General features: G+C 48.7%; 31 protein-coding genes across 31 annotated transcripts; 13 read left to right on the top strand and 18 right to left on the bottom strand.

Moving 5' to 3' along the window:
• Nucleotides 1-697: 697 nt before the first annotated feature.
• Nucleotides 698-2,710, bottom strand: FSST1_009024 (uncharacterized protein; the record flags this gene model as incomplete). Its single annotated transcript, XM_083225961.1, has 1 exon — nt 698-2,710. The coding sequence occupies one exon, from the start codon at nt 2,708-2,710 to the stop codon at nt 698-700; it is 2,013 nt and encodes a 670-aa protein (XP_083084985.1).
• A 3,809-nt stretch (nt 2,711-6,519) lies between these two features.
• On the bottom strand, nt 6,520-7,671 carry FSST1_009023 (autophagocytosis associated protein; the record flags this gene model as incomplete). The annotated part of the gene is made up of 3 exons (XM_083225960.1): nt 6,520-6,573; nt 6,626-7,100; nt 7,151-7,671. 3 exons carry the CDS (start codon nt 7,669-7,671, stop codon nt 6,520-6,522), a joined length of 1,050 nt encoding a protein of 349 aa, XP_083084984.1.
• A 632-nt stretch (nt 7,672-8,303) lies between these two features.
• FSST1_009022 (U2-type spliceosomal complex subunit CWC24) lies at nt 8,304-9,290 on the bottom strand (the record flags this gene model as incomplete). The annotated part of the gene is made up of 1 exon (XM_083225959.1): nt 8,304-9,290. The coding sequence occupies one exon, from the start codon at nt 9,288-9,290 to the stop codon at nt 8,304-8,306; it is 987 nt and encodes a 328-aa protein (XP_083084983.1).
• Nucleotides 9,291-9,783: 493 nt separating this feature from the next.
• FSST1_009021 (nucleotide-diphospho-sugar transferase) lies at nt 9,784-10,876 on the bottom strand (the record flags this gene model as incomplete). Its single annotated transcript, XM_083225958.1, has 2 exons — nt 9,784-10,619; nt 10,675-10,876. The coding sequence occupies 2 exons, from the start codon at nt 10,874-10,876 to the stop codon at nt 9,784-9,786; spliced, it is 1,038 nt and encodes a 345-aa protein (XP_083084982.1).
• Nucleotides 10,877-11,384: 508 nt separating this feature from the next.
• FSST1_009020 (uncharacterized protein) lies at nt 11,385-12,326 on the top strand (the record flags this gene model as incomplete). Its single annotated transcript, XM_083225957.1, has 4 exons — nt 11,385-11,462; nt 11,555-11,642; nt 11,697-11,833; nt 11,880-12,326. The coding sequence occupies 4 exons, from the start codon at nt 11,385-11,387 to the stop codon at nt 12,324-12,326; spliced, it is 750 nt and encodes a 249-aa protein (XP_083084981.1).
• Nucleotides 12,327-17,400: 5,074 nt separating this feature from the next.
• FSST1_009019 (uncharacterized protein) lies at nt 17,401-23,100 on the top strand (the record flags this gene model as incomplete). Its single annotated transcript, XM_083225956.1, has 3 exons — nt 17,401-17,871; nt 17,932-22,915; nt 22,964-23,100. 3 exons carry the CDS (start codon nt 17,401-17,403, stop codon nt 23,098-23,100), a joined length of 5,592 nt encoding a protein of 1,863 aa, XP_083084980.1.
• Nucleotides 23,101-24,520: 1,420 nt separating this feature from the next.
• FSST1_009018 (SMP domain-containing protein) lies at nt 24,521-27,519 on the top strand (the record flags this gene model as incomplete). The annotated part of the gene is made up of 2 exons (XM_083225955.1): nt 24,521-24,996; nt 25,047-27,519. 2 exons carry the CDS (start codon nt 24,521-24,523, stop codon nt 27,517-27,519), a joined length of 2,949 nt encoding a protein of 982 aa, XP_083084979.1.
• Nucleotides 27,520-37,247: 9,728 nt separating this feature from the next.
• Nucleotides 37,248-39,455, top strand: FSST1_009017 (kinase-like domain-containing protein; the record flags this gene model as incomplete). The annotated part of the gene is made up of 1 exon (XM_083225954.1): nt 37,248-39,455. One exon carries the CDS (start codon nt 37,248-37,250, stop codon nt 39,453-39,455), a length of 2,208 nt encoding a protein of 735 aa, XP_083084978.1.
• Nucleotides 39,456-41,849: 2,394 nt separating this feature from the next.
• FSST1_009016 (uncharacterized protein) lies at nt 41,850-42,828 on the top strand (the record flags this gene model as incomplete). Its single annotated transcript, XM_083225952.1, has 3 exons — nt 41,850-42,308; nt 42,358-42,545; nt 42,600-42,828. 3 exons carry the CDS (start codon nt 41,850-41,852, stop codon nt 42,826-42,828), a joined length of 876 nt encoding a protein of 291 aa, XP_083084977.1.
• A 133-nt stretch (nt 42,829-42,961) lies between these two features.
• On the bottom strand, nt 42,962-44,094 carry FSST1_009015 (uncharacterized protein; the record flags this gene model as incomplete). Its single annotated transcript, XM_083225951.1, has 2 exons — nt 42,962-43,356; nt 43,410-44,094. 2 exons carry the CDS (start codon nt 44,092-44,094, stop codon nt 42,962-42,964), a joined length of 1,080 nt encoding a protein of 359 aa, XP_083084976.1.
• A 404-nt stretch (nt 44,095-44,498) lies between these two features.
• FSST1_009014 (pyridoxal phosphate-dependent transferase) lies at nt 44,499-46,260 on the bottom strand (the record flags this gene model as incomplete). The annotated part of the gene is made up of 3 exons (XM_083225950.1): nt 44,499-45,399; nt 45,450-46,162; nt 46,216-46,260. 3 exons carry the CDS (start codon nt 46,258-46,260, stop codon nt 44,499-44,501), a joined length of 1,659 nt encoding a protein of 552 aa, XP_083084975.1.
• Nucleotides 46,261-47,297: 1,037 nt separating this feature from the next.
• FSST1_009013 (IMP 5'-nucleotidase) lies at nt 47,298-48,970 on the top strand (the record flags this gene model as incomplete). The annotated part of the gene is made up of 5 exons (XM_083225949.1): nt 47,298-47,322; nt 47,410-47,445; nt 47,591-47,746; nt 47,797-48,102; nt 48,153-48,970. The coding sequence occupies 5 exons, from the start codon at nt 47,298-47,300 to the stop codon at nt 48,968-48,970; spliced, it is 1,341 nt and encodes a 446-aa protein (XP_083084974.1).
• Nucleotides 48,971-49,847: 877 nt separating this feature from the next.
• Nucleotides 49,848-51,902, top strand: FSST1_009012 (uncharacterized protein; the record flags this gene model as incomplete). The annotated part of the gene is made up of 4 exons (XM_083223883.1): nt 49,848-50,052; nt 50,112-50,761; nt 50,809-51,282; nt 51,336-51,902. 4 exons carry the CDS (start codon nt 49,848-49,850, stop codon nt 51,900-51,902), a joined length of 1,896 nt encoding a protein of 631 aa, XP_083084973.1.
• Nucleotides 51,903-53,070: 1,168 nt separating this feature from the next.
• On the top strand, nt 53,071-53,805 carry FSST1_009011 (Caleosin related protein-domain-containing protein; the record flags this gene model as incomplete). Its single annotated transcript, XM_083225948.1, has 1 exon — nt 53,071-53,805. One exon carries the CDS (start codon nt 53,071-53,073, stop codon nt 53,803-53,805), a length of 735 nt encoding a protein of 244 aa, XP_083084972.1.
• A 513-nt stretch (nt 53,806-54,318) lies between these two features.
• Nucleotides 54,319-58,118, bottom strand: FSST1_009010 (armadillo-type protein; the record flags this gene model as incomplete). The annotated part of the gene is made up of 8 exons (XM_083225947.1): nt 54,319-54,527; nt 54,575-54,698; nt 54,755-54,930; nt 54,983-56,844; nt 56,903-57,087; nt 57,150-57,625; nt 57,709-57,787; nt 58,029-58,118. 8 exons carry the CDS (start codon nt 58,116-58,118, stop codon nt 54,319-54,321), a joined length of 3,201 nt encoding a protein of 1,066 aa, XP_083084971.1.
• A 3,400-nt stretch (nt 58,119-61,518) lies between these two features.
• On the top strand, nt 61,519-62,328 carry FSST1_009009 (Chloroperoxidase; the record flags this gene model as incomplete). The annotated part of the gene is made up of 1 exon (XM_083225946.1): nt 61,519-62,328. The coding sequence occupies one exon, from the start codon at nt 61,519-61,521 to the stop codon at nt 62,326-62,328; it is 810 nt and encodes a 269-aa protein (XP_083084970.1).
• Nucleotides 62,329-63,804: 1,476 nt separating this feature from the next.
• FSST1_009008 (uncharacterized protein) lies at nt 63,805-64,550 on the top strand (the record flags this gene model as incomplete). Its single annotated transcript, XM_083225945.1, has 3 exons — nt 63,805-63,892; nt 63,945-64,309; nt 64,356-64,550. The coding sequence occupies 3 exons, from the start codon at nt 63,805-63,807 to the stop codon at nt 64,548-64,550; spliced, it is 648 nt and encodes a 215-aa protein (XP_083084969.1).
• Nucleotides 64,551-66,629: 2,079 nt separating this feature from the next.
• Nucleotides 66,630-69,951, bottom strand: FSST1_009007 (uncharacterized protein; the record flags this gene model as incomplete). Its single annotated transcript, XM_083225944.1, has 6 exons — nt 66,630-66,811; nt 66,879-67,539; nt 67,598-67,660; nt 67,728-69,235; nt 69,415-69,512; nt 69,932-69,951. 6 exons carry the CDS (start codon nt 69,949-69,951, stop codon nt 66,630-66,632), a joined length of 2,532 nt encoding a protein of 843 aa, XP_083084968.1.
• A 1,259-nt stretch (nt 69,952-71,210) lies between these two features.
• On the bottom strand, nt 71,211-74,206 carry FSST1_009006 (uncharacterized protein; the record flags this gene model as incomplete). Its single annotated transcript, XM_083225942.1, has 3 exons — nt 71,211-71,410; nt 71,461-73,247; nt 73,980-74,206. The coding sequence occupies 3 exons, from the start codon at nt 74,204-74,206 to the stop codon at nt 71,211-71,213; spliced, it is 2,214 nt and encodes a 737-aa protein (XP_083084967.1).
• A 1,554-nt stretch (nt 74,207-75,760) lies between these two features.
• On the bottom strand, nt 75,761-77,443 carry FSST1_009005 (palmitoyltransferase PFA5; the record flags this gene model as incomplete). The annotated part of the gene is made up of 3 exons (XM_083225941.1): nt 75,761-76,446; nt 76,497-76,928; nt 76,987-77,443. 3 exons carry the CDS (start codon nt 77,441-77,443, stop codon nt 75,761-75,763), a joined length of 1,575 nt encoding a protein of 524 aa, XP_083084966.1.
• A 6,228-nt stretch (nt 77,444-83,671) lies between these two features.
• FSST1_009004 (uncharacterized protein) lies at nt 83,672-86,138 on the bottom strand (the record flags this gene model as incomplete). The annotated part of the gene is made up of 3 exons (XM_083225940.1): nt 83,672-84,508; nt 84,560-84,942; nt 84,989-86,138. 3 exons carry the CDS (start codon nt 86,136-86,138, stop codon nt 83,672-83,674), a joined length of 2,370 nt encoding a protein of 789 aa, XP_083084965.1.
• Nucleotides 86,139-88,994: 2,856 nt separating this feature from the next.
• FSST1_009003 (CRAL-TRIO domain-containing protein) lies at nt 88,995-90,439 on the bottom strand (the record flags this gene model as incomplete). Its single annotated transcript, XM_083225939.1, has 2 exons — nt 88,995-89,883; nt 89,934-90,439. 2 exons carry the CDS (start codon nt 90,437-90,439, stop codon nt 88,995-88,997), a joined length of 1,395 nt encoding a protein of 464 aa, XP_083084964.1.
• A 1,229-nt stretch (nt 90,440-91,668) lies between these two features.
• Nucleotides 91,669-93,782, bottom strand: FSST1_009002 (RNA-binding protein; the record flags this gene model as incomplete). The annotated part of the gene is made up of 3 exons (XM_083225938.1): nt 91,669-92,712; nt 92,762-93,460; nt 93,555-93,782. The coding sequence occupies 3 exons, from the start codon at nt 93,780-93,782 to the stop codon at nt 91,669-91,671; spliced, it is 1,971 nt and encodes a 656-aa protein (XP_083084963.1).
• A 33-nt stretch (nt 93,783-93,815) lies between these two features.
• Nucleotides 93,816-94,244, bottom strand: FSST1_009001 (uncharacterized protein; the record flags this gene model as incomplete). The annotated part of the gene is made up of 1 exon (XM_083225937.1): nt 93,816-94,244. One exon carries the CDS (start codon nt 94,242-94,244, stop codon nt 93,816-93,818), a length of 429 nt encoding a protein of 142 aa, XP_083084962.1.
• Nucleotides 94,245-95,865: 1,621 nt separating this feature from the next.
• Nucleotides 95,866-96,564, bottom strand: FSST1_009000 (actin-related protein 2/3 complex subunit 4 family protein; the record flags this gene model as incomplete). Its single annotated transcript, XM_083225936.1, has 4 exons — nt 95,866-95,931; nt 95,988-96,113; nt 96,178-96,504; nt 96,562-96,564. 4 exons carry the CDS (start codon nt 96,562-96,564, stop codon nt 95,866-95,868), a joined length of 522 nt encoding a protein of 173 aa, XP_083084961.1.
• A 567-nt stretch (nt 96,565-97,131) lies between these two features.
• Nucleotides 97,132-98,979, top strand: FSST1_008999 (ubiquitin-specific protease UBP6; the record flags this gene model as incomplete). The annotated part of the gene is made up of 3 exons (XM_083225935.1): nt 97,132-97,147; nt 97,200-98,873; nt 98,924-98,979. The coding sequence occupies 3 exons, from the start codon at nt 97,132-97,134 to the stop codon at nt 98,977-98,979; spliced, it is 1,746 nt and encodes a 581-aa protein (XP_083084960.1).
• Nucleotides 98,980-99,260: 281 nt separating this feature from the next.
• FSST1_008998 (uncharacterized protein) lies at nt 99,261-99,617 on the bottom strand (the record flags this gene model as incomplete). The annotated part of the gene is made up of 2 exons (XM_083225934.1): nt 99,261-99,434; nt 99,489-99,617. 2 exons carry the CDS (start codon nt 99,615-99,617, stop codon nt 99,261-99,263), a joined length of 303 nt encoding a protein of 100 aa, XP_083084959.1.
• Nucleotides 99,618-99,647: 30 nt separating this feature from the next.
• On the bottom strand, nt 99,648-100,022 carry FSST1_008997 (uncharacterized protein; the record flags this gene model as incomplete). The annotated part of the gene is made up of 1 exon (XM_083225933.1): nt 99,648-100,022. The coding sequence occupies one exon, from the start codon at nt 100,020-100,022 to the stop codon at nt 99,648-99,650; it is 375 nt and encodes a 124-aa protein (XP_083084958.1).
• Nucleotides 100,023-101,048: 1,026 nt separating this feature from the next.
• FSST1_008996 (histidine phosphatase superfamily) lies at nt 101,049-101,986 on the top strand (the record flags this gene model as incomplete). The annotated part of the gene is made up of 4 exons (XM_083225931.1): nt 101,049-101,227; nt 101,283-101,549; nt 101,632-101,850; nt 101,905-101,986. The coding sequence occupies 4 exons, from the start codon at nt 101,049-101,051 to the stop codon at nt 101,984-101,986; spliced, it is 747 nt and encodes a 248-aa protein (XP_083084957.1).
• A 1,302-nt stretch (nt 101,987-103,288) lies between these two features.
• FSST1_008995 (S-adenosyl-L-methionine-dependent methyltransferase) lies at nt 103,289-104,344 on the bottom strand (the record flags this gene model as incomplete). Its single annotated transcript, XM_083225930.1, has 4 exons — nt 103,289-103,783; nt 103,875-103,961; nt 104,028-104,172; nt 104,307-104,344. The coding sequence occupies 4 exons, from the start codon at nt 104,342-104,344 to the stop codon at nt 103,289-103,291; spliced, it is 765 nt and encodes a 254-aa protein (XP_083084956.1).
• Nucleotides 104,345-113,181: 8,837 nt separating this feature from the next.
• On the top strand, nt 113,182-114,870 carry FSST1_008994 (uncharacterized protein; the record flags this gene model as incomplete). Its single annotated transcript, XM_083225929.1, has 7 exons — nt 113,182-113,275; nt 113,683-113,793; nt 113,852-113,880; nt 114,196-114,327; nt 114,529-114,559; nt 114,623-114,699; nt 114,760-114,870. 7 exons carry the CDS (start codon nt 113,182-113,184, stop codon nt 114,868-114,870), a joined length of 585 nt encoding a protein of 194 aa, XP_083084955.1.
• Between the last annotated feature and the right edge of the window lie 206 nt (nt 114,871-115,076).

Genomic DNA, 115,076 nt, shown 5'->3' with positions numbered 1-115,076 from the left:
CCCTCAACTCCTATCCCTGTGTGGTTTTAATCTTTCCTGTCTGCTCGTGATACTATGTCAGACTCAGACGTCTCTCCCAAAACGAAAACTCCTATTTTTCTCCTTCGCTTGATCATTTCATGGCCCAGACAGACTTCCTTCTGTGTGCCGGGTATTCAAACACAGTTCTCCTCCCATGCGTCGACTTGCATAAACAATTCCAAATGAACCTGCCTTCCTGTCGTAAGCTCGTAAACGCATTACTGTTTACCGCTGCTGCATCAATAATTTTGCAGAAACCCATGATCCCTAAATAACAAACGCAAAAGGTCTGGTAACCTGCCCCCGGTACTCCTATTCTATGTTTGTGCATCCTTTTTACCCCCTATTCCACAAATTGCATATAAGCTCGCTTGCCGATAAACCTGGTTAGAAACCTAAACCAAGGTGAAGAGACAATTCGAAAAATCGACAGACGGATACATCGTTGGCGTTGCATGTAAATCATAGCGTGCGTCCAAGACAGCTTCAAAAGCGTTCAGGGCGTAATTACTTCATCATCATGAATATGACACCGGCTGGGCGGTGTTTTAGAAGATGCGAGATCATCCTCTGTGGGTGTGGTAGTGGGTGGTCGTACGGGAGTACCCAATGACGGATCTAAAGGTCGAAGAGGTGTTGTCAAGGGCCGACCCCCTGCATCTCTTCTGGTGCTGTCCTACATGACACCAAAAGGGGCGCCAAAATTGGACGTACTCTTCAATTTCAACGGAACATCAACTTCGATGGCCTTACCATCGGTTTCGCCATCACTAGCATCTGCATCGGCTTGGACATCGGCAGATCCATCCCCTCCGATAGAGTCACTCTGCTTCAACCCATGTGCTGAAGGATTCAGCCCAGAGGGGCCGGCAGTGGGCCCCGGTTCCTGAGATTGCATAACAGCCGGAAGAGCGTTCTGTCCTTGACTAATGGGCTCCAGTTTCTTGTGTACTTCTTCCCAGAAGAGTTCGTCTTTAGCCGGCATATTCCTGAGCATGAGGGGGCCTTTGAGGGGTTTGTCGCCGTCACTGGGTTCCATCATGACATCCAGTGCATTTGGGTCCAACTCTTCGGTAAATGATACAAACGACACTTTGGAGTCGCGCCTTTCGGTTGGTTCTGGCACAGGCAGAGTGTCCTTCTTTTTTTCTTCTTCTGCAATAGCAGCTACTGTACCGAGATCGATGGTCGTTTCAACAGTTGGTGTGGCGCCCTCTCCAACGATGGATGCTGGGTCGGTCGGGTTGATTTTGGGGAAAACCGAAAGGGAATGGTTTGGGGTGTGGCCAGCGTGCATTGTGAGCCGGCGAGATTCTACAGCGGAAAGAGCTTGCAACGTATATTCCTTGGACGAGCCGCGAATGCTTGTCGGCTGTCTAGACTGCTCCAAGCTTTGAGCAGCAGGTGCAGGAGGGGATGTCACTGGGGAGCCTGTATTTTCAGGAGGGGATGCGCCGGCGGCGAAAGTGGACTTCTGGACCGCAGTGGCCTTAATCGGGATACCTTCCAGCTTAGGGTCGATTTCTTGCACATCGATGACTGGCACAGGCGTGGCCATGTCCTCTGTTGGGGACGGAAGAAAGTCCTTGGCTACCGGGTTTTGTGTCTGCATTCTGGGATCAAGAGGAACAAAAGGTGATGATTCGGGTTGTGTTGTGGGAGACACGCGAGCACTACTTGGTGAGAAATAGTGAGGTCGTCGAGACGCACCATCAAGACCGGGTGGAAGAGATGACGCATCGGCCATAGAAACACCGACCGGGATGGTTGGATTTTGTGCCCTTGACACGAGTCGTCCTGGTGGAGCAGGGAAGTAGGAATTGTCCAAAGAGCCCTCACCGCTTCCACCACGCTGACTCGCTAGAGGCGAAACCACGCCTGTAACCTGGATGCTTTGGGCTGTGACAGCTTTGAGAGCACTGTTTTCTCCTTCAAGTCGATGAACTCGTTCCTTGAGTTCTTGGATTTCTCGAGCCATGCCTTCTTTCTCAGTCTCCCAGCTCTCCCGGACCTCGTCCATTATGATTCGCTCTTCTTGGTAAACCTCTTCGACACGTCGACGGTTGGCTTCGAGATGATTCCGTTCTGCTTCCCACGCTTCACGGATTGATTGGTTTTGCTGCATGAGGCGTTGAACCACATGCAGCGAAGATTGAGAAGCCGCCACGGCGTCTGCGGAAACGGATCTCGATAAAGATGCACCAACGAGGCCAGAAGACGAGGCAACGTTGGGTAGAGGAGCTGTATATGATGCAGGGAAGCGGAATTCGTGTGCAGGAGGCGGGCCTCCGCGAGTGGGAGACACAGACGCAGGGTGCCCGTCAAAAGCGTTGGAAGAATCGGCCTGCTGTGGGTAACGCCGGTTGTTTGGCGGAACGGACTGGGCTGCCCGCAAAGAGTCTAACGAGAGGGGGGATAAATCGTTGTGATGAAGCGGTAGAGCACTCGCTGGAGGGATTCGGCCGCGTTGTAATTGACTCTGACTATAATCTTGGTTGTGTGGTTGACATGGGTCGAGATAGTGCTGTGGATATTGATGACGAAGAGTTCCGGCTCGAGGATACGAGTTGGGCGGAGACTGGATACTGGAAGCATTGCGATATGAAAGATGGCTATTGAGGGAAAGAGCCGCATCAGTGTCGTAGCCGCCCGATGGCAGAAAAGCCTCGGGCGTGAATCTCGCAGCCATAATCATGGAAGGCACGTAGAAGGTTGGTCGCAGTGGAGCGTGGAATAAATCGGAGGAGTAGTGGGGGATCGATTTTTCGTTAGGAAGTCATAGGGCGGTTGAAGTTGTTCTAGTCGATTTCTTGAAGACTGGATGTTGTTGGTGCAGGCACTACTGGGCAATTGTCGTTGAGGTGTGGACTTGAATCCAAATTTGGTAACGTCGAGCAAGATGAGATAAGGAAGGAAGACTCGGCCAAGTTATTCTTCTTTTTCCCTTTGCTTGGGTACTCACAAGGGCGAGTGAGACTAGATCCGAGACCAAATCCAAGGGATACTTCGAAATCTAGTATGACGCAGACCAGGTGGGTCATGTACTGACACTGATTAAGTAGTTGATAGAAATATCAAGACAGATTCGGTGAGTATACGGCATGAAAGCGTGCGAATATTTTCGTCTGATCTGTTCAAGTCCCTGTTTTATTTTATTTTTTGCGACCCGCCTATCCGCCAAGCGCAAGGCACAAGGACCCTTTATCTCGAAGAAGGTTGTAGTGGGAGTGGGAGGATGACGCTTTGCGTTAGGGTGCGCTGTGTAGTGATAAGCTTGGAAGATGCGAGAGCAGAGTGATGATGTTGAGCAAGAGCAGAATTGACATAAAATTAGAAAGAGCAGGCAATGAAATGAAGTACTCCGCACAAAAGGTGGAGAGATGAGACGTCGAGGTATGGAAATGAGTCAAACGAGGCAAGAGCAAATTAATTACCTTACATTGGAAAAGACGGTGACATTGATGATTTGTTCCTGCGCCAAAGCCAAGTTCGGGTCGGTACCTGCCACCCCATCCATGGAAAAGTATCCGACCTTCCATTTGGTTAGTACCGTAAGGTTACTTATTCCTGCCCAGACGCTGGGGAGGGTGCGCGTGCCGTAAAAAGAAGGTGTGGAGAGGGAGAACACTTATTACCGGTCGGCGAGACCTTCTACTACGTACCTACTCTGTACAGCACATGGACTAGGCTCTCATTGCAATCACTCGGGCAGATTATTGAGAACAAAAACATCCCTGGTTCAATCAAGTCATTCACATTTATATGGGTATCATATTAACCGTCAATCTCGCTTGATGCTATCATATTTATTCGAGGTCTCATGACCGAATATCTTTAGTGGTTTTTGGTGTTACCCCTCGCCGTATATTCTCGTACTGAAGTTATTTCCAATTTGGCTGAATTGACCCCTGAACCCCCAGATTTTCTCATCCACCAGATGAGAGGAATGTCTAAAAACGGATGCGACTACCTTTCCGAGAAGAGGATGTTTCCTTAAATGGACCGTGTCTTGCTGTCATCTCGGTCTTACACGGACAGACAACAGATTATTGTAGGCGACCTGATGCTGAATTAAAGACATCTTGTGGCAAGGTTCCCTTGCTTTGTCTAATCCGAAATCACAAGCATTCCACCATCTCAGCCTACCAACATTATCTGTCATGCCACACTCGACGTGCTCCTAGTTCGCCTGTTTGCTTCTTTTTCTTTTCTGCTTGCTTATTAGCGAATGGCTTGCAAGGGACGGTGCGTTGCGGCAGAGACCGGACGGCCGGGAGGACCAGAGGATGGGCGCCCGGACGGGTCCTGCGACTCCTGCTCTGAGAAATAAACCAAATTCTGTCGCAGTATGAAATCATTCAATCAAGACAGTGCACTACGTGTACAGTATGTACGCACCACTGTCCGTTGTTTCAGGCTCTTTGACACATTATCTTGTTATGTATGTACGTATGTGCTGCACTTCGGCGGGCTCTCTACGGCCATCCTTCGGGGATTCATGCTGGACCACTTATCTTGGCTGTATTGCCATTATACCGACAAGGGCAATGGGCCAACAGCACGGGGCTGGTCCAATGCAAAGAAAGTTCAGAAGACCCTTTGTACAGGGCTAGTTGGTAGGTCATACAGCTTCTCGGCATTATCGCATTTGTCTAGCACCGAAGACATTATAGGTAGTTTTGGGTACAGACGCACAACGTCGATTCCAATACCGGATCTGTTTGACACAACAGACTGCGCTTCCCATCCCTTGATGCTGTGCCTCTTAAACGCGTACCTGGTGTCGAGCTTGTCAGTGTCAAGGTCGCATCCTAGCCTCAGATCATCATCGATATTGCCACTCGATCTACATGATTGGCAGTGTGTGCGCCAGACACCAAACGGAACGCCTCCAAACTTTCCCACTGCAAGGGCGACCTCCACTGCGGTTCGGCCCCTTCAACGTTCTAGTTTGAGTTGGTGTTAATATCTAGAATCTTTCATTGGGTCTCGAGACTACTTTTCGCCATCTTTCTGATTAACGCTCAGGCACACCAAACCAGCCTACCAGCCCAAACACGCATCGATAATAGGTACCTAGGTAGTTTCTGAACAGTAGTAGTACGTACTCGACACCTAAAACTGCCAACCTTCCATTATCAATGCTCCACATTGGAGCCGAGTGTACTGAACAACACATCAATGGATGGTACAGTACACCTCACACCGCGCATTATCTGAGCGGGTTTGCTGGCAACGCATTGCAGCCTAGCCAAGCCTAGTCTCGCTCAGCTCAACCCCTCTTTCTGTTCCCCTGTTTATCGCCTTTCTCGTCAATTACACCAGAGTCAGCTTTGCCATGTGGCTGGCTGGCTATGGTTGAAGAATGTGTGTAACCCAAGCCGTCCAGGCTAGGAAGGTCTGGTTCCTGATCTAGATCGTTAAGCTTTACTCTCGATCCTGGTCTGCTTCACATGTCAGTGAATGTCTGACTTGAATTGTACCTGATTCTATTTGTGGGTGTTAAGCTTAGTGCCAGCGAGGTAGATGTAGCTGTATGAGACATGTGATTTCTTACATCTCAGAAAGGCTTTTGCATGCCATCGGAAATGATTTGATGGTTCAGCAGCCGGGAGGTTCTTGTCAGTTCCCCGTGCCTCTTTACAAGGATCTATCCCGTTGAGCTTGAATATTTAGCCAAGACTCTAGTGACGATATATGTCGTTACATCAATTTACCTAGCATGATTCATTCTTTGCCATTGACACTGATACCTGGATTGTCCGTGAGTCAGAGACAACAAGCGCCCGTTATTCAGAAATCTCCAATCGTCCCCGTAAGGTTCGGACGAAACAAAGGTGGGGCTGTAGATCGGGCCACCGGTGCGTCGGGGAAATCGGTCACGAATCCGTTAAGATAAACTGATGGTCAAGGCTACACGTCCAATTATCAGCTATCGAGTAAATAGTACTCTGTAAATATCTAAGAATAGCGTCATTATGGGGTTAGAAAGTTTGTTTTGTCACTCTGCTTGGCAATCAGGAGGGTCACAAAGAACAGGGACAGGAAAATGTCAGACAGTATTAACTAAAGATGATCTAATCTTTCAGTCAATCACCGAATCCGTAGTGGTTTTTATGCGACCCATTGACAGTATGATTGATTGCATGTAAGATGACTTATATTCCCATGCTGACTCTAAAAATCGAGGGATATGTTCTCATTTTGCACAGAGTAAGCTCGCAATGATATCTTTTACGACAGTAATACTATATAGAAATCTCGTGATAACACTCAATAATCCAAGGTATTGCTTCATTTGTTCGTCGTGCAGCATGAGAAGTCTACGTTGTCTGACCACGACAGTTGCTATAGAAAGTCATTCGATGTAATAATAAACACATGTGGTAAGAACAAAACACCGTTGACGCCAGCCCCCCTGATATAGTTGTCCGAAATACACTATTTTATGCCAGCATGATGATTCTCAGTATTCGATGACGATGACAGCCATGCACTCTAGACGCCCATGGTGAAATCGTGCTCGATACCAGGCGTCACACTGGCCATAAACTGAACGCATGTTAGCACCAGGATATTCTCGTCGATCGGATAGTAAACATACCTTGAGGAAGACAACCAAGTACTGATCCACTCGGATAGCAACCTCGTGATCATCAATCTCGGCTTCCTGTACCTCCTCCCACTCATCCTTGTCGGCCGCCTCCTGAGCACCCTTGACGTCTAGCTTTCCAATCTCGTCAACCAAACCTTCCATTCCCGAAGTTGCCTGGCTACTACTGGCGTTACCGGCACGGAGCTTCTCACGGCGTAGGCGTAGAGCGGCATCAGCGCGGTCAAGCAATGACTTCATGACCGAGGCGTGCTTGCAAGGGTGCACGGAGGCCATCTTGATGTTGTTGGCGAAGAAGGGAAAATCCTCGAGTGTCACTGTCTTGTCCTTGTAGTCACCGACAATATCCTCCGTCATGTCGGTGGGAGGGAGAGGCTGGCCGTTGGCGAGATAGCCCGAGAGATACAGACGGGGCGTTCTATAGTATGGAGAGTACATGATGTACAATGTGTAAGTTCGGTGGGCGCTGGTACTGTTAGCAGATATCATCGTAGCTTGGACAAAATGCCATCATACCTGTTCTTAGAATCGGCTCCGGAATCTCTGATAATAGCTTCATCGTCATCTTCATCTTCCATATCGGGAATCTCGTCATCCTCCACAACCTCTCTGTCACCGACATTTCCCGAGTCATCCACCGTCCTCACCTCCTTGACCTTGAGCGGCTGCGAGCTGGCCAGCCCACCAGTCCGCAGCCAGCCGTCTTCATCGTCTCCTGCGTTACCCTTGAAGTCGTCACCATCGTTGACAAGAGCTTCCTCGTGTCCAGCGTCGCCAGCAAAGTCATCGTTCAGACGACGATGGCAAGGAACGTTGCGTGTGACAAGAAACTGCTTGCCGGGAGGCAGGTGGCTGACTCGGCGTTCGGGAGAGTCGGCATCGCCCCAGGACCAGGTCGGGAACTTATAAACGAGATAGTCGCCAGCAGCAACGAACTCTTCGGGTGTGATTTGACCAGTCTGGCGGAAGGTTGACTTATGGGATACGGGTGTATAGCGATCCCGGAGGGTGTTGACTGTTGAGTAGAGGAAATTCATGACGGCCTCGATATGGATAACTTTGGTTCAGGTTTGGCGGTAGTTTCCCGATTCTCTAATGAACGGAAATAAATAAGCTTTGTCGTAGAACGGACTCGTATCTTGTGTTGCTTAAAGGGTGCGGGGTTGAGTGAGCAAGCTTGCAAAAAGTTGTAGATGGTAAAGTACTAAAGTTCGGATTGTACGGAGAAGAACTATGTGAATAACCCTCGTCCTTTAGTCACGCCTACTAGGGAAGAAGTAGGATGTGATAAAGAACAGGCAGGACAAGTGAGGTTTGCCTGAGTAATACTCCATCATGCCTGCACTGTCCACCGATGAAGCGATCACATGAAGGTGGAGGTGTGCATGCCTGGACCCCTCATTGGCTGTGATGTGGGGGTGAACCAATAGAAATGTATTGAGCTTCGACAGAGTGGGCCCCAAAGTAGTCTTATCTTATCAAGATGCACGTCATCTTCGGAGCTGTATTCACTTGACAAGTCTGGTGCCCAAGTCACGAGAAGGAAAGATGGATCATAGATAGTCCAAATGTTATATAAGTGCAATGTTCTATGATATCGTGGTATCTTCTTCTGTCCTTCGCCTGCGCAACAAATCTTGATAAAACACATATCTATAAACGCCTGCTCTCATTCCTCGGCAGCTTCCTCCTCTTCTGCCTTTTTCTTCTTCTCTTCGCGTTCCTTCTTCTTCTCTAGTAATTTCTTCAGCTTCTTAGCTGAGTTAAACACTCCGTTTGTTCCAGCTCCACATGATGCACATGTTGGGTCCTTTCTGTATCTCTTCAGAGCACATGGTTCGCAAAAGTAGTGCCCACACCTCGTCACGATCGGTTCCCTATATGACCCCTCGCAGATGATGCATGCGAATGGAATCTTCTCCAGCATGGCTATCTCTGCCTCGTCCTCGGGAGCTTGCTCTTTCTTGTCACGATTGGCGCTCGCAATGATGGTGCCGCCCAGGTTCTTCTTGCCCTTTGTGACTTCCTCCCATTCCTTGTCGAGCTGCCAGCCTTGTTTGACGTCTGTTCGATCGTGCAGGAAAATACAACTATCGCCAAATCCACAGTGGCCAGTCTTTTTGTAATCTTTGCAGATGTCAGGCTTGAAGTCCATGACAGTGATAGTTCGAATATTTGTGGGGGCCTTGACAGGGCCTTTCGCTCTTTGGGGCGCATCGGGATTCTTCTGGATGAATGACGTCTGACTTGCGAGTCCTTTATATGTTCCATCCGGTTGTGAATCTTTCACGGGACCTCTTGTTGAGCCTAGGAGGTTCTTTGCTGAGAGCTCATTCTTGTCTTCTTCATACCAGTTGCTGTGTTTTGTCGCGTCGTTCGTGCTTGTGATGGGTACGTTACGGTCCGCCGAGTAGATCGTAGCCGAGAAATCCTTCTTCCCTAAAGCCAGGTCTTTGGAAGATGCTGTCACGGTAGCGGCCTTTTTACGCCGCTTGACGCGCTGTCCAGACTCGTCCTCTGAGGATGAGTAATCGCTGTCGTCGCTATCGGCTGGAGGTGGCGTCGCAGGTCGCTTTCGAATGTTTGCCTTGCCCTTTGCGCCTCTCTTCTTGAATACAGCGACGGGCGCTTGGGGTTCTGTAGTTGAGTCTGCCATGTTTGCAAATTTCTATGGCCAATTTTTGAAATGGTAAGCGTTGGTTATGAATGCGACAGTTGGCGATTGGAAATCAAACTTTCTACCTCAGTAGCTCGGATGGAATCCAAAAATGAGTGGTCATGTGACTGCGCGTAGGTCTGGTGTTGGAGCTTGAGTTTCCTCAGAGCAGCATTGAGAAAATGTAGCTGTTATTCTTGCAAGTGAACCTTATCCTTTTAATGCAATTATATTACATATGGCCGTGGATTTATTCGCGTATGGTCACACTAGCTGATCAGCCTTTCTCAGTTTACGAGATTCTGTTGTTTCATTAGGTTCACAATGAAACATTCTTAACAATAGAACTTTAGACTGTTTCTCATAAATTTATCATCGACTTGGTCCTTTCCATATGATCTTCATTTCTATTCAAAAGTTAAGGTTTAGATCAAACACCTCCAGCTCACTCGTCAATATGAGCTTGCTGCCATACGTAATCCTCATATATCTCTCAACCATGGTGACTATCTCGCCACGATCCAATGAAAAGATGCTCAACAAGAATATTCGGGTCTCCCTTTTCATGTGTATTCTCATGTGGCAACCATCCAAAGCTATCCTTTGGTAAGACAAGGACATCTCCAATCAATATGGGCTCAGAAAGACTGTCTAGTTCATCACCAGTATGTTCCGTGCCCGTCATTTCTTTGAAGTAGTCCATGAGAACTTTCGTAAAAGCAAATGGTCCAGTCGTGCTCATGACCTCTTCAAATGAAACTCCTTTTCCGGGCTTCTTGAACGCAAGAAGCGTCTCGAGATCCCTCGCCACTTGTTCAACAACTATCTTTATAGCCGGATGATTTGGCTTTGCTAATACTGTGTACTGGCATAGCTGTACGGAATACGGTGAACCGGGCCAAATTGGCTTCTTGTGATGATCGTTTTCTATCCCAATGACCAGATTTACTGAGCCTTGATATTGCTTGGGTATCCATTTTGAGACAGGCTGGTGTGGATACACGTCGATATCTGCCCATACACCACCTTCGCGCAGCAAGATGAGGTATCTCAAGAAATCAGCTTTCAAGATGGGATCTTTCAGGCTTGTAAAAACATCCGAAATGTTGGTGTCGAAGCGATCAAGAACGTAAGCGTCATTGTTGGCGTCGGTTACGCGCTCGTACCGCCAGCCAGCGTTTACGACACGCCATTGATGAGGGAAGCCAACTGTCCGTTCAGTAGGATTCTCGGAGTCATCTTTCCAGCTCTGCCAAATCTTATGAGGAAATGCTTCTGTTTTTAATGTGGTAGCACTTGTCGTTTCCGGCTCTTGAGGTGCGGTGTTTGCTATCGCGCATATTAACATATGATTGTATAGGCAGATAGGGAATCCAGGACTTACGACTTATATGGCTATTATATGCGTAATTGCTAGCCAAAAGCACGACAATCACAATGGCTGCCAGAAGAGTATACGCATATTTTCTATGCGTTGCCGTCGATAATAACATTGTGACCAGATCATGTGTTTGTAGCTCAAGGGAGGCAAGCAAGAAGATGCGATCAATTGAGAATTGACTTCTATCAAGGTAATAATAAGACATTCCAGCCCTGTCCCTAACATCAAGAGCGGCAACGTGGGGGCCGCCCTGGTCTGGGAGATGCTCAACGTCAGCCAATTACCAACGTCCTCTTACCACCCAACGCTGGGCATTTTTGGAACTTCAAATATCGACAACAAACACACCAAACGGATATCGCGATGTTGCCCGATGCTGGGTTCTGCTACCAACAGCATACTCAAACTTGGTAGAATTCATCCTAGACCCTTGGTCATGACCAATCACAGTCTCTTGTATCTATGTAGTTGGATCATGGCATGCCGTTTTTCTTCCTCATACATTGCAACAATGGCGATACCCGCGCGGCTAGATACAGCTTCAATGTCTTCAGACGAAACAAATAAATGAGTGCGGCCAACACGCATGGGCGCTGGGAGATCTTGTCCCTCATGACTGGCCTTCACCCAAACTTCTGCTTCTGTGTTCTTTTACACTTTCCCAAACCACACATACACGTCTCTTCGGGGCTGCATATAACATACTTGTTACGATGACAAAGCTCATCGCTGCGTTGTTTCTTACTTTCTCCCGATATGTCTCGCTGCTAGCAATTGCTACTACCCCAATGGTATCGAGGCCAATGATTTTCCTTGCGACCCAGGTGCCGATGAGAGCATATGCTGTGGAGGAGGTTTAGGCACGGCATGTCTGTCCAACAAGCTATGCATTGGAGCAGATGGAAACACCTTGAGAGGCTCGTGTACGGATAAGAACTGGGCGTCGCCAGAGTGTGCTATGTATTGTTTGGGTAAGTGATGCTCTGCCTTGAGTCTACATAGCCTTATTAACGATTACGATAAAGGTGCAGATAGAGGAGGGACGGACTTGATCTTGTGCTTAAACGTCACGGGTAGCGATACATCATTTTGTTGCGATCACAACCCAGGCTGTTGCAATAGTGGTGTCGGGAGATTCGCTGTCCTCCCATCCAATCCAAAGGTATGGGCGACATGGGATAGAAAAGCAACTGAGTACACCGTTGTAGGGACGGTGTTCATCGACGGAACCACCTCAACAACTGCATCAGCTACTTCGGACGCGTCGTCTTTGGTCACATCTACAACATCAACATATGCCACTATGGCCAGTGAAGCATGCATCAAGCCCTGCGTCCGACACACCAGCATTGCCTGATGAGCCCACAGGAATATCCACCGGTGTAAAAGCAGGAATTGGGGCTGGTGTTGGTGTCGGGGCTGTGCTGGTTATGACAGTCGTGTATCTTATGTGGAGGATACGCAAGAATAAGAAGGCTACCGAGAAAGAGAAGCAATTACCATCCACATATTATGGACCAGGTACCGATGCATCTTGGCAACAACATCATTATGAGCTTGGCGTGAAGGAGTTCACGCCTCAGCCGCCACAGGAACTTCACGGACAGGCGTTGCCAGGTTATAATGTAAGGGCAGAACTACCAGCAAATAATTGAAGGTTGGAAATGACGTTGATTTCGGAGCATGGCGTTGAGAATCATCAGGAATCTGTTTAAAGCATTGTATTATGTAGCATAGCTATAGTGTATTTTCCGTCGTCATGATGTCTGTTGGCGCTGATGAACAATCACACGAAATTATTGCAGTTGGGCATCACTTTGTAAGGCTGTTGAAAGCTCACGTAGGGCTGCCATATAAATTTCAAGTCTCGTGAAGAGATTTACTAGCTTTAATGGATTTTTAAGACTAGAAAGATCGCACAGACCTGGAGATTGTCCAATTTGTACCCTGATGTTTGACAGCGAAACCCTTGACAGCCTCGTTGAATCTACGTACTGATCTTTGAACTGGGAATACCCTTGATACAACAAGATCAGGGATTGAAAGATTAAAAACATAAACGAGTATTTCAACAGCTTGTGAGGAGTTTCAACGCGGTGTCAATTGTTCCCTTACTCAATATTAACCAGCACGTGACTTGGTGATAGAATGTTGTTGTTGAACTGAACCTACCTACCCTATACCAACGTTTTCATGTCAAGTTTTGTGTTAGTTACCAGGTAGTTTACATAGGTAGTTTATTCGTCGCCATTGAGTAATAAGGCAACTGATACTTGGACAATATGGTGTCGAGTAGTTGCTTGTGTAATCATCGTCATTTAAGACACGATGCCCTATTGAAGTTCGACGCTCAAATACTCACTCTGTGGTGACAACTCATCTTCCAAACACCTCAACTGAACAACACAACAGCATCATGACAGTTTGCACGAAATACTCCTTACCCCCGCAGGATACATATGTATGTACATGAACTACGGTGGCCCTAAAACGGCCACTGCCCAAGCAGTGCATGGAAGCGACATTGAGATGTGAGGCTTATGTCTGACGTGTCTGTGGAGGACTTGAACAACAATACGGCGATTGGCCAAGGCACCAAATAATAGTCCAGGAACCAATGCAACTCGGATGAACCATACAGGACAGAGAACTGGACACCCCAAACAGCCATTGCGCGCAAGACAAAACTTTACTGACCTACATACTCAGTGTCGTGTTATTTTTGGACGCGGTATGGATCGATCACGGGAAACTGCCTAGCCCAAATACAGATCTGATGAACCATCACACCTCATCCATTAACGCGAAATAGCAGATGGAGGAGACGAGCTACTAGGTAGCAGAAAAAATAGCCTCCCAAGTCATAGGGTATAAAAATAAGTAGTCTAAGGACTATAGCCTGAGGGGCATAAAGTAACCCACTAATTTTGTCTCGAATATTTCCAGCGGTCAATTTTTCTGATACCCTGAGGGCGAGGCAGCTGCTTCTAATGCACTAATGGATGGAAAGTATGCTTCTCCACTGCCGGACAAGGCCAGGTTCAGGATGGCAGCTATGGAAGCGTAATTGGCCGACGAGAGACCCTGGTTCAGGATAGCCATGGCAGCGAAATGAGATGAGAGACTATGTTTATGCGGGAGTCTTTGCGAACCTGGACGCCAATCGATTATTTCTTTGTGCATGCCATATCGACCATGACGGCATTTGGAGGGCATTTATGCGGAAGATGGCGTTGTGGTTTTAACTGTTGTGGCTGCAGCAGACAGTAAGTACATCGCTTAAAGTCAACATCGCGAACCGCGTTATTTGTTTTCATCCATTCTGGACCGTACATACTCTGTACAGAGTAACTACTAAGTATTCTGACCACCTACTGTATGCATATGCAGCATGTTATACTTTATCATTACTCGCATAAACCCCGCAGCCTTACTGAACATGCTGTGTGGCAATGCGTAATATTGAGTTGTTCTATCGCTTTAGAGGCAAGGTCGAAGAAACAGGGAATATGCCTACAATTTAGTTCAAGACCGGATGATCGCTTTGTATGCGGCAGTTATCGAATACTTCTAGAGACGGGCTGGAAGCTCAGTTTACACTTTGTCGTACAGTATGACACGAGGCGTTACGCCACGGTAAACCCAGCGACAATTTTAAAGAACTGGGAGCTGTTCGCGATTTGGTGCAGAACCCTTATGAACGCCTCAAGGTCAAGTCTAGGGCTTATTAGTTCAATATGTGCTCTTGAACCTATCACGACCACTGCCAAAGTTGAGGAGCAAACCGCTTGCAGGGAGCGGGAAAGATGGCAGATGTTTAAAAGAGATGGACAGGTGTAGATAGATATATTCCTTGATTTGCATTGGTTGGTGATTTCGATGTGCAGACAATAGCGTCATTTGTTCATCCATAGCTGGTAGACAAGAGAATGAAGCTGGAATGAGGATAGTGGGTAGTAGTGAGCCGTAGCATTGAAAACCAATTCCGTTAGCCAAGCCAGTAATTGTACCCTTGTAGGTTGATCCCTTCACGGAAGGTTCTGGCCATGGAAATGCATCAAAATTAACGGTGCTTTACAAAGCCAAGCTGATATGAAGCAATGACGAGATATATCACTAAGATAGAATAAGAAGTAAATAGACACAACAATCCTCAACTTCACTAATTGACATGAGTGGCTGGGGAGAACTGAGCTACTGTATTCGTACTGCCTCAACAACATAGCGGTGTCGCGAATTCTCCACGTCCCACCAGACTCCACGTTTATCCCGGACAGTACGGAGTACTCTGTACACGAAAGTGCCAACCCTCGCTTCATGACTTTGTATGTACAAGATTACAAAGACACATGAACTGCCGAGTACCATGAGTTCTAATATGGTGGTTCAATAATATATAGCGATCTGACATAGTCATATCAAAAGCGAAGTTATTCATCTCAAATTGTGTACTATGTATAGGTAGTATGTCTTACATAGTCCTAGCGAAAGAATTAATAATATTTTATCGGAGCACCCCTGGAAGTTGACAGGGGACAAAACGAACCCACGGTCCCATCAGCAGACCAACAAACCAGACCAGGCTCTTGTACATCTCTCGACTTTAACGCAGGTACTGGACGCAGGGGGAAGAGGACCTACTATGTAGAGCTGAACCTAATCATCACGCACTATGTATGCACCGTGCAGGAACACTAACAACCTATGGACCTCCAATCGCCAGCATATTACAGAGTAGAGACAGCTAGGAATAGCAACACCAAATCCATACATAGATTCATTAGTAGCAATTTGCATATCTCATGTCAAAGCATAGTTTCCATAAACGCACAGCCCTCGAGCTGGAGCCTATTCCCTGCTAGATCTCCATCAATTAAAGAGAAAAGAGAAGAAAAGAGTCTCCAGCTTCGCCTGTACCCTGGCCTAGCCTGGGAAGCGAAGCTCCCCAGTCAGGCCCATCTCCTTACATCGAGCTCATAGACTATCTCTTGGGGCTGATTGATCTTGAACTTCTTCCTTCTTCCGTCTTTTGACCTTTTCCACCGTCCCTTTTCGTAATACTAACCCAACAGCAAAACCTTCGATTTTCGAAACGGGCGATAAGCGACTACCGTCAAAGATCGGAACAAAGGGAGGCGCGCCTACTTTACGACTTTTGGATGCCCTCTACCAATCACTCGGCATTGTCGTCCCCCTTTTGATACCGTCCTGAACTTTAGGTCACCGTCACGGGGCCGTCCATTCATTCTTTCTTTCTGGGACAGTCGATTATCTGAGAGTGGTTGTTTTCATCCATCTTTAGACTTTATCGTTCAGCATCTCACTAGCGACGACTTTCTCGACCATCTACGTATTTCTTATTACAGGACGCGCGACTTTCGTTACACTTTATACTTTCTTCTCTCGTCTTTGTCGTATATCAGCCAACCTCGGTTCCCTTTTCCCACGGCGATTCCAACACCAATTCCTCACGAAACCTCAAACGTCACCGGCCGGCCGCCCTTGAAATCAGACGATCCACCCTAGTCCACTTTGGAATTAAAAAGAGACTTCGCCGCCCGAGCACACTCCACCAGAAGCTCAGGTACCAGTGCTCCTCGACTCCTGTCCCCTACTCAGAGTCTGGACTCATCAACTCTTCTCCTTAGTCTGTTTTTTCTCTTTCTCTCTCGCGGGAACTTTTGGTCAAACTGCTGCATCGTTCGCGTCACCGTGAACTCTGTCGACAGTAATAGGCCAATTCATCCGGCCATTTGAGCTTTCAGTTGTCGAATTCCACCGGGGAATGAGCAACGGGTTCGCTGTCATATAAAACTTTGGAAACACATTCCAAAAGTCAGAAGCCGACAGCAGAACAGCTTCCCAGAATACTGCGACTTTCTGGGGACCTTGCCAAAGTTGCGACAACTCGAACCGACAGGGGTACAGTCCACTAGGTAATTACTGGTCTTGGTACAACCCACTCACTTGCTCACTCATTCGCTGTGTTGTGCAGTGTGCGTGCTTGTGCTTGTGCTTGTGCGTCGTTCGCTCTTGCGTGTACCTGACTAAGGTTTAATCGCTGGCGCGCTTTCGACAGGACAAGTGTGTCAATAATTAGACACCTTGCTCACCCACAAACCTCTGGGCATTTCCAGTCACATCTTCCTCTGAACCATCCAACGGTATCTCTCAAGTTGCTCTTTGCCTGTGCTTCATCACGCTCATTCTTTTTTTAATATTCTTCCTATTATTATTATTATTATTATTATTATACTGCCGACCGCTTCCCTTTTTTTATTCGGACAATTTCGTTCTTTCCGTCCAATTTCTTACAATAACCTGTCTTTTCTTCCACTTGTTCTGTGGGAATTGTCTTTGTTTTTCCTCGCAGCCGGGTCTGCTTTTTACGGGTAGTAGCTCCAATCTTACGCACTCTCCCTGCAGGTCGCTTTACCGCAACCTGACTGGTCGACATATTGAGGTACACGCCAGCCCAGCTCTAATCAATTACGGTACTGTGCTGTCCCTAAGGTGGTACTGGTACTTTAACGGTAGTACCCCATCTTTTTCGACACAAACAAACAACAACACGTTGAGAACACCCTGCACCACAACCCGGAACAAACACAGAACCTCAATCCCCTGCGACGGGCCTGCTACGTCGTCCGTCTGCGCATCTTGATGGTTTCAAGGCGTGATTGAGGAAGTTCTCCCTGCCCGGAAGAGGGCCATATTTGCTTCGCAATCATGGCTTCTTCGCTGGCTTCCGACAAGCCAAGCTTGCCCGCACCTGGCGCAGCGCCGTGCGACCCGTTTGTTATCACCGACGACACCACCACAACAACACCCGCTCACCACCGATATTCACAATACGATCATGACTTTTTCGTCACTGGCCCTGCTTCGCCAGAGTCCGCGAAAAGGGCCCTAGCTGCTCATCTTCAAGAAACGGAGCGACGCCTTGAGGAGGCGGGCAAGCTTGGTAATGCCTTGGTTGCCCAGCGCAAAGAGCTCACCGAACAACTTAAGGAGATTGAGAAGGTGAACAGTGAGGAGGAATTGTCTCAAGAACTCCGCGAGCGAATGGTCGACATCGAGAAAGAATTCAACACACTAACTCGAGAGTCTGCGCGAAATCTGTTGCCGAAACAGAGGGTTCCCAGCAACGAGGCTCATCCTAGCTCACCCTTTGCGCCTGACACCAAGGGCCCCAGAGTCGTATGTCCCCTTGAGTTTCCCATTCTTTTGTGCCCGGAATCAATTAACAATGGACTTTAGCGATCTGTCAGCCCCTCTAAATTCGAGATTCAAGCAACGGGATCCCCTACAAAGCTTACCGTCCCAAATCGCAAGGTTCGCAACCAGCCTTCAAACAGGGTCCACGACATCGAATTCGCCACCGAGATCAGCACTTCACTCATCGCTCAAGTCCGGAATTTGCAAGGCGTACTGGCTGAAAGAGATGAAGAGAACAAAGACCTGAAAGCCGACAAGGCGCGACTTGAGCTTGAATCGGAGGGATTCCAGCAACGCTTCAAGTCCCTTGACGAAAGCGAGAACCGATATAAGGAGGAGAACTGGAATCTTGAGACTAAGCTGCAAGAGCTCACAACTCAACACAAAGAGGCGCTCGATCGTGAGAAGAAGCTTACGCAATCCCTCAACGTGATCAAGACGGAAAAGGTTAACACTCAGCGAGAACTCGATGAAGTCAAGGTGACACACGCACGGTTGATTGACCAGCACGCCGCTGCTGTCAAGCAACATGACATTGAACTTGGTACTGTCAGACGTAATATTGCAATGGCAGAGGGTGAACGTGCCGCTATGCAGCGCAGGATCGACGACCTCACTGGGCAGAATCAAGAACTCGCCAGGGCTTTCGCATCCCAACGCCGAACTGTTACGGAACTTGAACCCACCATCCGAGCCAGCGATGACGATCTTGAATCTTCTACCGATCATCTCACACCCGAGCATTCGCCTCCTCAGTCACCAATGAAGGGTACTCCTCGCCATGCCATGCTGGAGACTGAGACTATGAAATCCTCTCTTCACCACGCTCAACGTACCATCCAGAGCCAGCGAGGTCTCCTTCACCGTGAGAAGACCGAGAAGCTGGAGCTTCGACGTATTATCCAGGATCTTCGCGATGATCTCGAGAAGGCGCGCAGCGACCCCAGTGAACCTAAGCCTCCACGACCCCGTCGCACCAAAGATTCAAAGGAATTTAAGAAGCCTCCTCGTCTACTTGGATCATTCCGCTCCAGCCGACAAGAGGTTATCACTGATGATGGCGAGTGGGAGGACCAGACCGATATTTCTCCTCGTGCTTCTGTGTCTCCTTTATTGGCTAGGGCTTCCTTGGCCAATAGCAGTCACACTGTTCTACCAAGCATCGAGATTCCTGACACGACGGATACTGAGCACTTTGACACTGCGAATGAAGGTGCCGACTCTGCCTTCGAGACGGCCAACGAGCGAGCCACCGAAACTGAGGATTTCCAGACCGGAAACGAGGAAATGTCGGCAAGCGACGATACCGAAACCGAGGGTACCACCCGGGGCTTTGGGAGCATGCGAAATGCTCCCCGATTACCGGCCGGCGGCTTTGTTCGTCACGGAAGCACCAACTCTCTACACAGTACTGCATCCACCTCAGCCGATGAAGACGACGTCTCATACACCAAGACTCCAAGTGGTACCATTAGGTCCCAGAGGAGCAGCCGTTTCCGCATGAGCCGTAGCGTCTTCAACCGTTCCAGACAAGCCAGCGAGGAACCCGCGTTCCAGAGCAGTCCTGTCAGCTATGCGGGCAGCAGAGATGCAACACCTCATGGGCAGAGTCTATTTGCCGAGCTGCAAGATTTCGACGGTAGTGACGACGACTCAGCCGGACCTGGAACCCCCAGCCGACTTCGTGCTCGTTCCATGACTCCTGGATCCATCCGATCCTTCCGCCGAGGATCATCCCCACGACCTGCGGTTCCTCCCCTGCCAAAGGTCATCATGGTCGATTCTGGTGTCATGACCGAGCCTGTTAAGATTGTGCCCAGACTCTCGGGCTTCCAATCGGCTCAGACGGTTTCAACTGGCTCAATGACTGAAGATGGAGAAGAGCACTTTGCTGAATCGCCTGTCAGTGTGGTAACTGCCAACCGTCCTGGTTCCATGCAGTCAGCTATTGGTCCCCTGAGCCAGCGCGCGCCTGCTTCTTGGCCCGTTGACTACGCTTTCGGCAGTTCCAGGCCAGTATCTATGGCCTACAGCGATGCTGGTGCTCAGCACGATCCTGACATGGAAGAGAAGCTTGCTCAGTTCCCCGCCCCTCCCTCTATGCTCTCTCCTATTCTACCTCCGATCTTGAGCATGTCCTCAATCGCATCCGAGGATGTCGAGCCAATGGAGGAAGTCGTGGTACCCCAGACTCCTCTGGCATTGACCTTCACACCCCTCTCCAACCAGAGCGTCGAGCCTTCGGCCGAGCCTGAGAGCCCTCTTCCTGATCTGACAATGGCATCGATCATTTATGAGGAGCTGGAGCCTCGTGCTGAGCCTGTCATCCTCCCTCCAGCCCTCAGTCTGTCTACTATCGCCGCTGAGCACTTGGAACCTCGCGCAGAGCCTGAGATTCCCACTCCGACGCTCACCATGTCTGCTATTGCGGTACACAGCCTGGAACCCAAGGCTGAACCTGAGGCCCCTCTGCCTGACTTGTCGTTGACAAACATCATTGCAGAGGAGGTCGAGCCCATTGCTGAACCTCCTGTTGAGCCTGTAATGTTCTTACCTCCTCCTCCAGCATTGTCTATGTCCTCGATTACTGCTGAGCACGTTGAGCCTATCGCATTCAAGAACCCTGAGCTTCGCATGTCTGGTATTAAGGGTGAGCACATTGTGCCAATCTCTGAGCCAGCTGCGCCCGCTCCCAAGCTCCTTCTATCCACAATCCGAAGCGAACATGTCCAGCCGATCGTGGAACGGGAGACCAATTCCACTGTGCCAGCCATTGTCGCCCCCTCACTGCCCCCAGCTCCTGCACTGAGCTTCTCTGTGATCCAAGGAGAGAATGTTGAGCCTATTGCCACCAAGGCACCTGAGCTCGCCATGTCTAAGATTGTGGGTGAGGTTGTTGAGCCTGTTGCAGAATCAGCACCGGTGCCTGAGCTCTCCTTCTCTACAGTCAAGGGCGAGTGTGTTGAGCCAACTGATCTTCCTGCTCCTGATTTGGCTCTCTCATCCATCGTTGCTGAGTCCCTCGAACCCATCAGCGAGCCTGAGAAGGTAGTTCCCATACCATCCCTGAAGATGTCGTCTATATATACCGAAGATTGTGAGCCAAGGGAGGAGTTGCCTCCCACACCAACTACACTCGTGTTTTCTGGTTTGTCGACGCAAGATGTTCAGCCGGTTTCCGAGCCTGCGCCATCTCTGGCCTTCTCTGGCATTACTTCCGAGAACGTAAAGCCTGTTCTCGAGGCAGTACCTGCCCCACCAGCTTTGGCCATCTCTTCCATTGCTACCGAGAGTGTTGAACCCATCAGCCCTATCCACAAGACACCCACGCTGCCCGCCTTTGGATTCTCTTCTATCGAGTCTGTCGAGACCATGCCCATATCACCACGGACCCCCAAGAGAGAGGGTTTCATTCTTCCCCGCGATATGCACTCGCCGCTTATGGAGCGGGACATTCCTCGAACCCCAGACAATCATAGAACCTACAATGGTGACATTGATCAAGGCTCTTCACCTTTTATGGATGAGAATGCTCAGACTCCAAGCGATACTCCTGAGCCCGTCACACCTGACTCTCACCGACCATTCGACAAGCCGTTGGTCATCATGAACGATCAGGGCGCACAAACATCTCTCACTGCCGATGCTATTGACGCCATGTTTAAGGCTCGTGCCCAACCTCTTATTGGACTTCAGAAGAAGCTTTCAATGACGAGCCCTGACACGCCTGCAACCACTGGTACCACTGGTACTGTCAGAATCCACCGGCGCGACAGCTTCGAGAGCCCCGTCCGACAAGATAGAGATGATGATGTCTTTGACGCATCTTTTGCTCGTCCGGGTAGCTCCAGAAGCGGCATGACATCCATGCATGATGCACCTCCTCTGCCTGCCAACCACCGTCAAGTCATCGAGGCTGCACGGTCTGGTTCAGCCCATAGCAACCAGAACAACATGGGTCCCCCACTATGGCCAGCATCTGTACTCAAGCAACGTCCTACGACTCCCGGACAGGGTGCCTCGCCGTCTCTTCGTGCCGGCACGCCCCGTGCTACTCGCAATCCTGTCAGCTACGGTGAGCTTGGAAGACAATCACCATCCAAGCTTACAACGACATCACGCAAGTCATCTGTGTCATCGTTCGCCTCAGAGCTTGATACTCGCTTCAACATCCGACCTGGCGAGATGGGCATGGATCCTGCTGGCTTCGGACCCAACACTGACCCCCGCATGATTCAGGCCATTACCCAGACCATGATCGGAGAGTATCTTTGGAAGTATACTCGTAAGACAGGTCGTGGTGAGATGTCGGAGAACCGACACCGTCGCTACTTCTGGGTTCACCCTTACACCAGGACTCTTTATTGGAGTGACCGAGACCCTTCAACTGCTGGACGCACCGAGTTGAAGGCCAAGAGTGTTCCTATTGAGGCTGTCCGTGTCGTCACCGACGATAACCCAAGCCCCCCAGGACTCCACCGCAAGAGCTTGGTCATCATTTCGCCTGGCCGAACTATCAAGTTCACCTGCGCGACCGGGCAGCGACACGAGACATGGTTCAATGCTCTCTCGTATCTACTACTCCGCACCAACAACGAACAAGCCAATGTCGAAGATATCGCAGAGAACTTCACTCGTGAGGATGTGGATGAGTTTAACCCTCAAATTGGACAACGCCCTGGTCATGCCACCCGCCCAGGAGTCGCGCCTTCTCTGTCATCTTACCATTCCCGAACAACCCGTAATGAGTCACCCGCTGTTGGCATGTCCATGAACATCCCAACTCTGACACCCAAGGCGCAGCCACAGCGTCCCGCCGGAACACTAAGCAAACTGAGTGGCTACTGGAAAGGCAGCCAGCTGTCTGGCACCTTCTCAACTCTTCGTGGCCGTGGCCCCAGCGCACAGAACGTTCATATCTATGAAGCCAGTGAGGCACACGACAGTGCTGAGGATGTGAGGGAGATTATCGAGCGGCAGGATAGGGATGCTGACCGTCTCGAAAACGTCCGAGCATGCTGCGATGGTAAGTCTGCATAGTACTTTGAAATCGTACAATCTAACAAGTGACTAGGCAAGCATGATGTTGGAACCCTCCACCTTACCTCTAAGCGAGGCCGTCCTGGAAACAACCACGCGCACTCTACGCACTCTCAGCCTGGACTTACACACTCTCATACTACCATGTCTTCTGTACGCTCTCGAGTTTAAGCAGGCGCATACATATACAAAACTATCCCGTTCCCTGTAGATCACCTTTGTTGACCATTTCACTGTTTGTCAAACTCACCTGTTACGACCGACATCCTTACGGACTTTCACGATACTTATGATTTTCTTGACTTTTCTGCTGTGCGTCCTCGACAATGAAACCAGGAGCCGGTACCCAAAAGACTATAATCACCTACTACAGCCATCAGCTGGCTACGAACAAACAATCCTTTTCTTACCTTGTCATTGTCCTTATACTGCATTAGTCTCGAATAGATCTGCCGATCTAAAGTACGTTCGACGCAGACGAAAACAAAATACCAAAAAAAACATCAACAGTACCTACTGCATTACTGCATTTCCTTTTTTTCAGCCAAAACGCATTGTTTGTTTGACCAGACCTCTTTTCACCGGATCAGCGCACGGGATGCTGGGACCTACAGGAGTTTCTGTCTTTTGTAAAATCCAGGTGTTGGCGAATATACTGCACCTGAGAGGTAATGTTCTTAAAGCTGTGGACAGAAGAACAGGAGGGGGTTAGCAGATAGACGTTGTGTTTGCAGATAGTTGTTAGGCGGAGGGTCTTGATGACTGAATGAGACTTGGCATTAAATTGAGTTGATTGTGTGAAGTTATGTGACCATCTTCAGAATAAGCCGACCTCAACATTTGACCGAATGCGGGCTTCATCAGCTTCGATGACCTGTTCACAAGTCGCCGAGACCGAGGACAGATTTCCACTTGATGGCGGTCAGATGTATCATCCACTGGGGAAACCTTGTGATACCTCCACTAGGGGCTTTAGTTTCAGGTCTCAGCTCTTCGGTACGCATTCGGTACTTGGTCTTCGTCTCAAGAATTGGTTCTGATCCGACGGGCGATCATCTGGCTTTACCTTTTTGAAACTGTACTCGAGAGACGCGCTTTATCTTGTTGAACAAAGCTCTAAAAAAATAGCTATCTGGTACTAAGTTAGTTGATTACGTCTTAACTCACAACAAATCTCGGCAACTTCAGACCCGCTGGATGGAGGTCTTTTCCATGGCCTTCCCTAAGTAGGTTACCTGTCAGCGGAACAGTTGGGGGGAGTCAAGCGCTGTTAGCCAGCCCAGTGGATTCATCACATGACGTATGTAGCCAATACCTATCTCCAAGTTCACCTCTACCTCTCTAGCCTGTAGCGGTGTCACTTACACTCAGTCGCCAGCCTATCAAGTGACTCCGCGTATAATCATTCCGCCTCCCCCCAACCAAGAATCAACATCCTCGACTTTTCTCCCTTCGAAAACGAATTCCCTCGATACCTCCGATGCGTTTTTCTCGTCATAGTCTCTAGCTACGGAAGAGCCGAGGCTGTAGAGCCCCTCCTACGCCCAAGCTCGCTCGCTCATTAGCCTTTGTAGCTCCGGAACTCGGAGCCATGGCCAGCTTCACTTCTCTTCTTATAGCATACGTGCTGGGCGGTTTCACATTCGTACCTCTAGTGATTGCTTCAGTACTGGCGTTCATTTTCTACACCTCTCCCGTTCTTGACGATGCCGCGAACGAACACAAATACAGCCTTATTGTCGATAAGGACGATGATACAACCGCCCTCGAGGCCGCTAAGCGGTCGCACAAGAAGGACAACCGCGCGCACGAGAACGACCTCGATGTAGCAGCCGGCTTCTTCGCCGTGTGCAGAGAGTACACGCCCATGGGCATTAACGCAAAGCCCATCGAAAGATCAACCCCGGTGGGCTCGGCGACCGTGGCCCCTTCAAGCCCCAGCGTCTATCAGACTATGTACCGGAGCATATTCGAGAGGAAGCCTACACCAGGGCCTATGGATAACAACAGTACCACTACGAGTCAGCGACCCAAGAATGCTGGTAACGTATTTTACGTGGTCTTGAGGTTCGTGTAGCTTATCCATGCCCCGCGTCCCTTCGCTGACATTAATCTAGACATGGCCACCTAATGCTGTTCGATGACGAAGAGCAAGTTGAAGTCCGACATGTTATTTCCTTAGCATATCATGACATTAGTATATACTCTGGCGGCGATGTCACTCCGGAAGGCGAGCTTTTCATCAAGCGAAATGCGATCCGACTATCCCGAAAACCAGCTGGCACCGAATTGGCCCCCGATAGCCCAGTTTCGAAACCCTTCTTCCTATTCTCAGAAAACTGTTCAGCCAAAGAAGACTTTTATTTCGCTTTACTCAAGAACCAAGAGCAGACATATGGGGCGGATGGACAAGTACCAAAGCCCTTGCAATTTGACGTCAAGAACATTATCTCCCTGGTTCAGAAACTTCACTCGACAGAAGAGAATGTGCATTCGAGATGGATCAATGCCTTGTTTGGAAGAATTTTCTTGGGAGTCAACAAGACGAAGGATATTGAGGCTTTCATTCGTGAGAAACTCACCAAAAAGATCTCTCGTGTCAAGAAACCCGCCTTTCTCACCAACATTACCATCAATGGGATCGACACTGGCGATGCGGCCCCCTTCTTTAGCAACTTCAAATTGAAGGATCTCACGGTTGAAGGAGAATGTGTCGTGGAAGCCGATGTCAAGTACTCAGGAAACGCTCGTATCGAAATTGCCGCTACGGCAAAGATCGACCTCGGAAGTAGATTCAAAACTCGAGAGGTTAACCTTGTTCTTGCAGCTGTGCTTAAGAGAACCGAAGGCCACATGCTGATCAAGATCAAGCCACCACCGAGCAATCGAGTTTGGGTCACCTTTCAGAGCATGCCAAAGATGGAAATGGATATTGAGCCCATCGTTAGTGCGAGACAAATCACTTATACAGTAATCCTTCGTCAGATTGAGAACCGTATCAAGGAAGTCATCGCGGAGACTGTTGTATTGCCATTCTGGGACGACATGCCCTTCTTTAAGACAGAGCACAAGAAATGGCGAGGTGGCGTTTTCGAAGGAGACAATGCCACAGTCCCAACTGACGATGCCGAAAGCATCGTAGCAGCCGCAGGAGATGTTGCTGCTGTCAGCCATCTTGACGGAAACCCGGACCTGACAGAGGAGACACGACCTCTTGAGAAAAGTCATACCATCCCCGTCATGGAAGCGACGCCACCACCAACAGGCCTTTTCGGGCGTAGGCTTAGCAGGACAGGCACCAGCCCTCAAGCTTCTGCATCATCAACCAGTGTCGACTCCAAAGGCCCAGGAGCGAGCCCAGTCTTAAAGCCTAAGATCTCAAAGACATCCCTCCAACCTGTTGTGGACACTGATATCGCCCACGCCGACGTTTTCAAACCGTCAACTTCACCCCCTGACCATGCTACCAATTACATGGCAGCTCTGCACTCACGCTCACAAGATGCGTCTCCTCGACCGCCCCAAGCAGCGGATGTACCATCAGTGGCTTCATCCGCTTCTCAACGTTCCAATCGCTCTTCACGCTCATCCTCGTCTGTGAACGACGCTGTAAATAACGGCGTAGCAGAAGATTCCCAGAAAACGCCAGTTGCTATAGGACGTCGCAACACAGCTTCATCGACCGGCTCAGGGTCTCACGCCGATGAAAGACCTGCTTCCTCTGCTTCATCCCTTAAGGAATCTATCAAGAGCCAAACAGGTTCTCTGGGAAGGGGCTTCTTCACAAAACATAACCATGGGGAGACACCAGTTCATGAAGAAGAAGAAGAGCCAGAACATAGTGAATCTTTTCGGGACTCACAGCAAGATCAGAACTCAAATCACAAGCATACCACACTAGCTGCTGTCTCGAACGCAGCAATGCAGGCCAAGCAGTGGGGTTGGAACGCCTACCAGCGACACAAGGAGGCACGAAGACTGGCTGAGCAAGCCAGCCAACTTGATCTTAGCCAACCCATGGGCCGAGGTCAACCACTGCCTCCTCCTGGAACACCCCTTCCTAAGCCTACTAATGGTATGACGCGGATAGCACCCCCGACGAGCGTCCCCGCGAGAAAGCCAGTCCCCAACTCAGCTGCGCACAATTCAGCCGAGTCTCTCGAGACTCATCACGACCATGACCATGACAACCATGGCGAATACCGTCCTCCACTACCCCAGCGCGGACGACGCAGACAGAGCCACGCTCCCGAACCAGATAACGTGCAGAATGTGCTCGTCGTCGCTGCTCCTGAAGACTCCCAGCCGGCTACACCTTCGGGAGATGACCCCTTGAACCATCAAGTTTGGGGCTCGAGCGATGAACAGACCGTGACAGACAGCGGTACTTCTCACGCTCCCTCGATGCTCACTATTGAGTCCTCTCTTGTGCAGGAGGACAACAAGCCAGACAGTCCAGTGGAGGCACTACCCGCCGCCTCTGCAGCGGCTGACGACGACGATGATTTCTCTGGCTGGATGGATAACGAAACTTTAGATATGGAAATCAATAGCCCTGTACGGCCTACTGCTGCACAGGAAGTCAAGTAGACATTCCACCTCACCATTGAGCAAGAAAGAGAGAACTAGGCGTTTTGGATCAAACAGAATCGGGTTGACCAATAGTCCCTGATGGAGCAAACTTCCTTCTAACTTGTCTTTTGTACTTCTGTTTGTTATTGATTTGGCGTTATTGGACGACGGACGGGCTCTTAGTCGAGGGAGGATATTACACCATAGTGAATGAGTAGTCATAAAAAAAAAACTGCCTATATTGGCTATCGAAACATTCATGTCTTTTTGGTAAAGTGAAACAATTGTCTATTGAGCACCCATTGTTTCGGACCTTTTGTCAAGGTGTATGCACATACATTCATACCCTCACGCCTTCTATGTGCATGTAAGACAAACACCATGAATGCCTCATATTGCCCAGTTGAGTATCTTGATACGAGGTTGAGTCAGGATACAGCATTGTGCATGTTTGGGGATGGAAAAGGTTGCACCTTGCCGGGAGGATGATCTAATGGGTTCCGCAAATACCGGGTGTGGGTAGGCAATGTTTATGAATGTTTCTTTACATCTTCTGGTACTGGATTTGACCTCTATGTTGATGGGAGAGACAAGTCAGATATCCACATAGAGTGTCCTGACACCGAGCAAGTATCTATTATTATGGCCCTGATCTGCCAAACTTGATGCCCCCAGTTTCTATCAAGAACTGAGGGTTGGAAACCCGCTTGAGATGACGTTCTAAAAACGTTATCATGATCAGCTAGCTACACAGCTTGCAATAGGCTAATATACTGATCCAGTATCCCAACAATTGATACCCTCGGCTTTCAGGCGCGGACGAGGGGAGGTTATGCTTGAGGCTGGGAAACCAATCAACAACTTACCTCAGATGGAAACATGGCCAATAGGTAATATCTAGTTAAGGTAGAATACGCCGCTGGGCCGGTGATTTGACCTTTTCCCAGCTTCAACTCAGCTTACTACATTGCGGAGATATTTTGCTTTTACTCTGTTTAGTAGCACCGTCAAGAGTTTGTAGAAAGGGCTTTGGGACTGCAAACTCTTGATTTCCCACACATTTCCGAGTTTCATCACCACTGTAGTGAGTTAGCTCATCCGCTCGCTCCCCAGATTTTCTTAAAAGAAGTGCAAATGTCTCCGCACAGAATATGGGGTATGGCAGGGAAGACTGGAAGTGGCTTGCCCATCCACTGTTTTATACAGTATTATGAGGTGACTAGGTACTGTAGTAAAGGGAGCAACTCTTGTCGACGCATTGCAACCTCTATTTACCACTCGGCCTGATGATTCAAGTTGTTATGTTTCTAGACAAAAACTGTTGTTTGCACTTGGGCGAGCCAAGACTTAATGCCATGAGCTGTGCCGTTAGACGATGCATGTTTCTGCGTTGAGAAAGAGCTTGTTTCCCCCCCACCCAAAACCAGTAGTCACCTCTTGGCCACATACCCCTCATCAGTTTTGAACTTAATGATGAAGCTTGTAAGCTTGATCGGCCAAGCCGGCGCCAAAGAAGAAGGAAGTTTGGAAATAAATGCATGGACAGGACTGAAAGAGGCTGTCTTGTCTCGAATGACTAGTCCTGGACCATCTCTGGGTTAACCAATCCCCGTCGCTGAACCCTGAATAGCTGGGATGCTGGTTAACATCATCTCACCCCTCCCTCAGTAACCGACGAGTTGGGTAAAACCCTGGCACCAGTGACATATCTTTACATGAGCTTCACCAACTGTCACTCGTCATCGAATCCAACGTCGCAACCCATCTCGATATAACCTTGTTGAGTTTAAACGGTCATGAGATGGGGAAACAGGAAATGACAGGAGCGCTTATTGTTTGAACCTCGAGTCCGCCTAACATGAAATTCTCAGTCTGAAAAAATGGCTGATGTGTGTAGAGTCGCATGACGCCCCTGCAAAACATCCGACAAGAGTAATCACGGCAACTGGTGATGTGATGAGCTGAATTGAGAGGGTATACCCAGGCTGTTGGTTCCATTTCAATGGGAGCACTTACCAGGTAAGGCAAGTGAAATATCAAGGTTATTATCCGTCAAAAGCCGTTTGTTCAATCTGTTTTGGTTCGTTGTGGTGAGGCATTTTCTGTCCCTCGACTTTAAGCGGATCCTTAGCAACTAACTGTACAGTGCAGTCCCGCGTGTCTTTGCTCTTGCAGCGGGTCCTTGAGTCTGGAACATCGTGGGCGTTGTAGTGAGTGCAGTCTTTCCTAAGCAATTGAGCAGAGAAGAGTTGCCCATCTTGCCAATTGAGACTCTGAATACCGATGCACCTATAGAGACCTTGTGTACCTGTTGTGGCTTTCTTGCCCATCAACTCAGTCCAACATCAGCCAAGTTGCAAGGCTGGGATGCCATTCTTGTGGACTTGCAATAGTGCTGTTATCTGCATAAGAAACAGGGCGTTATCATTATCAACCGATTCGGCTCTAATTCAACGGCGATAATGCGGTGGCCGGACCGATGGTGATGTACACTCCCTCTTTAGTCCCCTCATAATCAATCATGAGGATACAAGGTTGGGACCAACTGATTCTCAGCTATCTTCCTCATTTCGTAGCCTCAGCCTTAAGCTATGCCCTGTTTTAGTCCCCCATTTGACTTTGGTGCGATGAGCGTACTTACAGCGCCATGTATCTATCTCTCTTTGGTGGGGATTGAAGAAGGCGTAGCGGCGGGACCCGGCATTTATTTAGATCCTAGAGCTGCTTGTCACCAAGGTGTCAACTATCTTCATGGTGTTGCGAGGTTTGAGTCCTTGGCATCTAGTGAGCTTATCCACCACCTGCTGGGCATGGTTAATACTTCCCTCCTTGAAGATGTCAAACCCGGCCATGGAGACGGCAGACAACAGCCAGACTGGAAAGACAGACAGCACAGTCTTAGCTCGTATCTGCCATTTGGTCGGAAATCGGGTCGTCTGCACAGGACGAAGCGGAGCAAACATAGGAGGAGCCGCTTGATGTCTTGGATATGGAGCAACTGGGTGGGGGAGTGAGTATTGAACGTCAACGTGTTACTCGCGAACTTGTTGCCATCGTGTTGTCCTTACTTTTCACTTGGGAATTTATTGATGCTCAGCTGATACTGATACATGGCGGATCAAGTACTTTGAACAGGGGACTCTTCACACAAGAAAAGTCTTGTCACAAGTTCCAGGAAGACAAGGCATATCAACGATGAGAGCATCGGCAGAGAGAGCATTCTATGGTGATGAGGTCTCTTGAGCAATTGAAACTTGGCAAGCCTATGATGAGGCTACATGGTGGAGGAGACTGAAGGAGCTGTGATCATACCTCCATTGTGACAGACCAGCGTTGGATTCTGTCAGTCTGTCAATAACCTTGTGCGTGCTGCGCTTGGCATGTCCAAATGACAGACTCTGTAGGGTTTAAGACTGACCCTTGTCGGAAACATAATGGTGATCTGCCGAATACTCAGGTGAAGGCTGAATTAGACAATTGACTCATGAATGCTACGGCCATGTCTATCCAACTAGGCCATATCAAGCCCACTAGAATGTTGCCAAGCATCGTTTGGCGCTGTAAGTCAAATTGTGATGCTAACCCCACGGACTCCTAGGATGGCCTAGGTGCCGTCCGTATGTATTGCACTCGAAATGATTCTGGCTAATGTTTTACGACTTGAGGGTCTGGACTCGATAATCTTGTTGTCGATTCAATTTAAGCCCTGTTTAAGAACTATACCAAGACTTTAATTTATGTCTATCAAGTAGTACTCTTTATGTGCGGGCCGACAACAACTTGGTTAATGAAAGAGGATGGTAAATCCTCGTCGATCATCTGGTAACCAACGTGTGCAAGACTTTGTTTCTAACACGCGGATAACCTGTTGCCAAGGCATGTTTGACGATGTTCAACATCCAATAAACGATCGAGAGTCTGTAAGAGACACAAAAGGCAGGGGACCGTGCAACGGGATAACCAGGGATTACTCCACCTCCTTGTCTCTCCGGGGCGCATATGACGCACTCATACCCGTGTCGGCCATCCCTGTCGTGCAGAGGCGAGAGATGGCTTAACTGGTGGTGGGCGTGGAATGAAGATCCCACACCGGGCCGGCTCTGAATTCTCAACTTCTCTCGCACGAGATCTTTCAAAATCGAAAAGATAACCGCTCTAAGCGCCCGCAGTGCTTCATGTGGAGCCATAAGCTTTGGGCTATCTTGGGGAGAAGATCGAATTCGCCGATATCGTTGTGCAATTAGTTGAGAAGAGACCCCGAAAGGTCCCTTGACAAGCTGTGCCGGCCGAGATCTCGGTGGTGACCCTTTGGAGGTGGCCAGAACAGGGGGAAACGCCGATAGTCTTGGCGACAAGGGACTGTCGAGACCAAACAGTGCAGATACCATCATCTAAACCAAATTCGTCGTGTAACTTGAACGAAACGGAATTTTGAACGAATGTCCTTTCTCATGCCTTCTTGAAGCATGAATCTTGAGAAGCGTTCTTATTCTGACATGGTTAGGCATGCTCAAACAGATCGACTTTGTCTCAGACAGGCCACACGGGGGTATGCCGATATCCAATTTGAGCTTAATTAATCCCCATGGGATTTGCGTTGCACAAAGAAAGGAATACGTACGTGAATGCCGCTCATGATTTATCTCAATGTCGATCAGGCGTGACAGATATGAGCTAAAATTCAAGCTTACTTTGTATAATCTCAAACCGCCACGCAATTTGTCTTACTCCTGCGTCACTACGAGACGCAATCACCACGCATACAGCATGACCTGAAGAGACTTGCAGCACAACGCAACGCAACGCATCTCAGGGTTTTGATGGAACAGGGCCTTCCGGATACACAACATCTGCTGCTTGCGTGTCTCCATGACAAGGCAGAGACGATCTTTACCGACATGTCGACGCAAGCTTTGACACTGCACACAGTGGCTGTGTTGACGAGCTGGTTTAGCAACATTACCTATTCGTAGTAAACTGCCGGCACGGATTTATCAGTCCAAGATCGCAGAAGGCGAGGCAGATCAGGAAGCAGTCCAGAATTTGTGTATCAATGAAGGCATGCCGGCTGGGTAAGTGCTGCCCAGTGTTGAAAAGCGAAGTCGTAATGGCAGGTATGCTAGTTAGTCTTAGACGTGTGGTTTCACGGATGAAGATGATGTGCCCAAATGCGGCTCTCAGAAACCAAATCGACCAATCCTGATCGAGATCGAAGCACGGCAAGGCAAGGCATACAATTCATATTTGTCTGTAAGAGGATTGGAGCAAGAACCGACGTGCGAATTGAGAAGTTATAATTGACCCCTGTTTATGTTGGCGGATGCTTGCTGCGTTTCTCATGTCGGCATGGGCTATCGTCTCTCCAGAGTAACTTTGATCAACACCAGCTAGGGACGTTAATTACGGTGGATATTCATGCCGCCCTCACTCTGAATGGTGATGGTATACTCTGTACTGTGTAGTATAGGCGATCATAGATAATTGCATGGCGTATGATTAATTTGCCTGGGCTCAGGCCCAATCTCTGTCAACAGACGAGATGAGGCGAGCAAGCGGGTACGCGTGGGTGGTAGCGCGGTGTTGTGCGGTTGTCTGTTGTCTGTAAAACTCACGGCTTGCGTGGGGTATTTTGTGCTTGACGATGCAGTGGCCCCGTCGGCCTGCTGGGTTCCGTAATTTGCAATTGAATGAGGGCTTGATTTGGTTCCAGGGCACGCGAGCTGCCCCTAGGAAACAAAGTAGGGAACATAACATTGACGTGGATCCGGTTATCGCACCGCCAGTTGCTGATGCCAGGTTCGCTCAATTGCGAAGCAAGGAGGCGGAGGGGGACAGGGCTGATGAGAGGGATTATTGACTTTTTGCGTCTCGGTCAGGGGCCATGCAGTATTATTGACAAGCTTGACCGCTGGAGACGCAACAATAAAAGCATGTAGCCATACTTGCACCTATGCACAGTAGTTCCCTGTCCAGATGTTTTCTGTACTTCTGTTTCAGTCGTTTGCTGCCCCTGAGAGGGAACAGAAAGATGGGTGATTTGCTGAGAACAGAAACACGAATGCTTCTGGTGGGGATTCATGATACGTGGAGGATCGTCACCAAGAAGGACTGTGATTGTTCGATGAATTGACCGCTGTTCCTGAGACTCTCTGCAATGATGTAACTGAATAGACTGGTGAGTTGGAAGATTGTGATTCCCGTTGTGCATCGTCACGATCGCTTTCTGAAAAGTCTTGGCTGTAACAGGGTCTCGGGCAGACAGTCGCTCTGGAATTACGTGGGGTGAGGTAAGTAAGTGCCTTTGGCCGCGGCAGGCGAGCAAGACAGGAGCTAGGTACCTACCTATGAAGCACATATTTAGTCAATTGCTCGTGGCGAAGTCACATAAACGTTACATAGAACAGTCATGGAAAGCAGCTTGTGTGAGAGTTCATGATAATTTGGCAGCTGTTCATGAGGTTTTGAGCAATTACACCAAATTATGATGGCGGTGGAGCTTGTGCAGGTGAGGAAGGATGGTTGGTTGGTTGGCACTTGCATTTTTGGAGGAGGACAGCGAACCAACTCCAAGGGACCCCAGATGGGGAAAGTGAGACCGGAATGGGGTCATTCAGCCAATCAGAACATCCGAGCCGCTCAAAAGGTACAGTACTATTTTGATTCGACGGCACCTGCACGGACTGTCATCTGCTTTGCAGGTGAGCTTGTCCTGCTAAAACTGCATTTGTAGCGTTCTTTAACGAGTCTACATCTCTTTGATAGTAAGGAAGGACAAAATAAACATGAAATTAAGCTATTAATAGGCTGCACTCTTTGTCTTAGGGCTCTGCAGCTCTAGAACAGAAAGGGCAGCTGCCATGTCAACAGCAGGAGCCTCAGGCTTTAGACAGGGCAGACTGAGACTGGAGCACGTCGGTCATCGTGAAGGGAAAGGGAAGAACGGCTCAAGCACCCACTGTCGCCTCACGCTCAATTTCCGTCCTGCTCCTGCATCTGCATCTGGGAAGAAGGCGATTCACCCACTCACTGGGCCGCATAAGAAGTGGATTCGATTTTTTTCCGTAGTTGGTATTTTACACACTGTGCATTATCTGCCAGGATTAAACCAGTCGTGTTGCGATTTTCTGCCCGAGAATTAGGAAGATTGAGCGAGCAGTGACCGAGCACTATTGTCTGTACGACTCACCACTTACTGATGAAGCCGAAGAAGTGCAATTCTGATTACTTTTGTACCACTGACGAGAGTCGTTGTTGATCTCAAAATCTGATCTATAATTTGTTGCTATTCGATCATCAGCTTGCCCCCACCCACACATGAACCATTTCACTCAACCCCAACCCAAGCATCGGGGCACCAGAAAAGTTGGCTGCCAGAAACATAAGAGACTAAATTAGTAGGCCACTTTATGCTATTTAGCCTACACTTATTGGGCTAATTATTTTTGTGGCCTAAATCCTGGAGTTCAATTCTTCTGCTACCCACTAGCCAAGTAGGGGGGGTAAAGCAAAAGTGTGCTACTCTCTCTGCCTTTTACCATACTTGGGAATCCAATATGAACTGTACAGGAAGAAGTAGCAGCGTTGACACTTCAACAAACTCAAAAAGACGATAATTTGTTGTCTTGTTCATCAGTGGAGGGCAGGATATCTATTAAATCTGGGGCTTTTCTCTAGGTAGTCAGAAGAGTCCATCATCACTATCAGTAAAATTTGTGTATGTATTTGTACTTGCATACCTCTGTACCCATTTTCCTAATCAGCCAGTCTCACAATCTGCACGCCCCTCCACCCACCTTTAATCCTGGCCCCGGTCGAGTTCCCCACGTCGAGTCTGGTCCACCATCAAGCCAAAGAGCAAAGAGGGTTCTTAGTTTGGTTTGGCTCTGGATGATGAAGGGGCCGAATTGATCGACTGTACCGAGTAATAGCACAGCAGCTGGTGCTTCATTCATAATTTGCATGTATCTGCTGGAGCACTCTGTAGATGGAGCCAGACACAAAAGAGAGCAAGCTGCGCGCTTTTTCTGCTCCTCTCCTTTCCTCAGTTTATCTCTCCCTTTTTTACAACCTTTCCCTTCCCTTCCCTTTGATCTTGATCTTTATCTGATCTGGAAAGGGAAACCATCTCGACTGTGCTGCTTTCTGGCTTCACTTACGGTTAATATTAATACCCTACGGGCTACTTATGCCGCCGCCCTCTCTTCCACTTGAGCTTCATCCTCTTCTCCGACCACCTCGACCTCCCATGCAGCCTTAGCTTTCTGAGATAATAATACAACGAACGACACGGTTGGATAAAAACCAGGATACTGAACGTTTAGTTGACCACCGAGAAACGGATCGGACATCAGATCCTGTTCAAGACATCTGCCGCATCGACAACCATCAGGCTTACACGGGCATCAGATCTTGATCGTCTCAGACCAACTGTGTACGATCAGTCTATCTTTTCTCAAATTCGGCCGAGACGAGACGCAAAACGGCCTCGCCTATATTGAACACAACACCTTTTTAATTTAATCACGACATTCATATCGTCGACAGCCGTCTTGGAATTTTTGTTACCTTGACTCGGTGTTGCCGCTGAAGCCTTCCATTCCCATTTTGCCGACGGACCAACCACATTCGCACATTCTCCAGCCAGCCTGGACAGCGATTACAGGCTACAGCACAGCACCAATAGTGCCCTGTACATCAGATCAGTCGCTGAAGCGCCTCATCGCTCCAACCGACCCAGTCACTGGATGGTGTGTGACCCTCACTTCACTTGTGGTTACCCGCCTCTGTAAGTGACCAGCTGCTGTCCCAACCTGCACCTTTGGATTGGTGTATCTTGGACGCTGCTAGTACGCCGAAGCCCAGTACCCCGTCCAGAATCACGGACCGAACAGTCTCTCCATCGAGATAAAACAGAAGTGCCTTTTGCTATAAGTCATTATGGCGGTACTCTCGGCCCCAAGAACAATGCTGGCTCCCCACCAGCTCGATTCAGCAACAGCAACAGGTATGGACTGTTTTTCTCTCTCTTTCTGTCTCCGTAATCAATCGCCCATTCTTCCTTTTCCTGATTTGCCACTTTCCATTGTCTATACCCTTTTTGGGCATTTGGGCCCCCATCCATTTGCTTGTTTCAACCGTTTCCAAAGCCAATTCATTCTCTATTTCTGATGTATCCATTTTGCTTTCTTTCGTTTTCTTTCATAATTAATCGATTCATTCACTCCCTTTTTTTCATTCTCCGCTTTTACCACGCAGTCTTCATTTCGTCATTCCCGTGTCTGCCGAAACCGAGAAGTATCTCCGTGGACCCTGCGCAAATTGGTTTAGTGACGCGATAAGTTCGGCGGGACTTTGCTGGTCCGGCTTTGAGAGGCGGCTCCTATAAGTGGCCCCAGAAGATGCTGAGAAAGCAACGGAGCGTTTGCCTGCAACCAGCTGGGTCTTTACTTCAAATATTTGCCAGCCCACATGCTCAATCGTTCGTTCGTTGCTCGTTTTGCCTACCATCCCGGCCTGTCCTGCCCTGTGCCTGTTGGGTTGAGCATGACTTGACAAATTCATGACATACATCCATCCATCCATCCTTCACTGGGCCTAGCCTTGGCGATTTGGGGGTTGGTCCCGTTTAATTCCCTGCTTGATTTGATCACTCGTTTCCTTCTTCACCTCTTATTCTCCTGTTCGTTCTCGAGTTCCCATCTATTTCTGCCTCATGCACCCCCCCGGTTGATCTTTAGACTTGTCCCATGTCAACCCGAACCCTGCAACTTCCCCAGTCTAAGTTATCCCTGCCTGCTGACGTCTTTTTGCTTGTGTCCTCCACAGATAAAAGTACCTCACCATCAGCATTGCGCGCAAACCAGTTTCAGTCTTCATTTTCGCCTCGCAACATTGTCACCGATCTTACTGAATCAATTGTTTTAGAAGAAGGCGGTGAATCCGGAAGCGAATCTGCTATTGAACCTGTCACTCCTGTCAGCGGTCGTCATTCACAAGACTTCACACTTCAAACCCAGGACCTACAAGATCTCCAAAGCCTGCAGTCTTACCCAGCCGGTTCAGTCACATCTTCAGGGGTTGGGCCTATTGCGATCCCAGGTGCCAACGCTGGCAACAACAACAACAAAGGGGACTATCTCTCACAGTCCGCAAGCCGACCACCCACTACCCCGACTACCCCAAGAGCATCAGAGCCAGAGCCTGGCAGCTCCCTTACCCGTCAGTCGACTCGTGGGTCCATCTCTACCGCGAGTTTCAAACGCACCATGTCAAGTTTCTTTCGAAGATCAAATTCACAAGCCAGGAACGACTATACCCCTTCAGAATCAGCAACACCATCAGTCGTATCCGCACCAACTGAGCCCCAGACTAATGGCCAGCCGCGGGCTGCGGCTCGTCGCCGCTTCTCCATGAACCGTTCATCTGCCACAACTCGTTCCAACTCTCCTCCCTCCCCCAGCGACAACGGCCTCGAGATGAATCTTACACACCGCGAACGTGACGGCGACAAGTCCATTCCTAGCCAGGGCGATTTCAAAAAGAACCGCGCCTCCACTGGATTCACCTTGCGCAACCGAGCTATCAATTTCGTTGGTGCGAATCACAACGGTCGAGGAAATGGCAACAAGCGCCCTGAATACAACCGCCGAGCTAGCAGCTATGACGGCAGCCGTCCTAGCACACCTCTTCCACCACCCGCAGAAGGCGACGAGACTATGTATCCACCTGAGCGGAGTGTTTGGCCTCTTCCTCCAGATTCCGGAACTGGTGCCAAGGCTCGCCGCATGAGTTTGAGTCTTCCTGACGACTTTGCCGTGGATGTTGCTGAGCTGCAAAACGAGTTCGAATACCAGCGCAAGTTTCTGGGTCGACATGGCAAGCATCTTGGCAAGGGAGCCGCGTCCAAGGTCACACTCATGATGCGCAAGGGATATCCAGAAGAGCTTTATGCCGTGAAAGAGTTCCGAGGAAAATCGCACCGCGAAAGCCAGCAAGACTACGAGAACAAGATCAAGTCAGAATTCAGCATTGCAAAGAGTCTACATCACCCCAACATTGTTGAGACCTTCCGCCTCTGTACCGACCATGGGCGATGGAACCACGTGATGGAATACTGTTCCGAAGGTGATCTTTTCAGCCTCGTGCAAAAAGGTCACCTCAAGGGCGACGATCGTAAGAAGGACCGTATGTGCCTTTTCAAGCAATTGATTCAAGGCGTGTACTATCTTCATGTCAACGGCATTGCCCACCGTGATATCAAACTTGAGAATCTTCTCATTACCAAGGATAGCAAGCTCAAGATCACCGATTTCGGTGTGTCAGAAGTTTTCTGTGGTACTCACCCGGGTCTTCGTGAAGCTGGTGGACAATGCGGCCGTAATATGGGTGGCGAAACCCGTCTGTGCTCACCTGGTATCTGTGGCAGTGAGCCTTACATCGCTCCCGAAGTCCTCGCTAAAAAGGAATCTTACGACCCCCGAGCCCTCGATGTGTGGAGCTCTGCGATTGTCATGATTTACCTTACCTTTGGAGGCGCTATTTGGTCCCGAGCAGAGCCTGGTGAGCTTCATTACGACAAGCTTGTTACGGGCTGGAATAAATGGTATGCGAAGCATCCAGAGAGCGACGCCTCCATCAGCGATAGTGATTACCCTAAATGTTACGCCCTCGACGTTGGCATGAGCCCGCCTGCTTTACGCCGCCTTGTCCTACAGATGCTGAACCCAGAGCCGAGCAAACGTATCGGAATCGACGAAGTCATCAACAACCGCTGGCTGAAAAACGTCGAGTGCTGCCAGCTCGAATCCTATGACGACCCGGCTTTACTCATCGATGCCACCAAGAAAGACAACTCTATACATGGCAACAAGAAGATCTTCTGTCATAACCACTTGCCCCCAAAGGGAACTGGCTCTCACTCCCTGGGCAAGATGCCAGGCCAGGCGGGCTACTAGACGATGACTAACGAATAATGGAAGGGCGTAAATGCCCCATAATCGCCAAACACACCGTTACCCTGTTTACATTAGGGTATAATGAACTGTGTGCTTCATTACTCATGTATGCACATATATCGGCGTTCAGGTCAAGGCCATGGTGAGGGGGACTGGCCCGCATGGTCCGGAGTTGATGGATTTACTGTCGTTTCTCTTCTTTGCAAGACCGAACTGTACATAGTTTACAGACTTTCCCTTGCTTCTGTCGGGGGCTGCTGCACTGTGACCGGCAGGACGGAGGACTACTTACAAGCACGCAGACTTAATACCCCTGAAATGACAGTCTCTTGCTCTTTTGAAATCTGGTGGAACATGATATTCTGCCCGACTTTGCTTTGCCATAGAAAAGGAGGGCGAAAGATTAACAATGGAGGTTTATCAGTTCACTCGCTTTGTTCTCTTCTGTCATCCTGTTGATGCAAAGATGCGCCCACTCAAAAGATTGCACATGTTACATGCATTATATCATACGTATTGGTACATCTGGGCTTACTGCAGTGGTCTGCTGCTGTTGCCAACAGTCTTTTCTGCAGAGAGCACAATAGACTTGAATTCTTGAATGCAAACCACGTTCATCTTGGTATCTGATTGTCCATAATAGAAGAGCTGTCTTCGCAACGACTTGGCGTAGTGGCCGTGGCACTTTACGTCTTCATGGCGTGTTTTGACAGGCTTATGACGAGGTGTACCAATCGCGTGACAATTGAGCAAGAGTATTATCTAGATAAACATGGGTTAAGGTGAGATCTATGACAGTAGAAGGGCTATGGAAGCATTCGATTTGTTGATATTGTAGCATGCTTTTTGCCACATGTTTGGATCTGGAGTCATTCTTCCGATTTCTCGGCCATATTGCTGGAACGGATGAATACACGCACACGTGGCGTACACATCTATGTCCATGTAAATATCCCACGCGACATGGCCGTATGTCTCATTATTTTACTATATTCAGAGCCGGGCAATGGCCAAAGGCGGTGACAAAGTGAGGGATATATCACGGATTGGGACGGCACACGAGACTGTCTCGAAGTTCTACCAAATGTAGGTTGATAGAGGTATGCATTTGAGTCGTGCAGGTGGCTGGCTGACCGAGCGAGACATTTCTACCAGGTCTGTCATGGTCTAGATGGCCGCAGCGACCACAACCTCTACATCTCAGGGTCTCAACTCCGTATCACTAACGAAGGGCCCTTACGCTTCCGTCGGCGCGTGATAAACCCCGACCTCAACACAAACCGTTGGGTAGTGTTGTACCAAAAAGGATTTGATGCTTGCCAGGCACACAATATTTCCATTTAATGCACCACCACGGAAATAACGTGCCGAGCCACATCCCAGTCAATAAGGCTGTCAGCCGCAAGAACCGCGCTGCAAGAAGTGGCACACCGACTGTGTATGTGCAGTCAAGACTCGCTCGGATGAGATGCCGAGTTTAAGGGATGTTGATTTGTGCCCGCATTTATAGTTCGTGGGGGACTTTATACTGTCCATAAACTGTGCTGCCTGTGCGACATTTGGAACAAGACTTTTGGTCGCTGAGTTATGTTGGAGATGGTGTCTTCCCTAGATGTAACGTGAGAAAAGCGCGGGGAAAAGGAGATGGCTTGAGGTTGTGGACGGGCGTGAGCATAAGAAGTAGATGAACAAGATATGTACTTGTGCTGTTCAGAGTTTATTTGACAAGAAGTGAGAAATAAGGAGTGCCATGCCGCTGTTCCGTATACTCTAACACAATTAAAGATTGAGTTTGCTGTACTATGTAGCTTGTGTGTTTGCATTGGAGGAAATATAAAGTTAGGCCTCTAGGAGTCCTCTAATAGAACTTAAATTCAACACCATTTCTTCCAAATGTCTCTTCATTAGTAACTACCTATCTACTGCGTCAACTGAATTGCCCGTGTCGATTTTCTGAAACCATCATGGGCATGTCAAGAGACTGCTCCGTCTACTATCAAGGATCCCAGTACCTTAATTAAACCTTAATAAACATCAAAGTTTATTGCCCTCCGCTAAAGATCTTTGGGTTCTAGAAACGTTTCAGGTGCTATTTCTGAAGGAACAGATACTAATTCCTCCAATAGAAGAAATAGTTCGGAAGGTGGAATACCGAAATCCAACATCCAAAAGTGGGATATTACAAACATACATGGCCATGAAACTGGATATCTTCCGAATCTGCCGAACCCAGACTGACGGAACAAAAGAGTAATATATGTATTTAATAAGGAGCCGGCTCATAAAAGTTGGTTCTTGGTATCTCTTCTTTTCAATTCATTCACTACTGGCTAGTATTCACTTCTCTGTCGCTCATTACTTTGCTGTCCATACACTGTTGCACACACCTTCACAATGCGCGCTGCTGCCATCATCACTCTTCTCGCCTCAGTGGCCTCTGCTGCTCCAGCCGATGACCGTTCTTGCTCCAAAGCCAAGAACGCATGCCCTGTTGTCTTCGATGGCCGAGTCCCTGCGAATGCTACTCTAGCCGACTTTGACAAGGAGAATGGTGGCGGTTGGAACCCCTACAACCCTGGCTTCGTCAAGGGAAACAACATCTCCTGGTCCGAGATCGTCAAACTTCCCCAAACCACTCCATCTCGTTTCGATGCATCTGGAAAGACTATCCCTCTTGAGGTTACCATCAGCGACGAGAGTATCTTCATGAAGCAGTTCGGCTTCAGACGTGCCGGTCTGCAGTTCAGCAAGGACAAGAACGAGGGTAGCCCTGGTTCTGAGGGTATCAAGACTCTTCACTTCAGTCTCATGCAGGACAAGAACCGACCTCTTAACCTCAGCCACGAGTACCTGGTAAGTTGTAGCTAAATCTTTCTTTCTCCTCTGGCTCTAACAACAATAGAATGTCTGGCACGAAAAGGCCGATTTTTCTGGAAACCAGTTTCAGTTCCAGGCCGGTACCATTATCGGCCAGAGCCACGCCGCCGCGACCTGGAAGCTGTTTGACGAGAAGATGAAGCTGCTCTGGGAGACTCCCATGCTCAAGGCCAAGTGGCAGAACTTTGCCATTACTCTCAACTTTGACAAGAAGTAAGTTCCCGCCACAGCGCAGAAAGAGGAACGCAACTAAACAGTCATTTGTAGCACCATCCAAGCCTACTACTCCGAGGGTTCCAAGCCCCTTAAGGCCGCTACTAAGCCCATTGCTCGCGACTTGAGTGGACAAGGACAGTACCAGATCGGTATGCTCAAGAAGCCTACTGGTACCGATGATGTTGCCAATGCTGGGTTCCAGGAGGGCAACTTGGACGAGGGACTTGTATATGGTGGCATCTTCCTCGAGGACAGCAAGAATGACTGTGTCTCTCTCTAAATAATCCTGGTAGTTAATCTTCTAGGGCAACAAGGGCGCAGTATTCCAACCAATTTTTATTGTAAACTAATTATCTTTCTGGTGTAGCAGCGTATTGTCAATAACAACAAACAATACCGTTTCCTCAAGATGCTTAAAGATCACCGGCCATGAAGGGAACTTGATCGTTCGCCCCTCTTGTCCGAAACTCTTGTGTCACGTCACCTGTTCCGTTCTGCCAATTCCACGTTTGATCCCTTACTCTGAGGAGCATGATATCAGAGCCTTCAGACAGTTTAAAGTTGGAGAGTTTGTAGTTAAAGCTCAAGGGAGTTATGGCACTCTCAAAATAGACAAAGCCCTGTGACGCAGCCGTATACATCATCCATTGTGTGGGCCATAAATCACGATCCCTGTTGTCTTCCGGTGTAATCTTAATCTGGGGGACCATGACGCCGCGTATCATTCCCATGGTGGTGGCAAGGGCAGAAGCAAAATCTTCGGATGCTTGGATGTGATAGTTGTAGAAGAAGAGGCGATCGTATCTCTCTATTGCTCACGGTAAGAGTTTGATTTTGGTTGTCAGGACTGGGCATACGTACCATAAGGCATAGGCCACTGTCCATTGGATCTTCCATTAATTTTCTTCCATATCATATCCTTGCTCCTCGATCGCTTCATGTGATATGTATCGCCGGCGACAACATCGTACTCCCTTGAACGGTAGCATTTGAGTCGCATTTTAGGACTGGTATGTTCCATGATGAGATGTTCGCCTGTGGTGTCTGAGAGAGCAAGATGCATCTTGGTTACGATGCCTCCTACGGGATTCTCCCTGACAATTTGGGGTTTCAGCCTTTCCCTCCACCTCCTGGGACAGTGGTTCCTGGCTACCTCCTCGACACTTCCATAATTGTCGAGGTAAAACTGTAACCATACACCAGCCGAGATGCCATCCCGCCCATCGCGTCTACCGTAGCTGCTTTCCCCGAGGAATAGAGAACTTCCTGAGAGACCCTTTTCGTTTGTTCCCTCAACGGAGATCTTGTTGAACATGACAGCCATGGTGGAAGCATAATGGGACTTCCACTCTAATGAGTGTCTTTTGATACCGCCATGGCGACGTATGCCAGCTGGGAAGATCCAGAAGGTCAAGTCGTTGTCTGGAGTGTAATCGACGGTGCGGCCAGTGATGTAAGTCGGGTTATTTTGACCACTACTTTTGTAAACGACACGGGCGCACGCGAGGACGAGGGATAGATTGACAAAGTGTGGTAAGAGACGCATGATTATGACTTGAGCTGTACTGAGGCTCAAGGATGGTAGGATTTTGATATGAAAGGAGAGCAAACTGATTGACTCGACACGGCCGACTGCTCTTGTACTTATAGCAGTCACATTCTCTGATCCACTGACTCTGATTTGAACAGTAATTGATCAAGGTTTTGTTTCGGGCCTATATAAGCCAGAGTGCTTCCAATCGGACTCACACAAGGACTCTTATTGGAAAGGCGACCCCGAGCAATACGCCCAAGCTTGTTGATAGGTGGCTGCAACGTCACGATGATGATCCAGCAGAGAGAAGTGTACTTGGCTAGATGATGTAGGCTGTAGCCAACGTGATGGAGAACATTTAATGCTGCAATCGAAATAATATGTGAAATGGATTGCAAGTTCTTTAGCTGGTTATATCACAGTTGACCACCGATGTAACCATGCTCCTGTTTCACCTGTGACACTGCACTCAATGCTGTCCTAACAAGTTCGTCCAAAGTCTCTTGACTTTCGATACCGACGCTGACCCGAACCAAGTGCTCGACTACTCCATACTTTGCCGCCCAATCAAGCTCGGAAAAATGTGCGAAGAGCGTATACGCACAGCAGAGAGTGAAGTTGGTTCCCAGGCTTGGACCCTTGGCCACATTCAGCGCATCGTGGAACGCTATAGCAGCTTCTGGATTCCTGAAACGAATGGAAAGAAGATATCCGTAGCCCCTCTCTAGCCGCTTGTATTTTTCGTAGATGTCCTGTGTCGGATTGCCCTTCGGATAGTAGACCTGTTCGACCGATTCATGGTTTCGAAGCATTGCTGCTGTCCGTTCTGCGTTTTCGCTTGCAGTGATGACTCGCTCTTCAAAATCCTCGCTGTTCTTCTCCATCACTATTGCGTCTGGAGAGAAGTATGTATCGACAAATCCGTCTTTGAGAAGCCGCTTCATGACTGAGAAAAGTCTGGATAGGGGGTTAAGTGCTATGCTTCCACCCATAACATTGCAGCTACCGCTGAACATCTTTGTCAGGCTTGTGCATACGACGTCGCAGTACGATATGAGCTCAACATTGACTGATGTAGCGACGGTATCATCCACTACGAATAAAAACTCATAGTCGAAAGCGAGCTTCTTTAGACGCTCAAGATCTACTGAGCCGAGAAGAGGGTTGCCTGGGAACTCGGTGAAGAGAGCACTCAGCTGTAGCCCTCCAGCTAGATCGGCTTCAAGTGTATACAGGTCGGACGGCGTAGCACCGTAGAGCTTGCAGTCGAACCCGTAGATCTTGCTAAGGACTTTGAAAGTGTCAACATAGAGGAATCTTGAATCACATCAGCTTTAGCAATGATTTCCTACTCCCAATTTACATACCCGAAAATTGCGACAGTCATCTTTTTATCGGTTTTCAGATGTACAATGGTGTCGGTAATATGACTTATTGATGACATGCCACTTGGGTACAAGAAAACATCATCCGTATCTAGGTTGTTAGTCTCTGTGCTGAACAAACGGGCTATTCGTTTTTGCACCCGAACTTTAGCATCCGAGGCCTCTTCGCTTTGGAGACGGCATGTAGGTGATTCATTATCCCGGTTCAAGAACGGGGCGCTTTCCAGCCAGTGTGTCGCTCGTCGGCTCGAGACTCCAAAACCGGTATGCTGCCAAAATGCTTTAGCTTCCGCAGCCAGTTCTCGAGGATATACGACTGCATAAATCTCGTCAGGAGAGCACTTCTTGTATAAAGTCTCTTCAAGGTAGACTCCTTTGTTAAAATCGGCTTGCAAGGCAAATACGGCCCCCTTGTTTTGGGCGTTGAGATATTTCTGACACATTTTCGCGTGATGGCCTGCTGGCAGAAGCACTGCTGACCGTCCAGGAGCGGCTAACAAAGCTCTCAACTGGGACGGGAGCTCGTCCGGGGTTGATTCGCAGGAGGGCCGTTGGAGTAACTTTTCTGAGAGCTGGCCAACGACATGCGGTACGAAGAATCGAGGGTAGCCGGTCTTTAGCTGTGATATCAAGTCTGGATCTCGCCTCGCCCAAGCTACTGTATCTTTCCACGTTGGTATGTAAACACTGACTGCCTTTAGTCCTGTTAATTCCTAACATCTCGAGGGTGGGGGCAAGTTGGACTTGCATGCTTATCTCCTGGTGGAAGCGAACTCCCAAGTTCTGCCTTCATCTCTTCACTAATATCGATTATGGAAGATAAATCCAATCGTCACGTTATGTTCTGGTTGATCTTTTGTCGTTTAAACTGCTTGGTTGCTACGATATCACCCTTGGTATGTGCTACACAGCAGAACGGGACAAGAAACTGAGAAGCGCTGTGTTTCATGGAAGAGCAGACGATTCAGTTTTATGTTTACTCGGCTGCTGTGTCGATCTATCAATTCTGTCATGTTCCACGGCACGTCAGCCAGCCCTTTACGCTTCGAACAGGTTTTGGGGGCTGCCTACTATTGACGGTAGCGTAAGACATGCATTAGCACTGGTTTGGCTGCCCACTGAAGGCTTGACTTGTTCGTGCCGATCAAAAATGAGGGAGCGTTTGTGTGCGTCGAGCATTCAATATTCCTTGGAAGACTGGTGCCAGCAACTTGGTGAGGGTTGGGTTCGTCTGATTGCAGGTAGTGCTGTGTAGGTATCACAAACGACCACAATTGGTAGCTCTTGTCGTTGAGGGTCGTTTTACCCTCTAGCAGTAGAACCATTTGGGACCTATCAAAGCGATTTACTACCTTTACATTCATTCCAGACTAAACCTATGCTCATTTCACGCTGTGAATGAATGCTCAAAACAGAAATCGTGAGGCTGAAATGTAGTCAGTCTAGGGTATTTCGATTTGCATGCCAATGCCGTAACGCAGGAGAGATTGACAGGGGATCTGTGAATCTCCCGAACCAATCATATCGCTTACCCTCTACAGCTTGGGGCATTCTCGGCGTTCCCCGCTCAACCCTCCAACACCGCGGCGGCTCCCGTACCTACAGGGAAGGGACCGGTCTAGGTACCTCCCTTCCATACCTTACCCAGGTAGGGAAGGCAAGTCACACCGTCTTGTCTTGTCTTGTCCTGCCTCGTCTCCCCTCAGCTTATCAAACACAAAGACTTCCTCTCCTCCTTCCTCTCCTCTCCTCTCATACAACTCATACTTTTGCCACTACCTCATCAGAAGAAACTCTAACTTTGAACCACTAAACTTCTCATCCACAGCCATGACAACCCGTTACCGTGTCGAGTGTAAGTAAACCACCAACAACCCCGCCTCCATGTCATATCTTTGTACTCCAAACCCTCATAGTCACACAAGCTCACAGTAGCAAACAGATGCTCTCAAGACACACCGAAGAGACCAATTTATCGGTATGATGAACCCAACTTCATTTAAGCCATCAACCAAATCATGCATAGCTACATATATGGTTGCCCTTGTGGCCTCGTCCCCGCATCACATGTCTCATAATCCTCACTGTGAACTCATGTCGAACTTGGCTAACTTGAATCTCAGAATGGGTCAAAGGTCTTCTAGCTGTCCCTTTTGTCCTATATTCGCAGCCCACGGGCGTCTTTGGAGATGGCCCCAGTGTTACTCAGATGGCCGAGGAGGCTCACCGTCGTTATGCTGAGATCATGCGTGATGTAGAGCTTATGATTGATGACCACAGTATGATTTCACTTTCAACCTTGACAGAAAAGCCATCTGACTCTCAGTAGTTAGTCGTCAGCAAGATGACAGTATGCTCCCATCAAAATTGCGGATGCTCATCCCCACTGCGGGCCCCTTTTTCACCCGTCTCCCTCTTGAAGCCGCCTTCAAGTACCAAGACAGAAAACGGTACATCTCATCTCGGAGATTCGTTGCTCCATCCTTCAACGATGTTCGTCAAATCCTCAATTCAGCCCAGTCCATGGCTGTAACCAATGGATCGTTGCAACTGGCCACGTTTGATGGTGACGTGACACTGTACGATGATGGTTTCAATTTGGAGCCCACAAGCCCGGTGATTCCTCGTCTTCTCGGTACGTTTGTTATACAGATTATCTCCAAACAAAACACTGACAGATTGCAGACCTCTTGCGCAAAAACATCAAAATCGGTATTGTTACAGCTGCTGGTTACACCTCTGCTGACCGCTACTATGAGCGTCTTCACGGATTGCTTGACGCCATTGCCGAGTCGACTGATCTAGACCCTGTGCAAAAGCAAAGCATTGTGATCATGGGAGGCGAAGCGAATTATTTGTTCGAGTACTCGCCCTCTTCGCCCTACAAGCTAGCACCTGTCCCACGCACCCAGTGGCTGACTCCCGAGATGGCCTCATGGTCAGATGCTGACATTACAACATTGTTGGATGTTGCTGAGAATGCACTTCGTGATTGCGTCAACAACCTTAATTTACCTGCCATGATCATGCGCAAGGATAGGGCGGTAGGAATTATCCCCAAGACACCGGGAACTCGTATTGCTCGCGAGAGCCTTGAAGAGACCGTCCTAGTTGTTCAACGTATCCTCGAGCTTAGCAGCCTTGGATCCAGCGAAAAGCGTCCAACGAAGCACCGCCCAAGCTCGCCACCTATCCCACCCTCAGTGGCAAGCCAGTCCCGCCGTGTACCATTCTGTGCTTTTAACGGCGGCAACGACGTGTTTGTTGATATTGGTGACAAGAGCTGGGGTGTAACCGTTTGCCAACAGTGGTTTGGAAGTAAAGAGAATGGCGGCGCTATTCGTGGCGAGAATACGCTGCACGTAGGCGATCAATTCTTGAGTGCAGGCTCCAACGATTTCAAGGCACGTAGTGTCGGTACCACGGCATGGATTGCAAGCCCTGCTGAGACCGTCGAACTCCTTGACGAGCTAGCTGATATGATGCAAAAGAAGTTGTCTTGATTGAATGCTTGATCTGACTAGCGGCCAAAGATTAAGCTTTTGGTATACAACTATGCTCGATACTGTCAAGATAGGCAGACTGGCATGTTTATTTCAGGAGAGGTCTTTCAGCCACAATCCGACGCTCATCCAAGATGGATGAGTATGCGGCGCCACGAAAGCGACAAATCGACACGGATAAGGAGGGTGAATCCGAAATAGCGCAATGGTTGCAAATGTTGACCACGCTTGGAAATGACTTGCCCTCTTCATCAAAAGAGGGCTTGGTTTGGCGCTGAACTTTCCCCAACGCTGTTGGCTTGCTTCTATAGCCTCGATAAGATTATTATGGCCGACATGGTGTTCCTTTTTGCTTAAATATGACGCACTAATGGGCTTTTCGTAGCGTCGATATCTCCTGGAATATTTTGGAGAAAGTCTTACTATCTCTAATTCTAATATAATTATACCTCTCGCTGCAACCAATCGTACAATTCCTCGTCTGATACTGCTATGTATGACAAGGGACGAAAACCAAAATATCCTTTGATGTTTTGCAAGTACCCGCCTTGTATGTTGTGTTATTGGGGGTCAGCTTAAATCATAATGAATCAATATGACTGGTAAGATTGTCAGCTTACATGTACGCTGGGGACATGAGCATTCGTGCATGGAGACAATCAACTTCCCCTTCTCATATCTAAACCACCAACCTTGGCGCATTATGGCTGCTGTGGTATTTCTTACGTTGGACGGCGCCACGTGATATCATCATAACTTTACGGCTTATTAACTCATCCCGACTCAGCTCGACATATAACTAGGTACCTACTCACTTCAACACAGTCGGTCGGCTAGCAGGCTTTCTAGTTCTCTTGTGCCCCTCGCAGTCTTGAAAATGACGGGACTCGGCGGATTAAGCACAGAAGAAATCAACAGAGTCATGGATCTGGAGTGGGAAGAATCTATCCAAGATTGGGAATGGCATGCTTTGAACTATGCGAGCCCTGTCCCTCCTTTGATACCCTTCCCTTCTTATTGTGTTAGCCGACGATGTGGATGGTGCCGTTTCGTGATCAAGCCTGATGAACTTGTCACAGCCAGTAAGTTGCACAGCTAAAATCCGACCTTGATTCTTCTCACTGACATCCCTTGATGGTAGGGTCTTCTGGAGGGACTGAGTCATCAACTTTTGCATTCGAGGACTCTTGTGATGACGCCAAGTTATTCGCAACTTTCAAGCGATGCGAAAGCGACCACGACGCATGTGCCACAACAGGCTATCATGTTGAATGCTCTACAATTGCCTCGAATCTGGGGCTTCAAAAGAACGATTTTATTGATGCTGCTCGCTACTCTTATGAGCCATCGTCCAGAGAAGATGAACGTCGACACGAGTGGATTTTGAACCACTTGCACCAGGCGATAAGCAAGAAGTTCACAAACCTGCCAGCCGAGATTTTGTTCATGATAAACAAACATCTTGTTCTGCATTATACGATTGTTTCGCTGTCTGGACTTGGTCGACCCGGCCGATGGACGATTGAGCCTTTAAAAGATGTCTGGGCAACGCACTTCAGCCTAAACGGCGTCGACTATATAGCCTCATTGTCGAATACACAAAGACTTGGCAGTCAGCTGCTCTGGAAAGCCTCCAATAACCGCGAAGATCACTATATTTATATCTCAGAGGACCATTTAGGTATCAGACAGATCGTCAATGACCCCCTGGCAGTGTCGGCCGAGGAGCGACACTCTGGCTGGTGGCGCACGCTCCCGGTAGTGAGCCCGATTCTGACCTTTTCTGACGACGTGAGTTTATTCTTCTCTTAATACTTGCTGTTCTTACCTGCGGCTAGGGCCTCAAACTGCGGAGTGTCGCAGCTGCGCCGTTAAATCCCACCATCTGTTGGCCGTATCCAATGGCACCGGAATCACTGAAGAACATGGCCTATCATGTGACGAAAAAGCCTTCTTCAAGTCTCGGTATGACAATAGAAGCCCGTATGGTAGCTTTGGACTTCAACAAACCTTGTATCACCGCCTATTCCGCGTGTTGGTATGAAGACTGCCTTGTAGACATCCATGCACATGGGTCTGGAGAGTCTCTTGATTTTTACCACGAGCTCGACGAAAATGTAAAGAACAGATGGCAGACTGCAAAATCGGAAAACGCGACAACAGTAGGGAACCATTGGATTTATCACCCACTAAATTCCGGAGAGAAAATTGAACAGGTTTGGCTACGGACAAAGAACGAACCAGATGAAGGCAACGGCGCACACGAAAGACGGCAAAAGACAAAACCATGTCCTCAAGAGATAGCTTTAGCTGTATGTTCAAATTCTATTTCATTCCTTGCGAGTTTATGCTGACAGTACAGTAGCTGCTTACAAGTCACTCACGAACGTTGGTTATTGGAAGACCCGGGGCAATACATAGCGAGTGGAAATGTATTGCTCAAACATCCACAGGATCACCGATGCGAGTGTTTTTCGATCCTAGCGTCGACGGCGTTTCCTTATTCTCGGCCACGACAATGGGTGGTAGTGGCAGCGATTCCATGCCGGAAAGGCTGTCGACCTGGCTAGATGTAGAACGAGAGCCTAGCAACTCGGAGGCTTTGCTCGAAGAAGTTGAAGAAGTTGTGGCATGTAAGGAAAAGTCCAAAATATCAGGGCTTCTGTTCCGATACACGGATGGTAAGCAAGCATCTGTCGGAAGATTTCGCCTCGATTGTGTTGAAGCGTCTCTGCCAGTTGCTGGTACACCTTGGTTGTACACAGGATCTCGGGTATCAGACGGGGGGGAGTCGGTTCTTGAAGCGATACGTATCTCGAACCCTGGAAATGAAGAGAGTTTGGAGTGGAACAAGATGCCGCTGGAGGGCATCCTGACATGGGACGCTCTATCTGGAAGGGAGGAGGCAAGGCAGCAGGTAATTAGAATCTAAGAACCTGAGGATAGAATCTCTCACATGGTTTGCAGTAGGTTGATATTGATGGGGAAGGAAGGGACTAGTAAATACCTACCTAGATTTGGGAGGTTTTATACCGTTTGTCTTCTCGAGAAGGCTCCTTCCTCTTCGTATGGCACCTTAGTTAGTACCTTCTAGGGAACTCTTTCGACTATTCATCTCTAAATTTGCTTTTGCAACCTCAACTTCGCCATTTACACTCCATACTCAACCACCAGTTTGCCAACAAAGCCGCCCTCCACATGGATTCCTTTAGCGAGTCGCATACCGAGGCTTCCAACGGTTAGTCAAAGGTCTCAGATCCCAGATTCCAAAGTAGCTCATTTGAGGGAAACATGCTGTTGAGCATGAGAGCTCGTTACTTGAAAAAATGTTCCCGAAAGCTGTACAACGTTTTCCTTTTCCATCTGCTCTTTACCACCGGCCCGAGATTCACGAAAGAGAAACACCCGCACGCATGGGTCATGATAGACTTCCTTTAATAAATTTGGTGAAGAGCGACAGTCATGGTGAGCCTCAGCGGCCATATTGTTGGTCTGGGCCAGGGATAAGACTGCTCGGGTCTTGGATGAGATATTCCAACACAAGACACGACATGAGACAGGCACGTCCTTACGACTGGAAATAGCGACGTCACCCCCTCGATCCCTGAGAAACGCATTAAAAGATAGGGTTTATACGCTATTCGTATTCAACCAACCTTAGGCCCTATCAGCTTTATGTCACCCAAGAGTGGTCTATGGATACGACGGGGGAACAGTTTGTTAGATAAAAGCAAACCGCCATGTCATTTGAACAGGGACCACTCCCATGCCTTACTTATAGGACTGCTTCTATCATGGTAGTTTCTTAGCAGCCAACTATTTTTGGCATCCGATAAGCATGCAGGAATGTCACAATGCATATATATTTGTGCCATTGTATCATCTGCGGGCCATTGATCATCCTAGATAAGTACAATCACATGTTGACTGACATCTGTGTTGTGTTTTGTAATTACGTCAATCAATCGTAAACAGTGAGCCATAGTATAATGGATGATGGTAGGCAATAACATCGCTTCATCCAGTCCTTCAAATCTAATCTCACCCATCAGCTTCTACATCCTCTGCCGTCAACGTTACTTACGTAGGTAGATACCAACATGTACCAAGACAATACGAAAAACCCATGCGTCACGGCCAACGCAGTAAATGGCCATTGCCAACAACGCACATATGCCCAAGTATGCGGGACTCATTCCAAGCAGCCCACCTGTAAACCCTCGGATACCAAAGACCAAAACCTCAGCCCTCTCCAAAAGCACGTTCAGTTCTGGGATCGCGACTCTGATGGTGTCATCTGGCCGTTGGACGTCTACAGCGGCTTCCGCGAACTCGGTTTCGGCCTTTTCTTCTCAATAGGCTCTTTACTCATCCCCATTTTCTTTTCATACCCTACGCGGCTGGGGCACAGTTGGATTCCAGATCCCATGTTCCGCATCCATGTCAAAAACATCAACAAGGCCAAGCATGGTTCCGACACTGGGATATACGACTTTGACGGAAACTTCAACCACGAGCGGTTCGAGCAGCTGTTTGATCGTTTTGACTCTTCGGGCGAAGGAGGTCTGACAGCTGATGATCTGCTAAGGTTATGGAAGAAGGATCGATGTGCAGCCGATCCAGCAGGCTGGACTTTTGCATTCATGGAGTGGTGGACGACTTACGTCCTGTTGCAGAAGGATGGCCTTGTATATAAAGACGACTTGAAAGCGTGTTATGATGGTAGTCTCTTTTGGAGGATCAAGAAGGAGAAGGAGAGAGAAGACGGTACAACAAATAGGAGGAGCTTTGGCATGAGGAACTTTTTTGCCAACATCGTCAATTGTCCGTTCTAGCACCACCAAAAACACACAGCAACGCAGACTATTTCACGACAATCAAGGTCAATCTAGAGGCGGCGAGATCAGGCAGTTTATGTTTAACAACCGAGAATTTTGAACTAATGGATTTTATTTCAATAAATTTACCTTTTGACTATTTTGATCCAGGGATTCTTTTGTCCCCTGTTTTAGGCTGTTCTCGTTCTCGTTCGCTTCGTCTCTGTCGTACCCGCTTCGCTTCCTACCCGTGCTCCTTTCCCATCATGATAAACAACTCGTTAAATAGGCTCTCAATCCAGCTGCCCCATACCAATCATACCCACGGCACTCTTTGGAAGGCCTTCCACGGCGGGTTCGTCCATCATTGCTTGCACGTTCTAAAGTCTCTTTCTTTTGATATGGGCTCAACACGTCTCTTGGTCCCCGGGGAATCTTGACTCCTGCCCTAACACGAAAGAGGAAGGGGATATAACAAAGGGGGAAACAATTCCAATAACTGATTTTCTCTCAACCACAATCTTCGCCGGATTAGCTAGCACCTCCGTTCTGTGCACCCAAGCTAGCGGCCATAGCGGCAGCCTGCTGCTGAGCGAGGAGCTGAGCTTGCTGAGCCTGTTGAGCCTGCTGTGTGGCAATCTCATCGGCCTTGACCATCACGTTCTGAATAACGTTCTGGTCATCGGCTGTGAGGTGTCCAGCCAAGCTCCCGTAAAATTGGGGCTGTTCTGCTTGCATTTCTAAAACAGGTCAGCGATATACAGCTTCAAGCGCGCATTCGACGTACTCATCAAAGTATTACGGAACAGCTGGTAAGGCTCAATCTTATCAAGCGGCGACTCAAGCAGGACAGAATCCTCACCGAGGTCGTCTTCCTCAACATCATCGATCGCTCTGCTGAACTTCTGGGCCTGGTTATGCATTAGTAATGATCACGAAAACAGTGAGTAATGTGCGTTCAACATACCTCCTCGTTGAGGAAGTTAAGGTAAGCAGTGCTCTCGTCCTTGGACTCGGCTGTCTCGCCAGTTTCCTCCTCTTCTTCGACGTTCCAATTGGCCTCATCATCATCCCACTCATCTTCCTCACCGTAATCGTAGGTAGACTCGAGGTGGAAATCATCGCGGAGAGCTTCGTCGCGGTCTGTCGTTTATTAGTTTCGAACTAACTGTACTCACAACTTTGTTAAACTTACTCTTCTGAGCAGCAGGGAGAGAGCGGAACAGCTCAGTTATGCCCTGCAGCAATCGAGGCCAGCCAACAGAAACGCTTTGTGGGACATGCTCGGGGTTCAGGCTGAGCAGAGCTGAGATAGCAACGATACACAACTTCTTGTCATGAACACGAGTAAATGCTGTCATGCTGCCGAACCAGAGGCTGAAAAAGCGGTTTGTCCAGCCCTTGTTCTCAAGAACTTGAAGAGTTAGGAGAGGGTTGTAGTGGATCGAGTTAATAACCATCTCCATCAGATGAATACGATAACTCTTGACCTTGACATCCTGGCTAGCTAGAATGTTCATAGCAATGTTGATAAATCCCTCGACGCAGCTGTCGATTTGACCCTTCAAGCTAAGCATCATGGCCTCCGCCAACTTGCAGGCGCATATTCTCTCGACCCCACCCTGGATGCTGTCGGTGAACATATCAGCAACCATGGAGAAAAGGGCTTGAGTGTATTCGGGCTTCTGAGCTAGCTGAGGGGCACCAAACTGGACAAAGTTGTCCAGAGCTGGCAGCATGTCCTCGAGGTAATACTCAGCACCAGCCTTGAAGGTGGTGTGGATCAACTCAAAGGCCTGCCACATAGTAGGAGAAATGGACTTGGCGGCAAATGTGCAGCTATCAATAATCTCAAATACTTCATTGTAAAGATCATAAAGCTTGTTCTCCAGGGTGACCTTGATAACAGGCATAAGAACGGCCTCGATATGGAGCAGGACGTCGGGAGTGCTCTCAAGGGTGAGAATAAGAGTACCGATAGTTTGCAAAACACCGAGAGCAGTGATGCTTTTGTCGTCATATTCGTTATAAAGTTCGCCGTCGTCGCCAACCTTGCTTTCCTTCTCGAGAAGCTCGCGGACGATCCTCATGTAAGTGTCTCGGAGCTGCTCACTGAGAGCCACAGCGAAGGGAGTGAGTTCAGTGGCAAAAACCTCAACAAAATCCTCCATGACGTTCGCAAGCGCATCGATATCGGCCTCGTTGGCGAGCTTAAGAAGTTGCTGCATAATGGTAGGGATGTTCTGCTGCATGCTCGTTCGGATGATGTCGTGTCGGATCAGAGGCTGAAGAGCGAGTGCGGCGGTGACACGGACAGGGAGGGCAGGGTCAGCCATGCAGTCCAGAATGTGTCGATAAATGGTAAGAAGGTTATTCTGGTCCTGGAAGTTGAGCTGCTCGAACTTCTCTATGGTGTCACAAGCGCGAGCACGGAGATAACCCTGAGAGCTGGTGAAGTCGGGGAAAACGTAACGGACAAGGAAGTATTCAACCTGGTCCGCAATAGGGCTTTTCTTGCCCAAAATGACGGGGGCCAAAGTGGCGATCATGCGCAGCGCACCCTCCTTAGCAATATGGTTCTTCTTGTCATCCTCAACCTGTTCATACTCGTTGACAACAGCGTTAACAAACTTGAGGATCTCGAAAGTCTCCTTGCGGCGGTTTTTGGTGAGGTTGACAAGAAAGTTCGTGGCAGCAACATCAGGAGCAGACGCCTCCTCGAAGTAGTTGAGCTTTCGGTGAAGATACTCGTCGGGCTCATCCTCGAATTGCTCGACATCCTCATCGGTGAGACAAAGGACAGGGAAGACGAAATGAGTAACCAGGTTGGTGAGGTGAGGCTTGAGGTGTGCCCACATCTCCTTGGGTCGGACTGACTCATCGAGGAAGACAAGCGTGTAGGAAAGACAAGGCCGGCTGAGCCACGAGGTTTTGGCGACCCATTTCTCGATCTCCTGGAGGTAGTGCTTGAGGATTTCGGGAGCAATGTTCGCGGTGAAGTCTTTGGCGAAAGCAAGCGCTTCTTCGCCCTTGCCTGGGCTGGCAGGGTTGCCGTGTCTAGAAATACCGTGTTAATATGAATTTACCAAGTGAGAGAAAGTATAACTGGTCGTACCGGATGAAGAGACGGTTCAGGTTGAAGAAAGCCCATTTCTTGGCCTTCCACCAGTGATGCTTCTCGCGCTCGTGTTGGTCGCCCTGCATGGCACTGGCGGGGCAAGTCTTGGAGACGGTGTGCAGGAAAACGGTGCACCAAGCGATGTTGACATCGCGCTGTCGCAACGTGGGGGAGAGTTCCAACTACAAGTAAGATCAGTATAAGTTTTCAAAAGAGCAGAGAAGATGTTTCGGTAGGTGCGTACCCATGTTGCATGTTTATAAGCCTTTAGAGCAAGGTGAAGCATCTCGCCAGCCTCATCGCTCTCCTGGTTCACCAACTCGTTGCAGATGGCTAGAAGACGAGGAAAGCTTGCCTCCACGATCCGGTCAAACTGTGCTCGGTCGTCGCTATCGGTAGACTTGTAACGGAAGGCGCGGCAGATAGCGAGTAGGCATTGCAGACCAGCCAGGACGGAGCCAGGGTTATTCGTGTTGAGAAGCTGAAGGGTGAAGTCCATAAATCTGGGCCAACGAGCGGGAAAGTCATATTGGAGGATTCGCTGGAGAACGGGAATGAGCTGCTGGCGGACAAGGCCTTCGGAAGCAGCGAGAATCGGCAGAAGGCGGTCTCGCACGCGAGCCTTTTCATCTTCGGGGATTGGGTTCGAAGGGGGCTCGGTAGAGTAACCCTCACTGTTGTACCATGAACGGTTGACACGGTTCTTTACGTAGATGACAGCTGGAGTAGAATATTGTCAGAGGTGGGCCAAGAAGCGAGTGGGATAGGTTGAATAGAGGGGCACGAATATTGCATCAACGTACTCGATAGACGAACACTGGCCTCTTGTTCGGCTTGTAGGATATCGAGAAGACATTCGAGGAAGCCGGGCTGTTCTTCAATCTAGACAGTGCAGCAATTTAAATCAGCATGTTGATTCTTCTTGTGGTTCAGGACTTGCGCATATGACGGGCAGTTGATCAGTGAAGTTAAAGCAGTGTGCGCAGAGATATAATGCGAGAAGAAGCATGCGAGTTAGCCATAATGCTGACATGGTGAAGCAGATGGCTATTCAGAATCTCCAATGGCACCCAAGCACAACAAAGACATTCCCTCAAGACAAAGACGCAAATGCAAGACGCACCTGTTTCAACTGAATCTCAGCACGCCTTCGGCTGTCTGCATCAGGGTCCAAGCTAGCGGCGAGCAAGGACCTCACAGCGGCGGTATCCATGGTGAGTGGTGGATATATAGAGAAGTCGACGTCGAGGCCGAAGAGGATAGGAGTGTGTGGTGGAAAGAGAGGCGGACGAAAGTAGCGGAATCAGGATCTGTCAGGTCTGGATAAGAAAGGCGAGCGGCGGATGGCGGGGCATCTAGAGACAGCCCAAAAAGCACAACACCCAAAAGAAAAGCACAAAGTCCACCTCAGCTAGTTCACAGTCCGAAATGGTAGGCCACGAGCCACGGTGATATGCGGTTTTGATTCGGGGATCGAACGTATTCGCCTCGAAAAGTCGGAGTGACTTTTTTTCCGTTTACAAGTTTTTTTCTTCCCTGCTTCCCTTTTGCAAGAGCTGGAAATATTAGGACCCGATGGGCGATGCCAGAGCCAAAAAGTTGTAGTCGGGAGAAAGTAGCACCAGGGCCGTCCGTGTGTGCGAGTGTCCAGGGGCCCAAAAATTGAAAAGATGGAATATGGGAGGCTCTGATTGGGTTTGAGCAAGGTAGGGCTCCAGTTCCAGGTCCAGGTCCAGTACAAGGCAGCGTCAATACCAGCCTAGGAGAGTCTAGGAGATATCAGGAAAGATGCCCTCTGAGATTAGAAATTAGGGTGGGAAACAAAAAAAGGATTTACATGAGATTTGGTCCAGAATGGCATAGAGCAACTTGTTCAATTTCGTCTTGTTGGCTCTCAGCAGTTAATTTGTTTGTGTTTTTAATCCTCCGAGACCAGTTCAAGTCCGACCGACTGTGTGTGGGACTGAATTCGGTCGGTCACTCGGCGGCGGAAGCTGGAGACGGCGTCGGGACGGAGTCAAATGAACTGGAGGAGCGAAGAAAAACAAACGCACACGTTTTGACTTTTCAGTGGGTCCGGGTGGTCTTTTTTGTTTCCTTCCTTCTTCCGGTAGATGATGAAATCTTGGTATGGATGCGATGATGAATGGATATCTGGGTACTGACAAGCAATGTGTGAGAACGGAAACTTTGTTGAAAGAGATGGAAAGTTACTCAGTAATTTATTGGAAGAAATCTTCCTCCTAGGTACCTACCTACCTATGCTTAGGTAGGTACTAGGTAGGCAGGTATGGAGAGCTAGACTAGATGATTTCCAACAGTTATTCACTGCTTGATGCAAGTGCAGCTACCTACTAGCGGCAAGAGCACATAACAACGTTCATTATGGCTTAAAGGGAAGGCACTATCACAAGTTTGTTCACTAGGTAGGACCTTAAACGTCAGGAACACAGTGATAGGAAAGCCAAGGCAGAAGCAGCTGCCAGATGTAATGCAAGGGTTGTCCAAATCTCGAGTCAAAGCAAGTTGATGTTTTCAGCCAATGGAAAAGGTGTCTCACGACGCACAGGATCTTGGCGTCTTGTACGTACATAAAGCACCAAACCAAGCACGAGCATGCCACGAGCAAAGCACGAGGTCATCCATGACAGAATTGGCCATCACTTTTCTTTCCTTTTTCTTTTACGGTCAAAACTCAATTTCTTTATTAGGTCGAGGCTTTCCCCGGAGGATAATGCCCTGACGACCAACAAGGGCCTGAAGTGATCCCTGACATCCATCCACAGTAGAAAGTGGGATGTTGAATGCTACTTTGTACTGCCAGTTGTCGAGTACTGGTTGCATTGCGTTGACCACTGCGTTCATCAAAGAGTCGGTCACATGGAGGCATGATTAAAGCTGAAAAAGTACCTACCTTAGTGGGTAACAGGTAGCAACATGAGACGGTCAAAATAAATCATAAAAAAAAAACCAGTTAGATCGCAGGGTCCAACACCATCAACGTGCCCCGCCAATTTCCCCCTCACCGCTTTTGGCTTAGAATAGTTAGTACCTAGTTGGGTTACTGCAGATGCGGAAACTCCAAATTGTTGGTCCCCTTAAAAACGTCACCCTCGTCATATCAAGGCTGAGAAGGCCAAGAATCTTTTGTACGTGGGAGAAAGTCCAACATCATCACCCAACACAATTGCAGTTGATTTTGAGATTCGCGCGCTTCTCTCCGCTCTAAAATGATGATCAAGTCGGCAGAAGGATAATGTACGTGCTGCAGAGACAAACGAAAGACATTTGTGAGACATTGGACTAGTCGCGTTAACCTCCTTTGTCAGTACCTTAGTAGGTACAGAGTAGGTAGTCACGATAATCACATATCGTATTCCTTGCAAATAGGTGCTAAGTGTCTAACCGCCATGTTTTAGTCACAACCTGGCATCTCAAGACTCGAGGCCAGCTCCGCCTTTGTATAAAAAAATCTGTCACCCAAGACCGTTAAACTACACTCCCCGTGCTACTCCTCGATAACCTCTAGCGAAACTGAACACCATGCCATAGATGAGTTTGAATTGTGATTTGGCCTATGGGAAAACTTCTTTATTGGCGGAAGAAGGACTTTCAAGAACCATAGTCCCTATTCCAGCCCACACATTACTTCCATGTTATATGATCTCTTCTTGTGAATATTTAGACCAGAGCATGCCATTTTATGTAGTTGAATGGGATATGCCTTTACAAAATACGTACCCGTTCTCGATGTCAGCCTCAATAATATGTGTGGTTGTATGGAGAAGCCCGCGCCAATATCGTTGACGATCTCACAATTATCCACCTGAACCCTCATAGCTGGTTCATAATTATGGAAATGGATAAGAAAATATTTGTATTTAGAATCGTGCATATTATCGTTATGTCCAAAGCGTATTCATGTATCAAGTTAAGCAACAGGTAGGCGAGCCAGTCGATAAACCAATCATAGACCATCGCAGGACTTATTAGAGCATATCCTGTACTAAATACCTACAGACCGATGGCTATTTGGATTCTTATTGGGTACATTAGGTCAGAAGTCTGCTCACCTTGTATCGTAAAGGCCAAGATCTGGCCTTCAGAAGCATGGCTGAGCCAGTATATCTGTCACTTCATCATCCAGACTATCACACATATTGCGCTTGAGCCTAGTACCGAGACCATACAGGTACTTTATATTGTACCATGCTGTCGAAAAATATATGGTTGAACGCTGGCGAAGCTGAAGAGGGGGGTACAAGCGGAACAAGCCGCCAGACAAGAGTGAGATTTGTCTGAGCCCAATCAGGGGTCACGTAAATCCAACAGCTGTGCCCATGATTCGGCATCCGAATAAGAGGCTGGCTGAAGTTAATGGGGAGGTTAGCAACAATAGTCTCGACTGTCAGCTGTTTCACTGGCTGGGGGGCCCTCAAGAGCTGCAGATTGATGGATGTTACCTACGGTTGGTAAGACGAGATGATCTGCGTAAATCACATTACATTGCCCCTCGCTGTTTTCTATATCTTCTGGGCTTCTTTCCTCTCCTTTCGAACCTTCGCCGCTGCCCGAGACTATTGGCAAAGGTTCATGATACTCTTTCGCACATGATGGCATCATCTACTCAACCACTCATCAAAGGCGCATATGCCCCTTCAGGCCCCAATGACATACGAGGTCCCTGCCCACTCATCAACAGTCTCGCAAACCACGGTTATCTTCCTCGGGATGGTCGAAACGTACGTATTGAAGAAGTCCTGGCAGGGATGAACGCCATCGGACTCTCCAAACCTCTTGGTGCCGCCTTTGCCAATCCAATCTTTCAAGAGCGTGCGCCCTCCAAATTTCACGACGATCCAGTCATTGAAAGGTCGTTTTTTCAGAAGTTATGGCAGACTGTGACTGACCCGTGGTCCGTCATGGGAAGATTTGGCATGCGCAAGCCAGGACAGTTTGACTCTGAAGGTCACAGAGTCTTGAACTTGGATCAGCTCGGTTTGCCTAATACAGTTGAGCACGACATATCCTTGACCCGCCGGGATCACCAACAGGGCGATAATATTACTCCTCAAAAAGACCTCATCGAAGACCTTCTTGCTAGCTCCAAGGATGGCAAGGTTATCACAGCTGATGATCTCGTTGAGTTCCGCAAGAAACGCATCGTTAGGCAGAAAGCAGATAATCCAGATGTTCAGTATGGTGCATTTGAGAACGACCTTGCATGTGCAGAGATTGCTCTGATACTGAATGTCATTGGTACTGGAGATAGGATTGAATGTGGCTCTGCTAAGGCTTTCCTTCAAGAAGAAAGGCTGCCAATCGATGAAGGGTGGAAGAAGAGGTCGTTTGGCATCGTTGGCTTAATCGCGGAGAGGGAGAAGTTCAGAAAGAGGCTGGGGATGGAGTTCAAGTCTCAGTAAATCTAGTATAGCCTTTCTGTTCCGACTTTGTAGCAGCGATCGATGATCATGGCGAGTTGTGAAAAGAAGAGATGAGATGGAGTAGTGTGATAGCAGATTGTATCTCAATTCACCATGTTGTCCTCTTGACGAGCTGTTGATCTTGTGTGTTCACCGCTTTCTTCCCATGGTACAGTTATCTAGCAAATCTACATACTAGTATCCAAGTTTCTCCTGCACAACTCCCACCACTGGTGCGAGGCGAACATCAAGTTAGAGATACTAACCCAGATACAACTCCTGGGGCTTGCAGCTCCGAGGAAAGAGGCTCAGAGACAGATCCATACTAGGTAGGTACCTTCTTCCGCTCGCTGCGTACCTAGGTAGGTAGGTAGGATTTAGTCAGTCGGTGTAAATGGTCACGCGTGAATCTTTACGGGAAGCTGCAGTCACACCGACCGATTGTCCTTGCAAATCCGGGCTCCTTTCTGCCGATGCAGGCCTCTCCCAGAATATCTCACGGGTCTATAGATCCTAGTTGATCCCTCCATCGTTCTCTATTAGTACTACGAGGTAGTAGACACCTTGGTAGGTACCTAGCAAGTAACTAACATTTATATCTGACTGCTCCATTCGACACATCATCTTTGTCGCTTTGTGCACGCATTGGACTATCGATTGCGGTATTGCAAAGTCTTGACAAACACACATCCACTCTATTTTATTCTCGCATATCGGTATACCGAAACGTGATGTTCTGCCGCGCCAGCAAACAACTCGATAGAGCCCAGGCTTGTGTTTGAGCCTGCGCAGCCACCCGCCTCGACCCTCCACTCAGCGGCCCATGCTGTTGGGAGAACATCACAACAAACGGCAACAGTCGGCCAAGTTTCCTTCCAGAGTTAGCAATGTCAAACAAACAGAGTCCTGTGCGGTTACACCAGTACCTCCACACAGCGTGAGCCTGTTGCCGAGTGCAGCATCTGTCGAATCTTCAGCCAGGCATGCTAGCGCAATATGCAGTAACCCAACTACCTTGTTCGCTTTGTCAATGCAAGCCGAATCGACAACAAGATCATAGGTGTACTGTGCTTCATCATCATATTAGAGAGTCAAACTAACTCGATGTAAGAAGCGTCAAGCAAGAAGCAGACAGTAGCCAGATACAAGTAGCAATGGAAATCATGTCTTGGCAAGTTCCAAAAGGCCCATACCTTTCTTTACACGCAGCTATCACCGTTGGCCATGTCCACCGAAAATTCGGCATCAACACCACAAACAGACCAAGTCCGGAGCAGTACAGCTACTCTTCCTAGCTCTCGGCCACCCGCAGGCGTTGAAGCGCAAGCTATCCTAACAACACCTCGCATGCTATGATATGGACGGGTTCACACAGGGGATCAGATGACTCTATGCATGCGCTCGGTCAGTCTTCTTTGTTACCTCTGCATCTGATAACTGCGAACCTACTGATATAAATCAAGTGCATTCGGCATCATGGCCATCCTCTTGATCGCCATTAAGCACGCTACTCTTACTTTCAACCAGCATTCGAAAAACCTCTATCACTACATCTTCACGTCCAGTCTGTACCATGATTCTCCAAGTAAATCTTGACTCCCCTCAGACTGTTGTAGGTGAACCAGCACCTATCGTATCTGTCCACGACCCCGAGCCACCTCGGTATCAAGTCTTTCACATAGAGCATTCCCCAAACGTTCACAAGATCTTTACTCCAACTAGCTTCCCTCGACCAGCTGGCTACCTGTACTACGTTACAGACCTCTCTCTTCAAGACCATCCACAAACCACACTGCCTGTCACAGCCGACATCCTCAATTCCCCAGCACACATGGGTGATATTCACCAGAGTCGATTCGTTGGATACATCGCATCTCAGGATCTCGATCGTATGAGAGCCATGATCAAAGACCATTCGAGGCCGCTCAGCCCTGGCGATTATGCCTCTCTCCCCGATTATGCAACCCATTGTGAAGTTTGGGTACGTGCCGTCGTTGAAATGCTTCTTGATGATGGTATTCTCGAAGCGCCTCCTCCAGAACCTGCGAATGCGGGTGGGCATAGACTTCCCAGACATCACCACACAGCCCATTGCATTCACCAGCGACTTCACTCACACCACCCTTACAGGCGTCGGAGTCGCCAGTCTGTTGATCGGGGCCTTTGAGTTTGCATGGCAAGAGAGAATCTTTTGGGGTCTTCAAAGTGGCAGGGTGCATTAATATTTCGTCGCAGTTAGCTCAAGAGTATTCTTATTTCTTTATCTCACTCGATGGCAAACAAATCCTCTCATTCATTTAAGACATGAGCAACTCTTGTATTCCAATCAAACTTTTGCAATAATAATAGTTTCATAATCCTCCTTCAAACAATCGAATCGAACGGAAGAAATAAGCAACCTCTTAAACGCCGTGTATCTCCAATCAAAAGCAAAATCTTCGCTGAGCGGCGTAAGAGACAATAAATGACAGTACAGCAAAACAGTCAAAGAAAATAATTCCATGGATCTTAGGTCAAAAAATTGAAAATAAGCCGTAGAATCGCCACCTTTAACCTGACCAATCTTCCTCCTGCACCATCCATACTGCTGTACAGGCATTGTCAAACCACAGGGTTGATGAAGTTCCAATTCCGGTGTCGATATGGTCTAGTTCTCATGGAGAAATCCAGGAGCGGGATGGTTTAATAAACACAGTGTCGCCTGTAGACGAAGTGGGATTGTCCATAGTTGATGACATGCTGAGATATGGTTCCGGAGGAAAGGTTTCCGCAAGCTTTGTGTATTCCAAAATGCCGAGTTATCACAATTACCAAGTGGCCAGCAGGGTGTAGCAAAAATCCAGATTTGAAGAAGTTGACTATCCCAGAGGACTTAAAGCAGCATTAATCCAGAATGAAGCGGGAACGAATTTGTGCAGAGCCAGAGCGACAAGCGTTTCATGTTGCAGGCAATACTGTAGCAAGTTGCAGCAATCCGAGGACGCGGAGCGAGGATGATTTCAAGTGGGCAGTCATTGAATCACCTTTTGCGCGTGTTACCTTAACTCCTGTGCAATAGTATGCTCTGGCTTTTGTTTCTGTTTGTATCCCAAGCAACCCATTGCGGACGCAGATAGGTGCGAGTACGTCCAAGACGGACATAAGCAAACCTCGGCTGAGGCAGGTAAACTTCCGGATAAAAGCACAATCCTGATGAGTTGGGTCCATTCCTTGGTAATGTATAGAGGCAATTGTCAGGTGGTTGTTCAAAGGTAAATCCAAGTACGTCCAGGGAGATATCCAGGGGAAGTCTGTGTCCAAGTATTTCAAGTTTGCGCACCTAGCTGCCTGAGTCAAGTCTGTCGAGTCAGTGTCTTTGCGATTCATATCAAGACAAAATCCATGGAGAGTCCATCATCAGGTGGAAGGGACGTGGGAGTGAGGGAACAAGGGAAGCAAAAGATCCTTTTAAAAAGGTTGGCTAATATATACAAGCTCGTTCGAACTCACCTTGCTGTCCGGATGCCGGCCTCTGCCAATTATTATTTCAATAAACGCCGCGTCTCGACGATGGTTCACATCGAAGAATCCGGGGGCCAAAGACATTGGAGGAAAAGAGCAAGAACCAGCCAGATCCAGGTAGAACGGAAAACAGAATACTTCCCCTGAGGGCGGATCCGGACAGCAAGGCCATGACATGAGATACCACCCCAAATCCACCTGGTAAGGGATGGCTCCCTTTCCTTTTCCAACTCAGCGCCGTGTCCCAGTGTAAAACGTATGCAGCATGTTCTCATCCGCGTGGTAATAATGTGCGTAGTCGATGAGGTCGTCAATCCAGGCAAGGCTCATCCACAATGCAAGGTCGTCCGTCATAAAAATGTAAAAGAAAAAAAGGCCCCAAGGGTATGCGTCTCAAAAAAAGATCCAGTTCGTGTCCAGGGCATCATCGATGGCAATAGTAGTTGATATGTCCAGGGGTATTATCGACTCCAGGGAATCCAGGTTCGTAGATGATAGGATTAATCTCCAGAAAGAAGTGATGGGATACCTTTCCAGTGGAAACTCCTGTTAAGATGCAAACTTGCAACTCGGTGGTGGCACCAGCCAAAGAAAAGAAACCTGAAGCCTCTGAAGGGGTCATCTCCGGAAGAAACAGAAAAGAGGAAGAGGTCGTTCCAGGGGAAAATAAGCCGTACTCCATGTAATCCCGGTCATAATGCAGAAATCATCACACTCGCGAAAACGTCGGGGCGTCTCGTCAAGCTTAGGCAAAGGGAAGGGCACAAAGATCCGGCATTGGTACTCCGGAAACACACCTTTTACCGGCGGCTGGAGCGGTGGTGACGGTCGGAGCTGTGCCTGTCGCTCTCTCGTTCACTACGTCGGCTGCTGGAGGTGCCACTGGGATTTGTTTGAGTATTTGTTGGTGTCGCGGAAGCGCGAGTCCGGGGGGTTTCTTCATACTGTGAGGCCTGGGTATATCCTTGGGCTGGTTGACCTGCTGGAGCTCAATAATTAGTACGCCATCCTTGTTAAAACCTGCCCATCGGGCCCTCCACTGTACGCACCACGACCATAGAAGGGATCCTGGGGCTGCATCGTGTAGCCCGCAGGAGGAGCCTGACCTGAATATTGGTAAGCAGCAGTGGCCGGGTAACCGGGTTGCGAAGGTGCAGAAGTGGCATAAGCCTGCTGCTGGGCGGCGGCGGCGGCGGCAGCAGCAGCAGCCTGGTTAGCATAGGCATCGTATCCTCTGGGCCTTTGGTTTGTTCCGACGTCCACATAGGGACTTTGGCCAGCCTGGTAGGGTGTGTTCATGACAGCAGCTGCGGGAGTCGAGCTAAACCTGGCATCCGCTGGGGGAGGAGATTGCTGGGCTTGAGTATAACCGGCAAACCCACTACTTGAGCCGCCATAGGATTGGCTATATGAACCGGCGGCACCAGTGTAACCGGGAGCACCTGTTCCTGGATACCTGGGTCCTCCGTCAAAGCCGGAGTCACGAGCGTAAGGATCGGTTGCGTAAGGGCCTTCGGTAGGACCATGATGCTGACGCGACTGATGCGTCTCCGAGTAGCGGTATTGCACTACAGGTGAGTTAGATGAGTGTCTCGGCGGTACGCCAACGTTTCTCGAGGCAATAGTACCTCCGGAGGTATTGCGTGACGTCTGTGCACGCCTTTCACTGTCCCAGCGCGCAGAGTCTGCTTTCAGGTCCTCAATCATAGCCTGGTGAGATATGCGTTAGTTTATCTTCCATATATTAACACTGTGATTTAAGACTCACAGTCGTTAGATTCCTGTATGCCGTGATGTAGTAGCCTTGCACGGCTTGGCCTGTCTGAGGGTTCTGTCATGATTGATATGTGAGCCATTTGTTCCATCACGATGGCGGGGTTCTCTATTCACTGGCGTACCTCGTAGTGGCCAGGACGCACGAGAGCGTCGTTGCCCAAGTAACGGCAGATATCGGCAGAGATAACTTCACGGTCGATGCCATCTCGAGGAACAAAGTATTCGTTTTGACGTCCAGTACCGGCAACGGCTGGGGGAGGGTTTCGGGATGATCTCGACATGTTGATGTGTGGGGAGGATACGGCCGATGAACAAGTCTGGTAAGATGAAGAAGAAGAAGAGAGGGGAGAGAAGGTCGACGGAAGAGCGGGAGAAGAGGAGATAGACCCGGAAATGGGGGAGGAGGGAGACGACGTGGAGAGAGCTGAGAGGGTAGAACGGGCAGAAAAAGAAGAAGCAGGAGGGTGAGGGTGAGGATGAGAAAGAAGAAAAGGCGAATGGCGGTGGTGGGCGGTGGGCGTATCCTGTGGGGCTGTACAATCTATTGGCTGCGGAGGTGGTGGTGCTAGGCGCTGACGAGGGGTTTTCCCACTGGCAGAGTGACTTGCAGGAGAACGTGAGGCCAGCAGACGTCGGTTGGCACTGGCACCGTTACTCGAGTTTGAGCTCAGGTTTGAATTGGAACGACAGTGGGACAAATTCTGCTGACGGCGAGACGTCGTTGGTTGAAAGCGTCGTCTCGACGGTGGCCTTGGTGGAGTTGCAGGAGGAGGAGGAGGAGCAGCCAGTCCGAAGGCAGATGTTGGTGGTGCTGATGCTGGAGGTGATGGAAAGGGGAAAGAAAAAAGAAGTGGTGGCGAGGAACATGCAGGAGGTTGGTGATGCTGATGCTGATGGCCAAAGCTGAGAGGTTGAGGTTGCTGGTGAGTTGATATTGATGGGTCGTCGCCTGCAAAACCCTGATATTGTTGGGCGCGGTGATGCCTGTGGTGGAGATGGTTCTGATTTTGCAGCAAGCCAAGATAGTACAAGCTGGGATGGCCCGGCTGTTCGAGGCCAGGCGGGGACTGTGCTAATCTTTCGTTTATTGAAGACGGGTTTTCCTCCTTGGGCTCTTGGGCAGTGAATGAGTCGACTGGCTCTTGCCTGGGACTATCCGTGACGGAAGCTTGTCTCTCTCCTTGACCGAACCCAACACCAAAATGCGGGATCTGCAGCTGCCGCTGCTGGCCTGGTGCGTGGGTGCCCTGATTCTGATCCTGATCCTCACTAGCCTGGTCCTTGTCTGTTCCGTGCTGCCAACAACCCTGCACCCAGTGGCGACCTGTTTTGGTGGACCGTTTGACTGCCTTGTTACCGAAGCCAGATGTGGTTGGCACGCCTGGGGCTTCCGGAAGTTGTTGCGCGTGCCCTACAATGCCTTCTCCGCCTTGCCGGGCTGGGTTGTGGTCTTGAGGTTGGGCTTGTGCTTTGGCGGTGACTGATGACACTTGGGCACCAGGGGAGGCTGGGCGGGACCCTTTGGTTGAAGGACAGGTTCTATGTTTTTGTTCCAGCCCTTCTTGTCTTTCTTTTGACTCTTGGGCGAGACGGTTTCTGGCTGGCGAGTCACAGCGCAGCCCGCCGTGTGCTAATGGATGATCAATGATTGCGGTAGCGGCCTCGCCGGACGTCGCTTCTTGTTAATTTGATTCAAAACTGGTGAACAGGCCCGTTGCACAGTCTTTTGCGAACGTTTGGTCCGAAGTGCAGTTTTCAGTATGCACTTCGCTTCTATCCTGTCAGTTGAGGTTTTGAGTCGTGATGTACCGTTCGCGTGGTGTGACAGATGCACTGTAGTAAGCCTCTTCCTTCGTCTTGTCCCATTCGGGAAATGAAAGTGTTCTGTCGTCCAGGTCACAACGTGGCTTGTCCCTTGTTTGTGTCAAAGATCGCGGAATTGCGTCAGTTATGGAGTACTTTGGCTCAAATATCAAATCCCGAAAATCTGAAGGAAGGATTGATTCAACCACGTCGTTTATTAGAGATCGAACCTGTCGCGATTCAGATTAAAGCTCGAAACAGACCACGACCTTGCTTGTCCCAGCAACGTAAAAGCGTTTGAAGGCAGCTATCGATAGCCAAGCAAGTTGCAATCATCAAAAGCACGCGCGGCAAATGACTTCCAATGTCGATTTTGTAATGTCGCGAACAAGGCTATCCCTTGTTTCAACGATGCCCAACGCCCACTCAAACCTTCTTCTCTGGTGTGGTGGTATGATAGTAACGGCGATACGCCGTACTCTAAGTTACGATCGCCCGCAAGCGAAGCAGAGACACCTCGTACAGAACTTGAACAGTCGACATGAAAATCCCTTTCTTCCAGAGGGTTAGCACCTGCGGTCTGGACTAGCGATCCGATGTGTGTAGAAAAATAAAAGCCGAGAAATCAAAGCAACAACGTTGACAATGCTATGACGTCTTATTTTCCGGGTTGAGAATTGTATGGTTTCTTTTTTGAGAAGTGCCGCGGTCTGCAAGGCATGGAATCACCTTGTTGAAGTGACAGAAAGTGGACGAGAAAATGAGTGCCCAAGGTACCATTGTCACATCTCATCATACACTTCACACTGCTGCTTTATATCCCACGTCAAGTATTCGGAACTCTCAATATGTGCTGTTTCAATATCGTGTCTTGACTTTAAGCGACACGTAGACAGATGGAGCTCACTGTCACTCTACTTTGCTGTTTGTCGCCCATCGTGAGAACGGCTGTGCTTCCGCCGTTCCCTTACCATTGTAATATTTGCTCTTGCCCAAATGTCTCGGGAATATTGGGCATCTACTCCTGTGGCTCCATGCTTCTCTATGCCTGTCACGGTGTTGTTGCTGAGCATAAATTTCAACTATGTATGCCGCCCACAAATGATAGGCAACGTGTTTCCGCAGCAGCATGCTTGTCAGGTGTCGCTAAATTCCAGCATTGCCTCAACTGCATTTGAGCTTTTTGAGACCAATTCCTAGCTTGAGTGGTTAACGGTTGGCTTTTCGGATGTGCTCTGGAGGGTGGGTTGGGTAGCAATGCTTGCACCAATTGAAGCCCAAATTCTGCATCCAGGACCAGGTGTTCGATGCCTGAGCTCTATCGCCCAATCATTTCTCGACACCAACGTGTGTCAATGTCTTGGCACACCACCCAGTCGAAGACATGGTTACTTTGTCATCATGTTCGATGCTCTCGAAACACAGGTACATCAGCAGATTGATGTTATCGACATGATTCCGGTCCTTGTGAGATTGATATCGACACGCGTGAGCGAGCATCATAAACAGCACGGCGCAATTGTCTCATCGGTTCGCTGATCCCTTCGATGTACGTTTCGGCTGTTCGCATTACTTTATCGGCATGCCATGTCGTGTCGGCTATTTTGAATTCTGTAGCCGACAGCTGCGTCCTTCCTAGCATCTTCACTTGTTTGTCTCCCCAGGGGGTTAGGAAATGCCCAATGAGGGTGAGTTGCCGTATCGCCACGGCTGCACTGGTTTAGCCGGTGTTATTGTGGTGCAACTTGCTGCAAAGCATGATGACGACGGTTGTCTATGGAATCCTAGCATTGTGCCTGCGCTCACGCTCGATGTTCTGGGCATTTACGGAAACCCACATTGCCTTGACGGCACTGCCGATACCTTCGATTTTCAGAATCACGTCGTTTTGTTGTGATTCTGAGTTGAGGGAACCGCAAGGCAGGTGGCGGGAGTGGCCCCAGATTGCATCTCTGACAGTTAAGACAGATCAGGGTAAGTTCGGTATCTGTTCCCATGATGTCTAACCAAGTCAGCCAAATTTGAGCTGGCTTTGACCTTGCTCAAGTTTACCTCCTCGGCCACGTTTCGCTGCAGTCCCTCGTGTCTTCGGTGCGGTGTTTCGTGTAGTAGATTGCCGTTCGGCGAATGTAGGCTTGACACGTTCCTCGTCCTGAAGATCTTTGGCCATGTGCCAGTCCCCGTGGTTCTGCAGCGCTTCTGGGTCGGCAAAGTTAGCCTTGCAGCGGGAGCATTTGAGAGGATCGATCGAAAATTGTGTGTTCCGTTCCGTCTCAGTACTGGAAGCGCTCGCATGCGACAATGATACGGTAGATTGATGCGAGCAAATGTCGGTTCCATGGCGGGCCTCATATCCATAATTAGTAGCAAAGCTGATGCTCTTTTGAGTTTCCTCTGATAGTGTACGCGCGGTATTGGTGTTTTCATTTGGGGTAGGTGATTTGTTCGAGGAACTCCCATCGTGGTCCGTTGAGGACCTCTTAGAAAAGAACCTTTGAATACCATTTCTCTCGACACGTCGCTTTTTTGCAAGGGGCTCGGGACCAGCAGAAGGAGGGCGGCTCTCTGAAGTTGACAGACGAAGTGCTTCTGCCTCCTCCCCTTTGACAAGAAACGCGCCGATGTCCATGTTGCCTTTAACGCCGTCTTCGAAGCCCCCTACACTAAGACTCAGGTTTGCACACGGCCATACGCCTCTGCCTTCAGCGAGTATCTGCGAGAGGAGATCCTTAGCTAGTTCGAATAGACGCCCTTCATCCAGGGGCCTGCCTTGTTGGATAGGGACTTGGCGGGATCGCACTTGTCCCTCGTGACGATGATGCAAATTCATGGTCTTTGGTCGTCTCTTGTTTTCTAAAACACCCTCCTCCACCAGTCGAGCGAATATGTCAGCTGCAAAGATTCGCAGCCATCGTATTGCTTGCTCAGAAGAATTGATAGTGGGGCGAAAGGACTTGGCTGAGAGCATCGATTTGATCTGAGTTCTTGAGTTGACCTCGCTGGTATCGATACCTCGAATGGTGTTGAATATCCAAAACCCTGTGTCATGGCCAAGCTTCGCTTTCATGCTTGATAAAGGTACTCCCAATAGCTCAGTAACATTCTCGGTGTTAAAGGTCGACACAATCTGCTCTCCAAGCTTTCCACCCAAGTTTCGTAGCTTTGTAACTTTGAAGCCAGCCATGAAAGCCGACACCGCCCGATTACGCACAACAGTCTGCTTATTGGGTTTCTTGTAAGCTGAGCCTAACTTGCTGAGTAGCTTGTTGCTGGCCACGCCCGCTGAACATGTATAGCCCAATTTTTGTCGGACCTCAGACCTCACTTTACGGACAATCTCAGAGCCGATGAGGATAGCCACGTCGTCCCAATCGGGATCTATTGTTTCTTGTTCCTCATCCAAATCAATCAAGGCGTCTGTTTGCCAGTCGAGCGCAGCAATAGGTGGTAGTGGGAGTTTCTCGGTAGGGTCGTCATACGGAGGCGGATTCGAGAGTTCTGGGAAGCGCTCTAGGAGGATTGAATGAACCTGGCTTGAAAGGTCAAGAAAGACCTCATCTATGCTTGCCTTCTCCACCTTCTGTAAGTCTACAGGTAAGGCATCTTTGATACAGGCCAAGATCTTCCTGGACTGAAGTCGATACGGGTCAAGGGAGACCTTATCGGTCACAATATTAGCGGCGGCGTCGTCGCGGTATGCCCATTTATCATCGCCCTCCCTCCATGTGGCGACATGCTGGGCAATAAGCTCGGGGCATAGCTTCTTTGCTTCTTCGACGTCACAATGGCGTCCAATGCCATGCTCTCGAGCAGGATAATTGACAGCGATAAGTCCTTGCCTGTTTGCACGTTAGTCCAATCTTGGTGTCATTGCCAGGTGCGTGTAGGCAGTCATTCAGGACTGTCGTCCATAGACTCTATATAACTTCCATAGTGGCAAACAATGCCTGTTTCTGTAAGGGCGGGGGTTCTCGCACCGTCCTTCGAAAAAGCAGTGACAAATTTGACGACCAACATATAATGGTCCAGAAGGATGCGGCGACAGAACCAAAGCAAGGATGAGACGAAACACAAGTGTTACACAAGTCAGCCGCACAGAGAGGCTGAGGTATTCAAAAAGAAAGAGGAATGACAATAGGAACAATCAGACGTTGGGTAAGTTGATGCTGAGAAGAGCGTGCATTATCGCGGAATGTGACGATTAATATTGGCATGTGTGTAGACAATCCAATGCTTTCCCTTTTAGCGAACATTGAAGAGGGATAATATGATTCTTCTCCTTGATCATGCACTGATCGTCTTAAGATCTTCTTCAATGACGATCCTCCCAGTCGATAGATGGTAACACGGCGCAAGTCTGTGCGAAAACTGGTCGCAATTGTCCAATTATCTTTGTATATTTATGGCAAAATCGAGCGACTGACTCGATTCTCGGGTAAGGAGACAGGAATGGAGATCGCAGTACTCCGTAGGGAGTGCGCGTGTTGCAATGGGTGGGGAGTTTGCAAGTGATGGAAGGGGAATGAAATCATGACATGCTGGTTTCGAAAGAAATATTGCGCTGAACTCACCATTGCTGAACGGCCAACGGCTTGTCTTCGGGAATTCCAAGTCGAACTATCTCGCATTGGGCGTAGAAAGCATCCAGATCAACGTGGGCGACAACGCGTAGCGGGTTCGAAGTGTTGGACGACGCAAGTTGCGAGAACTGACGATACGTAAACTGTGACCGTCGCCAGCCGCCTTCGTTTAACGGCGACGAGGCTTCGAACGGACGGTGAAGCGGAGAAGAAGCCATTCAGCTTTCTCGGAAAATAGCTTGTGTCTTAAAGATCGAATGACTCTTTTTGCACGATGCGACTGCGACTGCGACTGCGACAAGGTGAGGTGAGACGGATGCTTCCCAGTGTTTTTTTCACGGTTATTATTTCTCGCGTTCTTGTAGACGGTCGCAGTTATGACTAAGAGAGCAGACTTTGTTTTCGTAAGACCTTGTTGAATTGATTTTGATCTCTCGAATTTTTGCAGGGTGAGGTAAACAACAACTTGCAAGTGAAACTGTGAGGATAGATTTCCGATGAGAGTTGACTTAGATATTGTGAGTGAGTGGGAGGAGGAACGCGAGATGTAATAGGTTGATGATGCCATAAGAGAGATCCACTTTCAGACGTCCTGTCTTTCCTCTTCGAAAAGAATAATCAATTAGTGCAAAGAGTTAAGTGGGTAGTTCTGGAGAGTATTCGGAATAGATGGTTATGCATGCATAGGTTAGGTGATTTGAGTCTGTTTGCCTCATGTTGCATCGTTTAGGTGTCACTCAATTCTTTATTAAAGATGCGAGGTTGGGGTGTTTGTACACTAAAGAAACGTCATTGATTCGATTGAAGCTATATCAGCAAAAAACACATCAAATACTTGTCTCACAGCGCAAACGGACGTGATACAGTCTAGATAGATTTCGGCATAGTCTGATATAACCTTGTAATTGCTCTTTACCCACAAACTGCTTCGCAAAACCCCAATGCCAATACAAGAATCCAAGTTTCCCTTGGGAACTGTGGTTAACCTAGACCTTCTTTGCATCATTTGTGTAACCGAGGCACCTCTGCCTCTTTTCGCTATCAACCTCAAACTTGCGCTGCTCTCATAGAGTATAAATATCAAGATCTCTGCTTACCAGTTTAGGCTACTATTCTGCTTGTTTGTCACTCAACACCCTGCTCTTCTGTAATCTTGAAGCAAATATACCCCATTTACGACTCTGACTAGTACATACGACCAAAGCTCGTAGAAAATACGGGATCCCGTCCGCTCTCCCATAGTCAAGCTGCGAAGCGCTGGATTAGTAGTTGGGTCGGTGACGACCAGCGAATCCCCGGTGTTGTATGTTTTTCTTTTTGTTTGGCGTTGCCCTGTTATCTTCTTGTCATAGTTCCTTGTAAATGTGGTTCTCCTCAGAGCAAGAGACTTTTTTACACAGGGAGTCTGGTGGGTAATAGAAAAGTTGGCATCTAAACTCTAGGGTCTTGGGAAGCAACCTAAATCGCATAAACGGACCCAGTGCTTCCACAGCCATATTTCCTAACACTCTCAGGGCAGCCACCAACCACCTTGCGACGCAATCAATCTCAGATGAAATAAACCACCGTGTTCCTTGACTTGTAGTATAGTATGCTATGAAATAGTTCTTGATAGAGCCATAGTGAAATAACAAAAGAATTACGCGCTGAGTCGAAAAAAACATCTAAGCTGGATCTGTCTGCCAACTGATCTACCCCTTTAAATATTACACATACCATCTGCTCTCCACCTCTTGTATTCCACGTACCGGATACTATAGTTCTTCGGGTATCTAACTTGAAGTTGTCTCATTCGCGCCTTTCTCGATGTCCCCCTCAGCAAGCCCGTAACGCCTCTTCAGTTGCTCTACCAGAGGCCCAAATTCGTAGTCGCTTACCATGCTATCGTGATAGGTGCATGGAGAATGTCGCAGAGGCAGTAGCCACTCAAGAATGGATTCTCCCATGACGCTCTTGAAGTTGTTTCGGTATCCAACGTGCCAAGGGTTCTCGCCAGATTGCGTCTGTAGAATGGCGAATGTACGTTTGGCCCGCTGGTCCCTGGCCGCCATTCGATTTGTTGCAATAGAGCCAGCGCCATCAGATTGGTCCACGCCATTAGAGTGTGCTGTTCCTGGGACCCTGGAGTCGTCCCCAGGGAAGGAAAGTGGGTAGGTAATTGTAGTAAACTGGTCTGTTGATCGTGTGCCAGTGGGAACTCGAACCGCCAACCGAAACGTCTGGTTCTTCCTGAACAGGTCGACATTGGTGATATTCTGAAAGACAAACCTCAAGGCTGTGGCAGTCATGATGACAGTGAACAAACCAAACAAAGCACCGAATGCCAACCCAACAAGAAGCCGACTTTCCACGCTCTGGCCAGCGTCCATGCGAAGTTTCGCGACATAAGCGTTAGCGGCTACGACTATGATGCAATAACATGCACAATAGAAAGTGAATTGGACAAAAAAGTTGAATGCTGTCGGCGCGTTAGCTGAGCTGTACTGAGTTTCGTGCATAGAGACCTACAAGTTTCCGAAATCATGCCGCCCATCCAAGGGCATACGTGGTCCATTTTGTAGACACAACGACCGTACTCGCTCGAATGATGGGCTCGGTCAGGTTTCCAATTCCTACACTCGGAACACCACTTGGGCAGCCCATCACTCTCGCATATGAATGCATCCTTGCTGTAGAAGGCCTCGAGTCCAGGACTATCAGGGTTCGTATCCGCAGGTGCCCATTGTAGTGATTCGACATCTCCGCCGTTTGTTGATCGGTCGTTCCTTTCTGATTCAACAGCCTCCCTCTCGGCAGTCCAGGGCACGAAGCCAGTGTTGAATTGAATGGCTACGTAGCATCGGATGTAGGCGGCAACCATGAGGATAAGGAAGATGACATAGAGGACGATGAGGACGATAGCGGCTGCTGTCTTTCCAGTCTTTTGAATGAAGTACTCGACTGTGGATTGTTAGGTATTGTGTTAAATAAAGGGACTGTAGAGGGGAATAGTACATACCACAGCAATATACCACAACATCATAGGTTGCATAGCCAACAAGAATCAACATAAAAAAGGGAAGCACACGCGCAATCCATCGCGTTCCACAGCGCTTGCTGGTGGCCGGTCCTGGCATCTCATCGCTCCAAGCCAAAGTCCAGACAGACGAGCTGTCAGAGTCGATGTCTGTGGCTGGTTCTGCAAGATGAATAGGCAAAGACGAGGCGCGTGCTAGTACCGGTAGCGCGAAAGTATCAATCGCCCTTGTGGAAACGTCAGGTAAGGACCGGGAGCGTGTCAGCGTTGGTGATGGTCGGGTAATGTTCTCATCTTTGGTCGTCGCATTGATGGTGTCGGAAGTCTTACTTGGCAAGCCCAGCTCGTCCGAGTGGGCCACTAATATGTCGACGGTCATTTTACTTGAAGGTGTAGTTCGCACTGTATGCAACATAGAAGTCGATACCTGTAGTACCATGAATCTGTCAAGGAAGGACGCGACTCTAGGTATGGAGAAATGATTTGTTTTAGAAAAGAGGAATATTCACGTAAAAAGAAAAGGTCTCGAATATATATATGTCAACACGGGATACTTTTGAGTTCTTATTACAGTTCATTGACTGCGTGAATATTGGAAGAAGGTTGTTCAATCGCTTATACACACAACCCTTGACTTACATATAACTTTTGGCAGGTAGACAGACAGACATGCGCAGAAATATTCATGGGCTGATAAACAGGAATCTTATCCATCAAACGCCATCTTCTGGTCAGGATGGTTTTCGGATAGACACCTCTGCCAACCCGAGGAACCTCGATATTTTAATAGTAAATGCTGCAAATACTGTTGAGTACACCTATCATGCAGTAAGACAATCGGCTGTCTTCTGCACTTGTAATGTTAGTCAAGGGATATTGATCCATGGGTATGTAGCCTTTATTGTATAAACCTTGGTAGTTACTCACATGGGCTTTTACAAAGTAAACTCCTATGGACACAAACTCTATACATAGTACATACTTTGCTGACTTTGAGAGGTAAGCAGATGTCAGCCCCAGGAGCTGTGCCACACTAGTGGGTAGCAGAAAAGTTGGCCTCCTAAGTCTTAGGGTATAAAAATAAGTAGTCTAAAGACTATAATCTAGGGAGCATAAAGTGACCTGCTAATTTCGTCTCTTATGCTTCCAGCGGCCAACTTTTCTGGTACCCTGATGCCACACTGTTCAATTCGTAATGGCTGAACGTTTCCAGAGCCGAGCTGCTCAACCAACAGCGCGTTTGACAGGCGAACAAAAACTTGACTTGACTATATTCAAACGTCGAGTTATTATTCCATGAATGGTTGGCTGTCACGGCCTAAACTGAAAACTACTTTTTCGTCTCTTCATATCTATATGTGAGTTTGAGGCGACAGCGAAGGCCTCAATTCAAACAATTGGCTGTGACTCGCTGCAAATCTGCCTCGTTTATAAGATTAGTTCAGCAACTTTGGGGTTCTTAAATCTGATTATGTGCTTTATGCTGCTTGTAGGCCGTCTTTTTTATTATGAAACATCCTCGAAACGGTCCTTAAACTGCTAGAGTCTATGTTTATAAGGTGATCCACTTACTTTCAAAAGAAGTACTCAGCCCCTTTTTGGACTCGTCACTACAAGTACCTCCTCCTACCTAGGTACTTAGTGATAGGGCTTAGGTCGAGATCATAGAGGTGCTAATATAGAAAATGCTTTGATCTTTTGCAGTGGCTCACGCCTACTTTCCTACTGACACAAAGTTGATCTTCCCTCAGTGTCTTTATTCCTGCTATCTATCTAGTACCTCGTGCAGGGTCAGATAGGGGCTCGCTATCTAATGACCTCTGTAGTTGCGCACAGGGATTAACTCTTCAACGTCAACGAGTTGTCAATTGAGTACAGAGGCCTCAGGACACTACAATTGGCAGCAGGAGTCCATGTTGATGTTGTTGATGAGCTCACATCCATCCCAACCATTCCTTACTTCACTGCCTACCTACTTACCCACCTAACCAAGGCAAAAACGACCAAGCCCGAGGCAGGTGGTCATGCTTGGACAGCGCATCAGTTAATTACTAGGCAGGTAGGCACCGGCCTCAGAGACAGCCCGAATCATAGGTACTTTCCCTTCTCAGGCATCGAGTATTAATCTTGAGGCACAACTATCTGTTTTGATGCCTAGGCTGTCTATGGTCTACCCAAGCATCCATCTCGTGCACTTAGGCATCGGTATCTAGTATCTACCTGACTTGTATGCTCGCCGACTGCGACCATCTCTCTATCAAAACTGCATTCTATCTCTGTCGCCTACATATGTGAGACAGCAGCTCCTCAGTTGGCCTGTATAAAACCGGCAGCGACAAGCACTAATTCAACAATCTTCTCTCAGGGGCATCTTTTGACTTGACACAATCTTGGCCACATGTCGACAGTTGATTGTTGGACCCGATACGATGGCCATCTCACGCGGAACATGAAAAGACAATCACCGACCAAGAACCCCAGCCTTGTGTGCTTGTCGATGCGGTTCGGGCACTGGGCTTCAACCACGAACCAACATGCCATGCTGAACAAAGGTACAGCTGCACATGCCTGCGCGATAACCTCCAACGGCCAAATGATACCGCGCCGTGGGTCCAAAGCATCACTCAGCGCTTCTTTTCAACAGCTGTACTGTTGGCCGATGGTTTATCAAAGCCAAGGCTCCGCCGGTAGCCGTTATTCCACATTGGTTTGCATATCAGCCAGGCTTACTACCTGATGGATGTAGCAAGGCGACCTTGGAAAGAATATATAAATTCAGCCGAACGTCCCCTCATTTATCGATCCCGCTCAAAATCTGCCAAGGTTCTTGCAGTCACTCTCTTTCCTTTCTTCCATCATATGCTTACCTCTTCCAGATGGACTTTTACTTGAGCAGAAACGTATGTTTCGCCTTTTCTCTGACTATGAGGGACCACCACTATCTTTCTGATCTTGCGCGAAATCTTCTACAAGAACGAAAACACCTTTCCTTTGCTTCCAGCTTCTGGATTGTGCTGTTAAGGCAAAGAAGAGACCATTCCTACCACGAAGTAGTTGACTCGTCTTACTATCATCGAGCACTTTCGCAGATTCTGCCTTGTTTGGGCGCCCATGCACAAACCCTACCGTTGTCCTTCTAACAAGGTCCTCAAACGTCATGGGTCTATTGGACTATGCTATTCGGTTGAGTGATATCCTTCTATATGAGATACATGTCTTTGTGCTGACATGTGACACAGAAGTGCAAATCCTCTTAGGCTAGAGATTGATTGCAAAAGCACTAAGCCTTCTTTCCACCAAAAGGGAGGTGGCATGGCCTTTGAACGTTGCGCACAACAATCGCTTATCCGATGCCGGCCATGGCAGAGCCTCATGACTCAAAATCAAGGTCTTGCTTGTTTGAGCACCCACGCTAAAGCCCTTCGCCCTGATCCCCTTGTATTCATGAGATCCTACAATATACACTAGGTATTGTTCAACAAAGTGTTGGCGGCTGACTACCTAACCGGCTGCGCAGCCATGTTTACCTAGCTCTTAGGAATGCCCCGCTCCAGGAAACGACCCCCCGCCTCATTGTTGCCCATCTATCGCACACTTACAATCCAGAGAATAGCAGAATGCGCAAAATTTCCAAGGATCCAAGCTCGCAGTCGGACCCAATGGAAATAACATAACTGGCACTACAAGTCTCCGTTATTGTTATTCTTGTGTATAAGCGTTGAGCTCCATACTGGGGGCTGAGCAAACTACTACATCAACATGAGGTTGAAAGACGCACGCACACATTTTCCCTCTGCGCACTGACGGCCCACGAAAACACACACCAGAAATCTTGGGACCAGATGGGTTGAAAGAATGTATCACTTTGTGCTTTCATGCTCAACACGTGGGGCCTGGATGCGGATATTGGCAAGCAATAGTCATCGTTGCTAAACAGCTTCCAAGCATGCATGAATCTCGCTCGCTATTTTGTCAAACTGCGGCATACATGTGAAGGATGGCATTGGTCCGAAAGTATGCCCCTTTCTACTGACGGCAGCATTTCATCCCTCAAGCTATTTCCAATGGGCGGAGCTTCCTTCGATCACCACTCATGTACCGCCCTTGAACAATGCCTAGGCGCGCGAAGTGCCGTTATCTAGAGCGTCGACTTAGCATGTCGTTTGTGGGGCATGAAACTGGCCTCTTATGAGGCCCAATGGTTCCTGGGTTGAAACACTTGTTCTCACCCCATTATTGATTTGACGTCGGAGCTTCGTGAGGATCGGCTTCGCCATGGCACATTGACACAGATCGCACACAATCACAGCTCTTTCAACATGACCAGCACTTCAAGATTGTCCGTTTTGCGCAAAGGTTTGTAAAAACTGATTGTGCCAGGTTGTCTATGGGGTTTCCAAAGGTAAGGTTTGGTTGCCTCTGTTACCACAAGTCGTGTCTGTGAATCACAATTCGCCTTGAAGAGGCCTCGTCCGTCCTCCAGGTGGAATAATTTGACTATTAATATAGCGACGCTTGGTATTGAAGATGATATTCCTTAACAACTCATCCAGCACCCTCAACACGCTGCTCTGACCACGACCATACCCATCTTCAGCCGAACACACTGAGATAAATCATCTTTTACTCTTTCTCAAATGCCAGCCATCATGAGCACCGTAAACTTTTGGAGATGTGATGAGTGTCACGCCGAAAACACTTTCAGCTGCGGAAGAATTTGCCAAAACTTCCCATGCCAGGCTCATTACAACGCTTCATGCAAGGTTTATTCTGTCGTCGTAAAGCAATAAGCGTCGCAGCGAAAGACAATGCCAACTAAGAACCATGTAAATGGGAATCTTTGATCAACGGGAGCAAGTCTAAAGCAAACATTCTATCTCTGAGCAGAACATGGCTTGGTTGCTCGACATGTCAACTCTGGTGCCACTTATCGTCACATGGACTATTTTTGAGATGATAAAAGCAGCGAGAAGGCTCAACACAGCAGCTTTTCTTTCTCGAACGAGGCGGTTCAAATGTCCATTAGGCTACGACATATAAGAGCGCTGGGTATTACAAAAATTTAGAGAAAACGATGGATAACTGTACATCGACCTGAGACTCACGTCTAAAGGGAAAAGACTGGATATCGATCGAATCATGTTGATCGATCGTGTTGCCTGTACTTTCATTTCTTTTCACAACCCCTTACTCCCTTGTCGCCCTGCAAAGGTTGTCTTCACGTTTTGGCCTGGGTGTTGTTGGGTACACTTGTTTTTTGTTCTGCTCTTGCCTATTTCCTTTATGTTTTCATGTTGCCTTGTTTTCGTTTTTCCTTTGTGTTTTGTCTCCTGTTTTATTCTTTAGGCTATACCTTAGATCTCTTCTGTTTTATGTATTTCGTGTTTTTGTATAGAATTTTACTATTATTAGAAGTGCCGTAGAAAACCTCTTGAAACAATCAACTCTTTCGCTAGCCTTGTGAATTTACTGTCTGATTCAATGATGTTGAGTGTAGGTATGTACGGGCAGATAGACCTAGGATCTGGTCCATGATAGCGGCCTTATCCCCTAAATGTATCAAGACATGCCTAACTGAGCTTCGGTACAGCGCCTTGTCTTTTTTAGGCTTGGGATTGATCTGAAGATGCTTACTGCATTTCCAACAAGACCAGCTGAGGCTCTTCCACACCTGTGAGTCTCCCTGCGTGCCTTTCTCCCATCGAAATCATTCTCAACTTAGTATTCTAATGTTTCCGCATATCTTTACAGACATCTTCTCCCAGTACCGCATCAAACTCTCTGTCACGAGCCATTCACTGCTTCCAGGTGTATGCATGTCTGTTCTGTAAGTTGAGACGTAACCCTTTTGGGCGCCGTAAATGACAGGACGAAGGCCCAAATCACAATCATGGATATCACATAGACATATACCATGTCTCCAGCGCAGTGACAAACTACACTCACGGCCGACATGATACCGGCCTTGCGCTTGTCACGGACAAACAAGCATCTCATCAAGAGTTCCAACCTCTCCTGTTTTGTGCACCTCTAGGTACTTTGTCATTGCTCAATAACTACCTGGACAAATTGTGGTACAAGGGCAGCTTTGCTTCTCACCTTGCCTCTGCATCCTTAATAGGAAGGCATTCACATATTGAACATAGGCAGCTCGAAGTTGGCCCGTTGCCTTGTCGCCCCGTTACACCTGCAAAGGAACAAAGGACACCTGTTATCACAAGCACCAAGGACGTTTATTGGCAAGATTATGATATACGCGATGCATGAGCTACCGCTACTGTATACCAGGCCAAGCAAATCTTCCCGCTGCACAATACATCACGACGAAAACAAAAAGGATCATTACAATACTTGATTGACAAGGCGTGAAAACTAGATAAGCAAAGTTACATATGTCCATATCAGCCAGACAGCCAGCCAATTAACCAATTCCTTGTACTGTACAATGCTAAGCCTCCCTTGTACGCCTTGGCGCCTGCAGATAAAGAGAATAGTAGTAATATCAATGGCGGGAAAAGTGTAGCGAGTCCGAAATCCTTATCCCCTGTCTCTCACTCCTCGTACCTGATTCATTGCCTGGCCCAAAAATGCAATCCGGGTCTGTCAGAATGCCTCGTTTATTTGCAGACGTACCTCCATCACAACGTCGTCATCTCTTTTCAATCCTTTAATCGTCAGCTGCCACCATTATCTCAGCCCCTCCAGAAAGATCCAACGGCTTTCGAGGCATCGAGGTTCGGAAGGCAGTCCTTTTGATGCTAGCAATTCTCTTGGTCGTAGATTTGGCCGCCACCTTTGTTACCGAAGCACCCTTTGCTCTACTTGCTGCAACAATACCAACGCTTGATGTTCGCCCGGCCACTCGGTTCTGGGGTGTACGCGAGTAAGTTTGGATAACGCGCTTCGTTGTCGTCTTCTTAAGAATGGCCCCTGCTGAGACGCGTTGCTTTGCGGGTGACTTGGAGCTCAGAGCTACCTTCTTTGCAGTCGCTGTAACTGTCGAAACACCCTTCTTGATAGCACTTGCTGCGCCCTTTGCAACCTTTGAGCTGGCATTTGAGATGGCTCGCTTCACCCCCTTCGCAGGCTGGACCTTGCGCTTCTTGGCGCTGTTGCCGCTGTCGCCTTCATTACCAACCAGTTCCTTGAGCTTGCGCTTGCCAGCTTTCACGGCACCCTTAACTGCATTTTTGAGTTCCGTCTTGGGTTGCTTGACTTCACGCGGCTTTGGGCCGAGGACACCGCGGCAGTTAGGTTCACCGCAGAGGCACTTCTGAACATTCTTCGCCGAAAATGGGTCAAAGTTGTAATCGTAAGTCAGTTCATCACCTGTCATGATGGGTTTGTCGCCAGCAAACAGGGCCATTCGCGGCTGTCCGGAAACGATCCATTTAATCATTCTGCAGTTGGGGTTGCAACTGTGATTCACGAAACGCGCGATGCTTCCTGTAGTGGCGTCTATGATCATGTTTTGATCAAAACTCATGAGATAGTAGCACTTTGGCTAGTTAATATGATTGACCAATCAGAATCGACGAACGATTTTGAAACTCACCTCGTTGTCTTTATAGACCTCCGTCATGCGGCGTTCACACTCCTCCTCAGTAATGATTTCACCAGCGTACTCCATGATGATTTGGTTAGGTCTGAAGCATCGGTTGCTTCGTACACCATATCCACGGTCAGAGGTCTTGATCACCTCAACACCAACTCGATACTTTCCGCCCCGGTTTCTTCGTGCTGTCAAATTGGCGAACGCACGGTTGGTGCAATACTTCTTGCCAGCGTTGCAATTCTGCTCATCACATTCATACAGCATAATTCTGTTTTGACAACTTTCGCCGCAACCATCCTCTGGCTTGCAGACACACTTTGAAGAATAGTCATGGAAAAGAGGCGATTTTCGCCAGTAGTCTTTGGATTCGCCAATAAAGCGATCTAGAATATGTTAGTACCAGCATTGGAATTTCGGCATCAAACTTACTCTTCGTCATCTTCTTCCACTCATCAGGCTTCGGTTGACCTGGAGGAAGAGGATGGCAGACTTGATAGGGGAGCTTGAAATCGCGACCGTCGATAAGCGTGCGCAGGCCATTGAAGATAGGCAGGGGCATAGTCTTGTTAACCCGACCGCTGGGTATAAGCCCAGGCAGCTGGGCAATGTTCTTCTTGTCCGCCACAGATAGTCCCTTAAAAACATCGGTGGGGGCATCCTGGCCCGCATAAAGACCCTTGACAAGATACTTCTTGGGTTTGCGATTCCTCAATCTATTCATAGGTTCGGGCTCGGCTTCCTTGGGCTCTTCGGTGACTGACTCGGCTTCAGCCTTCTTCCTTGGTGGTGGCGCGGGAGCTTTAGGATCGACGAATTTCCCATTAGACCAAACGCTCTGAATCACAGGCTTTTCGTCAATATGGGAGAACTCCTTTGTGTCCTGTAGGCGTCTAAGCTCGCGTGACAGCGGCGTTTCGGCGTCCATAGATTTGCGACTCCGTTTAGTGACCTTCGACTTTTTGTTGACAGGCGTAGCTGCGGCAGGTGTAATGGTACTGGAACGACGCGTTGAAAGGCGCCTGTTTGGCAAGTCCTCCTCCGAGATCTTTTGGCGACGAGTGCGCGGCGAATCGAGTTTGCTGGCTGACTGTGTGACCCCTAGCGCGTCAATGCCACTTCGGACTGTTTCGGGTGTCGCACCCTGAGCAGGGCTGGAAGGTGCTGAGCCGTCACCAGGGAAGACTGGCCCAGAAACAGTTCGTCTTCTTCGTCGTCGATCGGCTACAATATCGCCTTTGGCGCGTCGCTTTCCGTGGCCGGCCGTACCACTCAATTGAACCAAATTATATATAGGAGCGCTCACGCGGTTGCGGCGAGAGCGTGTTGGAGCAGGCGGCGGCGGATCGGCAGTGCTGACGGAGTCTGAAGGCTCGATCGGGTCGGATATAGTAAGCGTGACTTCAGGAGACTCGAGGTCGAGTGCAACATGAACAACATCGCGCTTAGGCGATTCGGAGTGAAGACTGGCTTCATCGGCAACGGTAGTAGGAGGCGTAGAAGTCGTTGACGCGACATTAGAGGAGGAATCGTCCGTGACGCCTACCTCAAAAGCGCCCTCGGAGGTCAAGACGAGTGCCATGTTGGCAGGATAAGAGGTCGCCTCGGATGTAGTATACTGCTTTGACGCGAAATGCTCAGAAACAGAAAGTCATTCGGGTTTGACTGGGGGGAAAACGTGAGAAAAAAATCCCGAACTTATTAAAAGTTGAAAAGAGAGAGAAATAACATGAAAATTCAGGATTGATAGAGTTCTAAGAGAGAAAAGGGTAGAAAGCAAAGGATAGAGGGTGTAAAGAGGTAAATGGAGTTGAGAAGCAAACGCGGCGCGCTCAGAGATGAGAGTGGGATCGGGAAGGAGAGAGTGGGCGACTAAGGTCAAGTGCGAGTGGATGGTGCTTCCCCCCCCCCGCGCGCCAGTCCAACCTAGACTGGTCCAGGGCAGGCAAGAAGAACCAGGTCAAGGTCGAAGACCGCCCGGGAAAGAGGCTTGGTACGTACTCCAATATTTGGGAAGGTAGGAAGGATAGCAGCTGAAAAAAGAGGAGTAAGGAAGGATCGGATTTGGCGATCAGAAAGAGAATGCGGAGAGAGTGTCAGGTCGACGTGCGAGTGTAAGGAAGAAGATATTGAGATATGACATGGACAAAGGAAGAAGAGAAGTGTATATGTACCTTGTTCAATAGACGTGACGGGAGTGTGAATCAGTCTTGGACGATCAAGAAAACGCGTATCAGCGATACAAGTAAACAACAAGAGTCGAGTCGGGATGTTTAAAGATGAGTTAAAAACTGTTGTTGGCTCTTGGTCGCGTCGTTTGGTTGACTGATGTAAGGAAAAAGTGGGATGAGTGGCCGGGCCAGGTCGATACGTGACAGAATAGCACGAAAGAACAGGATGGGGTTATGAGGATTAAAAAAAAGAAGAAGAAGAAGAAGTGAAAGTGAAAGTGAAAATGCTGTAGAGTCCAACAGTGGAGAACAGAGTCTCGTGCGTGAGTGTAATACACACAATATGCCCTGCCTCTATGTCTCTCGGCAGTACAGTCGAGATGTAGTTGTTAGGAGGATGAGAGAATTTAGAGGTTGGAGGAGAAACAAGGGAGTTTGGTTTGTTCGCCCCTTAGGCCTACCTACCTAGGCTGAGCTGAGCTGAGGCAGGGAGGAGTACAATCATCAATTGGATGGATGCGAGGATGAGCATGGCTGGCCGACTGGCTGATTTTCGAGGTAAGGCAAGGCAGGTGAACGCGAGTTTCCTAGACCGAAACCATATGGACCGCCTGAGACGAGATGCGCAACACTACTTTGGTCACAATAAATGCAATATGTTCGTAAAACCATCCATGGCGTTGGAAAAAACTCATTCGTTCTTGTGGCAATATTTAAAATGCAACTGCACTTATTCAGACTCTACATTGTTCGAGTTACAGGTTCCTTCTCGAATGTCTCTCAACCTCGTGCTTGCTTTGCCACTTGGCGTCGTGATGATATCTGAGTCAGATATCACTACATTTCAAAAAAGAGATAGAGAACGATATGTCACACAAATCCAAAAGAAAGGGCATTTGGATATAGATATTACATATCGTTGGGCGACTTTATAGTTTCGCTGGCTGCGTGACTCAAGATAGCCTCGTTCACCAACCACTCGGCTACCATGGAGCCCAAAGTAGCATTTGCCCGCACAGACTTGATCATCGAACAAAGAAGCAATACTCATGTTCCATCGAAGTAATTGTATCCGTTGGCAGAACAAGAAGGCTAAAATTCTACAAGTTTCTCGTGAGTTATGTTGCATTGCTCAGGGGCCAGAACGCGACCTCCGAAAAGGGCGGGTACTGAGGTTCTCACGGACAGCCAAACAGCCAACTATCCGCCAGAGAGACATACTCACGAATCCACAGTCATATATGCGAGTTGCAAAATGAATTGCTACTATTGGAAATCGAACGAAAATATTTGAAGCATATTTTACATCATCACAACAGTCACTAGGCCTATTGCCTTTTAGCATCTTCTCCGTCGTCGAATGACACTCCTTTGCAGCAGCATAAACGAAGATACTAGATCTAGATCCTCCAGTGTCTCTTACAATCTCGACACCGTTGTAACTATCAAGACTGATCTAATACCATTAATTCCAGGGATGTCTGCAATGGATGCCCAGATATGTAAACCGAGGATCATCAAGTCACGGGGTCTAATCCGGGCTTCAGTCCCCTGCAACTTCAGCGCAACCATGGCAGTCATACATCCTGACGATTCTAGTATATTTGACATGGACTGTATACTTACCTCCCTGTACTCTGTTGTTCTATCGCGATTTCTTTACCCTACAGCTCCACCATGACTATCAACAAAGATATCGTCGAGCGCATCAGCGTCTCGGAATCCAATCAGCCTCCGTCTGCGCCGCAGCTACCTCACCAAAGTGGCAGCAGTTGAATTGTTGATTTTGTTACATTCATAAGTCATAGGCCAAACGTTGTAAGTTCAATCTCTGGCATAATCAGCACTATAGCCTCGATATCACTTAACGACATTGATACACTATCGTAGATTATTATCTCTAGCTAATGGTCATTTACCTAGCATACCGCCAATGTTCTCAACGCAGAACTGATAGTAATTGTTGCCCGAGCTCCAGCAACCCTCGTATGCAAAGTACTGGAAAGTAAACATTTATTCTCGACACTCTCAAATACACTTAAGGATATACTCATGCGGCAACAATACAATACGGCATGCTCACCGGTGACGGAATCAACGTCTCATTTGTGAATTTATTCGAGAATACCATATTTCTAGAGCAATACTCCACTTAACAAACTCATTTTCAGCAACCCAAGGGGGGTATTGTTCGTGGTATTAAATCCCATGGTTGTTTAGTGTCTCCCACTTCAGAGCTTCGTTTTTCCTTTTCTGGGGCATATTATCTAAGCAGTGCTCTCCTTCTTCTCCACTCCGGCGACAGCAGCAGGCGCCTCCTTCTTCTCAGCCTCATCAGTTGGGTCAATAGTCAGCTTCTCGAGAGCTTCTTTAATGGGCTTTTCGCCGGCTTGCTCAACGGCCTCTTCAGCAGTCTCTTCCTTGGCTGCCTCAACTGGAGCAGGAATTGGGGCAGGAACTGCCTCTACAGCATTAGGGGTTGGCGCAACGGCAGCTGGCTCAGAAGCGACTACAGGCTCAGCAAAGATGGCGTTCTGGACAGCAGGAGTCGGCTCAGTAGTGACAGGAACATCCTCGGCAGTAGAGCTAGAGCTATGGGCGGCGGGAGTTGGTTCGGTGGTGACAGGAACATTCTCAGTAATAGAGCCAGAACCAACGGCTACAGGAGTGGTGGTGGGCTCGGTCGCAGCAGATTTGGGAGAAGCTGCGTCAGTCCTACCAGCCTCAGCTAGCAAAACAGTTTGACCCTCCTTAACGCTGGGTCCAAGGCCACCGTATTCCTTAGGTAAAGAAGAGGCAATGCTCTTCAACTCTGTAGACAGTGTAGTGCCGGAAGTCATGGGATGGAATTTGCGAAGGGTAGCAGGGGCAAGGAAGAGCTTCATGGCGCCAAACATCCATCCCATGATGGCAGGAACGTTGACAAAGTATTTGTGAGAAAGCAACTCTGGGTAGGCCATAGAGAAGACGGAAATTGTCTCTTTGCTGGCAGCCTTTACAGCGGGATCGACGCGAAAAAAGCTGACGTTGAGGTAGTCATGAACTTGGATCATCTGGTAAGGATCCTCGCCTCCTTCAGGAATGGGCTCTGTGACGTTTTCCAGCTTGAGCTTCTGAACACTTATCTCCATGATGGCAGCACGCCACTTGATGAATCTGGCACAAAGTTAGCAAAGTCTTTACCTGGGTAGAAGACAGGCACTCACTCCTCGACATTACTAAATGTGGCCTTTTTATCCTTGACAGCACCATATATATTCCATGTAATAATGGTCTCCTTGTTGTTCTCTCCATTGTGCACAGTGACAAAGCCCAGATCATCGAACTTGTTCTTGTCAAAGGTCTGAGTGACGAAAGCAGTAGGATTCATCTTCTTGCGCCACTCGAGAGCCTGAGTGAGCTGCTTCTCAGCAGCAGCGGGGTCATCGTTGTTGGCTCGAAGGAACTTTTGCAGAACCACCATCGTAGGGATATGGCTGATGCTGGACAGCTGCACTCCCCACATCTCCTTGTGCTGTGCCTTGCTGCAGATTTCATTCAGACGGCCATCAAGTTTAGCTAGAGGGGTCTCGGGAGCAGAGGCACCGGCTTGAGTAGGCTTCTCGGTGGCAACCTCTGCGGTCGCCTCAGCGGTGGGCTCAACGACGGCAGGAGCTGCAGGGGCTTCTGTGGGGGCCGAAGCGGCAGCTGTTTTATCTTGCTCGGCAGACATGATTGCGGGCGTGTTTTGATCACCAGGTAGCTGATTGCAGAGGATAGCTAGGATAATGCAATGCGAATGATGGCCAGATATTTGTTTATGAACTTGACCTGACGAGTCTTGTCTGACGTGGGTCTCGAAAGGGACTGTTTTAGTACAAGAGTTAAACGAGGCGGCAACGGGAACGTTGTTTAGTACAGTTTATGAGGGGAAAGGAAACAAACACGGGAAAATGAAACTCCTTTTGATAATTTGAGTTTCTCAGAAATGAAGCGAGTCCTCCGACAAGGTTGGTAGGATAATCTAAGTAGTACTTAACAGAATGGACAAACGTGTACGGATGGATAAGCAGGTAGGTAGGTAGGTGGTACCTTATTATTAAGGGAGACAGTACGGAGCACCTAAATTTGTAGGTGCAATTCCAGCCCGGTCCTCACTTTAGGATGGGACGGTACCTGAGCATGTTCGGCAAGTGGAGATGACTGCCGTTGCAGCATTTAATGCATCTTTTGATTGGGCAACAATTAAACTCACATACTTGGGACAAGGAGTTCCAGAGGTCAATTCACCTGGGTTCCAGCACTAAAGGGCATCTACCAGTAAGGAGCCCGTAATGGGGGGCGGTTGGACCCTTGCACCCATTTTAGTGTTCAAACATTAATTAATTAATAGATGGATTGTTATGCACACCCCACCCACCAGCTTCTACCAGCACGCAGCTCACGTAAAGCCAGATCATACGTGATATCTGACATAAACCACAATCAGAGAAGCACGTATCACGTGTTGCATATGCATATGTCAGGTTCCCAAGTCAATTTCTCTGATCTTCCCATATAGCAAGCAGAACTATCAGAAAATACAAGCAACGAGCCCAACCAAAACCGTCCATGCATGCCAGTGTTCCCCAGTATTGCATTCTCGCCCCGACACCAAGTTCATCGTATTAGTTCGCCGCAACTTCTCCCTCCTTCCACCTCCCTTGATTCTTTAGCCTTGGTCCCGGTTGGCGAGTTGACAAAATGCTGAGTACCAATGCGAGTGTGCGATGAAGTAGTGCTCTGAGATGCCTCAACGACTGTATTCGAGGGGCCCTGGATCTGGGGGAAAGCCAAAAGTTTCTGTTGCTCGCTTGACAAACGCAGCGAAATTCCGAGATGAAAAGAAAACTCCGAAATAAAAGATAAAAAAGAAACGGTAGAAGTCCGATGGGTAAAACTGTATCAAGCGTTATTCAGCACTCAGTTAAAGCCGAGAGCGCGACCGAGAATTCGCTCGATAGCAGAAAGCTCAAGGTAGGCACACTTCCCCAGAGACATTTCATCAAACTGAGGTCCCTGGACATAGTTAACCTCATGGTAAAAGTAGCCCCAGTAGTCATCAGTGTCCTTGAGCGTCTCTTGGATCGAGGTGCGCTCGTGAATAGGACGAATGAGGACGTCACGAGTCGTCTGCTCACGAATCAGGCGGATGTACCAGTCAACGACATCAAGAGGAATGTCTGGCTTGTGCCCGATGGCATACTGGTGAACCCAAGAGGTGGGATTCAGGGGCTGGCCATGACGACGCTGTTGCTCGATGGGGGGCATTTGGACCATGAACGCAATGTTGTCCTTCTGAAGGATGGTGAAGCCTTTGCAATCCATTGCAGTTCGGATAACGCGCTGGAAGAGCTGGGTGGTGAGGTTGACAGGGTCATCCTGCCCCGAGACTGATCGGCCAAGCAAGCGAAGAAGCTTGATTGTAGCCTTGTACATAGCACCACGTTGAGCGATGGTAATGTGGTCCGGGGCGTACCAAGGAAACTTGCGCAGGGTGCTGATGAGGCACTCGTAGGGGCGTTGAGGGCACTCTTTGGAAAAGGGAGACCGATGAGGAACTTCCACATGTTTGACAAGCATAACCATTTCTTCCGGGAAAACGAAACCCTTGAAGTTTGCCCAAGGCTCTTGGTTGTTGGTGGGAAGGATCTGAGGGTTGGCGCCGTCCCAAAATACACCACGAGCAAGAGGGAAAAGTTCCTGCATCAGAGCAGCTTGACTCGACAACTCGACCTCAACAGGACGCTCACCAAGACGGCTGATACGGCCAGTCTGGGTGTACTGGTGATGTTTTTCGGCACAGCGCATAGCATCCTCCATGGTCATGAATTCGACAAAGGCGTCCATGGTCTTGGACGTAGCTCGATCCATGATGATGTGGATGGGCTCCTCACCATCACTCAACATTCGACTGTTGCGACCAATGAAGGCAACGACCTCGGAGCGCTTGGTAGAAAATGGTATCTATAAAGGTTAGAACAAGAGAAATAGTAGAAGGATGTGAAAGACCTACGTTCTTGAGACGGACAACACCAGCCGTAGATGCCTTGGTCGATCCAGGGCTGCTCACGAATGGGAAGAACGCAGAGCTCATGGCGGTTTCCAGAGTAGGGAGACCAGAGTAGGTGCCCGTCAGCTCGTGTAGTCTTTGAGATTTGTTACCGGCGAATGGCACTGCCATAGCAGCAGTGAGCATAGCTTGCTGCATGGCAGGAGGGGGCATGTTCGGGAATGGGATCAAGGCACTTGGCTCACCGCGCTCAGGGCTTCCAAATGGGTCACGGGGTGAAATGGGACAAGCGCTGGGAATTGTCTGCAAGTCCAAATTGAAGCGGGGAGGAGGCATACTGTCAACTGGCTGGCCAGCTGTTCGGGGCGCGTAGTTACGAGGCTCGGTGAGATGATGGTTAGTGCCTGAGGTGGGAGTAGCCAGTGAATCACTCATGCGTTCGCCATTAAAATGGTGCGGAGTATTTCCAGGACTCATCAGAGACAAACCAGCGTGGAAGGAGATACTCTGAGGCAGGCCAGGCATGTTTGGGTTCTGAGAGGGCGGTACAGGAGTGTAGAACTGGTGAGCAGCTCCAGCAGAACCTGAGTGAGCAGAGTGGTGGCTTCCAGGTTGAGAAGTCGAATTGTGGCCGTGTGGAGGTGAGACCAGGCCAGATGGCTCGACACTATGAGCACTCGTGTTCTGAATAGGACGACTGGGCTAAAATTCCCTAATATCAGCGACATTCATGACGATATTAAATAAGACCAGGACATCTCAATCCATAAACCCTGAAAGACAGCCTGAGACTTACATAAAGTTGGGCACCGTGAGGGAGTCGGTTGGCAATGCCAGAGCTTCCAAGAGCTTGGCTGTCGCCGTTCGCGACGATAACCACTCCTTGAGGAAAGTCATTTGCTACCGGCTGAGAAGAACCGTTGGCGATAAAATACTGCGCGTTGTTGGTAGTAGATGAAACATGTCCGCTGGCTGCGCCATTGAATACCTCGTTGGTAATGCCATTGCCACCACCATTTACCATGTTGTTGCCAACACTTTGAGCTTGTCCTCCCATCTAAGGGGCCAGAGCACCAGTGTCGAGCGGCATGCACGGGATGACGATGCCGGGGATGCCCTGTACAGGGCTGTTTGGGGGCGCAACGGGCGGTTCAAGAATACTAGGCACAGGATTACCATTAAGGGGGAGCGTGATCATTGCTCCCATACCATTTTGTTCCTCGCCAAACCCACTCGCTTGGAGGGCGTTGTTAAGAGCCTGGTGAGCTGAAGGCATCCACGAGTTGGAGTTTGCAAGAGAAGCAGACTCGGGGCTGTGCGAACCAGCAGGGTTTTGGGGCCGGCTAGGCTGAGATCGGAAAGAAGGGATCCCGAAAGGCGGGTTGGAAGAGAGAGGGCCTGGGTGGTGGGAGGCAGAGCTTCCTTGAGCCATATGAGGTTGCTGGGCATTGAATTGGCCCGGAAACTGGCCGGTGTGATACGACATGTTAGAGTCGTGGTACTAAGAACGGATATATTGTCAGTAGACTATTCTCATTGTCCAAGTTATTGCATATCAAACGCTAGAAAAGTGCGCAAGAAACTCTGTTTGTCATATCCACGTCGTGTTGCAGCTGGGTATAAGAAACTCACCATACAGTAATATGGTCCGTAAACCTTCGATACGAGATAGCAGACGATCGGCGAACCGCAACTGTGTTTCCGCACTGGATGTTTGGAATGAGTAGGTTACTTCGTGATGAAATTGAAAGCCAAACGGAGCGCTTGGAGTTCAACTGCCACAGTGTTTGTGTCGTAGGAATAATGAGGTCTCGCACGATATCAATACCACGAAGATTAAAGTATTGTAAGCAGAGAGCAAATGATAAGAAAACCGCGAGAGAGAGGCAAGAATGAAGATGCAGAAGGGCAAGTGAAAAGCCAAGTGTTTGGCTTCAAAAATCTGAAATGCGCGGCTGTTAGCGTTATGATGTTGTGCGTTTGGACCTGAAGTTTGTGGAATGGAATAAAAAGGAGGCGGCAATGCCTGAGTGCTAGAATCGACGAAATTAGGCGAGCATCGCCGCACACTTGAATACTCACTTCTCGTTCGAAATTATTGATGGTAAAGGGCTGTGAGGGTTGCAATACAGGTTTGAGGAAGAGTGAATGTTCAAGAAAAGTCTTAGTAGAAGCAAAAGTACCTAGCAGATAAAAGACGGTAGAAGGTATTTCGAGGCAGAGAGGACCGATTCAATCTAGCAACTGCGTCCGAAAGGCTGAATGCATTCACCGAGATCTGTAGTTTCTAGGAGAATGAAGAAAGGTCGGGGTTGAGGTAGATAGAAGGGATTGAAGGTGCGAGAGGAGAGAAAAGAGCCCACCGCAAGAAACAGAAGTGCTAGGCGAGCTAATAATTGTCTCCTAGGAGACAATAATAAAGCAACTCCTCCACGTTTCGATGACAGTGCTGGGCAGTTGGCAGCAGTTGGCAACAATGTCAGAAAGGGATATTCATACCTGTCCCTCGCAGGTCATTATTGACAGTGATTCATTAACCGTCATGACCACCAATTCCAGTAGTAACCAAAGACGAATGAATCGAGGGCGGGAACAATAAAGCCAGTCATGATTGTGATGGCAAGAATATGATTCACGAATGGCAGGCGACTGATGCCCAGTCTGGGATTCTGGGCCGCGGAACGAGAGGTTATTATTACCAACAGAAGGCATTCAAACGTTATTTGTCTTCTCAATTGGGGGATTTTTATCAATTAGTAGCCAACATAACAGAGGGATTTCGCCCAGGACCTATAACTAGGTACCCATCAACACCAGTGCCCACTTATGCGGGCCATTGTCAAATAACGAAAGGTTGTTCCAGAAAGATTCGCATTTCAATTCGATTTGGTCGGTAAGGTTTGTATCTAGGCAATGTCGTTATCTTAAACCGCCCTTCTCTCCAAAGCATGAAGCTCGCCTATCGGAGCATCTGCACGTCAGTGCTGTCATACTTTTGCTTGGCCAAAAATACATTGCGACAGCCGATATTCTCAAGAGAGAACTCCAAGCCTCATACCGGCTGAGGGTCTAGTCAAACTATTAATGGTTAGTATCGTCTAGCGGTGTCAATTGAGGTTGGTTCTCACAGGTGTAAGAAAAGACTCGGCTACGAATCGCGCTCGAGCGTTCAACTAAAGGTAGGTCAGCATCTACTGGCTGTAATTTTACATTGCGGTCTGGCACTTACAAATAGCTTCATCTCGGAGATCTCCTTGTCCACTTCTTCCATAAACTGGATGATAAAGTCGACAAGCTTATGCTTCAACATCTCCTCGGTGTGGAAGTTTGTTATCAGGAAGGAGATGTCATAGCCCTGTATCAGTCAGTCAATCAGTCAGGGGCAGATCAATAATGACATGTCATAACCAGTGGCTGACCTTGATCGGTTTCCTACGCAGGATAAAGAATGACTCTGCACGTTGCGTTAAGAATCTTGTAAATTTATGGACCAGTATATGCTCAATTTCGTCGGCCTGCTTGATCTTGATGCTGATACGGACGGAGTTGATGCTGGGCTCGATCAAGACACGTTCGTTCTCGTTTCGCGCGATAGTCAAGGGTTGGAGGAGGACTTCTGGTGATGTCTGTGCCTCAATCTCGGGGACATTGTGTCGCTCAGCGGTTTGAGAAGCAAAGTTAGAAAGCGTAAGCGCAGCGGTCAAGCTGCTGCGTACGCATTGCAGGTAAGGTCGGAGGGATTGAGACTAAGCGAAGAGGTTAGCTGTAAGCTTGCAGTCCATTGAATGGTAATGAGGTTGTACCATGGCTAGAAGCACGTCCTAGGACGTTCTAAAACAAGCAGCAGAAGCACGTATCGAGATGTTGATGGAGAACACGGAGCTCGGCGGGGTCGGTTGACGTTGATGTTGGAGGTTGGAGCTACAACAACTTGAGGCGCAGTTGTTAATGAGGCGTCGCCAGACCTGACGTCTCCATCTCTCTGGGTGGGGCCGTGATGAATGGGGGGAGACCTTGGACAGTGAAAGAGCTTGACCCCCTCAAAGAGCTCTCTGTGGCTTTAATCTTCCCACACAGCCACAGCCACAGCTCCTCGAGGCCCCGCGGAAACTACACCGCTTTCCCCACTAACAATTCGCCTTCCTCCAGGTACCACTCGGTGACGCATCTCTAGCATCTTCTGCGCCCTGTCCGTTTGCAAACAACACCTTCACGGGGATGCATTCTTGACTTGTTCTCTTCCTTCTGTTCTTTCTTCTTCTTTAGATCTTGGGATTCTCAGGAAGAGTGTGAATAGACGGCATCTTCTTTCCACAATTACTTAATCACCCTGCACCCCACCTCAAGCCTTCAAGCTCCGATTAACCACAACCATGTCTTCCATTTCAGGTCAGTCATTTTTCGCCGCATTGCTTTGAAATCACTCTCTTACCTCCAGTAGTCGTAGTGAAACACCAGGGGAAAAAGCACGATGTCGAAATCGATCCCAGCTCTACCGGCGAAGACTTCAAGCTCCAAATGTTCAGCCTAACCAATGTGGAGCCTGAGCGCCAAAAGATCCTCATAAAGGGTGGCCAACTCAAGGATGATGCCGATATGAGCAAACTGGGCCTGAAGCCCGGCCAAGTTATCATGATGATGGGTACCCCGAGCGCTGGCGGTGGTGAGCTTGTCCGACCGAAAGAGGCCATCAAGTTTGTCGAGGACATGACAGAAGCTGAGCAAGCTCAACAAGTCGGTGCGACTCCTGCCGGCCTTATCAATCTTGGAAACACATGCTACCTCAATTCCACTCTCCAAACCCTGCGCGTGATCCCTGAGCTTCAGGATGCTCTAGACAAGTACAGTCCTGAGAGTGGCAGCAGCAGCAGCAACTTCATGACGGCAGGCACAAACATGGACATTGCATCTCAACTTTCGAGTCTGTACAAGAGGATGGGAACAACGCAGGCACCCTTGCCCCCCCTGACCTTCCTAGGTGCTCTGCGGGCCGTGTTCCCTCAATTCGCGGAAAAGTCCAAGACAGGACAAGGCTATGCTCAGCAGGATGCAGAGGAGGCTTGGTCCCAGATCGTGCAGCAACTTAACCAGAAGCTCCGAATCACTGGTAGTGAAAACTCATCCAAAAAATCCTTTGTGGAGAAGTATATGTCTGGTGAGTTTTCTTCTGTACTAAAGTGCGACGAGGAGCAGGCCTCCATTGAGGGCGAAGTGCCCGTCGTCGCTACGGACAGATTTGCAAAACTCAACTGCCACATCGACAGCTCGACGAACCATCTCCGAGACGGTATTCTTGCCGCACTGGAGGAAAAGTTTGAGAAAGAGTCTGAGGTTCTAGGCCGCAATGCTCTTTACACCAGAACCTCCAAGATCTCCCGTGCTCCTAAATACTTGACTGTGCATTTTGTGCGTTTCTTCTGGAAACGAGAGACGCAGAAGAAGGCCAAGATCATGCGAAAAGTCACTTTCCCAAAGGAGCTTGATATTGTTGAGTTCTGTTCCGATGAGCTGAAGAGCGCTCTGGTTCCTGTGCGCGACAAGGTTCGCGAAATTCGCAAGGATGAGGAGGATATTGAGCGTGCTCGCAAGAGACGTAAGAAGACTCATGACCAGGACGTCGGCGATATCCCTGGCGGTGCTGGCCTTCCTACCGAGAAGGAGAGAAATGAAGCCGAGAAGAAGCAGGAGGGCAAGCCGGCTGATGGAGACACTGTTATGGGCGAGGAGGGTGAGACATACAAGACTGATGCCGACATCGAGGCTGAAAGGAACGCTTCCATCCTTGAGGCCAAGAAGGAGCTGAACGCACTCATCAACCCCGACTTGCGCAACGAAGATGGTGCTAACCAGTCTGGTCTTTATGAGCTCCGTGGTGTCATAACACACCAAGGTGCCAGCGCAGACAGTGGCCACTACACTTCTTATGTTAAGAAGGCTGCTCCTGTTGACCCCAAGACTGGCAAGAAGGGTGAGGAGGATGGCAAGTGGTGGTGGTTCAACGACGACAAGGTGACAGAAGTCGAAGCTGAGAAGATCGACACACTTGCTGGTGGCGGTGAGTCTCATTCTGCTCTCGTTCTTCTATACTGCGCCATTCCTTTGCCTTCTGCCGAAGGTGTTATGGAGTAAGAAAATGGTATGAATGAAAGTCTACTACATGCGCAGAAGTACGTTATTACATGGACATGACATGGGATGAATCAACGAATCAACATGGATAGGGGGGGATATGGCATGACCAGATAGGCGTAGGGGAGAGCATGAAAAGCAGCCCTCAATCAATAAAGTCTAAATTTTGGCATCGTCTGTCTGTCGTCTGAACACTTGACTTGTTCATTTGTTATTCCAGGCATATTTTCGCACATCTGGTCATACTATTCCCGCGCCAGCCATCTGACTCCTTGTGGCCAGTGAATAACGCCAATCCCTTTATCGGGTTCTAATACAATGTTCGTAAAGGTTACAATATGATAGTACAACAGCATCAACTCTAAAGCAGTCGCTATGATGAATCACTGTCTCTCCTTGCTTTCTCAGCTTCGCGCTCTTTAACACGAATGTCGAAAGCATCGATTTTCCTCTGAAGAACTGCCTTTTGTGAAACTAAAGACTTTCGTTGGGAAAGCAGGGCAGCGATTTGCTCATTAGGAGAAGTGGCCCGGAATTCTTGAATGGCCTGTCACGATTGTCAACGGCCGGTCTCTGAGGAGGATTGTAGGTAACGACCTACCTCCTTCTTCTCGTTGTCCGTCTTTAGCTGCGCGCCGGTGATAGTTCCAGCAAAAATGCATGCTGCAAAAGCGACAGCCCAAACACCACGCTTGAACTTTTCCTGCCGTGTCCACTTGTGCATAGCCATTTTGTTTCCAGGATAAAGTCAATGGTATCACTAATACTCTCGCCAGGCCTTCTCCGACAGTTCTCTACGCTTTCGAGGTGACAGCTGGCGATAGGTTGAAGAAGCCGAAGTCGTTGCTGAAACGGTTGAGCCCGTCGAGTTGACTTCCAGCTGCGGTGGCGGTTGTGAAGATGGAGGTCTCAGTATAGAAGAGAGAATCTGAAGTTCGATCGGAGGAGTCGGCGACGGCGGATCTTGAAGAAACTCGGAGGCGGACCGGTGCCGGGCTACGGAAGAAGAATAATCGGCGTCGCGGAGATCGATGGGGGCGACCACTGGGTGGATCTTTAACAATGATAAAGGTGGATTGGTGATAATCCTGACTAAGCAAGCTGCAGCTGAAGCTAGAGTGTGGAGGAGGGGCATCGTGGGGGGTTCAAAGTCTTGCTGATGTCACAACCACAAGCGCAATAATGGGGCCGTAGGTAGGTACCTAGGTAGGTATTAGTAGTTAGAGAAAGGATATTGGTAATAATTGGTAAGATTGTTATTGTTAAGATTTTGGTGGGGAGACTTTCTTTTCATTCGAGGAAGCATCCATGCCCTGGAAGGTAGGTAGGTACCTAGACGCAAAGAAATTGTAAACTTGACGGCTTGGGGTAGGTACTAACTCAATAACTGGCTGGATTATTAGTACTGCCTACCTCCTACTGATAGAGAACTTATAACTTTCCTCAATCACATAAACTGATCTGGTTTGGCAGGTAGATATGTGCGTACCTTAAGTGATTATGTGTCTTGTAATTATACATTGTTCTGGCCGAGTTTCGTCACAACCACCTCGTACCTTCAATAACTGTCAACCTCTGGAACCACCAGACAACAGGCAATACTTTATTCGCATTCCAACTTGAAATTTCTCTGACCTACTTCCCCATTAGTAATCCAATTACTAAGTAACTACCTACCTACCTAGTAGATATATTAGAGGAACGATATTAGGGGCAGACGGACGGTGACTTGCTTGCCCCTCTCATAAGACATTACCTGGCTGATGGCGGGGTTTGTCACTCAAACGTAATCCATCCACTGCAACACCAAAAACAAGTTTCGATATAATCCATTTCCCTCAAACTTTCACCTCTTGTCTATTTTCTCAATACTTCTCCAAACATGCCAGTCGCTTACTAATAAGCTAGACGATCAAAAAGTTGCCCTTCCCTCCTTCAACATCAGCTTCCGAAACTTGAGCGTGGTCTGTTCAACCCCACCTTCATAGGCTATATATTCATGTCAGGTCATTTTCCAATCCACCATTTGAAGAATAGTACTAACTCAAATAATGACAGTCTCGGCCCGAGCTGCTTTGCGAATCTCAAAAAAAAAGCTTCTTCTTTATTTCCCTAGCCAGATTCTGGAGATCATTCAATCCTTCTCACTGAGCATTAAACCATGTCAACCCCCCGTGTTTTCCTCATTCGCCACGGCGAGACGGAGTGGTCGCTTGATGGTCGTCATACTGGCCTGACTGACATCCCTCTTACTGCCAATGGTGAGAAGCGCGTGAAGGCAACGGGAAAGGCTCTTGTCGGCCCAGACCGTCTCATTGCTCCCAAGAAGATCGCTCATATGTGAGTCGCATTCTTTGCTCTTCTTTTTTAACGTACAGGCTAACATATATCACAGTTATGTATCACCCCGAAAGCGTGCTCAGCGAACATTTGAACTGCTCAATCTGGGACTGAGCCGTCCTCTACCCTGGACACCACACGGCGACACCCCTGATGGGACTGGCCTGCAGTGTGAGGCCGAGGTCGAAGTGACAGATTATATCCGAGAGTGGGACTATGGTGATTACGAAGGAATCACATCTCCAGAAATTCGCAAGATCAGGGCCGAAAAGGGGATCAAGGGGTCCTGGGATATATGGAAGGATGGTTGTCCAGGTGGAGAGTAAGTGAACCCGATCTCCAACTTACCCTATACTCCTTTCCTACCTCCATCAATGATCTTGTCAATCTAACATTGTTACTAGAAGCCCGCATGATGTCAGCAGGAGACTCGATCAATTGATAGAAGAGATTCGAGAGAAATGGCATAAGCCAGCCATGGACCAAGGAAGCGATCAATGTGGTGACGTCTTACTTGTTGCTCATGGACACATCCTTCGTGCTTTTGCCATGAGGTGGGCTGGTTATGCTTTACGAGAAGGTCCAACCTTTTTGCTAGAAGCGGGTGGCGTCGGAACTCTGAGGTAAGTTGTAATACAGCGGTCACTTCACGTACGCGGATGCTAATGCTACCCAAGTTATGAACATCACAGAATCGAAGAGCCAGCACTCTTGTTGGGCGGCGCCTTCGTGGTTGAACTTGATGGCCAAGACAATTAGCCACTACACATGCCATACCTCCAAGTGCCTTCCACTTGATGGTTTATTAAAATATAGAATTGGTCATTTAATAAACATGCTTCCAAGATCACACCAACATCTGGGCCATGTCGCCCTAGTCCAGGGATGGCAATACATAATTTCCCGCCGAGCAGACCTTCTTCTGACATTACACCTATCATTACACAAGCAGCAAATGTTTCAAGAATCGAAGCTGACCTTGCACAGACGACTCCAGATCCCGAGAGGGAGAGGCCTTCTCTATGCTGGTGTCTTTGACGCAAATGACTAAACCTCCGTTCGGTGTCACCGCCTTCACAATCAAAGCTGTTTCACACTAGTTCAACAATCTTAACCCGAATACTTCTTAGTGAAGAAGGGCGTGTAACGAAACGCTACGAAAGCACAACGCCTCGTCGCACAACTCAGTCCACCCCATACTTGGACGCTCTGGAAGCACGGATGAGGCTGAAAGAGGCGGCACGCACATGATATCACTCCTTGTGTCCTAGACACGGGACCGCGCCGCACCGGACGAACCAGTGTCTCCCTTCTCGAACCCATCATCTCGAAGACGTCATGGCCAATTTCGCATAATGTACTCCAAGTATGTCGAGTAATACGCCAAGCATAGTTCACGGTATCCCTTGATGGTAAAGAATGATGGCTATCACCGGAAGAAGAATGTGTCCGCACGTCATATTATCAAGAAACGTTTACCGGTCAGCTGCAAAAGCGGGACGGGACGATCCAGCTGATATAAGGGTGTGAAGGGAATGCTCAAGAATGAAGTTATCCGGACTGAACAAGTCTATCCCAGATTTATCGGGCAGCAGAGGAGAAGTTGGGTTACACTTGCCGGGCAGGTAGCCCTTGAAGCCGTGTTTCTGAAGTGCAACCCAATATCCAGATGGGTCAGCCCACTTCTAGATTGCAGTTAGGTTTCATAATTTAGGTCAAGTGTAAATTTGTATTCCAGTGCCCGAGGATGATGTGATACTATGTATACTACGTAATCGCGCAAGGCCCTAGCTGGCCTTAGCAAAGATATTTTGTCATTTGGAATGACATGACACTATTTGTATAGATTGTAGTACAGGGCATAATGCTTAGCCGCCATAAACGTATTGAGATCAATTGATCGAGTGAGTTGGCTGAGAGTAGTAGTGGTCGGATCTCTGAGTTGTTCATCAATTAGTAATTATGCCATTGGGATGATAGAAGATCTTGTGAAAGCCTTTCTATTACTAGAGTTCGCAATTCCAAATACATCTGAATGAGAAAGGCACAGCCATCCAAGTACTAGAGCTTCGATGCCCTGGCGATAAACACTCGCTTGGTCATGGGACGGCCCTTGTTGTCATCATAGCCTTCTCCATGCCCGTGTTTGCCATCGGCGTGTCTTCCATCATGTGTGTGTCCGTGGTTATGGCCATGGCCCATCGGATCCTTGAATGTAATAGGCTCTGGGAGTTCTTGGTAGGCAAAGTCGGTAAGACCAGCGTCCTCAAACATTTTCCTGATTTGTTCCTCTGAAAAGCCATGGTGCGCGATACCACGCTTCGCGGCATCCTGGAGATCTATCTTGTGGGCGACGAAATCGATTATGAAAAGAACACCCCCAGGTTTGAGACGCTCGGCCAGTCTCTTAGACGCCAGATCAGGTTTGTCGAAGTGATGGAATCCGAGCCCTACACCTGCAACGTCGAAGCCGAAGAACTTGGAGTCTGCGAAGGCCTCAGGAGAGACGTCTGTAGGATCAGCCAAGTTGCCCTGAAAGGCCAGTCGAGAAGAGCCCTGCGTCTCGTTAGGATAGTTCACCATGGCTGGAGACTCGAACACCCGGCCAATAATAACCTGGGGTTCTTCGTTGGAGGGTATCACTGACTTGGTTCTGAGCCTGGGTATTATATACATTAACCATATGCTCGGAAAGATCGATGCCAATAGCCTCACTCGTATGCTGTGCCAACACCTGAAATGCACCGTCAGTTTTAACTTGACCTTCTCAAATTGCATCTCATGGAACGGAACCGCTCACCCTTGACAGCATGCCAGTACCACATGCGTAGTCTAGCAATCTGCCATCTTGTTTGATGCCGATAAATGGGATCCTGCGCTGAATACTGTGCTCCAACTGCACAATCGCATCTGCGTTGCGTTGGTCGTACTCGTTGGCGATCTTTCTGTGATTGCACTACATTAGCGATTAACTGCACTAAACCGTGCAGCACAGGACGGCTAACATCCACGCCGTCCATCGTGTGCTAGCGTCAAACAGAACTGGCCTCAATACAGTGTTCGCCAAATATTTACGTACCCAAAGTAAGCCTGGTTTTCAGACACTAGGTCGGTCATGGTGACAGAGTCGTTACTGGTGCCAAATGCAATAGAGGACAGGTTGTACAAGAAGAGAAACGGATAGCGTCTCATAAGACAAACGTGTGCTTGTTGAGAGCCCGGAACAGGGTTTCACAGAGTGTTAAATGCGGCGGTTGTTTTGTTAGACAAACATATGTCGTTTGTCCAGTTTGGCCATTTTATACAGAAGGCCGGGGAGTTTTCGGGCAGTTACCTCGTGTCGCAGACTTATGAGGATATCTCCGCGATCCAATGTCGACGACAGAGAAAAGGACCCCGCAATTGAAGTCCCCGAGAGCTGGACTAAGGGCGGCTGCAGTAGGTAAGTTACTAAGTAATAATTTTGATGCCCTGCCCAAGACATACCGCAATGCATTTATTAGTAGTCGGAATGTTAACCCAACAAGTCGGGGCAGGTTACGAGTTCTGTGGTTTGGATTACATTTATGAATGCACTACAGCGAAATTGGTCGCCTTGGGCATATCTCAATCCAGAGGCAGCTGGTCCAGATCCAAGTCGAATTGGATGACCCTGGTCCTGCGGCAGCAAGAGCGCGCCGGTCCGCCAACGATTGACAGTGCACCAAATATGGGGAGGGGTCAGCAATTAAAATAGAACGTGTGCAAATGCGGCAGACAGGTAGCCGCATCCGTGGAGTATTGGTTCGTCGGAATTTACATTGTGAGGCTTGATGTGCGCAAGCCCGAAGAGAAGAAAGGGAGGATGGGGTTTGATCATGGTCAGCGCTGATCGGTGAGTCTGGAAGGGATAATTAAATCTCCATTATTCGCAAGCGGTATCCGTATGTTGGTGCATCTTGGGTCTGCTAATATGATAACCATGTCTATCCCCTTGCTTTGCGTGTCAGGTAGAATATCCGCCTTTCTAGACGACATGGGTCTCCTGTTTGTATACCCAACGATGACTGCCAACGTGGTGAGCGAGTAGAGGAGCTAATAGATGATCATGAAAGATTGTCCAACTCATCAGATGAACACTGAAAGGGCAAGCATCTTTGATGTAGAGGGGTTATTGTCCACCTCGTCGCCCTGATTTTGTCACGGCATTCAATGTCCATAATCTCAGATATTAGTTACTGCACACTCACCGTCGCTCGGCACAGTTTTGTATTTGGTGCCGGTGACAGACATGTTTTTTTGCTTATGATGACTCCAATTGTACTAACTATACAGCGCCTATGTCTCAAGCGTGCATGCCTACCTAGGTAGGTAGTAAATACTTGGAATGGGCAAAAACGCTGCAATAAAACCCCCTTCGACACGCGTCGCAAAACTCAGATGTGAGGTGCACTCAACGAAGCAAGCATGATTTTGGGGCGTGTTTTCGCACAAGGGGGTCCATCTCATCATACAATGAATGACTGCAGCCAAAGCCAACGCGCACTCTTCAGCCTGCAGGTTGCCGTGCATGTAGGCGAGGTCTCGTGGTGCTGGAGGAGTGTACCTGTATGCATCGTTGGTCTTGCTTTTTCGCAGTGCCGTTTGTTACAAATAAAGCTGCTTGATGCGGTTTCAAACGGATCGTTAGACGGATGGATAACATCTTGTTCTAGCATCTGGGTTTATTATCAGATTAGACTGAGACCAAGTTGCAGGCAAAATTTGGATTAATGCAATTGGCATGATCCTCTGCAGACCAGGGGGGACTCAGTAAGGGGCTGGCTGACTGCGGGTTCTCTTCCAATATTGGAATAGGAATAGCAAGCATCGGCTCGTGTACCCTTGTACACTCGCACTGTACTACAGACACGGTACAGTACAGTGCAGTATCACATACCCATGGAGTTGGCGGCGTAGGGGATGACATGCAGCCCGGGATGGCGCAAGGTGACCAGTGACCGTGCCGCGCCGTAAAATTGCGACGTGGCAGGCTTTGATGGATGAATGCAGCTACAACAGCTATTGACCCTTACACTCATTTTCTTGTTTTCCTTTTCTTCTTCTGTCATCCTCACCATCTGAGAGTCCATTCTGCATGCATATTGCTTTTTACGGTCCAGCAGAGACAGTTTTTTGTTTTTTTAGGGGGGTTCTGACGCACCCAATTAAAAGAACAATTGAATGATTGGCTATACAACCTCTTTTCCCTTTTTTTTGCTTTTAGTCTTTTCTTTTCTTTTTTTCTTTCCCTTTTCAAGCTCAAGCAGCTCACCCCCCAAGTCAACAATCGTATCCATGACACGGTAACCTCGCCTGTCTCATTAAGGTATGGCGGCCCGACCATTAAAGCCACGGCACCCGAGTAAAACCGGGACTGATCGCGGGAGACATGCAGTCTACCCGAGCTCGCAGGGGTCTTCCGCATGAGCTTTGCATCACGTGACCGTAGCTCGACGTGTGCGATTGGCGGACCGGGCCTTGCCTGAGCCAGGCCAATCGAAGTGGGCCCATGCGATGAAGCCCTGGTTATGGCAGACAAGCATGGTGTGGTTCAATGACACCAGCCCCAGGTTTTCCAGGAGAAGAAATGTTGAGTTATTATGAGTACTAGTGCTACTGTCCTATAGGGTTTGTTGGTTGAAATTAAAAAGTGTCGGTGTGATATGGTAGATGCTGGTTGCGGTGCATGTAGCCATTACTGCAATATCACACACAGCCTGGTATCAATCGGTGTATCGGCCTGAATCTCCCTTGCCGATCTTGTACCGTACAGTACTACAGAGTGTATAGAGTATGTCTCACTTGTTGGCTGGGCTTTTGACGTACAGAGTACTGAGAGACTGATTGTGGCAAGCCTAGTCAACACTAACCGTTTATTCATCCTAGCCAAAGTGCGACATGTGTCAAGGTCATGGCACGGTCGTGCGCCAACTCAACAATAAGAAAATTTCATAGAACTACCCTCTGCTTTAGTATTCTGGCTATTCTTACTGGGTAATATCACTACCCCAATGCTCAGCGACAGGGTTTATCACAAATCAGTGTCTCCCAAGCTGCATTTTCTGCTTCTGGTTTTTGAGTATAGCATTCTGGCACTGTTCTGTGTGGTAGAACAAATTGATCTAACTCGACAACTCCTGCATGTTGCTGATAAGACAATTGCAAGTGGCACTATAATTCCTGACCGTAGAATTTGTCGTGTACCTCGTGTGTACCTGTCTGTATCATGGGGAAAGGGGATTGACTATTGCCATTGCCGAAGAAAACAGGAGAAGGGGTAGAAGAAAAGACAGCTTTTATTAGAGGCCGGCGGAGGAAGAGCCTCTTTCCAAATAGAGCGAGGATGTGGTACAGGCAGAGGATAAGAGAACCTGTAAACAGAGATAGAATTTCAAGAGCATGAGCTCCGGCGACTCAAACATGAGTTTCTTGAAATGTTTAGATTGCCTTGCAAAATTGACACGTTGAAGGTTGCGCGATGAACAACTGGCAAAGGGCAATTGGCATGGAAATCAAGCGTTCCTTCCCAATTTGACTGTCACTTCCACTACAGGTACGATTTTTACCAACCTGCACCTGTCTGCCTAACCCTGGGCTTCTATTTCACGTTCCTACCCTAGTACAAAATTTACTGACATTGGTACATTACCTAGGCAGGTAATATCTATTATCAAGGTGCTAATCCGTTCTTCTACGAATTCAATTCCTCATTACTTTGTGTATTCAGTTACCTGGTGGAATATCAGGCGTTGCATTGAGTTGCCTTCATGCGCCACACTGCCATTACTCGATTGGCCACAGACGAGTTTACAGCGCGTGATCTTATTCCATCTACAACTGCTCAAGAACACGGTGCCTAAAGATGGTATATATGTACTTATTTTATCGCTGGCGTCGTTTTGACATCTTTTAGATGTAGTATGTCCGGTTATCAAAACGTGTATCTTTACTAATATGACTCGTCAGGGTCTGTCCACTTCGATGCTCCCTGTTACTGCAGCTCACTCTGGTCATGTGAGTAGAAAGGTCAGAAACGCCGAGGGGTTCAGATCGTCATCTGCGTTTTTCCAACATACCATGTTCCAACCATCATGTGAGGAAGGTAACCGCCACCTCAATGCCGTTTGTTTCGATTCCAAGGGCTGCTGCCGTTCCAGTTACTTGACCAGCCTCTCCCATCTTCGGAGACGACAGACAAGGCCGCCTGTTCCTATTGGAACACAAATGATTCTGTGATTTGATAGGCCAGTTTGCGATACTGTCATGGTCTTATGTAGACCGGGGGTTCAAGCAGCTCCGCCTGTCTACATAAGCGAACAGTTCGGGGTTAGCAGACAAGTGGCATAATACCTAGGCCCTCAACGCCAGCACTCTGCCCCTGTTCTGGATGAAGATATGCATATTCGAAGGCGCTGATACAACAGCGCGCCCCATCGCACCCCATCGCAGCGCATAGGCCGTGTTCGCGTACACAGTTATCCTGTTTATGCTACTATGTAACATCTGCTCCCAGATAGATGCATCCTGTCATGCACACCCTAGCCATACCACTCCCATCGCCAGGGTCTAGCGCACCACGCTTGCTGTAGGCTGGATATCAGCTCTGGGCGACCGACATACACAGTGGGACTGCTACAATTCGATGAGCATACGACAAGGTTGGACACGCAATGTCCCCCTGAGGAGGCGTGTTGTAACCGAGCTTTGCCTAGGGTTAGCAATTCATCATTGATGGATTGTATCCCAGGTAGGAAGCATGGCTGGCTGCCGGGCTGCGCCTCCCACCCGTTGAGGGAAATCCTGGAGGCAATTCACGTGAAGCAGACTTGACGCGGCTTGCCGGGTTGACAAAAATTATCTCCCTTCAAACCCCTTCCCTTCCTTAGACGGGATAGCCCTTGCGGCCCGACGCGCACCTAGAAGCCGCAAGCCGCATGCCCCGTATGGTCAGACGGCACCACCCCGGGCCCACTAGAAAACAGCCAATGCGTCGGAAGGTACCTAGGTATGCACTCCTCACGAGCCATTTCAAATTACCTATGTTATGAATGAATGCGTGACCTTTCACTTGCTTACCGGCAATTGAATCACAAACTTATTGCTTTCCAGTTCGAGTGATAATATGAACTAATGTCCCTATCTCACATCAACCGCCGCGCGCCATTCTCGGTGCGTGTCTCATCATCAATGGATCGACTGATGGGTGACAGACAATACGGTCAGGATCATATGCACCTCAACTCTGTGACTACATGCAGAGTGGCCGTCGGCGGTCCACGTACACTCGAAAATTTAGCCGAGTTTACCATTTTGAAAGTCCCGCGACATTGTCCGTGCCGAAGGCCAATACATGGATCAATAGCGACGGCGTTGACCAGCGTTAATAACAGCTTCCTTCTCTCGTCTGGCGGTCAACAACCCAGTTCTGGGAAAGGCTGCGTGTCTCCATCACTACGAGCATAGCCTACCAACCACCAACCACCAAAATGTGGGTTTTGGTCTTCTTACACGTATCAAAGATGCATATTGTCCTGCACGGGCAAGCAAAAGCGTAACATCGTGCATTACTGGTTTGCATTGTTTGACAAGGTCATCATCAAGAATCGCACAATTGGCGAATGGGAAAGGGAAATGCATGATGAAGGAGGGTTTGGGCGTAGTACACGGGACGGGATGAGCCTTCTCTGTGGGCGGCTCAAGTACGAACAAGCAGGCCACGCTGGCGGTCGTGGCTGGTTCCTATTTTCAAGATGTCCAATCCCCCAGCCGTGCTTAACAAAGGGTTTTAGGCTCTCGGCTCCCTGAGCATCATGGATACCAGCAATCTGACGCAAATGACTTGTTGGCCCATCCATCCCACCTCTGACGCTAATGGTCAGGGTGTTACGACGAAGGATGCAATTCACTATGGTCGTGTCTCACGCTTTTTCTTCAGTCCGTTATACATTACAGATCTGTTGTAGCATTGTTTTTCAGCTGATGAGTGTCCACAGACTTACTCGAAGCTCCGCAAGCGCAGCCTTTCCCAAAACACGCCCTCCAAAACAGACTTTCATTGCCCAGAACCAAAGAAGCCTCAAAGGCCGCCGCTCCCGTGCCTTGGATGTGGCTAGAGATGAGAGGGAGGATTCAAGTTCTAATTGGTTGATAGCAATTGTATGAACAAGCACCGTCCCTGATAGCGCCAAAAAAAAGTCCATTCCGGTTTCCAGAGAACCGGAGCCTTGCTCCACAGTGAGAATTCGTGACACTCAACGGGCCACGGGCGATAAAGACATAACGATTCGGTGTGGTCACAAGACCAGCTAGCCAATAGCTGAGTTGAACCCCAGGCTTGTCATGACAGGAGATTTGACCTGTCGGCCTGCAACACATTATTATTTACATTAATAGCTCAGTACGCTCCGGAATCGGGATGAGCAGTCAGTCCGTCGTGCCATCCACAACGCCGCTCGCTTGTTTGCAGCCGGCAGTGTGAGCATTGAGCGAGATCGTTTCAAAAACAAACCTGTCTGTTGTGGCCATCCGCAGCAAATCCTGTCATGACGATGATGATAATGATTAATAAGGCTTGGTGTTCGGCATAGAAACTTGCTTGTTGTGTTAACGAAACCTCTCAATCGAAATATGTCCGATATAGCCAAAGGTGTTCGATATCGAGGCTAGAGGTTCCGGCAGAGCATAACTTGATGCGTAAGTATAATCGCCACGTTGATAGTACGAAGTTGAGACCAAACGTGCAAATACAAGCGAACCAAGACGCCAATCAGTTTCTTTGACTCGACTCTCGGTGTTTCTTTGATGAAGAGTTTTGAGCCATGTGGGCGGTTGAATAAATTATGGAATAAAACAGGCAGTCTTGAGCCATGAGGGGTGAAACTGATAGAGCAATCCTGAGGGGCCATCAGGCATGCAAAGCAAAGCCTCTGTCTCTGTGTGTCATGGCCCGATCTACTGCGTGGAAAAGCGCAAGGCACCCGTTCTGCTGGATTTGTCTGAAAACACACTGTGCGCCTTCTCGTGTCTGACTGGACCGAGCCAAATATGACATGGCGCCGATGAGTGAGCATGGAGTTGAATATTGTCGACCTGCATGAGTCGTCTTGGTCGTGTGGATGCTCATCACCCAAGGGGGCTGTCAAGAAGTGGTACCAGACCCAAGAAGGGTAAGGGAAAAGGGCATTATGGGCACATGGGCGACGAAGCAGGGGTGGTAAGCGAATGGATGGATGTACGTGCTAGATGCCCTCGTGTTTAGGCGGGGATTCACAGTGCGTTGGGTTATCAAGTCCGGCGCTACATTGAAAGTTGCGGGTTGAACCGCACTGCATCATATTGACAGATATCATCCAGCAATAATGAGCCCTTGTTGGACTGGTCGACAAACCTTTTGGTATACCCAGGTAACCCTCGATGGTATGGTACAAGATCCTACCAACATTTTAACTCACATTCATGCTCTAGGCCACCAGAAGAGAACTTAATCATACTGAACGTACAATCTTGGAACGCCTGGCATTGCAGGGTAGCTTCCGGCATCGTACCTACACCGCGGTTAAAGGTATTCCCTTTTCGAGACAATCCGATGCGAGAGTTGTTACATGACAGTGCCGACTCAAGGAAGCGCTGCGTCGTATTGAGTAATCACGCCCAAAGGTTATACGCAGATTTGTTTGCCGATATTACCAGGGGTTAGTAAACACCAGAGAATCAACGACTCTTAATGCCACTGGGAATACTGTTGAGAACCCTTCATGCTTCTTATCATACCATAACATGTTCCAATACGGCGATATGGCTATCTCGTTGCCGACTACTCCCTCGATGCCATCCATAGCGGTGAGAGGATGGGGGCCGGTATTTGCTAGCTGTGCTGGAGTCCCTCGCTTGTCTTCTAGGAACGACATCAAGTTCAAGAAGGGTGATGGAGGCTTTCATCACATTCTGATGATCCTGTTCATATGTTGCCATTGATGAATGCCTACACTAATTAACGGTGATTGACCACTGCCTGGACGAGAGCATCATGACACTTAGCCGTGAGCTCCCCTCCCAGTCGGGTTGATCAGGGCTTGAAACGCGACGCCATACAACTAATACTATATGGTCCGATATGGTATTAACTGAAGAAGTAAATCGGAAGAAAGATATTTGTGTTCACCGACAATGCCGTCAAGAACTGTAACGAGTTCTCCTGCTCTGCCGCATGGCGGCAGTAGTTCTGACATTAGGTACCTAGGTACGTGTCCATCACGAATAGGTACTCTGTACAGGGTGGCGTGGGGAGAGGATCGCAGGTCCCAGCGTTGTAGCGTCCCAAGAACCATACCCTTGTACTGGGTGCCCAGCATCAGCATCCATACCAATGCAGGCCGGACCGTCCCAGGTAACCCGCGATCATTTGGCAAAACCTGGCCTTCCTCCCGCAATAACGCAAAGCCGTCAAGCTATTACCTATTACTTACTCGTTCCCATCAAGTCAAATCAATGCCTCATTACATCAACATCTCGAAGGATCTGTGATCAATGTGTGCGGTTGACAGCTTGTTCGATAGACAAGTTACTGAGCGACACATTCTGCGAATCAATCTGTTTCGCCCAAGCATATACACATACATGTTGATCATGCTACTCTTGCTGAGTTCTGCTTTAGGTATCCACGCGGCAGCTCTTGACCCGAAGGAATGATACAAAATTGACTTGAAGACAATTAAATCTCAACCGGGGCACATGTGAGACTCGACAAGAATGGAATGGTGAACTGCGAAGGGAACAGTCAGTCACAACTCACCCGTCATACTACTACATAGTAAGTTGTGAGTGACCTTGGTGGTAGAGGGCGGTCGAGCTGCATGAATTATACCAAGGGCAATTCGCATGGATGGGACACTGACACTAGCTAACTGCGTCGGCCATTCCCACTATCGTCTTCCATGGCTTCGAATCCGCCGCACCGAGGTTCCAGCCAGGTCCCACGACCGTTGCCAGGGTTCAGTTGCTCTCCTCCTCAACATTGTGGTGGTAAAGGTACAAACCCACACCTCGACGGCGACCCCTCTTGCTCATCTTGGACAGAATACAGCCATGGCAATTGGTTCAATCTGCACACCCAGCACATCTGACACGCCCTGTTACACCACACTGGTGGTGCATCCTGCGGCCGTCTCTGCAACCCGCCGTCGGGAACAAGCGCAGGACCCCAGACCACGCAGCCCAAGGTTCAGGGCTCCAAAAAAGATCCCAAGACATTCCGCCCGCAACGCAACGTCCTGGTAGCGTTTATTATTCTGTCCCTGTTCCCAAGCGAAGGGATAGGTGCCCAGGAATCCTGGCAGATTAACACGCACACCAACCCTTGATTGGGCACTTGTGCTGTTGCGAAATCAGCAGCAAATAAACACAACACATCAAGATATTCTTTGCGATATCCATAGCCAAGGCCCGATCCGGCCTTTCTGGTCTCCATGTAGAGATAGTTAAGTTGACCATGGCCTATCTGACTGGAATTGGATACGACGTCTTGGGTCAGGTTGAGACCACATCTAGTAAGTCGGTTCCAAGCTCATGGCAGATCTGACAGCTGATAGGTTCGGCCATTTCCAGGCTATCAGTACCCTCCTCCCAGCTCTTACGTACGTCGATCAACTATGACTTTTCCAAACGGGCCTTCACGAGCTTTTCAACTCTTTTTTTTCTTCTCATTCTTAATTCAACGCGCGCACACTGTTTGTTTGTCTTCCTTGGTCGGACAAGACCAGGCCCACACGAGACGCTTGCTTGCCCGTGCATACACACACGCGCACACTTGATCAACCACTCTTATGGAGCATGTGCTTGCCTTGTTAGCGGATACGGCGCATTCATGAAAGTGCTATTTCCATCTCCTGTGAGTTGTGGGATACGTGATCTGTCTTGGCTGGAGCTTTGCTTCAAGGTCCCAACTCCAGCTGGGGGGTTTGGCCGGCGTCCCTGATCGGACCTATCGCCGGGCGCCGTATCGGCTGATTGTTTGCCCCTCGACTGCTGTCAGGTACCACTGGTCTCATGCAATAGCCGATTCTTGGTTCAAGGCCAAGGTGGTGTATCGGGGCAGGGCAGGGCTGTGTGCTCTAGGAAACCATGCACTGGGTTAGCAGCACTAATTCTTCTTTGCAACGATCTGTGCCGCTCTGTTGTATTCCATTTTCGTGCCTCACCTTGGCCTGGTTTACTGGCCTTACTTGGAAGTTCTGTTCGGGACCTGCCTATCTAGATTATACCTTTCCATACTGCTGGGACAGACTACCGCGCTAAAACGCCCCTCCCTTCTTGGTAGGTATGCCATGAACCTCATACCATCCTCCTCACTTAGGTATGTTGTCTGTCAATCATCAGAGCCTCTGAAGCAATTCCTGTCACGATATGGAACAGGGAATGTACTGAACGAAATGGATGTTGTTCAGTGCTGTCGGGTGTTTTCGTTGTCCCATACTGTATGACTCAGATGGCTTTTATTCTCACTCAAACCACAGCAGTCTGCCACCCATCATGCCTGTGACCGATGCTCACTCACACTGAGCCGGTTGGCGACGGGCGAACCTCGCGGCAGTTTGGCTTCTGCCGCCATGGGCATTAAACCTTGAATTGCCGCGTCTTTGCGGTCTAATACTATCTAGTTTTGGGTTCGTTCACCTTAGTATTCAGCTGGCACACTTGGTTCTTTCACCCTGTGCTTCTATAAATTCTTTTTGATCCAGTGCCCTTTCGAATAGCACCAAGTAGGTCAAAGAATACTACGTTATTGATGGATATTTGGTTGGGATTGCTAGCGTTTAAGCAAAGCATGACT

Source organism: Fusarium sambucinum, chromosome II (assembly GCF_050947815.1).
Source record: "Fusarium sambucinum isolate potato_lamoka chromosome II, whole genome shotgun sequence".
Classification (NCBI taxonomy): domain Eukaryota; kingdom Fungi; phylum Ascomycota; class Sordariomycetes; order Hypocreales; family Nectriaceae; genus Fusarium; species Fusarium sambucinum.
Note: the sequence above shows the minus strand (reverse complement) of the source record. Positions and strands in the feature narration are given on the sequence as shown.